The sequence below is a fragment of the Lagenorhynchus albirostris genome, chromosome 3 (assembly GCF_949774975.1).
Source record: "Lagenorhynchus albirostris chromosome 3, mLagAlb1.1, whole genome shotgun sequence".
In the NCBI taxonomy this organism is placed as follows: domain Eukaryota; kingdom Metazoa; phylum Chordata; class Mammalia; order Artiodactyla; family Delphinidae; genus Lagenorhynchus; species Lagenorhynchus albirostris.
The window spans coordinates 78301162-78445340 of NC_083097.1; the positions used below are offsets into that span (position 1 = coordinate 78301162).

At 38.5% G+C, this 144179-nt stretch overlaps 3 protein-coding genes across 11 annotated transcripts; 1 reads left to right on the forward strand and 2 right to left on the reverse strand.

The window, feature by feature from the left end:
- Nucleotides 1–13882: 13882 nt before the first annotated feature.
- Nucleotides 13883–31824, forward strand: LOC132518342 (2'-5'-oligoadenylate synthase 1A-like). Its single transcript, XM_060146325.1, has 6 exons — nt 13883–14068; nt 17083–17243; nt 22176–22240; nt 27603–27792; nt 30958–31167; nt 31668–31824. The coding sequence occupies exons 1-6, from the start codon at nt 13883–13885 to the stop codon at nt 31822–31824; spliced, it is 969 nt and encodes a 322-aa protein (XP_060002308.1).
- Nucleotides 31825–39691: 7867 nt separating this feature from the next.
- Nucleotides 39692–88579, reverse strand: LIX1 (limb and CNS expressed 1). 6 transcript variants are annotated; one of them, XM_060143318.1, is made up of 9 exons: nt 87262–88578; nt 86462–86520; nt 81776–81864; nt 68592–68682; nt 68123–68286; nt 53510–53650; nt 49878–49973; nt 42179–42256; nt 39692–40433 (listed from the first exon to the last, which is right to left on the reverse strand). In XM_060143318.1, coding segments are annotated over exons 4-9 (768 nt in total). In that variant the 5' UTR covers nt 68593–68682; nt 81776–81864; nt 86462–86520; nt 87262–88578; the 3' UTR covers nt 39692–40145. The 6 variants fall into 6 exon arrangements, with proteins under 6 accessions (XP_059999301.1, XP_059999302.1, XP_059999305.1 ...); XM_060143319.1 differs by lacking the exon at nt 81776–81864; XM_060143322.1 differs by lacking the exon at nt 68592–68682.
- Nucleotides 88580–96715: 8136 nt separating this feature from the next.
- RIOK2 (RIO kinase 2) lies at nt 96716–118012 on the reverse strand. Of its 4 annotated transcripts, none has more exons than XR_009539544.1 (11): nt 117846–118012; nt 115072–115210; nt 114208–114324; nt 111547–111722; nt 108837–108925; nt 106418–106609; nt 104803–104895; nt 103441–103646; nt 102361–102457; nt 100045–100107; nt 97920–98040 (listed from the first exon to the last, which is right to left on the reverse strand). XR_009539544.1 is itself a non-coding variant. In XM_060143324.1 (11 exons), exons 1-10 carry the CDS (start codon nt 117909–117911, stop codon nt 100090–100092), a joined length of 1512 nt encoding a protein of 503 aa, XP_059999307.1. In that variant the 5' UTR covers nt 117912–118012; the 3' UTR covers nt 97920–98040; nt 100045–100089. The 4 variants fall into 4 exon arrangements, 3 of the variants coding, with proteins under 3 accessions (XP_059999306.1, XP_059999308.1, XP_059999307.1); XM_060143324.1 differs by having other exon boundaries at nt 103122–103646; XM_060143323.1 differs by lacking the exon at nt 100045–100107 and having other exon boundaries at nt 96716–98040; nt 103122–103646.
- Between the last annotated feature and the right edge of the window lie 26167 nt (nt 118013–144179).

Consider the following 144179-nt stretch of genomic DNA (forward strand, 5'->3'; position numbering starts at 1 on the left):
ATGGATTCAAACTTAAAGTCGCCCAATTTTGGATAATGTATTGCCTAGAAGGCTGCAAGGGGAAATTGAATTAGCATTTCTCATTTTGAAAGGGCTTTATTTCTAGATGGTTGCAGCAGTAAAATCTTTCTAAGGGTCACCAAGAAGCTCAATCCCCAACAGTCAATTCTTAACACTTCAGACAATCAGACATAGGCAAAGAAAGAAAGACAGAAAATCAGAGCCCCGGGCCTTTAACCTGGATATGAATGGAGTGCCTCAGCAGCTGTAAACTTTTATACTGTCTGTCAAAATCCAGCAAGGTGGGCCTCCAACCCACCATCTGGACAGGACTGCCAGACAATTCAGGCGTTTCCAACAAGATGAGCCTACAGAGTATTATGCTTAGTGAAATAAGTCAGAGAAAGACAAATACTCTATGTTATCAGGTGTGTTCAGGTGTGTTTCTTTAACAAGGTTACTCACCCAAAAGACGTCTGCCAAACCCGAAAACCGTTTCTTTGCTGCAAAACAAAACTTAACTCTGAAGGTAGGTGGCACCTCGCTGGGGAAATCAGGGGGACGGTTCAGAACAAAAGGACCAAGTAGCTGCTTGGATGCGTCCCAGAACTCTCAATACCCGCAAGGGGCCAAGAAACCACAGGCGAAATGTCTGTCTGGACTTACCTTCTGACTGGCTCACCAAATTTGTTACTGAACCAGGTTCTACTTTGTTCTATCCAACACACAGCAAGGCAAAACTCTAAGACGCCAAAGTTTGCAGCAAAGGGAGATTTATTCGCAAGGCAGCCGAGTAAGAAAACTGAAGAACAAACCTCAAACTCACCCTCCCTAAAGGCACGAAGCTGGGGTATTTATGGGATAAAGGCAGTCTGAGGCGTGGTCTGAGGCACGGGGGCATGCACAGCGTGTAGAAGGGTGATTGGAAAAAGATGGGGTAACCGTAGTTCTGCGCAGGCGTAATTAGGCTACAGGCCTCTGCACGGTTCAAACGTGGAGGTATTTAACAGGATCTGAGGCTCATCTAAAGGTCACTGAGCACAGATGGTCCTGTTCATTCTTTTTTTTTTTTTTTTTTTTTTGCGGTACGCAGGCCTCTCACTGTTGTGGCCTCTCCCGTTGCGGAGCACAGGCTCCGGACGCGCAGGCTCAGCTGCCATGGCTTACGGGCCTAGCCGCTCCGTGGCTTGTGGGATCTTCTCGGACCGGGGCACAAATCCGTGTCCCCTGCATCGGCAGGCGGACTCTCAACCACTGCGCCACCAGGGAAGCCCGGTCCTGTTCATTCTTAACCAGCTCAGCTCCAACTAGACACGTCTGATTCCAAGTCCCTGGAAAATAACTGGGGCAAACATCTTATTGTTTAGGCTACATGGTGCTCGGAGGACATGCAAGCCTTTTGTAGCGAACCTTGATTACTGAAGGCAGGTGAAATGGATTTGACTGGTTACCCATGGTTTCACTTGGATTAGGCAATGGTTTTTTACCATTTGACACAAGTACAAGCAACATAAGAAAAACGGATAAATTTGAGTTCATCAGAATTAAAAACTTTTTTTCTACCAAGAAATGAAGGGGGGCTTCCCTGGTGGTGCAGTGGTTGAGAATCTGCCTGCTAATGCAGGGGCCACGGGTTCGAGCCCTGGTCCGGGAGGATCCCACATGCCGTGGAGCAACTGGGCCCGTGAGCCACAAGTACTGAGCCTGCACGTCTGGAGCCTGTGCTCCGCAACAAGAGAGGCCATGATAGTGAGAGGCCCGCGCACCACGATGAAGAGTGGCCCCCACTTGCCACAACTAGAGAAAGCCCTCGCACAGAAACGAAGACCCAACACAGCAAAAATAAATAAATTAATAAACTCCTACCCCCAACATCTTCTTTAAAAAAAAAAAAAAGAAATGAAGGGACACACTGCAGAATGGCACAAAAAATTTTCAAGTTATACATCTGATAAGAGTTTGATATCCAGAATATATAAAGAATGCATACAATTCAACAATAAAAAGACAAATAATCCAGTTTAAAAACGAGCAAAGCATCCAAAGAGACATTTTTCCAAAGAAGATATACAAATAGTCAATAAGTACATGAAAAGGTATTCAACATTAGTCATTAGGAAATGCAAATCAAAACTCAATTAGATACCACTTCAGAGTTGTAATTTTAAAAATGGAAAATAATGAGTTAAATAATGAGGATGTGGAGAAATTGGAACCTTCATACATTGGCTGATGGGAATGTAAAATATGAACAGTTTAGCTGTTCCTCAAAGAGTTAAACATAGAGCTATCATAGGACTCAGCAATTTTACCCTCAGCTATCCAAGAATTCAAAACATGTTTATACAAAAACTTGTAGATGAATGCAAGGTCGAGAACAGTGACATCCAAGATCTTAATGGCTAGGAAAAGGAAAATTCAGCAGAGAGTTTAGACGTGTGCTTTGGATGAAGAAAACTTCCAGTGCTGTTTCAAGAGTTCTCCAATGAATCCTGGATATACACACCAGACCAGTGGCTTTCAAATGTTTTTGACTTGTACCCAGAGAAAGACATAGAGTAAATGTAGTAGATACCACCACAGACTATTCTGTAGCAGTTAAAAAGAATGAACCGGAGTATAGATAGTGTCTTTTTAATTTGTTTAATTTTATATAAATTATAAAAAACAAGCACCCAAAGTAAGGTAGATTTTGGAAGAACATACATATAATAAAAAAGATAATACATTAAACACGTTATAATGTTTGCCTATGGAGGAGAAGGAGGGGAATGGAAATGGAGGATGCAGAAAAAAGGAAAATAAAATCTTTCTTTTGTTTTAGAGAAGATATGGAATAAACCAGTTAGTGTAATTGAGATTTTTTTAAATGCATTTTACCTTGCAACCCAGTACATGTATGTATATGTTTAGCTGCAAAAATGTTTTGCAAATCATTATTTACCTTCACTATGTTCAATAATCTCTAGTTTTATTCCATTTGATATTTTAAAGTGCTGGTCACGACCCACTAAATTGCTTTTACATCTTCCTAATGTGACAGGACCTATAGTTGGAGCACTGTACCACTCCTCAGTGAAAAGTGCACGTGCTCAGTAGCAGATCATCCAGCAGCTCTAAATTTGTTTGACAAAGACTCCAAAACCAATTAAGCACCGAAGTTTTTGTAAGGAGTGAAAACAGGTTGCTTTTCTTCCATCTTATACAGATACATTTCGGATTTATTTCTGCTTCTGACTGAAGTTTAGAACTACAATGTGGTGGGTAAAAAATGGTCCCCCAAAGATGTCCATATGTTAATCTCTGGAGGATTTGAATTTGTTACGTTACATGGCAAAGGGGAATTAAGTTTTCAGATAGCATTAAGGTTGTTAATAGCTGACCTTAAAATGGGGAGATTATCCTGGAGTATCTAGTTGAGCCCAATGGAGTCACAAGGGTCCTTAAGTGTGGAGGAGGGAGAGAGAAGAGGAGATCAGAATACTTGGTTGTGAACAGGATCCCACTGGCTTTTGCTGGCTTTGAAGATGGAGGAAGGGGGCCACCAGCCAAGGAATGTGGGTAACCTCTAGAAGCTGGAAAAAGCAGGAAGTGGATCTTAACCAGAGCCTCCAGAAAGGAATGCAGCCTGGCCAACACTTTGATTTTAGCCTGGTGTGACCCATGTCAGACTTCTGACCTATGGAACTATAAGACAGTAATTTTATATGTTTAAGCCATTCAAGTTTGTGGTAATTTGCTACAGTAGCAGATGCAAAATAATCTGTGAGTACACTTAGAAAAAGTTAATCTAACCACTTGCTAAGAACCTGGTAACTACAAATCCCATAATGCTTACCTCTGAGGAAGGAGCTCTAAGCTTCAGACAAGTGAGTACAAATGCAAGTAGAGCTCTTAGCAACAAGGAAGTAAACAGTTTCAGAAGCAGCCAGCTAGAGAGTAGAATCGCCAACATCTTCCAGACTGCGTCCCTTGGTACAAACTTCTGCCTTTTTTTTAAACTACTTTACTTAAAAAAAACAAAAACAGAGAGTTAATTTTAAAGATATGTAGAAATCATCACTCATGATAATTTTCCCAATATGGGAATTCATTGGGTGGTAAAAATTGAAGAAACAATGCCTCTCAGAGAGTCCCTGAGTAAAGATAATACCTAAATCAGCAGTTAACATCTCGTAGGTCACTGATTCATTCGAAACTCTTTTTAGAAAAATGTACATACATACCTACACACCCACAATTTTGCATTTGTTTGTATTGGTTTTACAGCCTCCTTCATGTTTATAAACTCAAGTTACAAGCAGCTGATTTAAGTGGATATTTTCATGATATCATATTTGATTTCAATGAGGAAAAAATTTCTTGGAAAACAAGTGATAGAGCACAAATTAGCACACTAGAAATAACCTTATCTTTATTCTAGTTAACTGTAAGGGACTGGATTTTCTTCAAAGGGCTTATCTTTTTCTTTTTTTTTTCTTTTTTGTCATCAACAGAATCTAAACCCAATATTTCATTGGGAAAGGATGTGGGCTCTTAAATCCTACAACTGTGAGTGCTGCGGGAGTGATTTTGTCAACTGCATGGCTCTGAAGTATCACTTTCAACAGAAGCATCTTGGAAAAGTTCACTGTGAAAAATGTGGCCAAGAAGTCCTGAGGGAGAAGCTCCAAGATCACAATAAGGTACAGCGAGTGAAAGTGGGGGGAAAGCGGGGCACCTCCCACTTTTCCTAAAATACACATGCTTTTTGTTTGTTGGTTTTGATTTTTAATTGTCTTATGGAGATATATTAACAGAACACTAAAAGTTAAAATTCATGGCCATAGGCCACAGGGGGGATGCAGTGGTTAAAGATGTGTGTCTCAGTCTTCTTGGCTCCAAAGGGCCCGTGTTGCTGGGCTGCTGTGAAGGACACTCAGCAGAATTCCCTAGACACAAGCTTTATACCCAGGGCAGCCACTATTGTTGTAATTATTATTCCAAAGTGCTTATGTAAGGATAGAATTCTCACAACCCTAGAATTTTTTACTTTCAATGTGACCTTAGAGGTAGACTAATATACTTCCCTCCTTCCTCCTCCCCCATTTTACAAATGAGGGATCAAAGACTCAGTTAGGTTGAATGATTTGCCCAAGGCCTGCAAAAGTAAATGTCAGAAAAAGAACTGGGATCTTATTCTTCTGATTTTATAAAACAAAACCTAGTGCTTTTTAAAAAATATTTTTTTCAGCACTGTGGTTCTCATGGTTCATTGCTTTATTAATCTACAGCAGTTTTCCATCTGTGTCAGAAAAATCAATGGACTTTGCCATGTTTTGAGAACCATAGAATGAGAATTCTCTGTGCTCATGAATGGGAGCATTTAGTGAGAAGCCAAATGAAAACCAGCAGATCTCTCAAATAGGTCTTATAATTCCTGTGTGAAGTATTTACTTTTTCTCAGTCTATACATGACAGGTCAACCATGGAGACACACAAGCTACACTGGGAAAATCTAGAAGAAAGGAATATAAAGCATATGGCTACAAAACTATCAAAGACATGTAAGATGTGTTCTAGGCACTTTGGAACAGTCCTTAGTCGGGAGAGCCATGAAATACAAGAGCATCACTTCACAGCCAGTAAAAGAGGTAATGGCGACGCCCAGTGCTTTCCCCCTGTGGATGTTCATGCAACATAGAAACCACATTGTGGATTCCCTCCATCAGGGCATTGCAGATTGTTTCCAAGAATAGCAAATAGAGAAGGGAGAGGATGGAACTAGGTTGTGGCTTGACACTACATACTCTTGGGGTGGCAGGGGCGGAGGATGATTCTGCAGAGGCACATTCGAGGAGGAAGCTGGGAAACCGAGGCATTGTGCAAAGAGACAACACAGAAGCACAATTCTAGGGGTTTCCAGTCAGAAATGGGACAGAGTGTCAGGATCCAAGCGGGAGTCAGATTATGGTCTGACCATCAAAAATAACCACAAAACTAAGATATTAAACCTTTTGCTCTCATACTCATGGTTCTGTCCTCTAAACTAACTGGGGGTTGCTGCTCTATGAAAGTCTTTTAATACATTTAAGTTTTTTTCCAGGAAACAATAATTGACTCTGAATACAAAGTAGTCACTGAAAAGTGATCAATTTTTGATGAAATGTCCCTAAAAAGAATGGTAACTATGTTTCAAGCAAAAGAATCAAACTGTCAGAAAAAAAAACACTAACCCTTAATCTGTTGATTTGACATAATTGATGAAATTTAAACAAGGGGCTGTGTATCCCCTGAGTGTTGATATAATATTTCTTGTTACTGTTTAGTAATATGTTCTGATTTATATTATGATTTCTTCTGTGATCCATGACTTATTTGAAGTATGTGTTTTTTTAAATTTCTAAAAGTATGGGATATTTTTAGTTATTTTGTTACTAATTTCTCATTTAATTGCATGTTGGTCAGAGAATGTAATGTGTGATATCAGTTCTCTGACATGTGTCAAGTTTTATCTTGAGCTAAGCATGTATTCAATTTCTGTGAATGTTCCATATGTGCTTGGGAAGGAAGGATCAGCTGAAAGTTCATTCCCAGAAAGAATTAGTGAATTCTTCTTCAAGGCATTTGCCAGAGACCACTCTAAAATTAATTCTCAGTGATAATATGAGTTTGTTATGCAAACCTGAATGAGGGCCACTTTATTACTGCAAATTCTCAGGGGTTTTGTGTGTATGTGTGTGATCCATCCAGTGCAAACATTTTGGAAGTTTCTGGGCTGTTGAAAGGGATCAGGATATACCACCCCAAAATGTACCAATTTGGCATATTGATTATTTTGAGCTGAAGGCAATTTAGAAACAAGAGATGCAAGAAGAGCTCTCTGCTCTCCCCCTTTCTGCCTAAAAGCAGAGCATAAATTCCACCCACCCCCTGTACCAGGATGAGAGCGGCCCTTATCACTGGTGACATAGAGCAAGCACAGGACTGTGTATAGACAAACCTTACTTAAAAACCTTTCACACTCCGTTAGTTCCCCCTATGTGTCTCCTAGTCACTTTCCCACAATTTATTGGCCTAGAAGCCCCAAATTCCCTTTCCTTTGTCTAGTCTCTCCTCCACAATGTATAGTCTTTTGTTACAATGGTATATAAGTACCTGAGTCTGAACCTTTGTAGTTTTCATTTCTTTTTTGTAAAGGACTCTGTGCATGTTTTTAAAAAAAAAATCAATAAAATTTGTATGCCTTTGCTCCTGTTAATCTGTCTATTGTCAGTTTAGTTCACATGCCCCATTCAGAGAACCTAACAGTTCATTATTTTGTTCCTTCCTGTAAAGCATGTGGTTAGTCTTGTCAGCTCTTCTGGTTTAAAACACACACATACACACACACACACAGACACACACACACAAAATACACATGCACACACACCTCTAATGTCCTCATTTTAAAAAATGTACTATCTAGAACATTTGGCATGAGTAGATGGCAGAGTAGAAGGACGTGCTCTCCTTCCCTCTTGCGAGAACACCAGAATCACAACTAGCTGCTGAATAATCATCGACAGGAAGACACTAGAACTCACCAAAAAAGATACCCCACATCCAAAGACAAAGGAGAAGCCACAATGAGATGGTAGGAGGAGCGCAATCACAATAAAATCAAATCCCATAACTGCTGGGTGGGTGACTCACAAACTGGAGAATACTTATACTACAGAAGTCCACCCACTGAAGTGAAGGTTCTGAGAGCCTCACGTCAGGCTTCCCAACCTGGGGGTCTGACAATGGGTGGAGGAATTCCTAGAGAATCAGACTTTGAAGGTTAGTGGGATTTGATTGCAGGACTCTGACAGGACTGGGGGAAACAGAGACTCCACTCTTGGAGGGCACACACAAAGTAGTGTGTGCATTGGGACCCAGGGGAAGGAGCAGTGACCCCAGGGGAGACTGAACCAGACCTACCTGCTACTGTTGGAGGGTCTCCTGCAGAGGTGGGGGGGGTGCTGTGTCTTACCGTGAGGACAAAGACACTGGCAGCAGAAGTTCTGGGAAGTACTCCTTGGCGTGAGCCCTCCCAGAGTCCGCCATTAGCCCCACCAAAGAGCCCAGGGTAGGCTCCAGTGTTGGGTTGCCTCAGGCCAAACAACCAACATGGAGGGAGCCCAGCCCCACCCATCAGCAGTCAAGTGGATTAAGGTTTTACTGAGCTCTGCCCACCAGAGCAACAGCCAGCTCTACCCACCACCAGTCTCTCCCATCAGGAAACTTCCACAAGCCTCTTAGATAGCCTCATCCACCAAAGGGCAGACAGCAGAAGCAAGAAGAACTACAGTCCTGCAGCCTGTGGAACAAAAAACACATTCACAGAAAGATAGACAAGATGAAAATGCAGAGGGCTATGTACCAGTTGAAGGAACAAGATGAAACCCAAGAAAAACGAATAAATGAAGTGGAGATAGGCAACCTTCCAGAAAAAGAATTCAGAATAATGATAGTGAAGATGATCGAGGACCTTGGAAAAAGAATGGAGGCAAAGATCAAGAAGATGCAAGAAATGTTTAACAAAAACCTAGAAGCATTAAAGAACAAACAAACAGCAATGAACAACACAATAACTGAAGTGAAAACTGCACTAGAAGCAATCAGTAGCAGAATAACTGAGGCAGAAGAACAGATAAGTGACCTCGAAGACAGAATGGTGGAATTCACTGCTACAGAACAGAATAAAGAAAAAAGAATGAAAACAGCCTAAGTGACCTCTGGGACAACATTAAACACAATAACATTCACATTATAGTGGTCCCAGAAGGAGAAGAGAGAGAGAAAGGACCCAAGAAAATATTTGAAGAGATTACAGTGGAAAACTTCCCTAACATGGGAAACGAAACAGGCACCCAAGTCCAGGAAGTGCAGAGAGTCCCATACAGGATAAACCCAAGGAGAAACACGCTGAGACACATAATAGTCAAATTGGCAAAAATTAAAGACAAAGAAAAATTATTGAAAGCAGCAAGGGAAAAATGACAAATAACATACAAGGGAACTCCCATAAGGTTAACAGCTGATTTCTCAGCAGAAACTCTACAAGCCAGAAGGGAGTGGCATGATATACTTAAAGTGATGAAAGGGAACAACCAAGATTACTCTATCCTGGAAGAATCCCATTCAGATTCAATGGAGAAGTCAAAAGCTTTACAGAGAAGCAAAAGCTAAGAGAATTCAGCACCACCAAAACATCTCTACAACAAATGCTAAAGGAACTTCTCTAAGTAGGAAACACAAGAGGAGAAAAGGACCTGCAAAAACAAACCCAAAACAATTAAGAAAATGATAGGAGTATACATATTGATAATTACCTTAAACGTGAATGCATTAAATGCTCCAACCAAAAGACACAAGCTTGCTGAATGGATACAAAAACAAGACCCATATATACACTGTCTACAAGAGACCCACTTCAGACCTAGGGACACATACAGACTGAAAGTGAGGGAATGGAAAAAGATATTCCATGCAAATGGAAATCAAAAGAAACCTGGAGTAGCAATACTCATATCAAATAAAATAGACTTTAAAACAAAGAATGTTACAACAGACAAGGAAGGACACTACATAATGATCAAGGGATCAATCCAAGAAGAAGATATAACAATTATAAATATATATGCACTCAACATAGGAGCACCTCAATACATAACGCAACCGCTAACAGCTCTAAAAGAGGAAATTGACAGTAACACAAAAATAGTGGGGGACTTTAACACCTCACTTACACCAATGGACAGATCATCCAAAATGAAAATAAATAAGGAAACAGAAGCTTTAAATGACACAATAGACCAGATAGATTTAATTGATATTTATAGGACATTCCATCCAATAAAAGCAGATTACACTTTCTTGTCAAGTGTGCACGGAACATTCTCCAGGATAGATCACATCTTGGGGCACAAATCAAGCCTCAGTAAATTTAAGAAAATTGAAATCATATCAACCATCTTTTCTGACCACAGCGCTATGAGATTAGGAATGCATAACAGGGAAAAAAAATGTAAAAAACACAAACACATGGAGGCTAAACAATACGTTACTAAATAACCAAGAGATCACTGAAGAAATCAAAGAGGAAATCAAAAAATACCTAGAGACAAATAACAATGAAAACACGATGATCCAACACCTATGGGATGCAGCAAAAGCAGTTCTAAGAGGGAAGTTTATAGCTATACATGCCTACCTCAAGAAACAAGAAACATCTCAAATAAACAATCTAACCATACACCTAATGGAACTAGAGAAAGAAGAACAAAGAAAAACCAAAGTTAGCAGAAGGAAAGAAATCATAAAATCAGAGCAGAAATAAATGAAATAGAAGCAAAGAAAACAATAGCAAAGAACAATAAAACTAAAAGCTGGTTATTTGAGAAGATAAATGAAATTAATAAACCATTAGCCAGACTCATCAAGAGAAAGAGGGAGAGGACTCAAATCAATAAAATTAAAAATGAAGAAGGAGAAGTTACAACAGACACCGCAGAAATACAAAGCATTCTAAGAGACTACTACAAGCAACTCTATGCCAATAAAATGGATAACCTGGAAGAAACGGACAAATTCTTAGAAAGGTATAACCTTCCAAGACTGAACCAGGAAGACATAGAAAATATGAACAGACCAATCACAAGTATTGAAATTGAAACTGTGATTAAAAATCTTCCAACAAACAAAAGTCCAGGACCAGATGGCTTCACAGGTGAATTCTATCAAACATTTAGAGAAGAGCTAACAGCCATCCTTCTCAAACTCTTCCAAAAAATTGCAGAGGAAGGAACACTCCCAAATTCATTCTATGAGGCCACCATCACCCTGATACCAAAACCAGAGAAAGATACTACAAAAAAAGAAAATTACAGACCAATATCACTGATGAATATAAATGCAAAAATCCTCAACAAATTACTAGCAAATAGAATCCAACAACACATTAAAAGGATCATACACCATGATCAAGTGGGATTTAACCCAGGGATGCAAGGATTCTTCAATATATGCAAATCAAGCAATGTGATACACCACATTAACAAATTGAAAAAGAAAAACCATATGATCATCTCAATAGACACAGAAAAAGCTTTTGACAAAATTCAACACCCATTTATGATAAAAACTCTCCAGAAAGTGGTCATAGAGGGAACCTACCTCAACATAATAAAGGCCATATATAACAAATGCACAACAAACCTCATTTTCAATGGTGAAAAACTGAAAGCATTTCCTCCAAGATCAGGAACAAGACAAGGATGTCCACTCTCACCACTATTATTCAACATAGTTTTGGAAGTCCTAGCCATGGCAATCAGAGAAGAAAAAGAAATAAAAGGAATACAAATTGGAAAAGAAGAAGTAAAACTGTCACTGTTTGCAGACGACATGATACTATACATAGAGAATCCCAAAGATGCAACCAGAAAACTGCTAGAGCTAATCAATGAATTTGGTAAAGCTGCAGGATACAAAATTAATGCACAGAAATCTCTTGCGTTCCTATACACTAATGATGAAAAATCTGAAAGAGAAATTAAGGAAACACTCCCATTTACCATTGCAACAAAAAGAATAAAATACCTAGGAATAAACCTACCTAGGGAGACAAAGACCTGTATGCAGAAAACTATAAGACACTCACAAAAGAAATAAAGATGATACCAACAGATGGAGAGATATACCATGTTCTTGGATTGGAAGAATCAATATTGTGAAAATGACTATACTACCCAAAGCAATCTACAGATTCAATGCAATCCCTATCAAAATACCAATGGCATTTTTTACAAAACTAGAACAAAAAATCTTGAAATTTGTATGGCGACACAATAGACCCCAAATAGCCAAAGCAGTCTTGAGGGAAAAAAGCGGAGTTGGAGGAATTAGACTCCCTGACTTCAGACTATACTACAAAGCTACAGTAATGAAGACAATATGGTACTGGCACAAAAACAGAAATATAGATCAATGGAACAAGATAGAAAGCCCAGAGATAAACCCATGCACCTATGGTCAACTAATCTATGACAAAGGAGGCAAGGATATACAATGGAGAAAAGAAAGTCTCTTCAGTAAGTGGTGCTGGGAAAACTGGACAACTACATGTAAAAGAAGGAAATTAGAACACTCCCTAACACCATACACAAAAATAAACTCAAACTGGATTAGAGACCTAAATGTAAGACCCGACACTATAAAACTCTTAGAGGGAAACATAGGAAGAACACTCTTTGACATAAATCACAGCAAGATCTTTTTTGATCCGCCTCCTAGAGTAATGGAAATAACAACAAAAATAAACAAATGGGACCTAATGAAACTTCAAAGCTTTTGCACAGCAAAGGAAACCATAAACTAGATGAAAAGACAACTCTCAGAATTGGCAAAAATATTTGCAAATGAATCAACGGACAAAGGATTAATCTCCAAAATATATAAACAGCTCATGTAGCTCAATATTAAAAAAACAAACAACCCAATCTAAAAATGGGCAGAAGACCTAAATAGACATTTCTCCAAAGAAGACATACAGATGGCCAAGAAGCACATGAAAACCTGCTCAACATCACTAATTATTAGAGAAATGCAAATCAAAACTACAATGAGGTATCATGTCACACCAATTAGAATGGGCATCATCAGAAAATCTACAAACAATAAATGCTGGAGAGCGTGTGGAGGAAAGGGAACCCTCTTGCACTGTTGTTGGGAATGTAAATTGATACAGCCACTATGAAGAACAGTATTGAGGTTCCTTAAAAAACTAAGAATAGAATTACCATATGATCCAGCAATCCCACTACTGGGCAATTACCCAGAGAAAACTATAATTCACAAAGACACAGACACCCCAATATTCATTCAGCACTATTTACAATAGCCAGGTCATGGAAGCAACCTAAATGCCCATCAACAGACAGATGGATAAAGAAGATGTGGTACATATATACAATGGAATATCACTCAGCCATAAAAAGGAATGAAATTGGGTCATTTGTTGAGACGTGGATGGATCTAGAGACTGTCATACAGAGTGAAGTAAGTCAGAAAGAGAAAAACAAATATCGTATATTAACGCATATATATGGAACCTAGAAAATGATACAAATGAACCAGTTTGCAGGGTAGAAATAGAGACACAGATGTAGAGAACAAACGTATGGACACCAAGGGAGGAAAGTGGCAGGGGGGTGGGGGTGGTGGTGTGCTGAATTGGGCGATTGGGATTGACATGTATACACTGATGTGTATAAAATTGATGACTAATAAGAACATGCTGTATAAAAAAATAAATAATATAAAATTTAAAAAAAATGTACTATCTCCTGATTTCTAGTTGTTGGCTCAATTTCTTCTTTTTAAAACACTTTTCAGGTCCAAATGAAACATTCAGCAGGTAGAATATGGCCTATGGGCTGACAGTTTAAGACCTTTTTAGAATAGATGGCTTAACTTGGAGTTCTTTACTCTGGGATCATTTTATTGAAATTTGATAACATGTGTTTCATTTAGAAACTTAAAATGATTTATAAATTGGGGCAAAGACTTTTTTCTGACTTAAGAATGAATATCTCAGTTTATCTCAGAGAAATTCAGCCATTTCTCTGTTGAGACTTAGTGTTAACCTGCCAGCTAAGTCCAGAGGGAGTAAAGTCTGTTGGTTCACCTAATGCTCTACCAGCAGAGAAGGTAGATCTCCCTGTTATCACAAAAGGCAATCCTGATAATTTTTTTTTAAGTCCTGATAATTAACTAGACATAATTTGCATACAAAATTAAATTCTGTGTTAGACACACATACATCCATTTCTGTACAGTGAATATCGAATGTTGATCATTTCTCTATGAAGCCCAAATGTCCACAGGATTTTCACCTCATAATATGTTGGAGTGTAAAGGTTCCCAAGAGCTACAGAGATTTGCAGACAAAAAAATCCGCCCTGCCTCGGGTTCTCAGAGTGCTGCTTGTGTGGCTGAAATCAGCGCCCTGCTCCAGCTGATCCAGGGTTGCTTTCCAGTACCGGCCTCCCGCGTCATCCAGGTAATCTGAGCCCCCAGCCCTCTGGCTGGGCCATGCAGCCCTAAGGAAGCCATTCCTTTCTCTTGGAGGTGATGCACATCAACTGGGCAGGGCCACATGTTCAAAGGCCAGCTTCACCTTCTTTGTGGGGTGATAGGCCTTCTAGGAGCCCTTTGAAATGCCAGGGCAGGCTTCAGGCTAGCTGAGCAGGCACTCAACCATGTGACAGCTGGAACCCATTAAAGTTGGCAGTTTTTGCCCAAGGGGCAAAAGTGCCTTTAGATTGGCAAGGCCAAGGACTTGGCTCACACTTGACCGGTATTTGTAAATGCTTAAGGGAATTTCAGGCAAAGGAGGTGAGCCTATCCCCCAGAGCACTGTTTCATGGCTGGGCAACATGCCTGTGGAAGTAATTAGGTGCCTTGCTGATGGGCTACCTGCCACCTTAAAGACAATTCACTGTGTCTGGGAATAGTTGTCCACAGAGCACAGGGTCATTCTGTGAAAATTTCCTTGAGGGAAAATGGCCTGAACACAAGGAAGTGATCCAAACAACAATGATGGTGTGATTTCTCTTCTATCACTATTATTTATAAGTTAATATCACCACTACATACTATTTAATCAGTGTTTAGAAAACAAAATACAGGACATAGTTCTGAGGGCATTTTTTCTTATAATTTTTCCATTCCTTCTTCTTAAAATGCACACATTATTGTTATAAAAGTATCTGTAAGCCATGTTTATTAAAATAAAAATATTAACTTTTAATGTAGCTTAATAGCAAATATGTTTTACGAGTATGATTAAATTCTAGCTAATGTAGCCATGGAAAAAGCCTGAATATGAAACATATTTTATTCTACAGAAATAAGGCATGAGCACAGAGCTAGAAATTGGGAGCCAGAGTTCTATTCCAGTCCTGCTAGGTGATGGCTGAAAACAAGGGCCAATGATCAATTAAGCTGTGGAATTGCTGTGCCCTATATTCCATTCTTGGAGATTGACTGTACATGTTAGCATATTACAAACTCTCAGGTTCAGGAAGCACTAAAAGCTACATTTCCCACATTCCCTTGCCACTATGACAAAATAGGTTTTGTCAATTAGTTGCACTACCGCAAGACTGAGTCCAGAACTGAGTTAAGCTGGGGGAGAGGCAGTAGGGTACGAGGCACCTATTTTAGCTAGTCCAGATGTAGCAAGTACAGGTTGACTTTGAAGCCGAGAGTTCTGGCGATGACTTCCAGTCCCTGGATTTACAGTAGGGCAGGGGGTCTCTGGGATGCACAATTGCAGAGGCAGCTTCTTCATTCCTAGATGTCAGCTAAGGCAATATGGTCCTGGAGCCAGCAGTTGCCATAACAGCTTTCAGAACAGGCTCCCTGATTGTAGCTGAGTCTACACTTGGCAGTTATTAAAACTCAGCAATGTTGGGCTTCCCTGGTGGCGCAGTGGTTGAGAATCTGCCTGCCGATGCAGGGGACACGGGTTCGAGCCCTGGTCTGGGAAGGTCCCACATGCCACGGAGCAACTAGGCCCGTGAGCCACAACTACTGAGCCTGCGCGTCTGGAGCTTGTGCTCCGCAACAAGAGAGGCCGCGACAGTGAGAGGCCTGCGCACCGCAATGAAGAGTGGCCCCCGCTCGCCGCAACTAGAGAAAGCCCTCGCACAGAAACGAAGACCCAACACAGCCAAAAATAAATAAATTAATTAATTTAAAAAAGAAAAAAAAAACTCAGCAATGTTATTCTGAAAGTCATTCCTGAAAGTTCAGTCTAGAGCCTGTTCTTCTAGCTATTCCAATGATTCCCTAAATTAAATCCCTTTCTGCTTGAAGTAACTGAAATGGTTTTTCTTACCTGAAACTAAACCCTTTTGGTACCCTGTGGCTCACCCTTTTGGAAATGTTGCTCTGAAGTGTAAGGCCATGAGGTAGGAGACATATTCATGTCCTTTCCCCTTGACCTACCTAGCTGTTCTTGTTGGTAGGTGGTATTTGTTCCCTTATTTTCTTTAGTAGTAAATACTTTCCATAATCCATGAACTCTCCCCTCTGGCCAAGCTGCCATGTCTCTGTGAAGAGCTCAGCCTCCTCCCAGGGCAGGCTAGGTCAGTGCCAAGAATAAAAATGGCACATTATTGCTTACTTCAGTGAGCCACACAGTGCCTGACTGAATGGGCTGTTGGAAATCCTTGAGATTAACATTCAACAGATGGCAAAGGGCTCAGAGCTTCGGAATGTTATCTAACTTCATAAGAAATTGTCCTGTCTCATTATGTGTCACAACCTACCTTTGACAGATTGCTTTTACCCTGTGGACATAATGTTTCCCAAATCATAGATAACAGTTTCTTTTACTGTTAAAGAGCCTCCTTTGGGAAATTGCAACAAAAATTTTCCTTCAGTGCTAAAGGCAAAGATATGCTGTTAACTGCTTAAAGTTTTAACTTTTATAAAATTATATTTAGCAAGAGATTTGAAATAAATTCTCATTAATTATAATCACTGAATACTTTCTTAAAATCATTTATAATCTATTTAGAAACATAGCAAATGAACACCCTCCAGAAACACCAGTCACTTAAGGTTCTAACTCACAGGTACAGTTTGTTTCAGGGCACCTCTGCCCCAGGTTGCCCAACCAGGTGTTCACTGAGGGCTGCCATGTGTGTCTTGGTCTGGGTTCTGAGTGTACAGCAGTGAATTTAATTCCTGCCCTTGTGGATTCTTCACAGTCAGTGGCTCTCAAGCAGAAAGTCTGAGAACTTCTAGCTCTAACTTTTCATAACGATTTTCAGGCTTTTTCTGCAAATTATGCTTTCTTTTCCACAACTGAACCTAAATTTTCAGTAGACCATGATAGATTACTTTCTTCCCCTGTCTTTCTTTTTTCTCCGAGGTGAAGGAAGATAAACTAGCACATATTTAAGCTATTCACAAAGTTAATTGACCCTAAAAATGCTACAACTAGAAATCTGCACTTCCCTCAAGGTTGAGGTTTTCCCCACATTGTACCCCTTGTCTTCACAGGGTGGTTCTTATGTAAAGAGGACTGACACCCAAGGATGCTCTGAGATTGACATTGTGTTGCTCAGTGATGTGTTTGCCAGTGTGAACCATTGCAAGAAACAACTGAGAGAAGGGTTGGAGACTCTGAGAGAAAACTTGAAGAGAACTTCACATGGGAACAGGTCTGGGTGAATGTGTTTCTGTGAATTCTTTTATTTCAAAGGTGGAAAAGACTGCTGAAGGAAACTCTTGGCTTGTCACAGAAGACCATTATTGAGTAATAATTACTTGTATTTGCTAACGTTAAATTCGTGGGAGAAAACTTGGAGAGACTGCCCCAGAGGCTTTTTTTTAAAAAGAGACTTCTAGCTAAACTTTCAATGAAATTTCACGAATTTGAGATCCTATGATTTAAGGACTAATTATGTCTTCTCCAATGCACCTTTATTTAATTTCCATCCCTCAGCTGAAATCTGACTGAGGAATGCAAACAGGAAGGGCTGAGAAAGGTGCCTCCAAGAATGAAGAATCTTTGAGATACATTTGTCTGATAAACATTCCCCTCAGCCATGTCTTGGGGTCTTTTGCTGAAGTGGCTTTGCTGACATGACACACAATGTCTCTTTGCCCCCAGTGTTGAACTAGTTAGGTCTTTTTTTTTTTTTTTTTTTTGGTGAGTTCCAAAAAGAAAAGAATAAAAAGCCTTGACATGTTATTATTTATTTTTCTATTCCAATTGTACATCTGCTATTTTTTTTCAGTCTAATGAATTGTGGATGAAGAAAAATGCAAATAACTATGTTGTAAAGGGAATAAAACATTTTTCTTGAGTAAAACAGACCAGACTGTGTGCCACTTCAATTCTAAAATAAGATCAATGTTTTAAAACAATGTCCCAGAACTGTTTATTAATTTAAATAATAGATTCGTTACCAAGCCCTTGCTTCAAATGAGTGTAGAGAGCTAGCCTGAATGTGTCTTTTAATGAAAAACACTACCTTCAGGAATACCAAACACCTACTAAATTGTGGTAGTTAGCAAAGATGTCAGATGAATGGCCTGATGGTAACTATAATGAAGCACATTGGGGTTGGAAAGGCAGAAGGGGAAATGATGGAGTTTCACATACAATTACACGTTGAACAGGGAAAGACCACCTTTAAGAAAAGGAAAAAAAAAAGAAGAAATGGGAGAATGTGTTTTTCATTTTTACCCATTGCTTCTTCCAAGTTTTCCCCATTGAATTTGTAAACTATAGGGTACATTATATCATTGTTATTATTATTTATCAAAACAGGACAGTTAAAGTACTCTCAAGGCACATTAACAATAAGAGTTAGGTATACGCTTTCCCTGGTGACCTTATTTGGAATCAAAATCTTTGTCCTTCATTGTTATGTCCTAATTCTATACTCCCTGCCCACCCAACGTCAAAGACCCTAATAGAAGAGCTCTCCCTAATTCCTTTTCCTCTCTTCTGTATCTCAGGCAGGCACCCTTCTCCTGGACAAAACATGCCTGAGGTTTTATTTTGTTAGATTTTCAGAACAAATTTTGAAGTAGAACCCATGGAAAAGAACAGCTCCAAAAACCTTCATTTCCTTGCTCTAATTGTTCCTCAAAACAAGCAAAATCATTTTCTAAGCTCTGTTCCTTCTATTCTTTCAACTCATTAAAAAATGTCATTGAAAACTCTTTAAAGCTGAAACAAATTCCCAGGTAACCACCATCCTTTCCTTTGCATCTGTTCAATGCCTGTTCTTTTTCTCTTCCTCGCAGTGATTTTTCAAGGAGCAATAATGGTTTTCATTCAGCTCAGAATATATTTTATCCCACATTTTGTTTTGCTGAACAATTCCTTGGCAAAAAAAAAAAGGAACATATTTGTAGGAGAATGAGACTTCAAGGCAGACTGACGGGGAAGGATCGTGAAGTCAGGAAAGGAGGAAGATTGTCCACGGGTGTTTCCTTGTACTGATATCTGCACGCGGCAGTCATTTTTTCTGGCTTTATTCTCTGCTTCTCAGCACAACCAAGACCATACCACGATTCATTTGAGGGGAAAATTGAATTAAAAATGGAAAAGAAGCAGATATGTGAGTCTGACAGTTGATTTTGACTCCCACCCACTGAGAGAGTAAAGAAGTTTATTGTTTCAGTTGATACCTGGTTTTTGGTGATATATTGTTTGTTGCTGTTATTTTTAAAGCTATTCAGTTACTTTATTTTGCAAGATGGGTGTGGGAAATCCTTTCTTGTCCTTTGGAACTAGTCCATGTCTTAACCTACCAGTAACAGCAACTGTTCTATGTCAGTGACTTTCTGAGCCCTGCTTGTGAATGAAACCTCAGGAGACTTGCCCAATAAGCCCAAGGTACTAGAAATCATTTACACACCAGGGGCACTGTGCTCCTCTCTGCACATACCAGTGTGTTTATTATTGAAAACCACATTGGGGAAACATATTCTGAGCTTTTAAGGAGACGGTGCTAAAAATATGTGTCATGCCTATAACAGTTATGTTTGTAATTGGGATTTCTGCCCATTAGCTCTAATTTCTAATTGCTTTGATTTAGAGGTCTTAAAGACAAGAAGCTCTCTTTTTATTATCAGGTCAGATAACTTAAGGCTCTTCTCTGATATATCATCCCTTTAGAACCACATTGTAGGACATGGAGTTGTCCTGACAAGACATGGCCAAGATAAAACATGTCCATGGACTGGGCTGACATGAAATAGGAAGTGGCAAATATATCAGCTGAGGACTCATGACCAAGCACTGCTAGGACCCATGTCCCATTTCCACATACAATAATAGAAAACCTTTTGAGATACTCATTGGACAGTAAGGTTCATGTAAGTTAGCCCAGGATAGTACTGACATTCTCATTAATCTTGACCCATTCTAGAAGTGACCTGAACTCCCCAATTGATTCAATACCTCATTTAAGCCCTCTGGCATCTATAAGAGTAAACTTCAGCCACCTAGGACCATGTCTCCCAAACATACAGTTACCATGTTGAGCATAGCAAGATCTGCCTCCAAATTATGACAGGAGTGTTAGGCTACTGGTTTCTTTAATTCCTTTTCACTCTCCCTGACTGAGAGAGAAGGATATACTCATGACAAAAATAAGGTGAGGGAATTTGATAATGATTTAATGTATTCTTTTTGTGGTACATGAAGCCAATTAGAATTTCACAGTCTCGACATTTTTTAAAAAGTACTGAGGAGTTATAAAATTTCAGAAATCTCTGTTCAATTTAAATGAAAGGACATTATATACACACAAAAAATTTTTTTTTCATTTTGGATGACGCCTATTGGCCTATCTTTCAGGTCACTAATTCTCTCCTGCTATATCTAATTTTTGTTAAGTTTATCTATAAAGCTTTTAAGTTCAATTTTTTTTTTAGTTCTATAATTTCCATTCTTTTCTTAATGTATATAAAATCCAACTCCAGTTTAATTTTTCACCTTTATGTCTACTTTTACTGTCTATTCCTCTGTTCATTGAACATATTAATCAGTTAAAATCCTTATCTACTTATACCAATATTTGTTATCACCTATGGGCTCTGTTTCTACAGTTTGTTTTTTCTCTCAGTTTAAAATCTTATAGCCCTGTCTCTTAGAATTTCTAGTGATTTTAAATTTAATTTCTAGTGATTTAAAGATTAAAACCAGGACACTGTGCATTAAAAGTCTTAGATGCTTCAGCTGATGTTCTCTTTTTCCAGAGAGGTGTACACTTTCCTCACCAAATGGATAGAATAAGAGCTGATCACCCAGGTCACACCCCATATCCGTTAAAAAAAAACATCTGGAGGTGAGAGCAAGGCATCAACACTTTTTAAGGATCCCCAGTTATTCCAGCATGCAGCTAAGGAACCACCGTTACAGCCTAGTAGTTTCACCAAGGACTTGCCTCTAATCCTTGTCTCCTCAGCCCATGAGAGTGAATCCTAATCCATGTTTCCTTAGCCTGGCAAGACTATCTACATCTCCACTCAACTCTCTAAGATATTCTGCTTCATTTCATAACCATACCTGTCTCAAGCATCTTCAAAATTCCGCAAATGTTTGGAGGGAAAAACAGGTCATCTCTTGGGTTCAGTTCTCCACCAGGATTTCAGGATGAAACCCAGGATTTCTTCAGGATTGTGGCCTCCAAGTCTCTGCATTGCTTTAGCCCTATAAGCTTGACAAAGTTCTAGTGGTTTCTTGAACCCCAAAAGCTTCCCTTTTCCCAAAGTCCATATTTTCAGCTTCTTCTGTATTTCCCAAATTGGTATATGTCCCCAGGGAAAATGGCAGCAGAATATTAGTCCATCTCTCCATTATCTGCTACCCCACTCCTCACTAAATCCTGACCTTTCTAGCTTCAGCAACTCTCCAATGCCTCTAAGACACACATACACGTGATTTTTTAAATCCAATTATCTAGTTGTTCTCAGTGAGCATTGGTCAGCTGTTAACTACTTCATTATATCCAGAAATAGAAGTCTCAGTTCTTTTAAAATATTTTACTGTACCATACTCATGATTAACAGTATCTTATGCCCCAATACATAGATAATAATTCGGTTAAAAATTATTAATCATCTACTATGTGTCAGATACTAGGGACAGAACAGTGAACAAAACAAGCACAGTTCCTGACTTTGTGCACCTAGTACCCCTGTGTGAGAGAAATAAAGAAATAATATAATGCCAAGTGGTAATTAAATGTTATGAAGAAACATAAAGCTGGGTAATGGAACAGGGAATAGGGAAGGAGCTCTTGTTTTAAAGGGTGGCCAGGAAAGGCCAAATGGTGCAGCAGAGACCTGAATGAAGCCAGGGTCCAGCCATGTGAATTATCTGAGATAAGTGTAGTCTAGGTATAGGAATAGCAACTGCAAAAATCCGGAGTAGGAAACACCCCTGGCATGTTCAAGAAATAGACAAGAGAGCAGCAGGGCTAGAATAAGGGGAAGGATGGTTGAAAATCATCTCATGTTTTCTTTTTTCTCTTTCTCTTATCGCTCATATGTCATGTTCCTTTTCTAAGGATCCTAATGGGGAAGAGAACACCATTGTCTTTAAGATTCAATTTTTTATGTACTGAAAGTCTTCACAGCCATTCTTTTGAGATCATGGCCTACTATGATGTCCTGGGGCCTACACCCTCCACAGGTAAGATTTACTTGTTTTGTTTCATAAGAAATCTTTAAAATGGCTATTCATTCAATGTGTATTTATAGAGAACTGACCACATCAAGACACAGTCCTGGGCTAGGTATACAGAACCAGGCTGTTGGCAGTGGCACTGAATCACTTACTGGTTTTAGGAGTCACTTTTTTTTTTTTCCTGCAGTGCATTAATACTGTGTATCCTTATGCTACCAGTTTTTTTTTCTTTTTTTTTTTTTTGTTTTTGCGGTACGCGGGCCTCTCACTGTTGTGGCCTCTCCCGTTGCGGAGCACAGGCTCCGGACGCACAGGCTCAGCGGCCATGGCTCACGGGCCCAGCCGCTCCGCGGCATGTGGGATCTTCCCAGACCGGGGCACGAACCCGTGTCCCCTGCATCGGCAGGCGGACTCTCAACCACTGCACCACCAGGGAAGCCCTATGCTACCAGTTTTTAATTTAAGAAGTACAATCAAGTATTAACTGTGTGTTCTGTATAATGGAGTAGAGAAAGAACACAAAAGAAGTATGGGCTTGGCCTGCAAGGAGCTGCCTCTTGTAGCAGGAATTCCAATTTGAGCCTAAATTGAGTTTGCACTGGGATTCAACCACAATCTGGCTAATTCAGGAAGGTAAATGAGTCTCCTATAATGGAAAGGACTGGTTAGGAACAGAACTTTGGTCTAAATTCAACAGATTGTTGAGGGTGTTTAATACGCAGCACCAGTGGACTCATGCCTCTGTCTTTGGGAGAAAGAGTTCAAAAAATTAAGTAAAAACCAGAAGAGCTGTTTCCTGGATGTCTACTAAGGCAGCCAAAGCTCAGGTTGGCACAGTTTTGCAGCCCGAGTGGTAGAAAGCAGCCCCAGAGTTCCTGTGTAAGCAGAGAAGGGGCCCAGAGTGCCTGCGCAGCTAAGAGGACCACCCTCACTCTGAATTGAGAAGATGCAGGAGTGGCCGTCTCTCTTTGATGCTCTGGTACTGGCAAGAGCAGTTGTGCCTTTGGCATGGCATGGCCACCATTGGAGGCATGACTGTTTTTGGCTGGACCATCCATGCTTCTGGTAGACGCAGCCACAGAAGGCATCAAACACAGCACAAAAGATCAGAAAATGTTAATGGCAGATACCGTGTGGTACAGAAAGAAAGAGCCTGCAAGCACATGGGAGGTAGTCCCCGGGGACTGAAGTAGGATAGGGATTTGAGGGAGTTGGAACTCCTAAAAGAAGTGAAAAGTGATAAGGACAGAGTCATAGAATGGCATTGTTATGGTCATTGTGATGTTATTTTTATCCCTAAGATGTTATCTAGGGTAAGATATGAAATAGAGTCTAATCATACTCCTAAAAAGGGGGGTAGAGTATCTCCACTTTAGGCAAAAACATGATGGCTCTGTTATGGATTGAATGTTTGTGTCCCCCCAAAATTCGCATTTTGAAGCCCTACCCCCAAATGTGATGGTATTAGGAGGTGAGGCCTTTGAGAGGCAATTAGGTTTAGATGACATCCTGAGGGTGAGGCCCCCATGATGGGATTAATTCTCTTGTAAGAATAAAAAGAGATACCAGAACTTCCTCTCTCAGCCATGGGAGCATGTAGTGAGAAGGTAGCCATCTGCAAGCCAGGAAGAGGGTTCTCATCAGGAACCAAATTTACCAGCACCTTGATCTTGGACTTCCCAGCCTCCAGAACTGTGAGAAATAAATTATTTCTGTTGTTTAAGCCACCCAGTCTACGGTATTTTGTTTTAGTAGCCCAAGCAGAGGCCCAGATGACTAAGTGATTTATATAGAGGTAAATGTATTCTCCAGAGAACTTGGGGCTTGAGTCTAGGCTTCTGCTTGACTTAAAACATTTGTATATTCTCTGTGTGGCAAAATGGCAGAACTGAAAATGCCATAGCAATTTGTGAGCCAATCCATGACCAGTGACCCTGCTCTGGCTTAGCCGCAGGTATCAAATATTTTCATTGATCTATTCATTTAAATATTCTATTCAACCATCATTTCTGGAATACCTACCATGTACCATTAAATATTTATAGTGAATTAGGTAGGAGCTCAATATTTTTGCTCTTTTGGGGCTCACATTTGGTAGAGGAGAGATTCTTGAGCCAGTGACTTTTTTTTTTTTTTTTTGCGGTACGCGGGCCTCTCACTGTTGTGGCCTTTCCCGTTGCGGAGCACAGGCTCCGGACGCGCAGGCTCAGCGGCCATGGCTTGTGGGCCTAGCCGCTCCGCGGCATGTGGGATCTTCCCAGACCGGGGCACGAACCCGTGTCCCCTGCATTGGCAGGTGGACTCTCAACCACTGTGCCACCAGGGAAGCGCAAGCGAGTGACTCTTAAATATTTCCCTCCTATCTCTGTCTTTGCACAATGTTTCCACTGATAAACTTTTCTTAACCTGTCCCATCCTACACCCTGCCTTGAAAATCTTGCTGAGCCTATGATTTTCTTTTTAATGCTGTGATTTATCAAGCACTTATTATGTGCCATATATAATTCTCATTGCCCTAAAATTAATTGGTAAATGAATCCTAATTGATTTGCACAACAACCCTGAAAGGAAGCTATTTCCCCAGTTTGAATATTTAAAAACTGAGTCTTAGAAAATGTAAGCAACTTGCCCACAGTTATATAGTTAGTAAGTGTAAGAGCTGGGATGCAAATCCAGGTCTGTCTCACTGTGTAGGTCTGTGTAGACTGACATGACATCAAAGTTATATAATGGAGAGAACACACTGGGCTTGAGGCCAACTCCCAGATCTATTTCATATTGTCTATGTGAACTTGTGTAAATCATGTAAAACTCTGAAGCCTCACTTTTTTCATCTATAAAACTGAGATGAGAAAGTTACCTCAAGGATAGTTGCAAGAAGTAAAATATGAGATTTAGTTTGAAACCATGTAGCATGTAATTGTGCTTAGCTCAATGAATATTTATTAAGAGAAAATACTTCCGTCTCCTTAGGTCTCACCACAGGCCCATGAAGCTCTTGTGTTTGTGTAAAATGCTTTCTTTCTCTTGTGTGCGGACTTCAAAAGCACAATTGTTAGCCAACCTTTGGGTTATCGTCTTGAGGATCTGAGGTTATATCAGTAGCTCTTGAGCTAAAGTGTCTCCCAGAGGAGCAGAAGTATATTTTTACTCTGGCTTCTAAGTCCCCTAAGTTCTTGAGCACAGCTGTGTGAAATGAATTTTTAAAAGACTGAAGTTATTATGTAACCCTGCTTCTCTCCACTGATGACGAGGAATGGGTTTGAGAGGAGATGAACAGTTCAGACAAGTCCTAGGATTCCATTTAGGCAACTAAATGTTGCTAATAATTGTCAGAGCAAGACTCAGATAATCACATTAGATCTTCACAGGCATCTTAATGTTATTCCCTGCACATCTTACATATGTGCTAGACAACTAATAGTTTGGCCCTGTGTGCCACAATGCACCCCAGAGCCATGAGGTTTGACAAGGACATGGTTGACAGTATTCCTGCTCTAAATATGATTCTCAGATTAGCAGTATCAACATCACTTAGGAACTTGTTAGAGATACAGAATCTTGGGCTCCACCCCAGACCTACTAAGTCAGAAACTGCATTTCAAAAGATCCCCAGGTGACTCTTGTGCTCATTAAAGTCTGAGAAGTAATTAGCCGCGGATTAGGAAGCATTTGGGCTCAGATCTAACCTGCAACGTAGGACAGTAGGATGGCAAGAGATGGTTTAACTTCCTAGCTGTGTGACTTTGGGCAACCTACTTAATTTCTCTGACTCTATTTCCTCATTTATAAACTGGAGATAATAATAGTTTCCATATCAAGGGTTGTCAAAGAGCAAATGTGTTAATAAATATAAAGCACTTAGCATAATACTTGATTAATAGCAAGGGAGCCAAGTATTCTTGCTTTTACAAATGATGATGGTGATAAAATAAACTCCTCTAAGTCACACAGTTAGAGTAGAAACAGACAATTATAAGCCTAAAAAATAATTTAAGTTAGAAGCCACCAACTTGGGTTCCTGTCAATGAAGAACCTTAAAGAGGAGGAAATGTTGATACAGAGGTGGCTTTGAGTAGATAATCTCTGGGTCAGCCAAGACAGCTTATCAGATAATAGAAATAGGTCATCAAATATCTGACATACCTATTGCATAACAAAATTTAAGTTAAATTATTGTTTCTTCTATCTTTTGTCATTATAAACCTGAATTTTTATTTGTCTGTTTGCTAAGAAACTCAGAGAGACTGTCAATAAAAGACTAGAATATGTTTGTTATAACAGCAGTTATGAGAATATTTGCCATAAACAATTCTATCTGCTCATCTATGTTTATCATAGGAATTTGATTTTACTCTCTAACCTGTTGATAAATCAACCTACTATTATATCTCTGATTTGGCCCTAAATAGCTGGACCAGTATAAAAGGACTGTACAGATACTCTTCAAATTAGGAATCCGGATGAAGGCATAATGTTTTTTTTTTAATGTATTGTACAAGTAAAATAGATACTTGACAACTAACTTTAAAATGTGTATAGTAAAATCTAAATTTGCCATGATTAACAAGTGTGTCATTATTGCATGACCATTTAGTTAGGCAGACGGACAGGTACAGATAGGGGTATACAAAATAGATTCATAATAGAACTTCTAATTGTGTCAAATTGGGAAAATTTAAGTATATTATGATAAAAAGATACTAAACATTTATATATCATACAATTAGAATGAGTACAATCTGAGTTAATGTTGTTTTATGAGATTATAGTATATAATATATATATATGTTTGCTATTTAATCTAGTTTTCCTTCCTCATTAATGTATCGTTGTCATAGCTTGTTTGTTTGCAATTTGACTCAAATACATCTTTTAAAGTCATCTCCATCTTTAAAAGTATAATCAGTTCCTTCAAGTGTCTGGGTAGTAGAATCTCTTCTGCAAAAATATATACAGATAATAACAATTTAGATAATTAAACAGAGGGGATTATATAGGTTATGGTACACAGAGAATAATGATGTTTAGTTTATATGCCAGATGACATTTGCAAATGGTAATGAAATTTGCTTCTGAGAAATAAACTTCCTCTGCTGATAGAAAATCTTTCTATCATCTGATGAGAAAGATTTTCTTGAACCAGAGTTAGCTCAATTTGAGCTACTCTGGCATCATAATGTTGTAGCTTTCTCTTTTAACCACTTGGGTAAACTGGAATAACTCTCCTAAACACAGAAACCGTTTTGTTTTAAATGCTTAAGGTCTAATTAATCAGAGTAACACAGCTCATTTGTACCACGGGAAACCAGGAGAAGAGAGGAGGGAGGAAAGTCTCACAATTGTCTTTGTTCCTTGGTGTTAACAGATTTAAAACTTCACCTTTACCGCAAACTGTACCTCTGTAATGACAGTGACGAGGCCCAGCTGTGTGCCTTGGCCCTCTTACCTTACCAAGTGGATTTTGTCAAGGCATCAGTCGTGAGGGTGAAGGAGCTCAGTCGTTTAATGATACATTGGTTCAAGACATCATTTGCCAACACCACCAAGGAAAATAAGTATGTAACCAGCACATGGGCACGACGTGAGCCTTTCTCTTTTCATGTCCCCTTTCTTTATTCTTTCAGGCTCCACCTCTTTCCTTGGTAGGGAGAGGGAATATATGTAGAGAGGGAAAGAGAGAGAGAGGAAGGGGAGAGGGAGGAAGGAGAGAGAGCGATGTAGAAAATGAGGGCTGTTATAAAATATGGAACACCTGTATTGCATTATTTCAACTATAACATAATGTTTTGGTAGGAACCCAAGAATAGAAACTAAAATATTCAGTGGCATAACCAAATGGGTTGGTGCAAGGAAGTAAGGCAGAGAAAAGGAAAAGGGAGACTACTAGCATGATTTGAATGAGCTGTTCAGTCGTTCAGTGTTCAGGCTTTAAGTATTCTTTCTACTGTAGCCAATTCTAACAGAGCAGAGTTGTCCTCTATAGGAGGGGGAGCCTCAAAAGTTGATATGTGCATGTTTTAGTATCTTTTCTTCACTTTGGTAGCAACAGGCTCTAATGTATAGTAAAGGGATGTGAGGGAGACTCAGATACTGGTTTGAGTATTTTAAGATAAACTTTTGAAAAACAGAGAACTAGAATATATTTGCATGAATTCTCCATTTGGCAGAAATAGCAGAGGCAGGGGGTTTATTATAACATATTTATATATAGCCACTTTCTACATGGAATAAGTCTTCTTCAGCTGTGTATAAAGTTGTTACAAATCTTGATTTGTTCATCTGAATCACACCTTCTGTTTACTCTTTGTATATTTTTGTGTTTAATATTGATGATAACATTTGTCACTTTGTAAAAACATACATTACTCCTATATAGTTACCTCCTATTTCTAAACATCTCTAACCATTCTATATATTTTTTCTCTTTTGGTTGAGTAAAAATTTACTAGTAAAAATAGGAAAACTAGTGAATATAGAAAAAAGAAATAAATCTTCTTGCTTTGAGTAGATCCTTGGTCAGATGACAAGCCTGGTTTTGAAATCATTTTTTTTTTTGGTAGTGGAGAGCATTTATAGATCTGCAAGAAGGAACTTATCTAATAATGTAGCAGAAAAATAATTCTAAGACTTAAAAAGGTGGTATTGTGGGGAAATTGGACCACATATGTTCCAATACAATAGTTGGTTTTCTATTTCAGGAAAGTAATCTTGTAATGTGTATTAAGTATTTATTATGTGTTAAGGATTTTAAAATATTCAAACCATCTGTCAAGTTAACTCCCCTCTAAGTTAAAACAAAACAAAAACAGGTGAAAGTAAGAAGTAAATTATTTCTCATTTGGTTTTAAAAAAAGAGTTGAGGCCATTTATATTAAGAATTTCATTAAAAAAGAGTACTCAAAGATTTTTAAAGAGATGTCAGAAATACTTAGAGGAACTGCCCTTAGAGAAAATAAATCACATAAAAAGAGTAATTTGTATATTCAGAATAGTGCTACTAAAGATAATGAAATTTGGGAATGAAGTAAAATTGTCATGATGAAATACCGTTCAAGACAAGTTTGGGAAACATGGAAATACATAGAAAGATTTACATGAACCAATTTTAAATGACTAAAATATGACACAAAATAATATGAACACATATCAGAGCTATATAAATATATATGTAATCATGCTATAAAAATGTGAAGTTCATTGCTTATTAAGTCTCCCCCCACCCCCAAATTTTCTTTCATAAAATGTGAAGAGCATATCCTGCTTGAGCAGTTTTCAACCATGGCTTACTTTGGGCACTTGGAAGCATCAGATTGTTAATGTAGAGGTGGACTTTAAGTCTTGTGTCTATTGTTGTCAACCGCTGAGGGAAAATCACAGGAACTGAGTTACTGATTAGCTGAAATCTGGTTTGCTGTTCATTACCAGGACAAGAGGTTTCATCTGTTTTTAGTTTTTTCTATTTCCTTTGTTGAGGTAAAAACAAATGATTAATATAATAGTAAGAAAATGCTACTCTGTTTCCCCTAAATTCTATTAGAGGAAATAAATTGCATGATTTTGCAATATATCATCAAAAGAGATGTCTGTGGCTAATGAATGCCAAGGCAGTAAAAATACATATTTGAATATCAACCGCCATGAAATCCCAAAACTGTCATGTTGGGTTTTTTCTCCCAAGTTTGTTTATCAGCTTTAAATTGTTTTCCTGGTATATAAACTGCAGTTTAAGACTTAATGTAAAAAAAAACCAAGTTTCTTTCTTCACCCTAAATCCCCACCTCCCAAAAATATGTTTAGAGCATATTCTCCAAATTTGTTTTTTATGTATGCTTAATTAAAAAAAAATGTATTTGCTGTTTATTGCTTTAAAATTTTTTCAGTTAATCTATATTGTATCTTTATATCTGTACATTGTGATCTACCTTACTTCTTTTAATGACCACATAGTACAGGACAACGCTGTCTAAAAAAATAGAATGTGAGGTTCAAATACGAGCCACATATGCAGGATTATATATTCTAGTAGCCACTTTAAAAAGGTAAAAAGTAATAGGGGAAATTAATTTTAATAATATATTTACCCAATATATCCAAAATGTTATCATTTCAACATGCAGTCAAAAGAAAAATTATTAATGAGATATTTTACTTTATATAACTCTTCAAAATACAGTACATACTCAAGTCAGACTAGCCTCATGTCAAGTGCTCAATAGCCACATGCAGCTAGTGGCTGCCATATTGAATAGCACAGTAAGAGATGTACCATGAAGCTATCTAACTAGTCCCCTATTGATGAACTTCCAATATTTACTATTTCAAACAATAAAATAAAAAATATACTTTTGTATATATCTTTGAGAACTAGTAGATGTTTTTTACAGAATGAATTCATAGAAGTGAAAAATGCTGGGTCAAAAGGATGGAACATCTCAAATTTTAATTGAGTTGACTCCAGAAAGGGCTATTTAGAGTCTCACCAATGGCGTGTGAGTGTCCCTTTCTTCACAGACTTACCAATGTTGGACATTATAATTCCTTTTTTGGCCAGTCTGATTGGTGGAAATATTGTTTTTGTTTGGTAAGTAGTGAGATTGAAAATAGAATTTCTTCTTCTGTAAATTGCCTTTTGAGCTTGGATTTTTCTCATAACTGAATAAACCTGTCTTCACTTTCTGGGTTAATGCAAGTACGTACAACCCTTCATTTTGTGTGTCTAGATTCCGGAGACTTCCCTCCTCTTACACAGTGGAGCTCCTCACCATATACTTCTGGGAACGGGCGGAGAAGCCCCTGTTCTTCAGCCTGGTACAGGGAATGAGGGCAGTCCTCAAACTTCTTGTTCGATATGCAGAAATCGACGTTGTTTGGCACAGACACTATCATCCCAAGTTCCCCATTTTTGTAAAGGTTAACCAGAAGCACACAAGGTAACTATTTATCTTTTCTACACCCTTAAGATATAAGAAGCAGGTTTGCCATCAAGGAAGAAATTCTGGAGCAAAGAGTAGCTTTATCGGGATTCCATGTAAATGAGAAGGCCCTGATTACTACAAAGTCAATTCCCTTCAATTACTTCTCACAGAACTTTAATTCTAAAGTGTGAATTAAGAGTAATTTGAGTAAAATGAATAGAATGTGGATATAGACAACAAATGAGGAGGAAACTGAAGACTGAATCCAGGGAGGACACGCTTCCTCAGGTGAAAAGGGAAAATGAGATCAAGTCAGAGTTGGTGGGGCAGGAACAATTGGCTGTTTTCTAATAGGTGTGGTTAGTCCTCCATGGACTCACTACCACAGTTCCCAGAGAGTCCTTTTCTTAACAGGGTTCCATATTTAACTCAGACCTTCCTCTCTTCTAACTATACAGCAAATTGAAACTGGGTTTAGAAATGGAGAGCATGAGGCTTGTTTTGCTTTGTTTTAGGCCATTTATTTTAGACCCTGTAAATCCTACTGTAAACGTGTGTGACACCTGCAACGCCTGGGATGAAGTTGCCCATGTGGCGAGACTCAGCTTACTGAAGCCTCTTTTCAGGGGAGTGAGAGCTGAGCCCCCCTGGCTTTTCACAAATGACTGGTAAACTGGGCAAGGAGCTACTGTCCTTGCATTTCTATGAAGAAAATAAAAAAGGATGCAAAACATGTTGCCAAGAACACTCTGGATATAGGAAGCTTGTCTTAATTTAATTCACTACTTTAGTGAACCCAATCTTTAACAAACATCACTTAAAAGGATCTGTCTCAGCCTTTAAGAGAATTTGCTTTGGTGGCCTTGTGACCAAAAAACATTTTTTTAAAAATCCAAGTGGCCACAATAAACAAATAAATAAAACAAAATCCCCAGATCCATTGAGAGAAGATTAACTGAAAGGGTAAAATAGCTCCCATTTTTTAGTTCATTAAAGTTTCAGGTTGACTTTTCAACTCTCCCGGCAATCTGGTATTTCCCTGGGTCACCTGCGTTTTCACAATTTCCCTATGAAAACCTGTTTGTATTAAGTACCGCCTATTTACTTCCAGACATCATCTAACAGATTAGTACATGGACATAGGGAAATATCCAGGAGATACACAACGGATTGCCTCAGAATAACTTGTTTCCAAATCATTTTATAGCTTATCTGCATCATAACCCAGGGGTCAGAGTGGAGCCATACTTCAGGTTTGCAAGCTGCTCAGTCATGAGCAGGAACAAACAAACTACCCAGGTCATTGCACTATCCAGTTTTGCCACAATTGTTTTTAATTGTTGGGACCCACTGTTTTCTTTTCTATTAAAAGCAATAGCAGCCACTGGTAATGAAAGCCAGGGCCCACCAGAAATAGAGCAGAGGAAATTTCCTGATTCTCTTGCATAGCAGCAATTCATCAGCACTGAAGGTATATGAAATGTGGCTGCAGAGTAATGCAGTGATTAGGCCTCTCCACACAACGGAACTCTTACATATAAATGAGTGCCGTCCCCTTCAGGGCAGTCCTCAGAGACCCTGTATGCTTATTCCAGCGACGTGATTGGTCTGGAAACACTTTTGGATTTCCCCTCCAGGGGAAAATGTTCTTTTGAACATCCTTAATGGTGACAAAATTTGTCCTTTGAGGGTGAATTTTATTTTTGGAAATGGTACAATGTATTCATAGTGAACATCTGTTGTTTTTGGTCTACCCGGAATCCTTTTCCCCAACTAATGGTTGGAGAGACTGCGTTTCTTCTATTGTTCACTCGGTCTCTGAAGGCTCTTGAGGAGAAATAGTTTCAAAAATGCCTTGGGGTAGGCTGTGACAAAGTGAGAGAGTGGCATGGACATATATACACTACCAAACATAGACTAGATAGCTAGTGGGAAGCAGCCGCATAGCACAGGGAGATCAGCTCGGTGCTTTGTGATCACCTAGAGGGGTGGGATAGGGAGGGTGGGAGGGAGGGAGACGCAAGAGGGAAGAGATACGGGAACATGTGTATATGTATAACTGATTCACTTTGTTATAAAGCAGAAACTAACACACCATTGTAAAGCAATTATACTCCAATAAAGATGTTAAAAAATAAAAAAAAATGAAAAAAAATCTTAAAAAAAAATGCCTTGGGAAATGGCCACATTTTCCCTATATTGGTAACTGAACCCATATTTACCTGAGATGACTACTGCTTCCCTACTAGGTCCAAGTCATTTAGGTGGGATGGCTTCACCAGTAGTTCCAGGGGGCAGACATGTGACTCGGGTGATTGAGTCAACTGTAACACCACTGTGGCACTCGGCTCTGGAATTTGGATTTACACTGCTGGGAAGAGAATTTCTCATTCTGCTACGATGTAAGACTGAAACTGCTGGCCACCATCTTGCTGCTGTGGGGAGAGAGCCTGCTTATAAATGGAGCCAACACAAAAGAAAGGAGATGTGAGAAATGAGCAATGATACACATGGATGTGCACATATGTACACATCTATATAGTGAGAGAGATCAAGGCCTGGTTTGTGCTCCTGGACCCAGATGTACTTGGAGCGAAAAGTGTCCTGGGGCTTGTTTATGTCAATAAACTCCCCTTTTTGAGCCAATAAACTTCCCTTTTGCCTAGTAGGTTTGATTTGAGTTTCTGCCTTACTAATCCTGACTAATTAGTGATTCCTGACTAATCTGCTAGAACAGAGCCAGGTCTGATGAATGAATTAACTCCTCAAGCAAGGAGTAAGGAAGGCACCAAGACACTGATGACAAATTTCTACTCAAGAAACATTCATTGAGTACCTGCTAACTATTAGGCCTAATAGTCAAGATACTGAAATAAACTAGTCAGTTCAGGATGGCAAGGTGCTTTCTGCTGACAAAAGAGACTGACTCTTTTTTCTCTGACAAAGACTCCATTCCCAAGGAGAATTTCGTGACAGAAATGTCTTTGGGAAAGACAGCATTCTTGAGCATTGTCAGAGCATGTTATTAGGTTCCCAAGGTGACTAATTTTTAAAGAAGACAACAATTATTTGAGGTTATGAATTCTATCTTCATAAAAATAGAATTCTATGTCCCTCTGTGTCTATATATCTCCTGTGGAACATGAGAACACAGGAATTTCTATGTAGGGGGAGGAACAACATGATGGTTAGCACATAATACATAAGTTTATTTCAGATTTGGGAAGGACTCCTGACTGGTTTGAGAGCTTACATTGGAGTGGAAGGAGCAGTGAGTGGGGAAAAGTTTAACTCTGTCACCAGTCCTAAGTCTAGTTTTCTTAGCAGCGTTTCTGTTGCTTGAATAGGTTTTTCCTCATGTCAGCTTTCTTGGTCTATTCTTAGTATGAAAAGTCCAGGATAATCTAGAGCAATTTTGCTCTGAAATTAGTAAAGTGAGATTTCTTTGGTTGCAAAGCGTGTGATCCACTCAGGTAAAGAGTAAGTGAATTTACTGAAGGGTGCTTGGGCCAGCAGCTCTCATGGTTTCCTCGTGGACCTCATGCTCTCACCTTTGACTTGTGTTTCTGCCTCTCCTTGCATCTGCTCTCCACACCAACCACCTCTCCTCTTTCTACTGACCAGCTTCCTCTGCTGACTCATCATTCCTACTTCCTCATCACTTCAGCCTGCACAGCGCTCATGAACATGACTCTTCCAACTTCAGCTCCCAACTTGAACTGCCAAATTCCTTCCATGTTTCTTAGTTCACATTCCTGAGGGGGACAGACAGATCAGTCCAGTTTGTAGTTTTGAGCCAGATTACCCAGAATCACTGGCTAGCTATGGGACATCCATGATCAGGATGGGGCAATGCCTGTGGAGCCAAATGAGAACACCAAAGAAGCAGGAAACTTTAGGGGCCAGGATGAGTACGATAATGCAGTCCTGGTTCATGTGCTTGTGTCTTTCCCCACAGGACCTGCAAAGTGGCTTAGTAGCTGCCATTTTTAGGTCATCCAATGTTCCTGTTTCTAGTGATACCAATTCTTAGAAATTTTCAAAGTGTTTATAGGAAAGGCAGGAGAAAAGCACTTCTTCAGTAAGTCAGCAAGTAGAAGAAACCATGATCAGAAGAAGCAACAAGTGATGGCAGGGGGTGGGGTATTATCAAGCTAAATCTTGGGGTGGGGGGCAAAGAGAAAATAAGGGGACTATTTGGAGAACCAGTTTGAGACTAAGGAATATGCCCCCAGGAGGTAGGTCCACAATAATATGCCCTAGACCCACAGCTGCCCCTTATTCTATTCTCCCCCGCCCACAACCTAGAGCATATTAGGTCCCATATAAATCAATATTTAAGGTACCCTATTGTTTATACAAGCTAGTCTAGGAAACTGGCCACCATTTATGACCTTGCTCCTATAGAAGAATGCATCCTCAGGATTGAACAACTAACTGACTTACAAATGGACTTGTGACATGTAATTGCTGCTAAAATTGGGAACTGCCTAAAAATAGATAGCAATTTGGGACTTTCACCTGAAAACCAACAATCACTAGATAATCATCAGCTCGCAGGAAGAAGCTTCTGCTTCTCTTTCCCACAACCTACTTTGCTCCAACGAAGAAAGTGCTACCAGGGTTTAGTCAGGTTTAAAGAAGTGACTTTAACCATGGGCTAATAGAGATTTTCACGGTTTCTAGTAAAGAGATTAAAAGTAATTCCAAATGTTGGAGCCAAAGTGATAAAAAGAGTGGGAGCGCTTTTGGGAGAGAAAAGGCAGCTATATATCTGCCCCTTCTGCTTTTCTCTAGCTTCCAGGAGGGGTAAAGAGGCAACCTTTCCCTCTCCCCTTTATTCCTTTCTGTGCTCTCTCTGCCAAGAGGCTAGTTATATCAGAAGGCCAGGGCTGTGCTGCCTACTAAAGAATGTGCTAGGTAGCTCTAGGCCAAAAGAACTCAAATTTAAGTGTGATCAGAAACACCTGGTGGAGTGGTAAATAATCCAGACTCTCTCCTGGAATTTGGCCAGCAGGTTTGGGTGTGGCCCAGGAACGTGTACTTTTAAAGGATGATTCTGGGGCAGTTAGTTTGTATATCATATTTGTGAAAGCAAGCCTGGACCCTGGAGCAGAATCTGGCTCTCCTGCTAAGGTGTGTGTGTTTGTGCATGCACATGCATGCTTGCTCTGCTTTAGTTCTGGGCTCCAGGAAAGCCTCTTGCTCAAGCAAAAGGTTTTGCTCCTACCTAAATCAGAAGAGCTCAACATTTTGAATTTGGAGCCAATGCCAAGTTAAGTAACAGCTCCCACTAGTTAGGCCATAGACCTCTGAGCCAGAACTTCCTGGGTAGAGCAGTGGTTCTCAACCTTGTTGTACATTCGAACTACCTGGGGAGCCTGGGTCCCACTTCCAGAAAGTCTGATTTCATTGGTCTGGATGCAGTCTGGACAGTTGGGATCTTTTTTTTTTTTTTTGCGGTACGCGGGCCTCTCACTGTTGTGGCCTCTCCCATTGCGGAGCACAGGCTCCGGACGCACAGGCTCAGCAGCCACGGCTCACGGGCGCAGCCGCTCCACGGCATGCGGGATCCTCCTGGACCGGGGCACGAACTCGCGTCCCCTGCATCGGCAGGAGGACCCTCAACCACTGCGCCACCAGGGAAGCCCCAGTTAGGATCTTTTAAAGCTCTTTGGATATTTCTAATGGGCAGCCAAAGAAAACCACTGTAGTAGGGAAAATAATTTTCATTTTCCTGGAACCCTGGCTAAAAACAATCTCAATATTCGCTCTTTAACATGGTGGACACCATAGAAGAAAGATTGATATTTGCATTTCTGCAAGGTAAAAAAAACCAAAACAAAACACCAACAATATATAATAGATAATGTCTTGAATAGTGTTTACCTGTAAACATAGTCAAGGATAACAAAAATATTCTTAGTCTGGCTTCTTTTGTCCTTTGGCAAGAAAGAAAGGCATGGCATGATATAACGGAGAACTCTCTGAAGCATTTCAGAGATAAAGTCAACTACAACAATACTCCTGACTTCAAAAGCTTTCCCTAAAGAAACCGAAAGGTGTTAAACCTTTATGTTTTCTCTTTGTCCTGAGACCTAGCTGACCAGATTCATCGTTGATGTAGGTACAGCATTTCAGGACTATCTATGGCTTGATTCTTTTCATTTTCTAGAAATAGGTGAATGAATTTAACAGCAAACATATCAATGGACTATATCTTTTGAACAAATAGACAGCCAAATTCTGATCATGAGAGGAACAATGACTTTATTAAATCTGTAATATTCTAACATGTTCACACAAATTCAGTGACTAGTTTGCTTCAAGCTGTTTTTTTCATAACAATCTGGTGTATTGGGGTTTTGTGAGAATTAAACTATCTCTTGTCAAAATACAGTGCAATTCTGTATTTCAGGATGATGACATTTATCTTAGAGATAGGTTAATGGGACGATGTCTGAGTTAGTTAGATCCCTGCTGAAAAGCGTAAGAAACTGTAAGTATGTGTTCAAAATTAAGAGTTCTAAACTGGGGGTCCTTGGACAGAGCAATGTATGGATTTTGGGGAGGTCCACATACGCTCTGAAGCAGTTTGTGTAATTTTGTGTGTATATGCTTTGTTTTATTTTCCTAGGAGAAGGCCCATAGCTTCTATCAGATTCTCAAAGGGTTTATAACCACAAAAGGTTAAGACACATAGCTCCATATATTTAAATAGAGAATCCTCCACTCTAGGCCCCTCCAACACAGTGTGCTATTGAGAACAAGACATAGAAATTGAAAAATAATAATAACCTACTTTGCTCTTCAACCCTGCTCTTCTCAGGGCCAGGATTATAGACATTTATGTGATGTACTGACAGCCATTAGGTCTTAGCTGAAACTGATTTGTGATAAATGAGCATCAAAGGGAGCAGCAGTGGCAAGGATTCTGACTTTTGCTTCTTTTGCTGAAACTTGTCTACCATTGCAGGAAGAGTAGGCAGTTTTGACCAGCCAGGAAAACTGATAGTGGCCAAGACAGAACCTCTGCTTTCAGTGTACAGAATGGGTACAGTTTTCTAATTGCAGGGCAGAGAATACATTTAATATTTTCCCAGCTGATTCCTGTTCCTGCATGTAATTAGATGGTGTCAGTTTGAGTTGGTCATTGTTAAAGGCTGCAAATGCAGTACAGATGTACCTACCTTTAATCACACCCAACATGGGAAGTTGTGGCTTTTCTGAAATGATAACGAGTAATGACTTTATGAAAAAATTACTTTAAATAGGAAGTAATTTAATTTTAAAATTTATTCAAATTATAAATATTAATTCTAATTCCTATTCGGAAATTTCTTCTAGGTGACGTTTAGCCTCATTATGGGGAGAAATGTGATTTTTTTGTTAAAACAATATTTTAAATAAAATTTATCTAATATTATATAGCATTACTTTTTCAAGACATTTGAGTAGGGCAGATATATAGCTAAATTTTCCCCTGATGTGAAAAATATGATGTATGAAGTTAATTTTTTATTAACAAGGTTAATTCCAAAATATATGCTCAGTGTATAGTACTCAGTATACAGTTTTATGGGGATTCAAGGAGTGACAATTAGCACTGTAGATATTTAGATATGAAGCTAAACTCACATTTTTGTAAACTTTAATGTAATTATAATGGTTTTAGCTTTCATGAAACTTAACGTACATTTGCCTAAACAAGAAGAAAAAGAAACCTTATTTAAAATTGAGAAAACCGTTTTCTTAAATTTGAGTTATTGGAGTAAATGCAAGATAATCCTTTCCATGTTAAAAATAGGGAAATACTTGTAAGTGTTTAAAATTGACACTGCTGCCATTCTTAAATCTGAGTGACCAGGAACCATCTAAAAATTGGTTTGTATTTGCTTTTGGTTTCTAATCTGTTGATTGATCCGAGCCATTTTGAAAAAGAGATGGCAATGTTTTATCCCTTCTTTAAAGAAAATTCCAGTAATTTAAACTGAAAAATGACACTATGTTTGAGCTACTGGTGGCTTAAGTTCTTGAACAATAACAAAGACAGCTAATAATTCCTTTGCTCTAATGCATGAGAAACAAATCAAATGTGAATATAAGCATTGTTAAATGCTAATGATTTTTCAAAATGTTTTAACCTTTGAAATGACAGTAACTTTCTCCATTATAGATATATGACAGAAGTAGCAGAAATAAAAATGAATCAATTAATCTATTTGCAGATTGAAAATGAATATGACTGATTGCAGGACTCATAAAAATTGGATATTAATTCTTCTTGAGGAATACAAGTGAGGGTACTATCCTGGGTGATATTTATCCCCATATGGAAGAGTGGATTGAAAAAAAAATTTATTACTATGACATTTTAAGCCACATTACATTTATATAGTATTTTCATACTATTACCAGTTCAAAATCTTTGATAGTGGGATGTCCAGATAAAATCCTCACTGAAGTTTTGGATTACACCTAGTAGAGTGTAAGTGATCTTGTAGCTTACAAAGCTTAGGAAGAAACTCTGACCCCTGTATATTTTTTAAAAGAATCCATATTGTTTATTTAATCCCAAGTATTTTTTAATTGCTATCATGCTATTTTCCCCAGTCCTGGCTGGTGTTCTTTTCGGGGATGCTACATTGACCCATTCTTTTAAACAACATATATAATCTAGCAAGGCACATGTCAACAAGGCTTCAGGTTAAAGCCAGGCCTGGAAAATATTTTTCAAGCAATCCTGTCTCCATCCTTTCAGTCTGAGGTGGAACTGTCGAGAGTGTGATGGGAAAATTGTATTGAGTGACATGTTGGGTCCTATAAGGGTCCTCCTACTCTGAGATTCTATGAATGGAATGGGTGGGGAGAATTAGTACAGTCTTCAGGCAGCATCTATAGCTGCTAAAGCCTCTGATGACCTCCGTCTATGAGCTTCCTAATGTTACAGTCCGGCCTCTGCCTGCCTTGGGGGCAGCTGGGACCTGGCCTTGTTAGTGATAGCTGCAAAGGGCCGTGAGGCTCAACTGATCATCACTGGGTGAGGAAGTGTCAGGATCACTGTAGATCTGAGTCAGGGCTAAACTCAGGATTTCTTTCTTTTCTTTGTAAAAACGTAGTTCTTGTCCTGCTTTCCTGGCTTCCTCCAACTCCCTCAGGGCCATTCGTAGTTCTTGGGAGAGAATTCCTGGTGACTCCCGCTCCTTCATGATCCAGTCCAGGGCCATGTGGCTGCGCATCTTTTCATCTAGGGAATACTGGGAATAGTAGGAGATGACTTCCTGGGAGCCAAGAAACAAAGTCCAGAGTGTCAGTAAAGAGCAACAAAGGTACCTGGGCTCATGGCCTTCTGACGCCTCCTTTCCTGTGCCTCCACTACTCCCAACACACCCCCAGGGGTTCTACCAATAACCAAACCTCTCTGATGTTCACAAACTGAAGCCAAATCTCAGGACATACCTCTTAAAGGAAACAGAGGGCTAAGCTGGTACACAAAGTAGGGTCACTCCAGGTTGAATCAAAACACTACCACCAGGAATGACCCAATAATGTTCACAGAACAGAGCTCTGACCTTGCTAGAAAATATGTCTTCCTTTGAAAATGCATTCCTATAACAATTGGTATGAACATTATCTCATTCACTGAACTCTTCTGCTCAGCATTATCTCCTTTGGCAAGATAAAAAGGGAAACAATTATACGGAAGGATTCGGACAGAACTGGGTTTGGTCACACCCCTTGCAGAGAGCAGGGAGCTTTGAATTAGGACAAGACTTAGACACCAGGAGAATCAACTTCCTAACTGCTATGTTGTTAGCATAAGGAAGATGACAGACTGAATGGCTCACAGAGACTATGGGAAGAACTTTAAAAATGTATTATGGAATATAGGTATTATCATCATTGATATCATAATGGTACCTTCATGTACGTTGTCTCTCACTTTCTCCAAATAATTAAAAATTTGTCACTATCTGTCAATTCTCATGTTTAAAATTTGCCAATACATTGTAACATCATGTATAAGTTTGATGGATGCACTTTAAGAAGATCTTGTGGAGTGGATGCATTGTTTACTTTTATTTTCAAGAACATATGGTATTTATTTATGACCTTAACAAATTAAAAACAATCATGGAAAAGTGTTTATAACTAACCCGGCATATTTCAAAGGCTTTTTATTAAATCAAAGGAAAAGAAAAAAACAGCCAAAGCCATTGTCAGCTACTCATTTCTTTTCCATCTTTGACATTTTGAAAGCCAGGCTTTCTAAGCAAAGAACAACTAAAAACTCCTGGGGCTGCAGTGCATGGAAAACTCCTACATCCACCCTCATATTGCTGACTAGTAAAGGCTCTGTTTCTCATACAAATTCCTGTTAGCAAACTCTCAAAACAAACTACCATCTTCGAAGTCTAATGGGGTAAAGGAAGAATAAATCTTGAGGGACAGTAGGTGAGAACCGTTACGTGCATGGGAGAGGGGGTTGTCTTTGCTACCAAAAAAAGGGAGAAGGGTGCTTTTTATAGGTAGCAAAGAAATAGTGAGACCCTGTCTCTGAAAAATAAAGAAGAAACTTCCAAACCAAAAAACGGGAGCGACTGAAATACCAGGTTGTCCACCTTTACAATCATTTCTGTTGTCCCTTAAGGACATTTGGTGGGGATGAGAAAAATCCTCCTGCTACACAACCGACTCTACCTGTTCTCAGTGAGGAGGTTCAGAAGCAGTGCAGACTCACATTTCTTTCTGCCTCGAAGAGTGGGAGAGGGCACACATTCAGCAGGCAGGACAGGTGCATAGAGTAGATTCAGTATTTGACTTAGAAACTAAGTCTGTCTTAATGATCCCTTCATTCTGGCATTCAGTACAGGTATCTAAATCAGGCCTATGCCCAGCCAACATTCTTCTGAGTGTGCATTTTTGGTCAGTCCCTGATGCAACTGGACTGATACACATCCTGGAAGATGACAAGCCATCTGCTCAGTCCATACAATGCAAACCTGTTTTTACTGGAAAATCTCACCTGTCGGGAACACTTTGTTTCACGAAGGGCTTTTAGGCTTCCATTCCAGTGCAATAGTTGGAAAATGGTCATAAGCTCCTATAAAACCCAAATACCTGTCATTAGTCTCAAAGCAGAAATGGGAAGGAAAGTGCCTCAGTGATTGCTGAGCAGGGCATAACTCTGATCCCCAACTATATTTGGGAAATAGAATATACAGTACTGTCAGAACACTTTGAGACTTTTCAAATACCACAGTCCTAGGCTTTCGGAGCATTTTTCCTTCCCTACCTTGCTATTTGGCACAAATTATTAAATAATTGACAAATACCTTTCAACATTAAAAATACATATGCTCTAATAATTATACACCGAAGAAATGATGTAAATATACCAGCACATCTTATAATAATGTACAGGCAAGGCTATTCATTGCATCACTTTTTAAAATTGCCCAAGACTGGGAATATTTTAAATGTTCATTTTTAAAGGAATGGTTAAATAAAATACCATCCTAAAGTGTAGCAGCATACGGCACCCCCAAATATGCCACTTGGGTATATTGATTATTTTGAGCTGTAAATACTTTAAAAACTGCAAAGATGCTTTCTCTGAACTCCCCTTATCTGCCTAAAGATAGATCCTCCAAAAGGAACACAATTGTCATAAATCCCCTCCCCGGGAGTTGCATCAACCAGGGAAGATTGACTCTTATCACAGAAGTAGAAACTAAAGTCCATTCCACACCCAGACAAACTTTGTCACAAAGTATCATAGCTCCCATCTATTCTTCTGAGGGCCCATTCATCTTTCTTAAAGATTATTTAAGGCCTGAGAGGCCTATATCCCCTCTCCCCTTTCCCTATTAAGATGGTATTCAATCCTGAATGCTAAGCCACCCTGTGGAGGTACTCATTTTTCCCTGGGTACCTCTCACATAAACATGAAGTGTACTTCTGTTTTTCTCTTCTTCATCTGTCTTTTATTACAGGGGCCTCAGCTAAGAACTCAGAAGGGCAGAAGGAAAATGATTCTTCCTCCCTACAACACATTCATCCTACCAGATATGCTGCAATCACAAAGCATGAGAAGGCTCTCTAGTTCTAATATAAAGAGTCTCTATGAGGTGTTGTTAAGTTAAAAGCAAAGTGTCCAACATGTACACTGTGTGCTACTATTTGATTAAAAAGAATAGGAGATGCCTATAAATATTTGCTTATAAACGCCTAGAAGAGTTCTGGCAAGATAAAAAAGAATCTGGTAACATGAGTTGCCTCTGGGGAGAAAAAAGGAGGGAGACCTTTCTCTGACATTCTTTGCACCTTTTGAATCATGCGACAATATTACATATTAAGGAAAACAATTTAAATATATTGGACAAACATATAATGGACAAACTACAGAAATTGTAAAAAACCTCTAAGTTTATAAATTCAGTCAAGAAAATGCCTTAAAATATGGACAATAAGGTTGAACTGACATTAAAACTCACCCATAGTTTTCACATTCAATGGCTAGGGCTGAGCACAGCATTAAGCCTTTCTATCAGCATCATCCTTTCCCTGCATGATACCCAGGGCAAGCTAATGTGTATTCAACATACTGAAGATTTTATTTTCCTAATCGTATTAGGATTCGCAGTCTTCCATTGAAGTTACCTGCATTTTTTTTTTCCGTTTTTGACCAGAGAAACAACTACTGTGGATTAGTAGTACAAACCACAACTACATAATTGTTAGAAAATAACAATACAATTAAGGAACTTCCTGGTCATGAAGCTAGTTATGGAAACTTAACATTTAGACAGATGTCTTATGCCCATTCAAAAAAAGGGGACTTCTATTGTCTTTACGTCTGCTTGCTCTGGAAAACGCTTTCACTGAAAATCAGGAGACACAAAGTCACTCTGAGATTCCAGTTATCTTAAAATTATGAGGTAAAATTTAAAGTGATAAGATCATCAGAAAAAATAGCACTATTCTCACGTCTAAAACTGCCATTAGAATGTAATGCTCTTCTTCTTTTCAGTTTGGGATAGAGTTTGGGATTTTGTGTATGTACTACTGCACAGTAAGCACCCCAAGAACCCACAGAGACCTTAGTAAAAGCAAAACCATGTGTTTCCATTAATTAAAATATGACATGGACACCAGCTGAGCTACGCCTCCTGCCCCAAACACTGACCCCACCGTCTGTCCAGGGTCCTAGGTCCAGTGTCTGGGTAACCCACCCCTCTTATGCTAATTTGGAAAAGTGAGAGTGGTTTGTTCCATAACCAAATCTTGCCTAATCTGGATCTAACCACTATGCTTCTTATCAAAGTAACCCCACTGGGGCTTCCCTGGTGGCGCAGTGGTTGAGAGTCCGCCTGCCGATGCAGGGGACACGGGTTTGTGCCCCGGTCCGGGAAGATCCCACATGCTGCGGAGCGGCTGGGCCCGTGAGACATGGCCGCTGAGCCTGCGCGTCCAGAGCCTGTGCTCTGCAACGGGAGAGGCTGCAGCAGTGAGAGGCCCGTGTACCGCAAAAAACAAAAAAAAAAAAGTAACCCCAGTAACTGAGGAAGATAAATTTGTGCTACCCTTCTTACCGTACCCTCAAGCCTACTCAGTGAATGCTTTGCAGCCATAAAAATGAATAGGAATGCGCTTTTGGTTCTGATATGGAATAGTCTCTACCGTGTTACAGGAGGGACAATATTTACAAATAAGACATTTTGTCTTATGTTTTATCTTAAGACTCCACTTAAATTTTGTATTCTATTGTTTGCGCATTTTTTTAAAAGAAGAAAATAAACACGACTCCACTCCTTTCCCCACCCTGCAATCTTCATGTAAAGCTGACAACCCAGAAAGAGATACTGAGTTTATTCTGTGGCTTCCAATAGCCCTCTTGGCATCGTCCTTGCATCCTTGTGGCCCAGTCTGAGAAACAACCTATTGCCAACAGAGCTCTTAATTCCATCCTCTGACGACTGTTGCCTTAGTAATATATTTTTCTCCCAATGTCCTCTCAGCTCTTATTCTTATCTGTGCACTAAGCCCCCCATCCAGATAAATTTCTTTCATGCCACTCAGAAGTTCTCCTAAGACTTCAGAACCCACAATTCTGTGAACAGAACCAGAAATCTTTCCCATGTGCCTTGGCAACCTACATCTCTCAAAAACTTCCCCACAGAGACCTGAACTGTTTCTGCCTGCAAGAAGAGAATCATCCTCCTCCTTATTCCCCAAATTCCTATTCTACCACCAAGCAGTTTTTCCCTCTGCAGTAATACAACTGCCTCTTCTTCATTGTTGTTCTTGTTCCTAAAATCCCCCAGGAAAGATAACCTTCTGTCTGCCTTCTTACCTTATGTCCTGATCTAGTTCTTGCTCTCCTCTCTGGAGATAATGACTCTCACCATCGTCATATAAAGTATATTGAAATATTTCCACATTCTTCCTGTCCCACCTCTTTATTTCCCCTCATATGACCAAGTTCACTATCTTCAGATCTTCCTGAAGCTGTATGAGTCCCGGGCTCAACCCCAGGAAATCCTTGCGTGCCTCACATTGATTCCATTGGAAATCCTTGCATTATGGCAGAGCGGCAAGGAGAGGGTAGCCAGGGACTTCTGTGAGGATTCGTTTCATCGTTTCACCATGACTCTTCACTGTCTGGTCTTCACAGCCTCATTTTCTACCTGTAGAAGCCCTATCACTTTGAAGGAAGTCTGTTTGGTGATCTACCTGTCCTGCTCCTTCCTCACTGAAGTCTGTACTGTGTTTGTTACGAGGGCTGATCTAGAAGCCTGGGTCAACTGGGTGGGCTGACAGGTAAGAAGCTGGCCTAGAGGTAGGGCTGGGACTAGGGTGAGGTGAGTCAAGCAAGATTTAAGGTACATCGTACAACTTCAGGGTCTTTTATTTAAAATTCTGTCTTCATTTAAAATTTGGATGTTTTGTTTGTTATGAAGTTTTGCACATTTATTTTGAGTTTTTAAAATACTGCATTATAATATTAGTTGCCTTGATTACTGAATTTTTTGACACTCCTTTAAATTTTGTACCCGAGTTCAATGCCTAACTCTTCTTACCCTAGTCTGGGCCCTTCTGGGGATTTGTCTCAGGGACAAGGCTGGCTTCACGAGCTTGTGATCTGTGCAGTCACAGAGGCTCTGAGCTTGGTTAATGCGCGCACTCTTGAAATTCTTAGTAATTTTTGAATAAAAGGCCCTGAACTTTCATTCTGCACTGGCCCCATAAATTATGTAGCCAGTCCCCTTCAGCAAAGTAAATTTAAAATCGAATGGTGAATCAAGCCCTGTGTTTTCTTTCTCTCCAAGGAAATTGCAGTTGTAGCTTTCATTCTACAGCTTTTCTGGTTCATTTTGTCATTCATTAAATTTAAACCAACAACAACTGGGCTCTGTCCTCACAGTGCTTCCTAGTGTTGCCTCCTATGAGAAACAATGTTTGGCCTCCCAGCTACTCCCCGGGGAGAAAATGTACACTGCTTCTCTCTGGAACTCTGTCTGGGAGACTGGCTTGGTTCTGTGATTCATCAGAAATAAGAAAAACAAACAGTGTAAATGGAGAACTTGAAAAACAGGTGGGCACAATCTCCCCACCCAAGAGAATAGATTTAAGAGGAAATTTGTTTATGGGATGAGGTTTTAAAAGGCGACCTGGAGAATTTAGCAAAGATGTAAATAAACAACTCCTCTTTGGACTGCATTAGGCTTCAGAATAAATATATTAACCAGCTTCAGTCAAAGTCTGCCTTGAATCTGACCTTGACAAGACCCAGTGGCCATCCCACCCCCCAAACATCAGGCAGTTTTCTCTATGGGGAGGGGCAAGGCTACCTTAAACAGGCATCCCAGCCTCCCTCCCACGAAGTGAAGGTAAGCAGAAGCATATATCATGTTTCCTCTGAGCTCTGCCTCCTTGATGGCCCCCCTGAAAGCCTGCAGGCAGTCAGGAGACACCAGTCTTGTTTTTATACGGTATAGTCATCCATAGCTAGATACAAACACACATCTATTACCCACCAGGGGTACTGAATTGCTGTGTTGACTGCAAACAGCCCAGGTCTGTGGTCAATTCCCATTATGTGCAGAAACAAGCTGATGCATTTAACCCAGGCCACCAAGGAATGTGTAGGAACCCAGCAGGCAACCTGGAGCTGGCAGAAGGAAGAGGGATGTGCTTCATGGCCCTCCTCCTGGGTTGCCAGAATCCCTACTGGGAGGAGGGAGTTTGGATTTTTCCTGCCTTCACATCTTCCGCTTCCTTTGTCCCTCATCCAGCACCCAGCCTCCATTTTGAGAATTTATGAAGCATTTCCACAGTATGATTCAAATTATTATTTCATGTATTTAAATACCTTACTACACAGACCACACAGAAAACATGCAGCCCGTAGCAAGGCAATTAAAGTATTACTAAAAGATGGTTGAGTACAGCCTTTCATAGTACTTGGACAGAATTTTAAGAATTTTTTTAAAAAAAATCTTGCCTTCCCTATATTTGGCAGACTAACCCACTGTGTTAAAAAATCATTCTCGATTTTTCTGAAAATAGCTACTAAATCCTATACAAGCTATTATGTACTGGGCCAGGCAACATTCATTGTATAATAAAAGAAGTACAATATTCTTCTGTCAGGGTTGAGGGGGGAGGAATTAACATAAATGAGATTCTTCCTTGGGGAATCACCATGCTAAATGTTTTATAAATGTCATATTATATACGCCCCACAAAAAGCCTACACAATGGGTATCATGATGCTTATTTTGTAGATGGGAAAACTGAGTCTCAGAACGGTTAAGCTCACAGGTGGCAAGTGGTAGCACAGGCTTTACATGTAGGTCTGTATGGTTTTTTAAAGTTTGTGTCCCTTCTCTTGTGTCATGCTCTTTCCTTTTATTTTTTTTCTCTGTTTGACTTTAGATTGTTATGGAAGATTAAAAAAAAAAAAAAAACCTCGACAGTTCCACTCTTTTATTCTATAGCAAGGGCCCTGAAACATTTAATGCAGGGGAGCTGCCTTGTCCTCATGTAAAGCCTTTAGGTTAAATAAAGTTGTCAAGGGAATCCATCTGGTAGCCGCTGGCATTTCAAATGAAGCAGTCCTTCTTCAGAAATATATATAATAACAGTTCTCAGCTTTCACTGAGCATTAACCATATGCCAGGAACTGTTCTGGACTTTCTATGTGGTCCCATTTAGTCTTCACAATAGCACAGTGAGGTAGTACCACTACTATTATTGCTACTATTATTCTTCCTGATTTACGTACAAACGAGGAAACAGATTTAGAGATGAGCAGCTTAGCCCACTCCCAAGCCTGGGCTCAGAACCACTGAGCTGCTGCATGCCCCTGTCTACACCAGAAGGTGAGCTTCAGGGTCTCTTCCAAACAAAGACAAACAACATCAAAGGTCAGGGAGACCACAACCGCTTAAGGAGAAACCTGGATGACTGAGCTCTTCCTAGGGCAGGGTGAAGAAAGAGTATTTTGTGTCAATCAAATGAGAGAGTGATGAGGAAAATTACTGGTTTTTAAAAATGGGCAGGTGGGACATATCCACCTGAGAAGTGGCTATGCCATTGTAGTCAGGAAAAGAGTTTGAAAGGTACCAAAGATGGTATTTGGAACGTGGTGGCTTCAGGACTCAGCTGTAACACCACTGTAAATTATACCATGATGAACTTTTGTGTCCATAAAACTTTATATTCTGACTGCTTCTTGGAATCTAACCTAAAAAAATAGAAATCTTGGCGGGTAAAGTCTCCTCATTATAACATTGCATATTGATTCCTACTGGCATTGATGTATATGCTTGGTCAACTGTATTCGTGTTTAATTTTTTAGAGAGTGCACTTTTCATTCTCAATAACTTCTGAAGTTTTGTCTGCCCAGCCCAATATAGGATAATAGGAGTGTGAATTCAGAAATCAGACTGCCTGGGTCTGAACCCTGGCTGTGCCATTTGCTAAGCTGTATGACACACTTCCTTCAATGAAGACATGGCGATAAGAAATACTCACGTGTTTATTGTGAGGGTTAAATTATGGTAAGATTTGTTAAATGCTTAGCACAATGCCAAAGCAAGCATCCAATGAGCGTTAGCTATTATTATTCTTATTGCTATTAATATCATTATTTAATTTGCAAATAAGAGGTAATATAGTTCCTCAGCTCTATTATTGCTTGTCAGCAGTGGAATGAAAAGGGTTACAGGTTGCTAAATGTTTTGATTTAGTTAACAATAGGAGATGGCAGTCTTGTTTAACAGAAATACCATAACTGAGGGGAAAATTGTTTAATATACATTGCAGGCACCTTCATCCATGACTTCTGAAAATTAAGAACCAAATGGTCACAACCAACACTTCAAACTGTTTGATTTGGTTTAAGGGGAGCTTTATACTGAAAAGCTGGTAAAATGTTAATAGGGTCATAAGACTGTAATGTTCCCCGCCTGTTTCTTAGCTTAAGTCTTTTACTTTCCTTTAAGAAAGCAAAGATTGTGCCTGTTTGCTTTTTTGTTTTAGCCTCCTGAGGTGCAGCTAAAAGGGAGCACAGTGCTGGATTCTAGCAGGGTTAAATTAAAATGACCAAAACAAAAAAAGAGTAGATTATTGGGACGGGGGCTGTTAGTGATGAGTGGCATTCCCCCAGGCTTCTGGGGGTTGTGTAGCAAAACAAATATGTGGAAGGAAGCAGGTACCTGAAATTCCAGCATGGTTTTCCCCATGTTTGACTCCAGCATGTAGTGGTAGGCTCCAATGCTGGTGCTGGGGTCGTCCGCGTCATCCAAAGTGCCCTTGGGAAGTAAGCAGAAAAGGAAAATATCATGGGTTTTTCCTCCTCTTCTTTGGGTGGTCATGAATTAATTCTGTGGCCTCACAGTGAGCCTTCTATTGTCCTAATCCTTCAGGGGTGCATCCTACAACACTACAACCATCTCCAGTTGATTTGGGATAAAATCCTTACTCTCACCATCACTCATAGTTAAGAGGATTTTGTAATCAACTTGAATCTAGCTTTTGATTAGAATGTTAACTGATTATATACTCAAAAAGAATAATTATCCCAAAGCAGAAATTCCTGTATCTCTCCACAGAGTTTTTGTTTGTGGTGGCATTAATGTTTGAGCAGTTGTTCTCCAAGGCTGCTTTCATCCATTATCAAAATCTTGAAATGCTGACTTGCTCTGTAAGATTCCAGTGGTCGCCAAGCAAATTATGTAACTAACAGGGAAAAAATCTCCAGTTGTATGGACCATTCATATTTTACCACCATGATTCTTTTTTTTTTTTTTTTTTGTGGTACGCGGGCCTCTCACTGCCATGGCCCCTCCCCTTGCGGAGCGCAGGCTCCGGACGCGCAGGCCCAGCGGCCATGGCCCACGGGCCCAGCCGCTCCGCGGCATGCGGGATCCTCCTGGACTGGGGCACAAACCCGTGTCCCCTGCATCAGCAGGCAGACTCCCAACCACTGCGCCACCAGGGAAGCCCACCCCCATGATTCTTAATGGGAGCTTTTCATAATATGCTGGTGTTTGGCCTGGAGACATGGATTTTGGTTTATAGTTTTTCACTTTTGGACCACTTAATCTTTAGGAAACAAGGTGGGTGAGTGATGGGAAGAAATGAAATTCCCCTTCAATTTGATTAGGGGGAGTGGCATTAAAGAAGCTGACATGAACTCAGGAATGGCATTGGGGCCTGCGCTTCAATATCCCATGGCCTTGGATTCCTGGGAAGGTGGGCAACGGCTTTGTGAGACTGAACAAACAACTGCCCACATCAGATAGCAGCAAATTTATAGCTTTTGAATGCAATAACATTAACACACTACTGCTGAAATATTTATGTTGGCTTTTTAAATATCCCAGAGGAAATCCATCCAGAAGCCTGCAAACCATATATATATTCTCCTTCCTTAGAAATTTCCATGAAAAAATGATAAATTACATTTACACTGAGGGCACCTCCCTGCTCCTGCGTACATTCCACACATATAAATCAGGCATCATTTTCCTAACTTCTCTTCCTCAAAGGCACTTGAAATTTACAGGGCAGGAAAATAAAGGCTTCCTTTCATCCTCAGAGAAGATATAGACCAGAGCTCCCTGAGGTCTCTCTGCCAGGACAACCACTCTCAGTCCCCGCCTCTCCCCTTATCTCTCTTCTGCATGATAAGAGCATTTATGAGGGGGAAAAGCAGGAAAAAGGTCACAGCTAGTGTGATAACGTCACCTTCATTATCAGTAGCTTCTCCAGAATGACAGAACCTTTATAGTCAGATTAAGGGAATCAGAGAATGAAAATCTCAGATGGCGTTGATCCATGCTAAAGGCGAAGCTAGGAGGTGGCTAATCCCTTTGGTAATGCCAAGTTTCTGCACTTGAAGGACACACAGGGCGACACCTGCCCCAGTTGAGACCCAAGGTTTCCTCCATGGTTAAAATGGTTTATAATTTGGAGGTACGAGGATCAAAAGCACCAAAAATTCATGGGGCAAATCATCTACTGTACTCCTAGACTGCCGAGAAAATGTCCTATCTAAATTTCTAAGACAGAGTTTTTGGCTCTCAAAGCACTTTGTATTTAATTACATCCATTACAGAGATTTCCAAAGCTCTCTGAAAAAAGTAGTTGATACTAAGCATGATAATTCTAACAGCTAACAAATATTGGGCATATGGCTTTTCCCATATCGAAACAGTCTGTTTCCTTAAAAACATAGATTGAAGGACCTCACACTGGCTGGGAAATTGGCACTTTTAATAAGCACTTCAGATAATTTTTATGATTCGTCAAGTTTGGGAAAAATTGAGCTTCTTTATCTCTAGGTTAAAGCAGTATTCAATGGCATGCATTCTCAGGCCCTACAAGAATCTGTGCTCCTAAAACAGCAAACATTCAAATAAACAAATCAAGGTGGATAATTTGATCCACCTTGATTTAAAGCTTGATTAATTGTGATTAATCCAGGGAGGCTAAGGAATATTACTGAGACATGGAATAGGGAGCCACCTCCAATTTCATGATTTCCAGTCCAAGTGTTCTTTCTGCTGAAAATTAATGATTTAATGGGTTAAAAATAAAACCTGCACAATTCTTTTTTTTTTTTTAATTAATTTATTTTTGGCTGCGTTGGGTCTTCGTTGCTGCACGTGGGCTTTTTCTAGTTGCGGCGAGCGGCGGGCTACTCTTCGTTGCAGTGTGCAGGCTTCTCATTGCGGTGGCTTCTCTTGTTGCAGAGCACGGGCTCTAGGCACGGGGGCTTCAGTAGTTGTGGCACGTGGGCTCAGTAGTTGTGGTGCGCAGGCTCAGTAGTTGTGGCACACAGGCTTAGTTGCTCTGTGGCATGTGGGATCTTCCCAGGCCAGGGATTGAGCCCGTGTCCCCTGCATTGGCAGGTGGATTCTTAACCACTGTGCCACCAGGGAAGCCCAAAACCTGCACAATTCTTTTTTTTTTTTTTACATCTTTATTGGAGTATAATTGCTTTACAGTGGTGTGTTAGTTTCTGCTGTATAACAAAGTGAATCAGCTATACGTATACATATGTTCCCATATCTCTTCCTTCTTGCGTCTCCCTCCCTCCCACCCTCCCTATCCCACCCCTCTAGGTGGTCACAAAGCACCGAGCTGATCTCCCTGTGCTATGCAGCTGCTTCTCACTAGCTATCTATTTTACGTTTGGTAGTGTATATATGTCCATGCCACTCTCTCGCTTTGTCACAGCTTACCCTTCCCCCTCCCCATATCCTCAAGTCCATTCTCTAGTAGGTCTGTGTCTTTATTCCCGTCTTACCCCTAGGTTCTTCATGACCTTTTTTTTTTCTTAAATTCCATATATATGTGTTAGCATACGGTATTTGTCTTTCTCTTTCTGACTTACTTCACTCTGTATGACAGACTCTAGGTCCATCCACCTCATTACAAATAGCTCAATTTAGTTTCTTTTTATGGCTGAGTAATATTCCGTTGTATATATGTGCCACATCTTCTTTATCCATTCATCCGATGATGGACACTTAGGTTGTTTCCATCTCCGGGCTATTGTAAATAGAGCTGCAATGAACATGTTGGTACATGACTCTTTTTGAATTATGGTTTTCTCAGGGTATATGCCCAGTAGTGGGATTGCTGGGTCATATGGTAGTTCTATTTGTAGTTTTTTAAGGAACCTCCATACTGTTCTCCATAGTGGCTGTACCAATTCACATTCCCACCAGCAGTACCTGCACAATTCTTAAAGAACTCATTCACATTAGCATCTCCCAAGATTCAAATGGCTCCGTACTCTCAATATAGCCAGCTTTTCCCTTCCCTGGTGGGTACTCACACTAGTGGAGGCAACTGCTTCCTGCACACTCTCCGTAATGAATTCCTTGGTGATCCTGCGAGAGGGCAGCTCATTGAAGAGGGAGTTGATTAGGGCCACTTTAGCTGCATCGCGTCTGGCCTCAGCTCTACTTAAGCAGCACTTAAGAAGGGAAGGAGAAAAGGAGTCATTAAAGAATTCAGCATCTCACCATTTCGCCCCATCTCAATGGGTCTCTGGACATTTCTATTTATACATTTACTGTCTGCAGCTATTCCTCCATACCCATGGCTAATCCCCTGAAGATCATGCAGATTTTCTTTCAGCCCTAGAGCCCAGGCAAATGTCTTGGTTAGTCTTCAAATGTTTTTGTCTTATTTCACAGTCGTTGAATGTCTACTACGCACCAGATGCTTTCATACTCTGTTAATAAATAATAACAAAAAAAATAATGGCTACTATTCTGTGCTAGGTGATTACATTCATTATCAGGTCCTTCCTCAAATCCTTATTTCACAGAGAAAAAAAGTAAGGAAGGAAGGAAAATGGGAGACACTTTTAACACAATAATTAAAAACACAGGTTCTGGAGTCAGACTCCTTGGGTTCAGATCCCAACTCTGGGACTTACTAGCTGAAAGACTGTGGACAAATTAGTCTTTCTGTGCCTCAATTGCCTCCTCTGTAAATGGGAATAATAGTAGTCCCTGTGTTACAGGGTTGAAGATAGGCTCAATTAGTTAATATAGAGAAAGAAGTGAGAATACCCAGCACACGGCCACACTCTATGAGAACATCTCAGGCTTATACTTTTTAACATTCAGGTTAGGACAAAGGGGCTGCTGTCAAAATCTACTGTTTTTGCTTTTTCAGCATTTATTCCTCACCCTCCTTCTAATAATAGTCCCCTGATTTTCTTGAGGACCACCTTTTCTACCTTGCTCTCAATCCAGTTTGGGTGGGACAGGAAGTTTGGCTTTCCTGAAGTTAGGGGCCATAGGTAGCCTATGATTAGTAACTCACACAAAAAAATTCATTTTTCCCCAATTTAATACTGCTCTCCATCCTCTTAGCCTGGCCTTCCTGTGGCTCACACGGGTCTGCTCAATTTAACCTGATTCTTTCCTGTCCTCTCTGTCTCTTTTCTTACCAACTCCTCTTATTCAAGTTCTGGTTTGGTGTGGACCCTGGGTCCAGATAGAGGGTGAAGCCCTATGAGAACTGCACTGTCCCTGGAGATCACACATGTTGGAGGACCCCAGGGTGTGATGGCTCTCTCCTACAGGCTCCTAGGAACTGTCTAATGTCCTAATGTCTTACTCCAGGACTCCTAGTGGGAAACAAGCCCCAGGAAGAGAAGCCCAGGCCTGGGTCCTGGTCAACAGGATGGCCAGACACCCTTGCCTCTGCCATTCAGTGACTGTGAGACCCGGGCTGCTTGTTCTTTGGAGCTTATTTCCTCACTGGGCAAATGGGAAGGCTAGGCTCTCTGGTCTCCAAGGTGGCCACTGCCTAGAATGCAAGAGTCTCAGAATCAGTAGTGCTTGGTTACTGACATCAAAGAAGAGGGAAAGTACCAAAGACCCCACTTCATTTTGCAGTTTTGTGTCTCAAGGGCTTCATAGCACCACTGGGAAAAAGCCAAACCCTTCCAGTTTGCTTTTAGCACATTCCTGCCTCTACCTCACCTGCCCCATGCTGACCATCCCTGCACTGATCCAAGAACACTCCAAACTCATGTGCTCATGTCCTCCAGAGGCCCCCTCTCTTCTCCATCTCCACAGACCCAGTATGAGTCCCCTGAGGTCAGGCCCTGGCGCCCTCTGATATGCCCCCTGTGACCTCCCTAGAACAGTTGTGACTATTAGTGCAATGATCCTGTATGTGACTATGGATTACCTCTTCTTGCCCTTCCCCCAACCTCCAGGCCTGGCAAGTGCCCCTTATATACTTCTTGAGCATCCTCCAGAGTGCTTACTCCCAGGGTCAGTTCTTGGAATGCTCATGTATGGTTAGTACGTGGGCAAAGTAATGACAAGACTTCTGAAATGGTAGGAACACGACACCAAGGAGAAGGGAAAAAACGTGTCAGGAGCCTAACAGAACAATTAAAGGCAGCTATTTTAACTTAAGCAACACAAAGAGATTTCCAATATTTCCTTTAAATGAAGAATGGAGCTAAATTTCTAAATATGTATGTGAAAGGTGGTTTGGGCTTTTTCTCCTTAGTGTTTAATGACAAGCTAGAAGGCTTTGGGGTAGCTTCAGGCAGCAGCGCCCTTCAAGACCTTTCTCAAGGTTTAGGCCACCTGCATTAAACCAGGGTTGGGGGGATCAGAGGAGTTAGGCAGATAGATTGTCTTTGCATTATGGACTTGGCTGGGAATTTACAGGACATTGAGTTCTGAGTCAGCAGTCTAACTGAAGCTTGGGTGCCACCTCTTCCAGGAAGCCTTCCCTGACCAGTCCCAACTGCAGGCTGGAAGGACCAGCATCCATAAGAGGCACACACCACACTATTGTGTAATTGTCTACTAGTGCTCTGCCCGTTGACCCCAGACTGTGAGCAACTTAAGGGCAGAGTCTGTGACTTAATCATCTCTGCATCTTTGCACCTGCAACATAGTTTGTTGAATGAATAACTGAATGCAGCCTAGGAAATTCAAACACTAATGCGCCTGACAAAATATTCAAGAAATCCTCTTAAAGAAGAGAATTCAAGATATATACTTATTACTTTAAAAAGTCCCATTTCAATATACACTTTATAGTATTCATAACCCAGTAACATAAAAATATACTAATATGTGAATTTCAGAAGGAAAATTGGCCATCAAGTTCAGACACTCTGAGAGTACTATTTTTGCCTGAGTGTAGGATATGTTTATTATTCTTTGGAAAATCAGTTCCCTGTTAAAAAGCAAACAAAGTTTTTGCAAATATTACCTGACATCTGTAAAAGCAGCTCATTTTAACAGGAATTTGCTGTATGTAATCTATAATAATGCCATTGGGGTTTTAGAATTTAGAGAATTAGATTCAGATCTGGGCACTCTTAAGAAACTTTATATAACTTTCTATCTAAATAATAGCAATTTAAACCATCTTTCATAGAGAGAGACCTAGTAAACACTACTTAGATAAAAGAAGCTATCTATTTTAAATAAGACCAGCTAAGTACTAGATCAAAGGCGCCACATACATTTACAACCAAATGGCACTGCTTCTGAGATCAAAGTGCTGCAGGGCTGAGAGAACAGAAAGAGCCTCTACCCAGAAAGCATGGAAGAGGACTATGAGACTTAACCAATTTCGAGATTTTAAAGCAGACACATGTCTTTACTTATTTTATTGTTTCAATGTACAGGATCTTTGGTTAAAATGGGGGAGAAAGTGTACCAATTAATAAGTACATAAAATAAAATAACTTCTGAGCCATCAAAGGCTTTTCTTGCTATTGTTTTTTGCATTTCTGAAAGACAAGTACTTCAAAATGTCTATGTTAACCAGCCGCTTTCTTTTAAATTTTGGAGCTACAAATCCAAGCCAGTAAAGCTGTATATTTTTCTTTAGGGATCTTTTAATGGGAACTCTCGAACCATAAGGACCTGTGCTTGGACAAGAAATTTAGCTAAAAGCAATCTACTTGGCAAATCTAAATCAGAGCGTGGATTCTGCTGTAAGAACAGGCACTGTTAGAGTTACCATCCAACAGTGGGAAATGCTGCAAGAAAATAAAATATGGTAAGTGACAGGACGTTTTATTGATGTGTCCAAACTGGTCGTCAAAGACATCAGTTGGGGAGTGAATGAAGTATGATGTTATTTCAAAGCAACTTCCTGCTGGAATTAGACTTCCCAGGTTGTATGGTTTATTCTTGCTGTTTTTCAGCCAGACCCCAATCATAAATACAGACTTGTAAACCATGCCTTATCCGCTAACCATTCTTACTTGTTAATATAGAGAGACAACTTCTGTCCTTTGCACTTTGTGAAAGTACAGAGCTGGAATATTTAACAGTCAAGATTTTACTAAAGTCAGCTGTGGATTTCTTTGGTATGTGGAGACACATGCTTTTCAAGTGGCTAGCAGACCCCACTCAGACATTTATCTTGAGGCTTGGATGCCTTTCATTTGCTGGTAGATTATAAAACACTATAATCATTTCAAAGCCTCTCAACTCTAAAATTAAAGCCAAAAAAAAAGAGCATCTGTGGCATTGCTTAGGAAAACCATTTAAAGGTGGTGGTATCCAGCCTCTGAGATAACCCCCAGTGATCTCTGCCTCCTGGTATTCACACACTTGTGCAGTCCCCTCCCATACTGTACAGGTTTGGTGTGTGCAACCAATAGAATATGGCAGAAGCTAAGTTATGTCACGTTTTAAATTAGGTTATAAAAGACCTTGTGGCTTCCATCTTGGTCACAGTTGCTTTCTCTCTGGGAAGAGTCAGCTGGCATGTTTTGAGCAGTCCTACTGAAACGCACACGTGGTAAGGAACTAACTAACGCCTTCTGCCAACAGCCTTCTGAGTGTGATTGGAAGCTGATCCTTCAGATCTGATCAAGCCTTCAGATGACTCTAGCGCCAGCTGATGGCTTGACTGAAACCTCTGGGACACCCTGAGCCAGAACTACCCAACTAAGCTGCTTCTAGATTCCTGATCCTCAGAAACTGTGTGAGACAATGATAAATTTTGCAGTAATTTGTTACCCAGACATAGACAGCTAATACAAAGGCTTTGCTCACATCAGGCAATTGGGAACTCCCTCAGCCCACCCTTGAGGGAGAGCTCACTAACAGTAATCCTCATCGCTGACTCTATATGTTGGGTGCTGAGCTAAGCAGCTTATGTCAATTGTCACATTTAGTTATTACCACAATCCTATGAAGTTGGTTTTGTTATCCTTATTCCACCCACAAGAAAAACAGAGGTTACATATCCTAAGGTCATACAACTTAAAAAGTTACCAAAACAAGATTAAACCCCATGTCTGTCTGACTTGAAATCCCAGATTTTTAACCACGATACTAATCTGCTTGTCACAGAAATGGTCACCCACCTTGGGATAGAGAAGATATATAATTGGGCTGAAGTCTCCCAGCATCCCCCAGATCAGTACAGATAGTACTTTAGCCCAAGCTCCAATTTTGATATTCCATGGGTCATTTTGACATAAGACACCAAGGGTATCTCCTCCCATTCCCACATGATGAACTCAACTTCTTTTAGAAGAAAAGGCCAAGGAAGAAGCAGTGTACTGTCATAAGAAACTGTCATAAGAAACTGTCATAAGAAACCAGGCCCCATCTCTAGGAGCTTCCCCAAAAGTCACCTCATTAACATAAACTCAGGTGTGGTATAGCCCTTTATTTGTTATAAATAACAAAAGATACCTTTATCACTCCTATCACTTAGGAAGTCCCAGGGGTTTCAGGGGCTGTTGGCAGGGAATCAGACCGCATATATGTTATTATAAATCACAATATCACAACGGTATATCTACCTCTGCTAACATCAAACATGCTAATTTCTCACTAGAGAAATTACTTCTACACAAAAGTCAAGGACAGCAGCATTCAGGTTGAAAAAAAAAAATCCTTTACAACTGTTCTTCTAAAAGTAGGCCCTTAGGAAGTATGTAAGTACTTCTAACTTAACTGAGGTCTCAATTTGCCTTTTTGCTCAGCAGTTTTTATTTCTTCCATGATAATTTTCTATGTGTCACACTATGCAACAGAAAGATTAAACCAAGAATGATTTGTGGGTCAGTAGGCTGTCCTGAAATAAAATAGTGGCTAATCCATTTTTTAGGATGTACGGAAATTCTTAAATTAATTGAAATAAAATTTTGGTAGCCACGTACATGTTGTAAACATAGAAATGCCTAGTAAGATACTAGTTTTATTGTTAATTATTGATCACAATAAAAATTGAAATTATAAGTGTGTTACTGTTCACAGAAACATTTTCTAGCCAGGATGACACAATTTATACTCTGAACAGTAACTGTCCTGGTAGTCCTCATTTTATTGATAGTTTTTCCCTTGCTTTGTATTAGAACATGTGTTGAGTGACTGTTTCTGGACCCTAAGATTTTTCTGTCCATACATCCCAACTACAGTGTTTTCTTTACGAAAGCATGTGGAAAGAAATCAATATAAGTGACGTTTCTCCATCTTAAACAAACAACAGACTTCTTAGAATTTTTTATACTTGCATATTAAAGACATCAAGAAAAATAAAGGTCTGCAGATCTTAAATGTATAAAACTGAGTTAGGTACACTTTATTCTGTGTCTACCAATGGTAGCCGAGGAGTTGAAAAGTGCTCTGTAAGGAGCAAGGTTTTTGGAATAAGACCTGTCATGTATTATACATTTGACAGATTTTATCCACATGCAAACTCAAAGCTGAAGATGCCATCCTCCCTGGGGCCAAGGGCAGGTCAGTGTTATTTAGGTGGCATTTGATCAATCGCCCATGGGACCCAAGGGGCTCTCCCAAGCTGGGACTTCGCAGGTGGCAAAACCAAATAAACTGACTCTGTGCGAGGTCGAGAATTCTTGCCCAGATCCTTTAGGCTGTCAAGTCTGTCATTCAGGTGGTTGGGAGTGTTTTGCTTTTGTGACTCAGAGTGCAAGTCTCAGCAATTGACTTGCAGAGTTTGTGTGTAAGACCTGCCAGCTCTGGTCAGTGTCACCAACACCTCAGTTTCATCCTGACAGCAAGCCATCAGCACAAAGAATGCCACAAACCAGGCCCTGATACTAATTGTCCCCTTTTCAATTCTTTAAGACCTTGACTGCCCTGGTCTAAGCATGAACATTTGCATGTGTTTCAATTTATCTATTTGTAGATATATTAGCATTTTTTTCCCTTCCAGAGGGTGATGTGAAAAAGGGCAACCGTTGAGACTCAGTCACCCAAGTTAATATCATGTCTCTTTCTCTGTAGGTCAGGCTGGCTGCAAATACATTGGGAACAATTTGGAGCTCTGTGTGTGCTGGGAATGGGGGTCTTTGCTAGGTATGGGGGAGGGGACTGGTCTGGGAGTCCAATTTTCAGAGAAAACTCACCAGTTCCTGTCAACTGAAAGAAACGTTTCATGCACATGGTGGGTCAGAATGTTATTTTTTTTTTATATTTTTTTATATTTTTAGAATGTTAGTTTTATAATACAAACCACCTGGCCTCCTCCTCGTTTACCTCTGCCACAAATGCTATTCTACACACATACCTAGACCAAGGTCCCTGGTAACTATTACAAAACCATGTTGTTTTGCTCCTTGAGGTTTTTTTCTTTTCCCTTTTTTCTTTTCTTCTTATTCTTTTTTCAACTTAAGGTGAAGACAAGATGAATTGATCAGGGCTCAAAGTTTTGGTTTATTTTTATAGTTGCTTTGATGTAAAAGGACTTGGCTCTGCACGGAGAGGGATGGGGGGGTAGGGTGGGGAAACTTTCTTCCTCATTCAGCAGCTTGTGAGACAGTGAGCATCTTCCTAAAGTTTATCAGCTGAGGCTGGGGGACTCCCCTGGAGATTGTCCCAAGTCTATTTACCAGGGAGACTTTTCCTAAGCATTCCTTTCACTATATGCTGCTGTTCTATTTGAAACAACAATATGTGAATATCTCTATTCACTTTGCTTGATTAAAAAAAAGTAAAGTTAGCAAAGTGTTCTGGAGAATAACTAGGTCTCATTAAAACAATATGCACTTCCAGTTTCACGGGCAAGCCATGAAAGCCTGATCATTAGCTGACATATGACTTTCAAATGGGAAGGGGTTATAACTAACCTTCCTATCTTTGAGTCTCATTAGTTGCAAAACAGGATGCTTTCCTGTGGAGATTTCTACCAGGAAATACCTCCTTTAGAAGTTAAGTTACATTGCATAGCATGTTGTGCATCTGCATCAAGGTATACAACTCTAGAGACAGAGAAGAGGTCATGGTTGATTTCAAACAGTAATAGTTGGCATTAAAACAGCATTAGTGCAAGGCAGTAGTCTCAATTTTACGGCAGGAACTAAATCTCTCTTTGGAGCATGGAATGTTAAGGCTAGACCTTATTTAATAATCGGTAAAAAAGAGAGCATTACAATTCCATTTAGCCAAGTCTACGAATTAATCAAATTTTCTCTTAGTCCTTCTCTCTCGGGAAAAACTTAATTTTATAAACTTACTCTATTGTGATTTAAATATACTTTTAATTCCCTGGACTTTGAGAAGAAGAATCATGCAATGCATGAAAGTATAAAACATGTGTTTTATATCTGATAATAAAGGTGAAGTGTGCTTACTGCCTTAAAAGTGACTAAAACAAAACCCCTATCCTTTTAGGTAGTATGTACCTTGGAAGAGTAGTTTTTCCAGGTGTCTTCACAGGCAAAGGCTTTGGTTTGAAAACCAAGTGGCATAAAAATGGAAGGCCTTTCAGAGACAGAGCTTTGGAAGAAACTCATCTGCTCTGAGTGTTCCCTCTCATACCTCCCAACTGTGTGACCCTGTTACACAATGCCAAATACTGGTTGGAAATGAAAAAAAAAAAATCAATCAACAGCTTGCCTCTGGAAATATTAAACATCTCAATTTCACACAGCACCTGGCATGATACAAACAGCCTAAGTACCTGACCCCAGTGTTTACCACCTGTTCTTCTGTAAAGCAATTTTAACAATAACAAAATACGTGAAAAAAAGTATGACATCTCATTGAATGAGTGTTCTGCACTTCAAATAAATCGAGCTATCACATCAATGTTTTAGCCAGGTGATACATTTTTTATTCAGTCATAACTTTTGCACATAATCACATGATGTAGTACTACACTCAAAGAAGTTTTACTTTTTATTCCAAATAAGAGTAAAATACATTAATCCAAATCATTCTAGCAGACTATATGGAAGACAACATCACTGGCTTGAAAACAAAACTTGAATCACAGATCTTTTAATCAAAATATAAAATAAGAGAAAATACTCAATTAAGTTCCCCCTTTTGGATTTGGAAACAAAAACAGCTGCTGAAACAATGAGTGGCTTTCCTTCTGAGTTCATCAAGAGGGGAGCCAAACGTTGATCTGATGGCCCTTGTGTTGCCCTTATTGTAAAAAATGGAAATTACTGCAAGTTTTCATGGTCATGATATGGGGCTAGGGAAGGATTAACTGCCTAGACAAAGATGGCATAGAGAAAATACACCCAAGATGCATGAATTTCTACTTAATGCCTTAGAAGATAGTTTCTTTTATAAAAGACACAATAAGCACTAATGTGTTTCAGTATAACTTTCTAAAAGACAAATAATTTTATAACAGTAGATCATTTTATTTATCGTTTAGAAATTCAAAAGTGAATCATATTTTCACTTCTCTTTTTCTATACTGAAGTAGTTTGTGAAGGCACAGTTAAAAGGCAGGGTTATGGCTGCTTTCTTTCCCTCTGGCTCTCTGTTTTTTTTGGGTTGTGGCGTCAAAACTAACTGAAAATTCTTTAATTAGTCTTCTTGGACACAAGCCTCCCATTTACTTCAGTGGGAGGTTTCTTTGCATAAAACCAGTGGTTTGTGTCCACCAGAGCCTTTTGACTGCTTTCCTTTGATTAATCAGAAAACTAAAGCTCAGTCTGAGTACCACTTTTCTAAAGAATGAATGAGCATAATCTCTTACAGCTTTCATGAACCAGAAGGATTAATCTGGCAGTCCAGTCCCATACTCCACTTCAAGTATTTTCAATTACTTGGCACCGTTGGAGGTGACGTCCACAGCTCAGTAAGAAGGCTACTGCTGGCATAATGGTTTCTCCATGTCCCAGCACATGGTCTTGGCATTAATAATCCATCATGAAATGATTTGCAATGCACAAGGGTGACATTTGATTACGTGAAAGGCATTGCAGGAATGAGCATGTAGGTTCTTAAGGCCAACTGCTGGCAAAAATATGATAAAATGTTATATGGTAAAAATAACATTTAGACGGTTTAGTTGAAACCACTGAAGACAGTTTCTGAACTGACCATGAAAAGTGTAAGGACATTGCTTTAGGAGAAATATTCTTTCTTTTTTTTTTCCTTCCTTTCTCAAATCACATTTTGGGGAGCCAAATAGGTTAAGATTTGGCAGCCAATCACCCAAAGACATTTTCAAAACATATTTGATTCAGGAAATTCTGGATCTTTTAAAGCAAGGATGTTAACAATCCTCCTGAGAACCTTAAAATATGATGATTTAAACATAAGGAAAAGGAAACCCTGAAATGATCAGAGAAATCACCAAGAGGCTTACCTGCTGAAGAGTTCAGCTTTTTAAATTTTGTTTTCTATTTTTTAGAGACTATAAGGAGGATGGTAAATTTACTACATACGGGATGTCTTATCATTTGGAGTAGAAATTTATGAGACAATAGGGAAATTCATAATTCTCAAGGAAGCAAAAACAAAAACAAGAACATTAGAATTTCTTAGACTCATATCCTCTAGATCTATTTACTGATCTGTCAAAAGCATTATATTCTAAGTACATTATAATGAATGTAGTTATTACATATGAACAAACATAATGCATGGGTGTGTATGGCCAAATGTTGGTTATTCGAGATCATGGGTATAGGGTGGAGGAAAAGTTATTTTGCATAAACGAAATTCAGAGAGAATTAGAAGGTTTTTTTAAATCAATAGTTTCAAATTAATCCACTTTCAAAACTTTAATCACAGATATGAACATAATAATATCAGCTGATTTTAATGTTACTGATTTTTCCTTCCTAGCCCACCATCTTGCAGAGTGAGGTGAAATACCTTAGTTGATATATTATGTTGTATGTAATAGTATATATTGTTTTGTATATCTGTCAATAGTGATTATATTTTTTTTAAAAAGGACATATATAAACTTCATTGATTCTTCGGATTTGTTATTCATCATTTAGCTATTCATTCAACAACATTTATTAGGCACTTACTATATGCAAAGCCCAGTACTTGGCATCTTAGGGATATAAGGATACAGACTCTGTCCCTGAGGCCCTTACATTTTATTACAGGGACAGAACATGCACATAAGTAGCTGTAGCATAAGGTAAAAAACATGAAATACTAGAAGAGAAGCAGAGATAACTAACTGCACTGGAAAATCAGAAGAGGTAAAGATTTTTAGTGGGGAGCTTCAGGGAAAATTCATGGAAAATGTGATATCTAAGTGAAGTCCTGGAAGATAGTCAGGGTTTAGACATGAAGAGAAGGTGGCAACAGCACTTCATGAGTCAGTCATAGTATGAGTGTGGAGTGGCTGGAAGAGGTCAAGGCCTGGATGAGGGACAGTCAGGCTGAAGCACTGAGTGTCAGAAAAGAATTCAGGAGATAAAGCTGGGAAAGTTGGGGCTAGTTGTAAAGTCTTTATTGCCAGAATAAGGAATTCAAACTTTAATAAGAAGGTAAAATAGTAGGGAGCCATTGGAGCCATTTTTTTTTCTTTTTTACTTTTTATTTTGAAATAACTTTAGACTTATAGAAGAATTGCAAAGATAACAGAGTTCCCAGAAAAAAGTCAATATTATGTAAGTTTTTATGCTTTTTTAATAGTTCATGTAGTATTTTTATATCACACTCCTATGATTACATCCCCTTTCTCATGCTGAGAGTAGTGTATGTTTTTTATTCTTTTTTCTTACTCACAAATGTCTTTCTTGTTTATCTTTTCAAATATATAGTTTTTCATTTTTTTGACCAGGTTTGCCAGTTTTTGCCCAATTTCATATCAGCTCCCCCATAGCTATCCTACATATAAATCAAATCTACCTTAAAACAAAACAAAGCAAAACCCAAAAAAACAGTGAGATCAATGCACAGAAGTCCCTTGATCCATCTTTTAAACAGAATGCTGTCCCTTAGTCTCATACAGCCACAGAGCTGTGTGACTTTTTGTCATGATCCTGCTTGGAATACGGTGGGCCATTTCAATATGAAAATTTGTGCTTTCCTTTAACTCAAAGAAAATTGCTTCTGTTACTTATTTCTTCCCCTTATTTCCTTTGTCTCTTTCTAGAACTCTTATTAGATTAATGTTTACCTCCAGGATTTATCCCCATGTCTCCTGTCCTCTTTTTCCATCTCTTTGTCTTTTTGCTCTAAGTTCTAGAAAATTTACTATTCATGTTTTACTTTGTTATCCTTTACTAATTTGGCTGTGATCTATGTCTATTCATCTGTTTACTCATTTTTTATTTGTTCTAATTATTGTTCTAATTTGGCAATCACACTTTAAATTTCCTGTTCCCTGCTTGCTTCTTTTTTCTTAGCTGTTTTAGGGATACTTATCTTTCCACAATTTTCTGAAGATAATTATTGTAATACTCTTTTACATACTCTGCTGCTTAAATTATTTCTGTTCTTTTGTTTGCTTGCCTTGGCCTTTTTAAAATTTTTTTCTTTTGGATTTCTTCACATGTTTGGTGATCTTTAGTCCATTGACATTCATGGACAAAAAAAAAAACCAGATTCATTTAGGTGGCTGGCAAAACCTTGCTCTGTGGCTGAGCAGCTCTGTTTTCCTAGGAGGCCTCCCCTGAATGGGAAGTCTGATGGGAGCTCTCTATGAGTAGGCAGACTTCACCTTGAATGCTCGATGATGGACCTGCAGACTCATGAGGATTAGGGAATCCTTTCCTCATTTGCTGCCTTTCCTCCCCCTCCCTTGCTCCCCATCCATGTCTAAGTGTCTAGGGTTCCATCAAGTTCTGTTCTAAGGCTTCTAGAGCCATTTTCAAATCATCCTCATCAGGCAGTTCACTTTCATTAGTCAGAGGTAAAAATCCACTGTTGACCACTGCTCAGGGTAGAAGGCAAGACCTCACTGGCTGGCGGTGTCAGAAGTTTTGAAAGCAGTTCTTTAAAATTACCCCAGGCTACTGTCAGAGTAAGCTTTCTGAAACACATTTGAATATATCATGCTCCTGCTCAGAATCTTTCAGGGATTTTGATTTTATATAGAATAAAACCTGTTCTTCTTTGCAAAGAACACCCCTTATAGTTTGATATGAGTGCCTACCATCATCGCCTACTGTTTCCCTGTCACAGACACACTTAGGATCCCCAAATTCTGAAAGTTCTTGTGGTTTTCTCTTGTTCCATGCCTCTGTATACACTGTTCCCTATGCTGAGAATGTTATCTCTTCTTTACTGATTGGCAAAGACACCCTCAATTGTACATCTCAGTGTGTGATTGCTTCCCATGAATTCTTTTCTGACTTCCCTAGGCAGACATAGGTTTGTGGGTCTATTTATTAAACTATATCTTCCCCTTACTCCACAAAGGATTTGAAATAATATAAAACAGATACATGGTAACAGGACGAAATAAATGAGTGAGGCACACAAAGGATTTGAAATAATATAAAACAGATACATGGTAACAGGACGAAATAAATGAGTGAGGCACACTAAGTTCAAAGGGAGAGTAAAGTTAGAAATATAAATAATATCAAGTATGAGGTTAGTCCTAAAAATTACACGACAGTAAGTTTTATAGACATACTACAAAGAGATACACTGAAATTTTGCCTCTGGGCTTCCTAGTTGTCCAAGCTAAGAGGGAAAGTTGAGCGCTTCTGAGTTTCACATTGTCCATAAACTATAAATGAAGGATTTTTGCCAGTTATTGAAAATTAAGAGAGAGTTTACTGCACTAAAGGGGTACTTATAAAGGTGACTGGTAAATTGAGAAGCTCCAACTTTTGTGCTTTCATTGACCCTCTAATATTACTATGTAATTACTATAATTTTGTACATTTCTTTCCTTAAGGTATGGACCATATCCTCATTACTTGATCCAGTGCTTGATATTTCCTAGTCACTCAATAAGTATTTGTTACGCACACAATCAGATACTGATTGTTAATGCAGACAAATGTTTTTGTGTGAACAGGTGTACAACTAGAAATGTATCATCTTTTACACCCATCATAAACATAACAAAGAATTAACCAACTGGAAGAGTCTTTATACTAATTATCAAAATAATACTTGGAATAACTGCTATATATCAGATAAACACATTGCATGTATATTTCATATGATTCTCAACCTACCCTGTGGGTATTATTCCCCATCTCAAAATCAGGGAAATCAGTAAGTTAAATAAATTTCCCAAGGGTCTACAATTATTCAGAGGCAGAACTTGGGATTGGCATAGGTGCCTGAACCCAGCCCTGTGACCCTCAACCTTTGCTATAGGTTCATGCTTTCGTGTGTAGTAGATTGATTAGTATTTGATTACAAATTTCATAAACGTGAAGACTTTCTACTGATGGAAGGGCCCTGATGGAAGGACTTTGCCCAAGTTCCTTTGTTCTTTAAGATTTATTCTAAAATATTTGAGGGAAAAGGCAGCAGCAGTTAGGCAAATAAAATACTATAAAATTCATTTTCCAAGAAATATCAGGGGACAACACCCTAATAAAAAATACTTCCCATTAAAAAAAATGGGAACATCTGACCAATTTTTCTGTTACATAATGGAATGTGGCACAACTTTTTTCATTAGACCCAAGAAAACTTACAATGTACCATTTTATCAAAGGGCTTACTCTGTTTTAACTCAATCAGCTTTCACTGATCAATTTATGGTTGCTTCTTACCTGAAAGTTGCCAAAACAGCTTCCCCCTGGGAGGGTCACATAACTCACAAAGGGTGGTCCAGGAGACGGCAGCGACTCGTAGACCACCACACCTTCACTTGGGAACGCAGCCCTCTGTTGCTGCTTGCTTTCCCAAAATTCCTGTAACATTGACACAACATTCACTGAAAAAGACAAGAAATATAATCAGTTATTAAGGATGGACATACCCTAGCAAAAACAACATTTTATTTGCGGGTTGGATTGTGTAACAAGGCACTTCCAGTTTAAGCAGAAGGGAGTATGTGTATGTTTGGGTGGGGTGGGGGTGTGGGGTGCTTTCAGTTGTGAAAGAAACAAATACTATTTAACACAAATGTGTTTATTTTTTCATGAGTATGGCTCAAGTGGTTTGGCACCCTAATTCTAACAGCATTGCAGTATATTAAATTTACAAATTAGTTTTTGATAACAAATTTAAAAATCTCACTCTTCCTTCTTTGAAAATTTTCCTTAATAAACTTTGTCCAGATCTATGGTTATCCATGACTCCCACTCCTGTTTCTCATAGATTCTTGGACCTGCAAAGTGAAAGCTAAATTCAAAGGTAAAAATATGAGCAGTGTAATTTTTTTTTAATTTATTTATTTGTTTTATTTTTGGCTGCATTGGGTCTTCGTTGCCGCGCGTGGGCTTTCTCTAGTTGCAGCGAGCAGGGGCTACTCTTTGTTGCAGTGCAGGGGCTTCTCATTGCGGTGACTACTCTTGTTGCAGAGCGCAGGCTCTACGTGTGCAGGCTTCAGTAGTTGTGGCACGTGGGCTCAGTAGTTGTGGCTCATGGGCTCTAGAGTGCAGGCTCAGCAGTTGTGGCGCACGGGCTTAGTTGCTCCGCGGCATGTGGGATCTTCCCGCACCAGGGCTGGAACCCGTGTCTCCTGCATGCAGACGGATTCTTAACTACTACGCCACCAGGGAAGCCCCAAGCAATGTAATTTTAATTGGAACTCACCTATTATAAGATTTAAGAGGAGAAAGGCAGAAAGAAGAAAATTCTTTCATGCTCCTTTCCACCCTAATCCAAAGGAGAATGAAAGCAATTGTGTAATAAGCAGGAGGCTGGGGAAAAAAAACCATAAGTGAAACTAATAACATGGAAACCTTGTTAAGGACCACATCTGTTAGATGACTTCAGAAAACGTAGTAATGGCTACAGCCATGTGTTTTAGATTAAATGACCTATGATAGCCTGTAGAAGTTCCAGATCAAATTAGGTTGGTTTGTTTATCCTGTACTGCAAAGTGAATTGTGGAAATTAACAAGGATAATAGAATTGTAGAGGCAAAAGAGACCTTTCAGGTCATGCAGGCAAAGCTCTGCTTGATGCAGGAATTCCTTGCACAATACCACTGACAGCTGCCCATTTGGCCTGATTCTGGACACACGGAAGGACCGGGTAATTGGCACATCTTGATGTAGCCCATTTCAAATGCTAATGGTTTTAACTATAAGAAGGTCATTTTGGGGAGTGTGTGGAAATCTGCTTTCCTATAAGGTTCATGCAAATGGGCTATTTCTCATTTCTGGGACTTCATAGAGGTTAATCCCCGTATTCATAAGAGAACCCATGACATAATTGAAGGTGGTATAGGACATCTGTTGTTTTTGCCTCCCTGGCATTTGTTGTCCCTCTTTGCAGGAATAGCACGAAAGTTTTCCTTAAAGAACCACCTTTCCTTTAACCAAGTCTTCTCCAGGGTTGAGGATTGGGGATTAGACCAAAGTCAAGTCATTTAGAGTCAATGAGTCCAGGACTTTTGTTGGAAATGTCAAAAGACTGGATTCTCCTTTTTCACTAGAGTTGCTGGGGTTATAGGAGAGAAGTATGGTGCTGCCCAGGCAAGGGAGACTCATGGCTGAAAAGAAAGCCAACATAGAGAAGGGTAGAACCAAGAGACAGAGAAAGAAAGACTAAGTTCTGATGTCATAGCTTAAGCTCCTGAACCAACACATCTGCTTTTACCTTAAACCGTTTTGAATTGGCATCTCACACTTGCGTATAAAAGTGTACTACAATAGACAACTCTCAGGTTTCCTCAGGTTCTAGATTGAATAGCTTTTCTTCTTTCAAACTTTCTTTTTGTAATATGGTGTCTATGCCCTTTGACATTCTCCTGATATATTTCTGAATACATGTGCTTCAAAATGCTGGGTTTTGTTATTTTGCAGGAAATCAGGAGAGTCACAGAGTTTGACCTGGAGGCAAAAACATTGCACAACCACTTTCTAAGCTGTTGACCAGAGCACCTGGCTCTTTCACTTCATTCCTAGGTCACCCATCAGCTTCCAGCTTTACAAGGTGTAGTTCAGGAAAATTTGCAGACACCCAGGGAATTGGATGCCTGTGTATATTTAAGAGCTGTAGTTTTTAGTATTTAAGAAGGACCGGGTAATTTGTGTTTTGGGAAAGAAACTGGGAAATATAAGACTATCAGAGGGGATAATTGAATTAACCAATAAAATACATGCTAAGTGGTCAAGGTGAGCTTGGTAATTACAGACATTTTTCATTCATTCAAAAATATTTGAAGTAATATTTTCCACCAGTTGATGTAACCCAAAATAGAATTAGAACTTTTATTTCCTAAACTGTATTTCTGCTCCCCAACTTCCTCTCTCTCCCATGTCCAGGAAAATAAGTATTTTGTGAGCGGGCTGATTTGTGTTTCAATTTGCCTGTGACCTACAGAATTCAGCAGAGATGTCTTGAAGATTGAAGCCTAAAACCGAAGTCAGTGGTCTGTTGCCCTGATAGTCAACAAGGGCCATTAACCGGCTATTTTAAGTTGGTTCATTGTTGAATGATGTTCAGCTGAAAAGTGGAGTAAGGAGCTGAAGACTCATGCTCTTCTAGGTAAAATGAACACAAGAATTTTGGCACGTAAAACTGTGTGGATTAAAGAGTTCAAAGGTGGGTACTAAGTAAAATTTCTGCATGAATAAATGTAGCGGTTTTCAAATTTTTTATTCTGCAACCTTGGAAGATTTCTTTGATGGTCTTACGTATGTCATCACCTCTAAAGAGTGCAACATATGTACATGTACACACACAATCCATCTTTCTATCTCTATCTCCTCGTGTCGACTGGAAAACCAGATGAATGGAGTGCAGAGGGAAGAAGGCCAGCATGCTGTTTGGAATTTCAAAGATCAGTATATCTGAAGATGCTCTATTTATGAAACACATGCTCCTTTATTTTTTTGAAGTAGCAACAACAAGGTTCATGGACAATGTCAAAGAAAAGGCAAGCAAAGGGTCAAGTACTGCTGAAGAAAACCACCCAAATTTGAAGAAAGACCTCACAACACAGTTTAGTCGCCAGCTGCAGTTGCACCTTCAGTGCCCAGCCAATGATCCTCCCTTTCACGTTACAAACTTAAGCCACCAAGCGTGTGATATCCCTCCCTACATCTAGTGACCCATCTGCACAAGTGCCCAGCTCTACCTTATTTCCTTCAGTCTCAAATGTAGTTGTGTTGCTTCTTCTGGGCATTGTTCTATTAGTAATTCTCTTGGCTTCCTATTTTTAAATGTTTTCTCTTTACTCACTCCTCAGTGGCCATAAGTATGCTCAAGATAACAAATGAATGAATAAATGAATGAATGAATGAATTAATCAATTAAAAGAAACACTTAACCTAGGGAATATTCTTTTTTCTTTTTTGGCCATGCCATGTGGCATGCAGGATCTTAGTTCCCTGACCAGGGATGGAACCCATGCCCCCTGAGTTGGAAGCGCAGAGTCTTAACCACGGGACACCCAGGGAAGTCCCCCTGCCATTCATTTTTAACCCACCAACAATCTGGCTTTCCTCTACATTATGCTACTGAAACTACTTGGCAAATATCACTAATTCTAACTTTCAGTCCTTATTTACTTGACCTCTAACTGCATTTGACACAGCTGATCAATTTCTTCTAAAAACTCTCATCTCCCTAAGCTTTTCTGACAGTATTCTCCCTGATTCTTCTTCTGTATTTCTATCATTTCTTCTGTCTATTTTATGGGTTTCTCTTCCTCTGCTCACCCCTCATGTTGATTTGCACAAGAGCCTTATCCTTGTCTTTTCTTGCTTCTCTCTCTACTGTTCTTGAATGACAGAACCTATTTCCATGAATCCATCTACCATAATATATGCCAATAGTTCCCAAAACATTCTCTTGTAACTCCAACTTTGTTAACAGATACTTCCATTTGGATGTCACAGAAATTCAACATATTCCTAGACTCAACCCATTTTCTTTTCCATAAACTCTTTTCCCAAATTATTTAGAAAGTGATATAATCATATACCCAGTCACGTAAATCAGAAACCTGACAGGAACTTTAAACTTAATTTCCTCTCTCCAGATCTAATAAATGCCCAGATTTTGTCAGTTCCATATCCTGATGTCTCTGATAGTCATCACTTCTTCTCAGTTAATATTGCCACTGCTGCATTGGTTCATATCTAACCAGATATACCACAGTACCCACTTGACTCCAATCACCCTCCCATCCAACCCATCCTCAACTGTTTCCAGGTAATCTTTCTGAATCTTATGGTTAATTAAATCACTCACATCTTAAAATCTTTCTGTGGGTCCTTCATTACCTACAGAACAAATAACTTCTTGGCAAGTCATAGAAGACCCTATGTCTTGATACTCTTTCTCATTCTAAACTTCCTCAAGTCACCTTCCAGGCCCCTCAGGCTCTCATGCTCCCAGGCCTACTGAACCAGAATCTACATTTTAAACAAGATTCTCAGGCAATCTGATGCACACTAAAGCTTGAGAAGTCCTGAGTAGGATAGGACGAAGTTGCTATTCTCATCTCTCTTATCATGTGCCTATTATATGCCAGGCACTAGGCATTTTCTCATTTAATTCTTACAACAGGTATTATCCACAACATAGAGATAAGAAATAAAAGATGCTCAGGATACAATCACACAGCTACTAAGTCTTAGCCTTGGGATTTTTAACCTAGTTTGGTCTGGGTGTATAGTCTAGCTCTTTGCTCATCCTGAGCCACTCCTAATTATAATGGAATGTAAGTTGTTTTCATGCATGTCTACATCTATTAGAAGCATTTTAGAAGAAGAATAAAGGTTAATTGAATATTTGAATGTCATCAAAGGTATGGAAGATGTGTTGCCTTTGTGAGGCTGTTGGTAGGAAAGGTGTAGGAGGCTCTGCACAAGAATTACTTCACCTACCATTTTCTATGGGCCATTTTTCTGATACTTGTTCTTGGCAGTCAAACAAAGCAAAGGGTTAATATCTGTATTTTTTTCATACAAGTGATATGACACTTTCTAGCTTGGAACTGTCACAGTGAATGAGCAGTCTGTGTCATGTGAACAGGTATCCTGATTCATCTTCAGCTAACACTTTGCTCTGGTTTAAAACAATGTTGTAAATACCCACCAGCTGTGGGCTTCAGAGGGGGGTTGTGATTAGGCCTCCCATTCCAGTCCCTTCTTTCAAGGAATAATGGCTAAAGGAGAGACCACAAGAGGAACAAGAGGAAATGACAAAAGACCAAGGAGGGCTTTGGAACAGGCTTCCTTTGAAGAGGGGCATGAACAAAAAAGTCAAGGTCAAGTTTCTCTGTCTGATTGTGCCTTCCACCTCAGGATCAGGAAGCTATCATCTGGAATACATTGTTTGTATTATTTCTATGCATTATTTCTCCCAAAGTTTAGTGAAATTCTTTCTAAAGAGTTTCTACTTTGTCTGAATGGACACTAAAGGAAAAGGGCTTTATCCACAGCCATGACAAGATAAATTGGTCATCCATAGTGAATCTGGACACCAGACAGGAGAGAGGTAGTGAATCCTCAGCTGGAGACCCAGAGAATGCAGATGAATAACAACTTGGCTGATGCTGGAGCCAAGCTGAGCAACTCTCCGACTTCAGGGTTTAATACTACAGGTCATCTATTGGTCTTGCCTTTGTCAAGGTAACTGATGTTTAACCGGTAAAATTACTATAAAGAAATAGAATGTCCAACAAACACATGAAAGAATGCTCAACATCACTAATCATTAGAGAAATGCAACTCAAAACTACAATGAGGTATCACCTCACACCAGTCAGAATGGCCATCATCAAAAAATCTACAAACAATAAATGCTGGAGAGGGTGTGGAGAAAAGGGAACCCTCTTGCACTGTTGGTGGGAATGTAAATTGGTACAGCCACTATGGAGAACAGTATGGAGGTTCCTTAATAAACTAAAAATAGAACTACCATACTACCCAGCAATTCCACTATTGGGCATATACCCTGAGAAAACCATAATTCAAAAAGACACATGGACCCCAATGTTCATTGCAGCTCTATTTACAATCGCCAGGACATGGAAGCAACCTAAGTGTCCATCGACAGATGAATGGATAAAGAAGATGTGGTACATATATACAATGGAATATTACTCGGCCATAAAAAGAAACGAAATTGAGTTATTTGTAGTGAGGTGGATGACTTAGAGTCTGTCATACAGAGTGAAGTAAGTCAGAAAGAGAAAAACAAATACCGTATGCTAACACATATATATGGAATCTAAAAAAAAAAAAATGGTTCTGAAGAACCTAGGGGCTGGACAGGAATAAAGATGCAGACGTAGAGAATGGACTTGAGGACATGGGTGGGGGAAGGGTAGGCTGGGACGAAGTGAGAGAGTGGCATGGACTTATATATACTACCAAATGTAAAATAATTAGCTAGTGGGAAGCAGCTGTATAGCACAGGGAGATCAGCTCAGTGCTTTGTGACCACCTAGAGGGGTGGGATAGGGAGGGTGGGAGGGAGACACAAGAGGGAGGAGATATGGGGGTATATGTATAGCTGATTCACTTTGCTATAAAGCAGAAATTAACACACCACTGTAAAGCAGTTACACTCCAATAAAGATGTTTTAAAAAAAAAAAGAAAGAAATAGAATGTCAAATGGCTGAGGCTGGGGGTATGGGAGGAAGTGGAAGGAGAGAGAATTGTTGGGGAGATCCTAGGAACAACAGCATGAAATCCAGTTCCTTTTTGTGATTTCTATCACTTCATAACATCTGAGAGTAAAGAAAGCAATTTAACCTCTGAATTGACTTTGCACATCAAACTTCTTAATGAATTCCATTGCTCCAAATTGTTTTCTCAGACACATGTAATAGACCCTGTTATGGACTCAACATCTGTGTCTCCCACAAATTCATATTTTGAAGCCCTAACCCCTAATATGATGGTATTAGAAAGTGGGGACTTAGGGAGATAGTCAGGTTTAGATGAGATTATGAGGTAGAGCCCCATGATGGGATTGGTGTCCTTATAAGAACAGAGATACCACAGCTTCCTCTCTCTCCCTTGTGAGGACGCAGCAAGAAGGCAGCCATTTGCAAACCAGGAAGAGGGCTCTCTCCAAAGTACTGAGTGTGCCAGCAATTTGATCTTGGAGTTTCCAGCCACCAGACATGTGAGAAATAAATTTCTGTTGTTTGGGCTACCCAGTCTATGGTATTTTGTTACAGCAGCCCAAGCTGACTAAGACAAACCTCTTCAGCAATTTTGAAAATTTTCACATCAACAAGACGACAATTTGCTATGCAGTTTATAGACATTAGTGTGGATACTTTTTTCTTCACTGTGTTTTAAAATCTGAATAGGACAGTTTTCAGAGTGGTAACTAGATCCCCAAGCAAGTTTTTCATAAATGAGGTTTACATTTTCTCCTTCCTCAAGCTTTCTCTCTGATTATAAAGTTCAGCATCAAATTTCACAGAAGGCAGTTGACCAATGAAGACATCCGACAATGTGGAACACTTCGACCATCCAACCTTTGACCCTTTCTAGCAGAAATCCTCAATCAGCTTCAGCAAATGCAGTGTCTTTACTTGTCCTTGAACATATACTGCATATTTTTCCCCTGTGTTTTGGTTCAAGTTCTCCTTCCTATCCTGAGTATTGTTTCTGCCCCTCCCTTCTATCCATCCAATTTCTTCTCATAGTTCAGAGGAAATGCCACGTCCTCCATCACGCCTTGCCCACTGGTTCTAGCCCATATGAATGTACTTTTCTGTGCTCTTATTCCATTAGCGGCCCTATGTCTTAGCACTTAATCTCCTATAAGCCATGTAATAAAATAGATGTAGTGCTCCAGGCTAAATTTATCAAGTCAGACTTGGCTGGACTTACTTCTGGCCAGAGGAATGAAATGCCTTGTGATAACAATTCATCCTATAGAGTACAGTATTATGTTATTTGCCTCACAGCTGACTGATTCTAGAGGGCAGGGACTCTAGTTCATTCTCCTCTGTAGCCTCCTTGGTATCTAGCACAGGGCTATTCATCTAGAAGCAGTTGTTGAATTCATTTGAAATCTAAGAAAACTACATATCTGTACTGTGCAACTGAATGAACATACAGAAGATAGGTGAAGGTACTACGATTCATGGAGAGATCAAGACTTCCTTCTAGATAGGAGGTTTCTTATATGAACCACCATGGTACCCACACAGCATGGATGTGGTGGTGGCAGCCATGGCTCAGATGGAGATGGCTGAGGAGGTACAGAAAGATGAAGCCTGGTCAGAGTAAACATGTGATTGCTAGCTGCTTGCCAGCTGGGGCTTTACCTTCATGATAACTAGGACTTAGGGAAATCCTGAACAGGAATGGTAAGTACTTTTGTCTCAGAGTGTCAATTCTAATCCGTTTATGTTGACTGCCTGGAGCACTGTGTTGAAAAGGATTTGAAAGTAGTCTCTGAGATCAGGAATTGTGTAACAGAACACCACAATTAACCAGCAATGGGGCACTGGTGTATCTGGTAACCCTGTCTTTGATGGTATAGAGTAAAAAAAAAAAAACAACAAAGCAGTCAAAATAGGCCTCTGTTCATAAAGGCTTACAATATGATTGCAGAAATAGTGAATTCATAATATAATTTGTTAACAAAATACTAGACTGCTACATTGTAGAACAGAAATGATTTTAAGGTAATATTTAAAACTTTAAAATTTATGGCACAATAATTAAACAGATTCAAGGGGAAAAGTAGATAAATGTGAACTGAAAAGGTCAGAAAAAAAACAAGCATAGGGGGACTTCCCTGGTGGTGCAGTGGTTAATAATCCGTCTGCCAATGCAGGTGACATGGGTTTGATCCCTGGTCCAAGAAGATCTCACATGCCGCAGAGGAACTAAGCCCGTGCGCCACAACTACTGAGCCTGCACTCCAGAGCCTGCAAGCCACAACTACTGAACCTGTGCCACAACTACTGAAGCCTGTGCACCCTAGAGCCGGCACACTGCAACTACTGAGCTCACGAGCCACAACTACTGAAGCTCGCGTGCCTAGAATCCGTGCTCTGCAACAAGAGAAGCCACCGCAATGAGGGGAGCTCATGCACCACAAGGAAGAGTAGCCCCCACTCACCGCAACTAGAGAAAGCCCGCGCGCAGCAACGAAGACCCAACGCAGCCAAAAACACATAAATAAATTAATTAAAGAATAAAAATATGCATAGGAGGAGGGCCTAATCTGAGCCACCTCAGAAAAATGAGATTTACACCGGGATGGGGTAAGGGATAGGAACTGTGCTCTCAAAGGAGTGAGAGTGGCATTTGACAAAAAGAGTAAGAAAAACAGTAATGCCTCAGCTGTGGAATTATGTGTGGGAGCAATAGGGAAGGATGCCATTAGGAAGGGGGTACAATTTGATAAGAGACAGGGTAAGGGGAGTTTGTTTCTTTTAATAATTGGAAATTGATCCTATTGTTCTGGTGCCTCAGCTTTACCCAAGTGGGAGAGAAAGGCAGGAACACAGAGTTCCTTGTCCTTTGTCTTTGCCTGAGGTGATGTGCTGCCTGTAGTGGCTCCATTCATGAAGAACAAGGGCACAAATACTTGGAGAGAATGTGCAGTTGCTCTTATGCATCTGGGTGAGCCCAGAAAGAATGTCTCTCTGGGAGGAGCTTGGGCAGAAAATCTCTATGAGGAGTGAGTAGGAGATGCAGCAAGCAAGAGAATGCTCCTTTTGTAGTCTGGAAGGAGCATGAAGCCACTCAGAGGGCCTTTATCCTAAAAACTCAGAGCTTGTCATTTTCATAGATTGGACACGATGAAGATGCTAATAGGGACACATGATATATGTTTTCATATGGGAACTCTGAGATGGAGAGGATGTAAATGCCCCATGGATTATAGGGGCTTTGGTTTGAACACAATAAAACGTGTACTGCATCTTCTATCTCCACATTTTATCAACAGGCAGGCAGTTTCCTTACGTAGTTAAAAGCATGGACTCTGAAGCCAGAATGCCTGGGTTTGAATCCTGTCTTTACCGCTGTAAGAAACCTACCTAGTGCTCCTGTTCTATCTGTAAAATATAGTACTTACATTACAGGGTTGCTGTAAAGCTTAAAATGGAAAATGCTCAGAATAGAGCTTCACACATAGTAAGCACTAGAGTGTTAGCTATTATTTGTGGTTAGAGAAGGTGAAGGAAGAAAGGAAAAGGCATGATTATATGCTTGCATGTTGCATCTTTGAGACTGACTGTTCTTGTATTGGAAACCATGTCATTAAACATTCTAAAAATATTCTCAAATCTGAAAATTCCTAATTGGACACATTGTGCTTTTTAATTTATTTCCAAAATATGTGAAGAGTTCAGAGATGGAAAAAAGAAAGGTCTTTTAATGTCATTCACTCTTAAAGTCAAAGCTTCATAATGGACAGAAAATAAATAGATGAAATGCTACATGTCTCAAAATCTGGAGACATGGATGTCTGTCCCAATTTTTCACTTTCTAATAAATGCTAATGGCAATAGAACTGCTCTTAGCAAAAACTACAGAGAGGGGCTAACTCTTATTTGAAATCAATGTTAATGACTGATTGTGCTTCAGGAAAGTAGAAACATTATAGTTCATTGCCCAGTTCAATTACCTAATACCAGGTAAGTCCTGCCGGGAAGACAGTCATTTGTCAGTAATAAGGGGTCTTAAAAGTATGTTATGAATGTTATGTTATGAATCTATCAGAAAAAAAGAAGCAATTTCTTTATGCCTTACATGAGAAAAAAATTCTAGCTGGGCAAAATTTCCCTTGCCAAAAACAATTAAAGACAAATTGGAAAGGCTACCATTTAAGGATAAACCATTAAGAGGCTTTCAAGATGCTAAACATATTTTCAAATCGATTCTCTGCCTCCAAACAGATGGATTTTTTTGTTATGCAATATTTTAATATAATCTTTTAATTACCCTTAGCAGGTGATACTTTTAAAATAAAGTTAATTAGTATTTTCTATTCTAGCAATTCAATCATGTACAACTTGTTTTTGTCAATGTGATTCCCTAGATTTGTTGAGGAGAAATAGGAAAAGGACCCCCAGATAATTTAAGGAGCCAGCTCAAGGCATGATGCCAATTTGCCATTCAAGCAAAATGGGGTACCTGTGGGTCTTGTGCTTGGCTTGGCTAACTCCAGGACACTGACCAACAGAGCCAGCTGTCTAAACATTTATAACCATCCTCAGGCTTTGACAAGTTTTGACCAGGCTAATGGAATCTTGCTGACACAGCTTGTGTGTCATGTACAATATGTAGGAATCTTGGGCCCCTTCTTCTTTTCTGTAGATACTCTTTCAAAGGTAGCCACAGCCACACAACAGAGCTGAGACAGCTAAGAGTCTTGCTTTGTTCCCAGCATTATTTTCTTTTAGTAACGCTCCAGAGTCAGTGCCTAGCTCCTTCAGCAGCTGGGAAGCTGGTTGTGTTTCTTTTGTTTGCTTTTTCTTTTCTTCTGGTCTGGTCCCCATTCTCTACCCTGAACACTTTCTCTGAGGGAATTAAGATTCTTTGGGTTGTTTTTTTTTTTTTTTTTTTTTTTTTACAAAATTAACCTCTTGGGAGATTCTCTATAATATGCAAAAAAGTACATCGTTCGTTTTGGTTTAATTTTCACCTTTAGAATTTTAAATTGCTGAACTATAAGTCATTTGGGGATAAATTTAAATAACACTTTTAAAAAAATATCTTTGGATGTACAAGGTAATTTTTTAAGAAGGCAGAGGGGAGAGAATATCAAGGAACAAGAGGGAATCACAAAGACATTAAAATAAAAGGTCATTAAATATACCACAATTGAACGGCAGCAGCAATAGCAGGCCTGAGCTCCCAAATGTGCTTTATCTGTGCACCATGGTTCAAATGATGTCATCCAATCACAAAAGCTACATAGACTAAAAACCTCATGTAATCCACTTAACCAATTAGGAAGTATATATTGATATCTTTCCCATGTGCCATTGGGCACTGACACTGCACTATATTTCAGAGACTTTGTAGGACTGTTGACTTTAGATAACCAAGGATCCAAGATAACAAAAAACAAACAAAAAAATCAAACACTGTTACTTTGCTGACCAGTTCTGTTTAGTTAGAATGGTCAAATCTGTGCAAATGTGGCTTTAGGCATGTAACATACCTTCCCCAGGTAGAGTCATTATAAGAAAGCTCTCCATGACCCTGCCACAGCTATCCAACTAGGGTTTATGTACAAGGCACGGACAGAGTTTGGCCCTAAAGAGCTTGGTGCACACAGAGTTGTGTGACCCAGAGCTGAGGGTAGACCCTGAGGATGAATATAAGGACTGGCAATCTGAGTCACTGCCAGTGTGGTATATGGGATAATTTGGGCTGCTCTACCAAGGCCAACCTGAGGCAGTGTTCTGGGGAAGTTGCCTGAGGTGGCTGTGTTTATTTTCACAGCCCATCCTTCTTCCATGCTGCCTCCTGTTTCATGGGGCTGTCAGCTTAACCCTGCATGCAATTAGGCTGTGATTAAGGTGTCAATGGATGATGGTTTAGAAAGTCCCAGTACCATTTACTTCATCATATTTCACTTGACAATGGGAAAAATCTTCCCCCTTTTTGTGAGGGAGAAAATAAACAAATCAGCCACCAGAAAAGTCTGTTGTGCACCTGCTAGGTGCCTGGCCTTGTGGGAGACACCTTGGGGGTTACATAGAAGTGCAAGGTATGGCTTTGCCCTCCTGGGACTTCCAACTTAGGTGTGGACAAAAACATGCCAGCAAAACTATAACTCATAGTACAGAGGCACATGAGAAAAATGTAAACTACACTATACAGCCCCTAAGTGTGAAAGGGGTGGTGACTAGATGATGGGTTCCCACAGCTGCATTAATGGGATGAGATCAGAATAGGGATCAACTGATTATCATCCCAGTAGGAAAAAAAAAAAAGCAACACCATAATTCAAACAGTATTCTAAGGACAGCAGAGAGAGAATGTAGAAAACTACAGGGAGTGTAATAATTGCCTATTTTGTCATTATTAAACTTTCAGTAGGATTCTTTTTTCTTTCCTTTTTCTTTTAAAATAGGATTTTTAAAACTGCCTTGACAGACTAAACTTATATGAGCATTTGAACATGGAAGAAAAGAAATAAGAGCCTTTGGGGTTAAAACACCAATATGAAATGTATTAAATAAAGAAGATTCTTTTATGAAAGGCTTCTAAAGTTGTCTTACATTTCTTAAATCAATCTGTAGCACATAATCAGTAAAACCGTATCATTTAAACAGAAAAATCATAACTTAGAAACTCACCCTTGTGCAGCTGTATCCTATTATGGGCTGTAACTTAACACATGAGTTTCAGAAGTTGTTAAAGTTGAGTTCAGGCTAACAAATCTTAACTGTTAAAAAAAAAAGCCTATGGTGAGATGAGACAGCAGACCATGAAGAGGCACCAGATTTGATCACAGGATGGGTGTCACTCATATTTTATTTTGATTTGTTAAATCTTATTTATATATTAAGAAATAAATGTATTAAGACAGATATGGCCATTAAGTGATCAAGAAGCCACTTCTTTTTTTCCATTTTGAAAAATTTTCCTCTGGCACTAAGACTTTCAGTATTTAAACTCTGCCAAATGTATCTTTACTGAAAAAAGGAGAACAGTGCTTATGCCACAGATAGCTGAAATGAAATCTGCATTTTTCTTTTAGTATAAATTCAATAAAAATAGTTGTGTCCTGTAATAGATAAAGTAAAACTAGCTTTTGAGTAGGCTTTTTCAGTAGAATGGACATCCACAGTTTAGATGCTAAAATTATCAGAGTTCAAATTATTGTAATTAAGATGCCATCATTAATCCAAAATGAGCTAGCAAGCAGTGGAGTTTTTTGTTTTTTGGGTTTTTTTATAACAATACTTCACTTTAAAAAATAAATTTATTTATTTATTTTTGGCTGCGATGGGTCTTTCATTGCTGCACACGGGCTTTCTCTAGTTGCGGAGAGCGGGGGCTACTCTTCCTTGTGGTGTGTGGGCTTCATCATTGCTGTGGCTTCTCTTGTTGTGGAGCACGGACTCTAGGTGCGCGGGCTTCAGTAGTTGTGGCACATGGGCTTAGTTGCTCCGTGGCATGTGGGATCTTCCCGGACCAGAGATCGAATCCATGTCCCCACCATTGGCAGGTGGATTCTTAATCACTGCGCTATCAGGGAAGTCCCTGTTTTTTGTTTTTTAACCATGCTCTTTCCAGCACACTTTCTGTGGTGGAATGCAATGCAATACGTGTAGGAATTTTATTGCACAAGTGCCTTCATCCCTCACATCCTACTCCATTCCTTTATGTGAAATGCAAAAACCATAAACGTATCATCAAATTTATAGATTTTAGATAACTACTCTAAAAAGCATGGGATGGGGAAAATACTTGACTCCTGAGAATTTTTCCTCTCTTGCATTCCATACAGCCAGATTCATGATTACTGAGATGTTTTTAATAGCTCTATAGTATGGTCCAATTTTTCCAAAGGGTAAAAATGTACTTTTTGAAGTATTCACCTAACTGGTATAAATACAACCTTTCATGCAGAAAATGTCTCCTCAAATGGGAGAGTTAATGCACTTCAAATATGTGAGAAATTTTTTTTCTAATTGTGCAATGTTTAGTTAAATGTTCCACCATATTTTTTCATTATAAAATTTTGGGGAACAGTGAAATCTAACACTTCACTTTATAAATCAGTGCTAGAAACCAACATGTTCTCATGGCTTTAATGACAGCTAAGATAGTTTTTAACTATCTGAAAAGTTTGCCTTGATTTTGGCCTTTATTTAGTGAAAGTGGTTTCTCCCTATAGGCATGTATTGCATCTTACCTGCATGGGCAAAAGGATTCTTGCTGTGAAAAATCTGCAATTCTCTCCAGCTTAGTATCAGGAAGTATACTTGTAGCAGATGTCAATATAATCTTTTCCCCAATACAACATGAGGCCATACACTTCCAGAACTAATCTACGATCACTGCTAACTCTAATGGACCCCTGTTGCTTACACTTGAGCGTGACTCCACCTGCCTTCTCAGCCTTGTCTCCACCTCCCCTGATGCATTGTTCCTGTATTGCCTGATCTGCCTTTGGACAAACTGTTCTCTCTCCTCAAAAATGCCCTTCCCTTATTACTCTCCTGTTACACTCCTGTTCAGATATGCCTATTTAATGAGCTCTCTCCATACACCCAGAAGAGTCCATTTCAGTTCCACCTCTGTTTTCCTAACAGATACTGCCATGACAGCACAAATGACATGGTAATGTAACACCTCTGAGAGGCAATGTCTTGCAGTGGCTAAAGGTGAGAGGTTGGAAGATAGAATTTGAATCCTGGCTCTGTCATTTTATTAGGTGTGGCCTTGGGCAAGTCACCTTAACCTCCACAAGCCTCAGTTCTCTCACCTATAAATCAATAGTACCTATGTTATTGGCTTGCTGTGAAGAGTAAACCTTCTTAGCATAGTGCCTTAATCACATGATGAGGACTGACATCTTAGCATTACTATTAATGCATGAAGAAGGATCCGAAGATGGCAGATAAGCATATTATGCTCTTGTAATTTGAAGGGTTAACGCTCAGAGTAGGATCTGAAAGTGCAGACATCTTGAAATCATGGGGCGGTGATTTCCTTTGGGAAAGCATGTGAGAAATTGTTAAACAGGGGCAAACAGATAGTAAGCTCACACACAAACTCTCAAAAGAGCTGACAAGGGCTGCTTTCAGGATAGCTCATCTTTGATTGTGACACATGACACATGAAAAGAAACTGGATGTTGCACAAAGCCAAGAATGAAGGGCAACATGGATATATGCCTTAATTTCTCTACAAAGAGATTCTGTCTGGTGGTAGAGACTCCCAGAGATACCTGTTACAAAATGGAGACATTTAGGTAGTGAAGAACAGTCCAGTGTCAGCTTAGATGAGCAAATTACAAACTGAGAGCCCACCTCATTTAAAATTTCTTTCCGTTATTTTTCATTTGAAACGCAAAATAGAGAAAAAGGGAAAAAATGTCATGAAATTTATTTCCTTTCAGGAAAGAAAATAAAAAACAAATTACAACTTTTGCCAGATGAACACCTGTCTAAAACAAATGAGAGGTTTAATACATTACAAAATGCCACTTGGAGGGCCTCCTTGGCTGAGAAAAACATTCATATTTTATTTCCTTAAATGAATGTAACTATCCCCATGTGCATCGGTCTCAGACCAGAAAACTCTCTGGGTACTTTTCCTGACCAACTTGAAGAGAAAATTCAATTTACTATTGCTTGTTTTTAAACAAATCAAAAGCCAAGGGAGGGCAACAAATTAATCAAATGATCGTTTACATTCCTTGTATTATATGTTTCTGAAGAATAAAGAGAAAAAAACTGCCTTTGCATCATTAAAGAGAAATTTAGAAAAACACTTTTAGAATATTATTATTATTTTTTTTATGCTCCTTTGTTCAACTGTGCACGGTTTTAAGCGTTGTTGAATTGGCTTTTCATCTTGTAGGAAAGCAAGGTAGCAATTTTTCTTAAGGAATTGACAGTGATGTGTTCAAGTGCTTAGCTCTTTCCTTCTGGCAAAAAGAGACGGGCCTGGGGTGGGGGAAAAGGAGCCAAGAGTGACTAGGAGGAAGGGAGGCTGCTTAGAACCTGCTATTCAAGGTTGATAGCAGCTTTTTACAGGCTGTGTAAAGCAGGATTGTGGTGGCAGCAACTTATGGGTGTGCCAAAGAAAATGAGTCCATGTGCTAAACCCTGGCACATGCATGGTAGGTTGCTGAGGCAGGGCATAGGCCCTAGCAGACTTGTGATGTCTGCCCCAGAAAGTAAGTGAAACTGTTCCCATTTATTCCATGAGGATGGTGAGTGGTTGGATGTTTGGATATCATAAAAACCCCTGGCACAGAAATCTGCCATTTTGGCTTACTTTCATTTAGTCATTTTTCAGATTAGAAACACCTGAAGGGAGAGGCTCAGAAGTTAAAATTCACACCTATTAAGCCATGCAAGCAGTTGCAGAGTGGCAGCCCATTCTAGGGTAAGCAGGCAATGCTATCTGATGAAATTTAAGTTCTATATTAAGGAATGAAGTATATAAAACAGGACACTTTTTTGCTTTTCCATATAAAAGAGTTCCCACAAAGGCCTGGATGATGGAACCTAACGTATGTTTTATTTTAATCCTTTTCTGTTTTATTCTCTCTGGTAAACTAAACAATTGCTGGGATTTATTTCAGCTCAAAAAGTGGGCCATATAATTTCAGATTAAATTTCTTAAATTCACAATGAACTCAGTGAAAAATTTCACCTCTATTTCCTTTTACTGTTTCTACTATCCAAACCCTTACCACATGATCCCTGGTCCTCTACAGTTCATCCAAAGTCTTAGGCAGGTCAAGATCCTTTTTACCCTTCACTAGTGAATGCAGTGCTATTGTAGGAGAGAGGCATTCTTTCCTCCTCTTTTCACTTAAAAAAACATGCCAAACCTGAATAGACTCCAGGCTAGTCTGGGGGAGGGAGTGATTTTTATTAGTTCTAACATAGCTATTGACACATGCTTGAAGACAATATTTAAAAGAAAGCAAGAAACTAAGAAAGCAAGAGAAAGAGTAAAAGGAGTAAGAAAGCAAAATAAAGAAAGGAAGAGAAAAAAGGAAGAAAGAAAAAAGAAAGAAAGAGCAGGCTTTCACTTTATGCCTTAGTGGGCAAATGGGTTACAATTTAATTTCTAAGAAGAACATTTTATAGAATAAAATTGCCTAACATTTCTTTCTCTTCATCACACATATGAGAAATATAAAATAAAAGGACATCTGGAAACGAACATTATTCAGCAATCAGAAAGCAAAAATACAAACCATTGATGTTTTGATGGAGACAGACATACGAGATTCACAAAGAAGAAAGCTGTAACTTATTGAAGTAAAAAAAAAAAATCCATATGCATTTTACCTTTTGGGCAGTTCCATAGCAAAGTTCTGTTTCAGAAGCCCTTTGTAATATGAAACCCACTGTAGATAAGATACAAGGTGAAGATAGTCTGTTTTGCAGCAGCAGGAAATCAAATTGGTTCCAGAAACAAAGTTACATGATAAATGGTCTAATAGTATTGCTAGAATTGGAAATCTTGATTGAATTATTTTTCATAACCATTAAAAAAAGATTTTGAAATAACTTTGCCATAGCTGTTTAGATTTTTTGGGGGGGGGAGGGCGTTGTTGCAGAAGTGGGAAGACATCTCATTTTACTGGCCTTTTAAACTAAAGTGTTATAATTTGTTATCAAAATTTAAGAGCTCAGTGATGATTTATTAATTTGTTTGCAACAAAAAATTTCAAACACAATACTTTTTAAACATAACTCATATATGGTATGGAGGATTAAACAGGTTAAAAAAGAGATATAATTTATTATCATTTTCAAGTTATTTTTAGTTTTAATTCTAGTACCAATCAGTCTTATTTATTTAAAAATCATCTGGAAAAGTTCATTAAGTCTTAGGCGAATCTTAGATTTTAAGACAGACTTCTAAACGGTTAACAAGATGTATCACTGACAAAATATCCCAGCGACTGATACCCGTAGGTGAAATGAAATTATTCTGTCTGAAGTCAGGAACAAGTTAAATACCACTTAGACCACAGCACACGACTACAGAGATTTAGGAGAAAACATACTTAAATAGGATGTGACTAGACATTTAGGACTATTTTCTAAAAAAGTCAAAAAACGTTTTTCCCTTCAGTACTTACAGTCTTTGAAGACTAGAGCCGGGTCTCTGTGAGGCAAGACTTGGGCAATGATGTGTCTCAAGGATTCCAAGGTTCTGTCCATCTTGGGTCTGCCTGTGCGAGCCTGCTGCACAGTGTCCTCATGCCTGAATTCTTGCAGTCCTGGTCTGAATTTGTGCAGCTCATTGATGCACAGGATTACCAAAGAATCTCTTTTAACATCTGCCAATCAGACATTTCCCAGAATCTAAAGACCCCTCAGGGGGCCCTCCTCCCAGGCTCACTTATCTTTGTTGTATGCTGAGCTAATTAGCTCAAAAGGCTGGCTGACAGGCGGGTTCCCATTGCTTCCTTCTGTTAAACACACCCACCTACAGGCTAGCTGGGGAAGCTCACTAACCATGGGAACAGCTCTCCTCTCCAACCAGATTTTGCCTGAATGGTGTGCAGCTTTCTGACTTACATATTTCTTTTGGTCACTCATCTTCTAATGTGCTGACTTCAGGTATATAGAAGCAAGAAGGTTATTTCTCAAGAAAGTTTCCTTAGTAGCAAAGGAGTTTCCAGCTCAGGACTTCCAGCTCAGAATCAGTATAATCTAAATTCTTCTCGGTAAAGAAGTGCTGTAAAGATTGTGGATGTAGCCAGGCACCAGATCATGTATTGTATCTGAATCCAGGAACATCTCTTTGGGAGCCAAGTGTTTAATTTTTTCACCCACCCAAATTATAGTCACTTTTGATGGGCAGTGGCAAATAAAATCTCATAGTCTGTGTTTTGACTTGCTTGGGAACATTTGTTTCCTTCTTTATCCTTCGAGGCAAATCGTTCCCAAGATTGACTTTAATGAATTCTGATATCATTCACTTCCTTTCATTTCCTTTCAGGATAACTTTTTATATTAAAAATTTCAGGAGAAGTAAAAATATATTTTTCAAAGAATATAGGTGGTTATGAAAATATCTGAAGAAAACAAAGCTGCTTTTTCTACCGATGTCCTACACTACTCACAACAATGTTAAATAGTCCTTCCACAGGAGACATGTCATAGAATTCTACTGCAGTAATAAGGATTTAAACCAGATATAAAAGAACTGATTTTAGTGGCTGTAACCTATGTTAGTTGTTGATGGCTTGTTGAGGACTTCCTCACTTTTATTTAAAATATTTTTCCAGGGTAGGCACAGGAGATCGCTTTCCAATATTCTTTCTAATACTCAGATTCCATAATTATGTTGTACTATATGATTAACTGAAACCGGTTCTTTAAAGACTATATAAAATGTTTTCCATGTGATCAGCTTCTTCGGCTAGTTGGTAGAAGCGGTGGGCTTAATTAATAAAAGGAAACAGAAGGAATGAGGCTGTAATAGTAATTCCTATTATAATGACCATCACCTAGTAAAAATGCCCACAGAGAGTATGCATATGCCACACACAACAGACATATAGGGTTGCCCCAGAATGCAAAGATATTATAAAAAAAGAAATTGAAAGAAGTCACACTTCTTTCATAGGGTCCCGAAGTGTACTTTACATGGGCTGTAACAAATAGGAAATCATCAATGTCCTTGCCATCCAGTTCATAATTTAAAGGAGAAAATAGATGGTTTGTAGACACAAAATTATTATATATTGATTGGATATGAAGCATAAATGAATGCAAATATTTTCAGTGTGATACTGAGATAGAAACCAAGATATTTTAGGTTCCCATTAGAGGAACAAAAAAAATAATATGGACTTCTCAGGGGAGTGAGACTAATAATATAAAAGTAGAAAAATTAGAAATAATTCTGGGATTTCAATCAATAATGGACTTTTTATGGGCTTAAATTTAATTCCAGTAGTACATAAAGTATTTTGGTTGTGTAGTGTGGTGGAAGGAACACTGAATTTGGGATTAGTAAAATCTAGGACTTGATTTTAGTTATCTGCATAACTTTGAAGAAGTCACTTATCTTCTCTGGACTCAGAGTCCTCATCTAGAAAATTAGGGGTTTGAGCCAGATGCTCTCTTTCAGATCAAACATCTATGATACTATGGGTATATTACAAATGAACACAGTATTATCATACATTTTCTAGCCTTCTGGAAAGTCATATATTTATTTCCTAAAAGCTAGACTATCTTCAAACAAATCACTGCTATTCTCATAGTCAACTTCATACCCATTCATCAATAGTAAGGGACACATATTCATAGAGTGAATTAAAAGGTACTCACCACTAAAGCTAACTAAAACAAAGGGTAAACATTTATTAATAAAACTTATCTTCAACCTCTGTAAGATTTTTTTTAAAGGCAAACTGTGAACATCTGCTTAGAGAACCCCAAAACAGTTTTGCAAAGATAATTTCATAAATATAACATGATCTTTACTGGGTTATATTTTAAGAAATAATAATAAAAAAAGAATTCTAGAAAGGTGGATATACAACATTCCAATTGGATAGTATATTTTCTTCTTTCTCATTAGGCCCAGCTCTTCAGCAGATGTTTTCCGAAGCCTTTGCATATTCATTTCTTCCTTGTCTGCCCTTAAAGACTTCTTACCTTAAAGTGCTATTGTGAGACTATCTAGAAAAACAACTCAGTGGTTTCTCACCATTCTCTCTGATATAGAAAACACCTGATGAAGATGGAAGAGCCTGAGAAACCCCTGTGCAGTGTGCCTGTTTTAGTACATATTCTACAGTTCACACATTAGATTTCACTGTCAACTGCAACCATCTCTAGTCATATGGCAAAAGCAAAATCAAAGTATTGAAACAGGGTAGATGACTACAGTGAAAACCAAAACGATATTTTTAGAAATCCTGTTAAGGGTACCACTCAGAATATGAGAAATGGAATCGAACTGACATATTCAGTGTTCAAAATTGATCACCCAATGGTAAAAGTGGAAGGCTGAGTGCAACAGCACACACAAAGCTTCCAGAGAGTACTGATAATAATACAGATGAGTAATATTCTTGTTGTTAATTAGTTCATTACAGGTAAAAACTGATAAGGAGGCAGGGGCCACCAACTGAAATAACATCCAGAATGTTAGAAAACATAATGCAGCGATGAATTAGTACCTCCACTATCCTCCTTGCTGTGTCACTTCATACAATGCTTGGCCCTGGAGGAGGAATCTGGGGTAGGTGAAATAGGAGAGTTGGCCTGTTGATAAGGCTACAGTGACCTTGAGAGTACAGGTCCTGAAAGATTTTAGCACAAGGTATGCAAACTCCAAAGAGTAGGCGTTAAGTAACTGAGTCTGAGCTTATTTAGAACTATTCAAAACAGAAACAATGGGGAGCAATTGACAGCAGCTCCTTCCAAATTCCAGTGGAGATGGGTGGGGGAACTGGTAGGTCCTAAATACCAGATTGGCCGGAAGAGGGTCAGAGCCCTGTGCAATGTTGCTGGGGGCTTGGGGGAGGGGGAAGAAGGGCAAAGCTAGGAAGAAACTGACTTTGCAGGGGTAATGACTAATGACTGTTCAGTGTCAGCTTTGTTTAGCCTCAACTAGGAAGAGGCCAGTAGGAGGAATGAAAGGCTGGTTAGCATCAACTTTGTTTACTCTCAACTGGGAAGGAACAAGTAAAAGGAATGAAATGGCTTCTCAGCGTTAATTTGTTTACTCTCAACTGGGAAGAGACCAATGAAATGTTTGAATCAAGGAAGGTATTAATGAGAGGGTCAGTTGGAAAGGCAACTTCAAATTATCAGACAAAAGTTTAAAAACACAGGCAACGTAAAAGAACTTTATCTCAGATATTTGTTCATTGATATTTTGCTAAATTCAGGAAATCATTATTAAGTACTAATCTGCTGAACTACATGAATAATTAGAAAATTGATAAATCTCCCATCTACAGATTAAAGGAATGTACATTCTCTCATTTTTATAGAAAATTACGAAAAACGCTTTCCTGAAATAATTTCCCTCCCCACCAGATAAAAACACTAGTGAACTGCCCTTTGTCTTTGCCAGGGCAGTCAGAGAACCAAAAAGCACAATGAAAGTAAACCCTTCATTTATCTGCACCTTCTGTTTCATATAATTTGGGGATCCTGAATGAGCCCACGTCATCTTGATTGTTTTGTGTAACCAATTACCCAGTCCAATCTTGGTATTTTGTCTCCAAAGAGAAGTAAAATTGATTCTTCAAGAAATACTTTAGAGGCCAAAGATATCATTGGAGGAGGCTTTGCTAGTTCACGGGTTAACACTTCCAAGATAAACAGAGGTATTTAAAGGTGCAGGAATTTGGATGTTCAAATTTACGAGATTGGAGATAATGATGCCAAGCCCTTGGGTCATGAGATATGTGTTCTATGAAAACTGAATTGATTACTTAACTGTGGCTGGCTGACTTCCAGCATAATAATGTATTTTGAAAAGAAGAGTTAAAAAATTTTTTAGCTTGCTTTTAGTGGACTATGCCAGTGGCCTTTACAACAATGTTTTATCTTTAATTAATGTTTATCTGATTATTGGTTCCTCTCCCTCTCCTTGCATTTTCTCACAGGACCACCACCCCTACTCCCCCTGCTTCCCGCTTTCCAGGATAGGAATTTACTGGTTGTTGGGGAAAAAACATATAAGCTGTGGCTATAAAATGATCAGATTCATCTTAAAAGAGTTATCTGAACTCCAGTTAAACAAAGGTCAAAACCACCCAAGTACACTGGTTTTCCTATCATTCGCCTTGCCTTGCCGGTAGCATGAATTCCATCTTTTCTCTCACTCCCAACCTTATTCAGTCTATGTGACTTTGGAAAAGTAATTTTACGTCTAAAGATGTTTTCCCATCCCTAAAATAAGAACTCCAGTTTTATGTTTTTATCTAAAAATAAAAATAAAGATGTGGTCTTCTATAAGGGGCATGCTGGGGGGGTGAGACACACACCCAGTTTACATGGACTAACTAGAGCTACCCTCTTCCTTCTTTAGATGAAGTCATGTTTCTGGGGTATGAGTTGTATGAAATGTTTAAATCTTTGCAACAGTGAGCAAGTTAAAATGAAAATCTAGACTATGAAAAAAATTATATTTGATTAAAACAAACCTAGGGAAAACGTTTTTGGCTATAAACAAATGACAAAACTGAGATTAGTTGATGGCAATGTTAGGTTCAAGCAAGCCAGTAACTTCACTGCTCTATATATTTTAGATGAAGCTTCCTGTAAAGACTGCATCATTAGTATACTCTTAATTCAATTCAGGCCACACTTATGGATATGCTTACATTAAGATAAAAGCCTTGTGCCCATCCATTTCACACTATAAACTATAATTTCCATTTCACTTCCTATGCAGTCACCACCAGAGCAATGCACTTAGCATGCATCCTGCTGACACAGAAGAAACATTATTTCTTTTCAAATTTGTTTAAAGAAGGAGGGATAGGAAACTGTATAGAAAGGGGGCTTATTTTTCCACAAATTGAAAACTGGAGAAAGACCAAGTGAGACAAAAATATATTCTTATGATTCTCTCAAGGTACCTCATTAGCCTTGAGCTCAAGGAAAAAGAACCACTCCCCCAGCACCACCCTGCTTCCTAGGGAAAACGTTTTTGGCTATAAACGTTTTTCCACCTCCTCTAAACCAGAAATATTCCACTCAGGGCTTCAATCTACTGAGATGGGTTTCTTGGGCCCGTGAGAAGATGAAAAGGCCTGTTATGGAAAAACAAGTGAAAAAACCCACCCACTTTCTAAAAATGGAGGAACTTTGTGAAAGATAGTACTCAAAGCCTGGACCTGGTTGTGAGGACTTTTTCTCGTATCTCCACGGCACCAGGAAGACAAGTCAGTCTGTGGATCTTAGTGACTTGTAGAATTTAGACCCCAGAGCTGGAAACAAAGGTCTAAACCACTCGATTACAGTGGTTTTCCTACCATTCACCTTGCCGGTAGCATGAATTCCATCTTTTCTCTCACTCCCAACCTTATTCTGTCGATGTGACTTTGGAAAAGTAATTTTACATCTAAAGACGTTTTCCCATCTCTAAAATAAGAACAAGGCAATAAAGACTGTAACTCTAGTATGATAGAATAGGATTCTATTCCAGGTTGTCTTAATTGGAATACTTAGGCTGACAAGACAACATGATAACACTTTAGATTCTAGTTTTCCTCCAATTCATTGTCTAACATTGACAAAGTTCCCTTAGTTCTACTCCCTCCTCCCTTTAAAGTCAAATAATTGCGCTGCTTAAAATCTACGATCACTCTTTTTCCTAATACATCAAGTTAAACTTAAAATTTTTCATATATAGGATGGATAAACAATGGTCCTACTGTATAGCACTGGGTACTATATTCAATATCCTGTGATAAATAAGAATGGAAAAGAATATGAAAAAAATATATAACTGAGTCACTTTGTTGTACAGCAGAAATTAACACAACACTGTAAATCAACTATACTTCAATATTTTTTCAAAGTCATCTTTAATTTGGACCTTTGCCACACAACACTTTCCCCCATGTACAGTATAATAAGCATATTACATTGATTTCTGACTTGTCAATTTTCTGCATGATTTCCTCTTAGCAAGCTCTTTCAGGCTACCTGTTCAACCAAATCCCTCCCCCTTGCCCAAAACAACTCACCAAAGCACTCTGGCCTTTCACTTATCTACTATCCTTGGAATTTCCTCAGCACTACATCAGTGGTATCAGGCTCTTTAGTATAGTCTTTGTATTGTCATGTAAGTGTTGTGTGTTTGTTCCTGTCTCTCCAAAAGACCTTCAGTCAACAAAAATTTAAAAATCTGTGTACTCCTTCCCCAGATACCACTTTACACAACACCGAACCACTTGGAAAACTGATGTGGACATGTTTCTTGGTTCCTAATGCAGGCCAAACCTCTTCTACCAACAGCAGAGTTATAGTAAGCAGGGTTTTCTTTTGATTCATTTATTTCAAGTGGTTATTTTTTTCTAAACGGAAGCACATAATACTGTGACAAATGTCCTAAATAACACATCTATGAGCATGCTCCTATTTATGGGATTAAACCTACAATAATTTGATTCTAAATGTTACATAAAGTTAATTTTAATGTCATCATTATTTATAATACTAAGGTAAACCTAAGACCTTTAAAATATATCAATATTAGTCCTTTTGAGTGTTGTGGGCTTTGGAGTTATTCCCACACTCCCAGTTATTATGCAACTGTGCAGCTCATGATTATTCTGAACTTTACCTCATCCCCAGCCATTACAGTTGCAGAGTACTTCATAAAGCACATCAAGGGCAAACTAAGATATGGCCTGATGCTCTCTAGGAAGTTGTTCTGAGGAAGGATGAAGAACAATGAAGATGGTGAGCCTTGGCTTACCCAGAGCACTGAATGTGACACGAAACAAACCTACACCTCAGGGAAGTGCTCTGAACTCAACCCCCTATCCTGTGGAAATGGCTGATAAAACTATGAGGCAGCAGGTTTACCTAAGTTTTTTAATTAGGCAACTATGTGTTTTGTCAGAAAATTTACAGTGCACTTAACTAAAAGAAGGATTATCTTGAACTGCACTAACCTTCCAGTTAGTACCCTTTAAAGATCTTTATGATTCTGGAGAAAGCTCAGAAGCCATCTGTACACCAAAGAACAGACTGATGGTTACCAACACTGCAAACCTGGCACTAATACAAACTGCATACCTTGCAGGAAAAGCTTATTTCAAGGGAACACCAAGTAGACAATGGAAAGCTGCAAGCAAAGTATCTGTACGTCTTGATAAAATCATAGTTGAAATACCTTGAAAAATGGAAAGATTCCTCTGGAATCTCCCTTTTGGTAACCTTAAGTCATTTGAACCATACACTAAACATACAGTCAGCCCTCTGTATCCTTAGATTCAGAACCCGCTGAGATGGAGGACCCACCGTCTGCGCTTTTATTTAAGGGACTTGAGCATGAGACGATTTTGATACCCACAGGTGGTCCTGGAACCAATCCCCAGGGGATACTGAGGGACCAGCATCAAGCACTGTGCTAAGCTCCTGTAAGGTGTTATTTCATTTACTCTTCAGAACAACCTCGAGACAGGGACCATTAAATGTCTTCATTTACAAATCAAAAAAGCGAGGTTACAGAGGCTACAGAAGGTACCTGGGAAGTGGTAAAACCAGGATTTAAATTTGAAACTCCCAGATTCAACAAGTGTTTTGCGTCATAATACAGTTTTACTATATTAGTAGTAGACTTAAAAATTTTTCTTATTGTTCACTATGGATGTTTTAAAATGAGGGTTAAATCTTGTCTGATTAAGGCAAAGTCTCTAATTTCTACATGATGGCTACTCAAAAACATCTTTTAAAAATCATTGTGATTGGACCCAGAATAATTTGTTTAGGTTTGTACATTTGACTAATTTGTTCTGTAACTCACAGGAAATCTTAGGCTATTAAGGGTAAGCACTGTTTATTTGCCTTCTAAGTTCCTCAAATAGTAGTTAAGCTTTTTATGTAATAGGTACCCAAAAGGGAGACTGAGTCAACTGAATAAAGCTGAGTAGGGTGAAGTCATATAGTTTCCCAAATTGGTTTTGAAACTTTTAATATAAGAAAATGTATTCCAAAATAAATATTCTGTGGTTCTATTATGCTGTCTTCAACATTATGTTATCAAAATGCTTTAAAGTAGATAGATTATAAAAAATGAATAGGGCTTCCCTGGTGGCACAGTGGTTGAGAGTCCACCTGCCGATGCAGGGGACACAGGTTCATGTCCTGGTCCAGGAGGATCCCACATGCCGCGGAGCGGCTGGGCCCGTGAGCCATGGCCGCTGGCTGAGCCTGTGCTCCGCAACAGGAGAGGCCACAACAGTGAGAGGCCCACGTACAGCAGAAAAAAAAAAAAAAAAAAAAAAGAATACCTGAATTTAAAGATATACCTAAAATTCAAAGCTATGTAAATACTTTCAAAATTAGTATAATTTTCAAGGGAATTAGATGTGATATTTTCTTGCATCTGTATTATTACAGTGATTTTATTAGATAGGTCTTGTGAAGGAACAGTAGAATTAATTTTGCAAAGGTTAAAGGGAATCTGCTGTCTTTGTCAATCTTGGAAAAGAATCTGCTGTTGTATCTCCTGGCCAATGCTAACTACAGATTCAAGTAATTCAAAGACATCCTGGCTGGTGACTGTGGGGTGACACTGCCATCTAGTGGCCATTTTCCACTGCAAGGGACATCCCTCTTACAGGCCATGCTGTTGCTGAAGAGACTGGATTATCATCAGGTACATGTACCTAAGAACCCACTTTCACATCTCACTGGATTATAAAGTCTTTGAGGGAGAAACCATGCCTTATGTATTTTCTTTTTTCCTGCACCCAGTGAAGGGAGTATAGCTGAATGTGGGGCCTAATTAGGGACGATGACCCCCAATCCAGTTGAAAATCCACCTATAACTTTACAATCAGCCCTCGCACATCCACAGATTCCGCCAACCTCAGATCATGCAGTACTGTAGTATGTATTTATTGAAAAAAAATCTGTGTATAGTGGACCCTCGCAGTTCAAACCCACGTTGTTCAAGGGTCAACTATATTTGTTATCTTTGACATGAAATATGTTCTTGACCCACCCAGTTAAGAATATCAGAAAGAACTGTTCACTTCTCATCCCTTCTACTTCCCCACACCCTTAAGTCTTCTACTTCTGTTCAGGCTGCATAAAAACTGGAAACTGTAAAAATCATGGTGTGACTATCTCAAATTTCTGTTCCCATGACCACATTACCAATTTAAGTAGCAGAAAATAAAAGGAGACATAGCTGGTTTACCCTTAATACAAGAGACTAAAAAAATATATGGCAGTGAATTCTTCCTGTGGCTAAATAAAATGCAACCAAGTTGTTAGCAGATTTTCTGAAAGATAAACATCATTGTAATTACCATTCCAATAGCTACACTTTAAAGTGCTAGACATTGTTCTAAGTGCTTTCTGTGCACTGTCTCATATAATCCTCACAACAAGGCTACAAAGTAGTTATAAATCCAATTTTAACACTAAGAAAACTGAGGCAGAGAAGGAGAAAGAGGGAGAGAGAAATAACACTTGCCTAAGGTTGTTTCCACTAGTAAGTGGAAAAGCTGGAATATGAAACCAAGCAATCTACCTGTTTGTGGTAGAGAACAAAACCAGGCAAAAACAGTGATATTTCGATTTTAAAAAATACTCAAGGGCTTCCCTGGTGGCGCAGTGGTTGAGTCCGCCTGCCGATGCAGGGAACACAGGTTCGTTCCCCGGTCCGGGAAGATCCCACATGCCGCGGAGCGGCTGGGCTGGTGAGCCATGGCCGCTGGGCCTGCGCATCCAGAGCCTGTGCTCCACAACGGGAGAGGCCACAACAGTGAGAGGCCCGCGTACTGAAAACAAAAAACAAAAAACTCAAATATTCCTAACAAAAAATTACTTGGAAAACTGGGTTGCTTTAGCAGAATTACTATAGTTATTCTTTAGAAGACATGTACCGAATGAGTCAAATTTATTGATGAAAGAGGGTTTACTTATCTATTTATATATATATATCTGCCTTGGTCCAAAAAATACTAAAGGTGGCTTAAAAAGGGATCATAGTAACTTTTTGAAAAATATTCAACTTCTTAAATATATTACTCTCCCCAAAAGCTAGCTGCTTCCAAACTTGATTTAATATTTTGCATGTTTTCTCTCCGTTGCTTTGTAAATATATTTGCTTCTCCTTTCTGTAATCGTCGTCTCACAGCTGATTTTTGCTGTTTTGTCAACTGACGCTTCACCTTCTGTTTCACCAATTCCTGGAAAGATTTCATGAATTAGTATCACTGATAATGGAACATTTTTTTTTCTTTTTTTTTTAATGGAACATTTTGATAAGGAGTAAACATTCAATAAAACAAAGATTTACACTGCTAATATTTTTCAAATTTCTGTTAAAAGCATGAGTTTTAAAAAATTCCGAACACTGACAGTACTATATTAAACAGCAATAAGAGAAAACACCAAACTGTTATAAAATAGGAGGAATTAAATTCCTAACAGAAACACAGATTACAGCAAAAAGTAGCACATAGTAGTGAATAGTCACATTTCTTTAAATAACAAATCATCATAGTGCCACCTAGTATCTATCAGGAAAACTGGGAAAAACCAACCAACCATAACCCCCAAACCCAAACCCAACAAGATGGAAAGAAAACAAAAACAAACAAACAAAACCAAAACAACCTGCTTATTCCTTTGCTTTCTAGGTAAAAGGAGGCATGGTTTTGTAGTGGAAAATTATGTTTGAAAGCATTTACTACTGGTCAAATATACACAAGAGTGCCTTCATAACTTCAGGTGTAGAGATGACCTGATGGCAGCAGTTACTCATGGAAAAGTCCTCATACAGTTTCTGGGAGAAACAGTATGTTTTCACACGGTGAATGATCATAAATTCAAATTATTTCTTATCACTTAAGACATAGGCTGCCAATGTCAAATGACTTACAAGATGAAGAATAAAATCTGAATATTCTGTTCACATAATTTTTTTTTCCTCTGAAGCAGCCTGTTTAATTGTGTATAATCTTGCATCATCCAACCTCTCCTAAAAAAAGAGTGAACGCTGAAAGGGTTGAAGCAAGGGTCTCTTCTTAATATGCTCCACCCCATGCTAGGTACAAAGAAGCATTTATTAAAAATCTGTCAAGTTAAAAAATTAAAGATTAATGGATTTGAGAGGTAAAAAGGAGCTAGAAAAACCAGTCTGCCTAACGCACTGTTTCTTGGACTGTATATGTGAAATATAAAACTCTGGATCAGATAAGTTAAATGCAGACTTCAGATATTTTACATAGTTAGGCAGACAGGCTTTAACAAGTTATCCCTCTTTATTTTAGTCTAATGATTCTCAGTGGGAGGAAAAGTAAAAGAAGATAAAGCGAAACAGAAGAATAAAAATGCAAGTTCCTGCAGAGGCTGATATCCTAGGAGATGCAGTTCCAGGAAGGCCAGAGTCTTAGAAGCACCTGGTTGCTATCCCAGAAATTTCATTACTGAAAGCATTAAGATTGGCTGAAAGTTTAACACATGAGTGACTGGCCTCTAGGACTTTTCACTACCCTAGGAAGCCAGGCAACTATCACAGCCTCCTCACCCCAGCAGGAGACCAGAAACCTGAATCAGATCAGCATCGTCTTAACTATCACCAAGAGAACAAAGCAATACCTTCAGAATTCTGAAGGTCAATTATTTCCAAACCACAACTCTAATACTTAAATTCTCAATCAGGTGTGAGGACACGATAAAAAGACATTTTTAGTAATAAAAAGTCCTCTCCCCAACCCAAACTCACTCAAAAAACTACTAAAATCCGTTCTGCCACATAAAGAAGTAAACTCAGTAAGGAAAAGAGATAAAACTAGGAAAGAAGGTACCCAACAGGAGACTGAGACAACAGTAGAACATGCACCACATTTAAACTAGAGGAGTTCAGACAGAGGCCTCTGGGATAGTTCCAAGAAAAAAAAAATCAATTTATTTTCTAAATATTCTGCTTGAACTTCCCCTTCGTTCTTTACTTCAATGAGACCATAAGATAATCATATCAAGCAGCTAAAGAAAATAAGGAGGTAATGAATCACTATGCATATACCTCCTAATTCAGAACAATTTACAAATCCTACAAGGTTAATAATTTTCATGTTAAAAAGTGGGAGAAAAATCCACACTAGTATATTTTTTTAAAAAAATGATGAAATGCGAAATAAAATACAGTTGATCCTTGAACAATGAGGGTGTTAGGGGCATTGACCCACCATGCAGTCAAAAATCTGAGTATAACTTAGAGTCAGCCATCTGTATCAGAGGTTCCTCTGCACCTGCGGATTCAACCAACCACAGATCATATAGTACTGTAGCATTTACTATTAAAAAACCCCACATATGCAAACCAGTGTTGTTCAAGGGTCAACTGTACTTCTGTATTATTTCAAGGAGTACATGAGAAAAATGAATGAAAATCATGTACTTTGTTATTGTTTTGTTGTTTGTTGCTATTGATGGTGGCCATGTATGTATTTTTTTAAAATCAATATACCTTAATGTTTAGCTGGAATTTAATTCTGTTACATATGAGAAAGAACAGCATTCATAAATGGCAACTTTCCCAATAAATAGGGAACTATAAAAGTATTTTAAAGAGGAAAACAGATTTTACAATTTCAAAGAACACAGAGCAAATCTTTTAGTTTTGCAGACACGAAAACAACAATCATCAAATTAACGAAGGTAATAAAAGTTTGTTTTCTCCTGACCCTTTAAAAAAAATGGAATACGACCTCAAGGAAAATAGTATGACCAAATTCCCAAAAGAATTAGAAGTTAACACGGTCAATTTGTTTCCAATGATTAGACGGAAACCTTTTTGATTAAGCTGGCTAGAGAGATCTTTTCCCCCCTTAGACTAAAGGCAAATCTGTATTTTATAATCCAGTTTATTATAGGCTTGACCCCATTTGAAATATAAGTTCCTTCTGTTAGCTGTAAGTTAAATGGCATAAAGACAAGACCTAAAGACAATGTTAGTGTCATCATCTTTATATACAGAAAAGAGCATAACTTAGAATTTAAGAAAGTAGCAGGAGTAATCTAACTTTTCTTTATATGCAATTGCCAATTTTACAACACTGTATTGGGTTGGCCAAAAAGTTCATTCGGGTTCTTCTGTAACATCTTACAGGAAAACCCTAATGAACTTTTTGGCCAATCCAACAATTAGATATAAATGCACTTATGTTTTGAATCTGATAAAATCAAAGAAAGGAGGGTGAATATATCTCAATAAGTACAGAAAAATATCAAAGCCAAGAATGGACAGGCAATCATAAAGTGAGAGAAATTCTTAACCAAGACAGGTGATAATACTTAAAGGGAGATATTATCTTCCATCATAATTAAAAGATGTTTCAAAGATTTCACAGACTTAAATTTTATGTTCAGAAAATCAGGTAAATTATGAGGCCATCAGAAGAGTATATAAAATCAGTGCATTTACAGAATTTTATTCTTTTATTTTTGTCTCACAAGTTCCAAATGTTTCTATTATTGAGTAAAGATACCAGTACTACTAAAAGTGCACTATATTAATAAAACAGAGTACTGTTATTTTTAGCTTATTTTTTGATAACTGATTTAATTTTGTAAATGTCCCATATTACCCTCCACAGGGTGTACATTTTAACTTGTTAACAATATATCTGAACTTAAAAAATGAGAAGTTCAGGAAAAAACAAAGTTCTTTCCCTGTGAATTCACTTTCTAAATAATAATTTGATTTCCTCCTTTCTACCTTCTAAACTGACTTTCTTCTTTTGCTCATTTTAAGTAAAGTTATCACTAAAAACTAGTTTCAATGGTATTCAACTTAGTACCTTCAACCAGAAGGAAAAAAACCTACCACACCAATTATGTAATTTTATCTCTGCTTAAAATCTACAAAGGAAACAAACTGATTCTTCCTTCCGGGTAGCCAGGAGAAATGGCCGGCAGGCATATCGGTAGGAGCTGGACTATACGTTCATTATCCTGTCCAGAAAATGTCCTTTATGAAATTCTTTTGGACATTTGTTGCTAAATGTCCAACAAAAGCTTGAGACACTGAAAGTTTTACAATTACCTATTTTCCTCTTTCAAAATTTAAGAACAAGCTAGCTAGCGAAGCTCGTGCATTTTCACATTTGAGGTGCAGTGCTGTCACTAGCTGAGTAATCTTGAGCAAAGTCATGTAACTTGTCTGGGCCTCAATTTCCTAATTGTTAAAATGCAGGGACAAGATCACATGAGAATCTACAAAGTCCCCCTTGGATTTAAATTTCTATGATTTTCATCTTTCAAATTCAAGCCAACTTACATGCTGTGTTTTCCCTGAAAGCTCTGATCGTTCCAGCTAAAAGTGAAGTGAACCCTTTCTATTTACTAAATTTGCACTTGTTATCAATTTTATACTATCAACATGTGAAGTCCAAATGGCCAAGGTGGTCCTGTACATCATCTAATCCTCAGAGCGCCTAAGCTTAATAATCTGTCCACAGTAGTGCTAATAGACACCTGGGAAATGCTGAATGAATAGTTACCGGAGGAATTGTTGAACAGCTTAACACACTGCCCACAGAAGTAACACTCAGAGTTCTTGTTCTATGTTGATTAGTATCTTCCATATTTTCTTCATCTCTAAAATTAAAATCAAAATTTAGTTAATTTTCAATAGTTAATTATGCTTAATTTATATCATATTACTACTTTGAAATACATAAAGCCATATTTCATCAAACTACCCTAAATCTAAAAGTTAAATTTTAGATCTTTTGCTAATCTAAGCTGAGGCTGATTCACTAATATTTGTCCAAAAAAAAAAAATCTTAAAAGAAAAATAACATAACAGTAATTTTAATTGTACATTAACAAATAAGTACAGAAGGTTCAAAGCATGAGGGAAAATTCACTGTAAGTAGATATTTTAAGAGAGCATACTTACTACATGTTTATTGGACTATACATTAACCAAACATACATTAGATGAATAATTATTAAAAAATACAAATAATTCACCCATCTAAAACCTCATCAACTTATCAAGATATCTTATTAACTATTTGAAAGTAATCAGTTTGAATTTGAAAGCAGAACTGCTTAAAACTGAATAAATAGGCTGTCTAGCATAAGTCAATTGTAGAGGGTTATTTGAATTTTAACTATAAAAGAGTTATTTGCTTTCATTTTGCACATGATGATGCAGAATATAGCTGTCATGTCATTTGAAAAAAACATTCATTTACCAGAATCAAAGTCTAGGTCTCCAGATTAAAGTAAAAAACCAACCAACAGAAGTCTATACCTGAAAGGCCTTAATTCTTTGTTTACTGATGACAAGGCAATCATATGAGGGTACTCATCTTCATACTCCTCAGAGCCCATGAGGATTCCACCTTGACCTGTCTTATCATCTTTCCTGGTGTCATGTTCAGTTCTGCTATTCTCCTCAGAAAACTCAGTTACAGAACTGTTTGTAACAACCTGCCCTTTTATTTCTTCTAAAGGCTGATTGAATTCAGTCATTTCAAAACTATGTGCCTCAGCACTGTCCTCTGACAAACTGTCTTCCTTTATTTGTTCAAGGTCTCCAGATGATCTGTAACAGCAGTCAACTGATTCACCTGTAGAGTTCTGTCCACTTTCAATACCTGATCTACAGTCCTTTGCTTTTTCTGATATCTCTTCATCAGAAAATGAGAATTCAGATCCCTCCTCTGTTTCAATACTTTTATCATCTGGACCTACTGGATGAAGTAGTTCATCATCTGCCTGCATTTCCTTTGTGTAGCCGCTGGCAGAAACCTCTACATCAAGAGAGTCCTCCCTCCTAGGAAAAGAAAAGAATGTTATGCATTTAGAGAGCGAGAAAAAAAATCCACCTGACATGAGTTAAGTATTTAGTGTTCTGATAAATTACGACTCTCAAATGAGTTTAACAGTTTATATATTTTAAAGGTTTTTCTCTGCCTAAAAGGTAATACTTAAATCACTTAACTACACAAATGTAAAGGACATAGCTGGTTGTCATCTAAGAATAAAATGACTGTGAGGGACTTCCCTGGTGGTCCAGTGGTAAAGAATCTGCCTTACAATGCAGGGGATGTGGGTTCAGTCCCTGGTCAGGGAAGTAAGATCCCACATGCCGCAGGGCAACTAAGCCCGCACGCCACAACTACTGAGCTCTCATGCCTCAACCAGAGAGCCTGTGTGTGGCAAACTATAGAGCCCACATGCTCTGGAACCCGTGCGCCTCAACTACAGAGCCCACATGTCCTGCAGACTGAGCACCACAACTAGAGAAGAGAAAACCCGCACGGCACAACTAGAGAGAAGCCTGCACGCCACAAGGAAAGATCCCTTATGCCTCAGCAAAGATCCTGTGTGCTGCAACTAAGAGCCGATGCAGCCAAAAATAAATTAAATAATGAATCTTAAAAAAAAAAGGAATAAAATGACTGTGAAGAGCAACAGATATTAGTAGAAAAGTTACAGAAACTTCAGTTGATACTGACTTAATAAATTAACTTTCAGAGGAGGCTAAAGATTTTAAGTTATGTCAATCATCCCAAATCAGAAAACAATATCTTAACTACGTATACAAAATGAGAACATTTGGCTGTGAGAATTTACATATAATTATGTGCCATGAATCAATTAAATATAGCTCCTATAGTGAATAAAGGAAAAACACAATTTCTGATAAACACTTGGCTTGATTCCTTAAAAATGGGTTATTCACATAGCATCCTATATTGAATAAGCGTTCTTGAATTTATAAGAAACTAAGTAGGTTCCTTCTCCAAATTCAGTAAGGTTAATGGACCACAGGTAGGCATAGTTTCTAAGTTTCATTTGTATATTATATAGCAATGATACTGAACAACAATAATAATGAAAATTTTTTAGATGAAAGTGTTAACTTTTAGAACTAAATAAATCTGGTATTCAGAATTCTATCATTTTATGCAACATAGTATACAAACCTGATATCACTAAAGGCTGGGAAAAGCTCACTTTCATAGCTGAAACGTTTCATGAAGAAATCTCTGATGCATTTAACATCTCTGTCAAAATACCTGCAAAAGCAAGAATCATTTTTTATATAGCCTTTGTTGTTCATCTTTTTCCTTATTAGCCAAAGACAACATCCTTGTTATGACATTCTTGTTGTTACATGAAAGAGAAAAGGATGTTACTCAAAAGAAAAAAGAAACAAATCAGCTGCTGGTGTTTGAAAAACTAAAAGCCCAGGAACAAGGACTATAAGCTGTCAATGGCATACAGTTCTTATGGTTAGAAAACTCAAGGTTTTCCCATACTGTGAGACATATATATGAATCCCAGAAAAAAAGATAAGGGCCTGCAGTTTGGGGGCAGATTTCTACTTTCCCTCTCTAGTTTCCAGTCTGTCTGATTATAGTTCCCATCAGCTTCAGCTATGTTCACTAGAACCTCTAGTCAACTGGGAAAGGTGAAGACAAAAATAAACTAGTGACTCATAAGAAAAAGTTTGGGGACTAATGTTATGTTTATATTATCTTTATTACCCATTAGCTAATATGCAGTAAACATCTATAGGATATAACTAATGCTGTGGCTTATAAATAATTATCTGGAGACATGTTAATCTGGACTGAGAGTAGAAGGACCTCTGAATATCAGGTTGCTTTTTAGGCTACCATAAAGCAGCCAGAACAGATTGAATTCTCTAGAAGGTTTCCAGAAAGGGAGAATTAAGAGACAGGATGACATGGAATTGAGAGAACAGGAGAAAAAAAATACTCAAATCTTAATTTGATTACACTCAATTGCATCATAGAATACAAACACATAAAGGAAAATATCCTGTCATATTTCACAATTTGGCTGTTTAAATGGTCAAGTAATATGAGAAATAAGATTATCACAGTATATGAAGTGATTCTGCCCTGTGTCAGGGATGAGGTTTTACGTGAATTCCTTTCTCTTATCAAAATAAAAGCTAAAAACAACATGAGAGATATTACCAGTCTGGTAACTGAGTTCAGTACAAAACCGTAACTTTCATCAAGGCCATAAAAAATTATTAAATTATGCCTGGTGAAGCCCTCTTGGAGGCAACCATGAAGCAGAGAGAAAAGGGGAAAGGCAGAGAGGATGTGGTTCTAGGGTTCCTCCTTCCATGTCCCTACTTCTTCTGAGCAGGTTTTTGTTTTAAAAATTGGGCTTCCACCTAAACGTTTGTTTGAATAAAGAGTTCCATGGCTGAGAAAGTTTGACTTTTGCAAGTCTGTCAGGTTACAAGAGTAATTCAAATTCTTTTGATGATTTATAAAAGTAGGCAGTTTCTTCAGATTTCTAATATACAGCGTTATTTTAATGAATAGGTTTTAAAAACTGTATCAAAGTGCATTTTTTTTTCAGTTTTAAAATACCGAGGAGTAAGAAAAATTCTTAGGGGGAAAATCAGAGCATTTTGACATCCCAATTTTTAGACTCTTAACATCAGCCACTTCAAACCAGTTATTAACCCCAATGACAGTATGACAAAGCTTAAAAATTATTAATAAATAAAAGATGACTGCATCACACATAAACACAGTTACATCCAGAATATACCATTCAGCATTGGTATGAGAAGTTGAAACCATCTGTGGAAAATCGATCATGGTGATGTGGTCATCTTTATCCAAAATGAGATTGAATTCATTGAAATCTCCATGAATCAGCCCATGATTTGCAAGTTTAACAATTAGTTCCATAGCTTCATCATATACTGATGCAGGATCTTCAACATGGTGTATCTGACATCTGAAAGTGTTAAGTGTGAAAATGGTTATTTGTCCTCATTTATGATTTTAATGAAAGCAAGCATGTGTGTATTTACATTTAAATATTATTTCCATTTCATCATGCCTCCCTAGCAGTTTTCTCTTCAATCCTATCAGCATACAGATATAACAGCTTTAAAAAAAAAAAAAAAAAAGACACAACCCATTCAATTCTGTATCTTCTTCCCAGTACACCACATTCTTTCTTTCATATTAACAGCCAAACTCCTCTACTTGTGCTTTCTCCAATTCAATGAGCACTCTAATGAGCCCATTTCAAGCAAGCTTTCATTCAACCTTGTTCCAATGAAATAGCTCTCGTCAAAACTACCAATGACTTACGTGTTGCTATATCCAATGGTCAATTCTCCACCTCCATCATTATCTGGTCTGTCAGTTAACCTCTTCCCCCTCCTTGAAGCAGCTCCTTTCACTTGACCCTTGGTACACTAACTCTTCAGGCTGTCCTCTTTCTGCACTGATCATTCCTTCTAAGTTTTTTTAGCTAGTTCTTCAGTTTTTCCCTGACGTATAAATTTTGGAGCTCCTCAAAGGTTAATCTTAAGACCTATTATCTTAACCATTCTTGGTGATCTCATACAGGCTCATACACAGACTTCAATCTAGACTTCTCTGAGCTTCTGGGCATCTCTAACTTACCATGTCCCAAACTGAACCTCTGATTCTGCCCTACCCTCTAACTCTAAACTGTCTTTCTGCAGTCTTTCCCATTTCTGTAAATGGCAACTTTATCCCTCCAATTATTCAGGCCCCAGATCTTGGTGTTATCCTTACCTGCCCCTTCCTTTATATCAATACAATCCCAAACAAATCATGTAGGCCCTGACTGTAAAACATATCCAAAATCTGACCACTTTTCATCACCTTCACATCTACCACTCTGATCTAAACTACTATCATCTCTTGCTTGCATTATTATAATTTCCTAACTTTTCTTCCTAATCCTGTCCTAGTCTCCTTTCGGTCTATTTTCAATACAGCAGTCAGAGTGATACCATTAAAACATTAGTCAGATCATGTCTCTTCTTAATTCAAAATCCTCCAATGGCAGGGAGTTCCTTGGCAGTCCAGTGGTTAGGACCTGGAGTTTTCACTGCCACCAAAAAAAAAAAAAAAAAAAAAAATCCTCCAGTGGCTTCCTGTCTCAATCAAAATAGTCCTTATACTATTGCTACAATGGCAATCACATTAGGAAATATAAATGTATCAAATCAACCTTAAAGTTACTGAATGTTATATGTCAAATATATCCTCCCCACCAAAATAAATAAATAGAACATCCTTGCAATGGCTTACAAATCGTCTGCTGCCTCTGTGATCTCATCATTTACAATTTCTCCCCTTACTCACTCAGCTCCAGCCACAGTGGCCTTCTGTTTCCTTAACATGCAGGCATACTCCCATTCCAGGATTTACGCATTTGCTCTTGCCTCTGCCTGAAATGTTCCTAGATATCTGCATGATTTCCTCTCTCCTTTCAGGATTCTGCTCAAAAATCCCCTTATCAAGGAGACTTTTCCTGGTCACTCCATGTAAAATAGCAGCCTCCTACACCCACCCACCTCAACACTTCCTGTCCCCCTTACCCCACTTTATTTTTATGCATGGCATTTACTACCATCTGATGTATCAAATATTTCCTTGTTTAGCTATTTCCTGCAAGTTTCCTTAAATCAGAAAGTAAGCTCTATGAGGGCAGGGACTTTGTTTTGTTTACTGGGGAGCCTAGAACAGCGCTTGGCACATACGAGACTGTTTATTTACTGACTGAGTCAGAGAGTATAAAATCCATATTGTCGGGCTTCCCTGGTGGCGCAGTGGTTGAGAGTCCACCTGCCAATGCAGGGGATACCGGTTCGTGCCCCGGTCCGGGAGGATCCCGCATGCCGCGGAGCGGCTGGGCCCGTGAGCCATGGCCGCTGGACCTGCGCGTCCGGAGCCTGTGCTCCACAATGGGAGAGGCCACAACAATGAGAGGCCCGCAAAAAAAAAAAAAAAAAAAAAAAATTGTGGTAAAATCCATATTGTCAGAATGAAACTGAATTTTCAATTTGCCTTTAAGTCTACTACTTTATGTTAATTTCTAACCTCCCAGAAGCAATATTCCATTTACAAAAAAAAATATTTTTAAAAATTGAACCTTATAATTATTTATTAGGACTGAAGGTTCCAAGAATTATACTTACAGAGGATAGCCTTTTATGAGTTCCATGACCACTGCATGGCGATTATAATCAACTGGCTTTGGAACTGGAAATTTCCTTTCATACAATGCCTAAAATATAGCAAAACAGGTAAAAAGTAATGAAAAGGTCATTAATTTTTAGGGAACAATAAAATTAAGTGTACCTGTCCACAACCAGAAAAAAAACATGTAAGCCTTTACAAAATTACAGTTAACACATGATTATTTATGCATGGTTTATTCACTGCACAGAATGAGTTGTACATAAAAACAACATTGTAAAAAAAAAAAAAACAAACAACATTGTAAACCAGTTTTTGTAATTCACTTTTTTTTTTTGCGGTACGCGGGCCTCTCATGGTTGTGGCCTCTCCCGTTGCGGAGCACAGGCTCCGGACGCGCAGGCTCAGCGGCCATGGCTCACGGGTCCAGCCGCTCCGCGGCATGTGGGATCTTCCCGGACCGGGGCACGAACCCGTGTCCCCTGCATCGGCAGGCGGACTCTCAACCACTGCGCCACCAGGGAAGCCCCTGTAATTCACTTTTTTACCAAACATTCATTTACTGAACATTTACTAAATATTATACACTGTGCTAGGGTTACAAAAATGAGTGTGAAAATGTCTCTGCCTTCAAGAAGTTCCGTCTCTTACAATATGTATATCTTCTATTTTGTAAGTTTCTGTCATTTCCTGGGAGTGTGCTTAAAAAATTCAAATGGAAATAAATTGTGATTTAGGAAATACTCTGTCTTCTGGCATATCAGGAAATGAAATATTCCAATATATTAGGCATTTCAGTTTATACAGCACTGACCTTTTTCTTCAGACCACAATATACAATATAAATCTATTATGTGACAGGGCCTGTCATTGATACCTGAATCACGCGAACAGTGGTTCTAGTTCTTGCTACCACACCAAACCTTTCTTCAGTGTACCAATACCAACTAAGATGCTTGCGTCAATACTCCATTTTAAAAAAACTACAATGGCTGTAAATATTGACTTCAGTCTGAATAACTTTTCCTAGTTTTCAAAACTCTTTAATCCACTTATCCAGTCCTAGTTCTCTCAATACTCTGTCCAATAAACACTCTGGAGTGTGATCAAGACAGTCACCTTAGTGACTGTCCCCATACACACAGGGCTCACACGAATATTCATGTCTTTGCCATTCTGGTTCCTTTGCAAAGTACAGTCTTATTGTCTTTTCCTTACAGACAAATCATATGCAACTCCATTACTCTACTCAACTCCCACTCACTTATGAAACCTCCTTCATCGATCATTCTACTCTACAGAAGATTCTCTAAACTCAACATATAATTTGACATTTAAACTGTTGTTTTAGGCGTGTTCACGTTATCTTTCCAACTTTAAGACACACACTGCACTCGTTATTTCTTTGGTATCCGCTGTTCACCTCCCCCAACAAAATACTTAATATAGAGGTAGGCACACAGCTGACACTCAATATATGCTTATTAACAGGGTTAATTTTAAGAGCTGTCTACTCTACTTCCTACCTTCTTTGGACAGGAACTGAACTATTTCCCTCTCCCCAAAGATTGTCTGCTTGGCCATATATTTGTTATTTTTAAATCCAAATGGTTTTGAACATGCTTTGGCAGCTCAACAGTATGTGACAACTCTAACTATTGTCATAGTGGTCTAGCCCTTGTACCATAGCTTAACCCTTAAGTTATAGCTCAATCTTATCTTATTTTTGCTTAGGAAAAGAGAGAATAAATTTAAGAAGCATATTTATCCACAACCAGGCTCTATTCCTGTGCCTTCATATAAAAACTCCAAGAAGACACTTAATATAGTTTGGGGGAAATGTGTAACAATTCCTACTAAACTGCCTACTTACTATCACAGGATACAAACCATTGATATAACACAAAAAACACATGTATGGTATTGATATCACTTACTTATACTGACTAGAGGATTCTTCCCTCAGGATTACTAAAAATTTAAGCACATGAATTAAAATAACCTACTCAAAGAACATCAAACTGAAATTCCCAAGAAACAACAGGTCATACACTGGAGTGACTTTTAATAATTCAAAATTTTAAAAAGATAAGTTATAACAAATAAATCCTACTGGAGAGAATAATAAGAATGCAGTTATTTTCTAATTTAAATTATTAGTGAAGACAATTAACTTGGTTATTATTAAAGATATTTAGTAAATCTATGTTGAACTTAATTTGGAAGGTAAAAGGTTGAAAACTAAAGATTTTTACTATTTCTAATATACATATAAATTCATAAATTGACATTTCTTCCATTGAGGGAAAAAAAAATACCAGTCAACTTACCTGAGAGACTAAGGTTTCTACAGAAGGTAATTATCTGGTGTTTTCAATTAGAGACAGACATATGCATAGACAAGTATAGATTTACATTCACACATACACATTTGTGAGGCAATTACATCACTATTTATTTCAGGCTACTCTATCTTGTTAATATTGTAGAATACAAGTTACCTTTATGCATTTATAACAGCTAAAAATACCTTTGCGTAGAAGGAAACCACGAGAAAAACAAATACCAGAAATAGTCTAAAGAGTTAAAAAGTGACTGTTAAGGATTGGGACTGGGAGTAGGGAGATGCGGACGCAACAGACTGATGCATGTCACTACAACCTTTTAACTACACATATTGTTTGGTTAAAAATATAAAATTAAAAATACCTTCATATAAGCAAATTCTTTCATGGCAGAGAGACGAGATAAATAAAGCCAAGACATGTTATGCCTGTGTTTATGATAATCACGCTTGTTTTTCAGATTTCGAAAGGAGGTTCTTCCCAGTCTGTGAAGCTTTAATGCAAATTGCTGCCCTTCTTCATTTGCAACAATGTAAATATCTAGAGTCAAAATTTTAAAAGGATCATTATTATATTTTTATTCCAGTAAATTTAAACAATTCCAATTTTCTAACTTTGGTTTTATTTGTTCCAAATTTTATCTTTCCTAATAACTAGAAATAGTTACCATTCAGCAAAATTCTTTTTATTGTAATTTTAATTACAATACAAAATGATGACATGTATTAATATCTACTACAAAAGAAAACAGGGATGCAAAGGTGTCAAAGGTTACTGCTTCCAAAGATGCTCAATGCTCAATTCCATTTAGTGGGAATACATCTAATTGTTGCTTAGTGTCCTACATGTACGAGCAGTGATTAATAATATCTTCCTTTTCCACATAGGACTTGTCTGGTGGTCCAGTGGTTAAGACTCTGCGCTTCCACTGCAGGGGACATGGGTTAGATCCCTGGTCGGGATCTAATCCTGCATTGGGATCTAATCCTGCATTGCCACGCAGCAGGGCCAAACAGAAAAAAAATTCTTTCTTTTCAACAATGTGAAGTTCAATTCTTAAATTGCTTCAATGAATAAATACTGAGTATCCAAATATAATCCTATAATAATCAGAATGGAGATCTTCCCATAAATATTCTAACTATCAAACAAGTTGCTATTTTAATACTAACATTTAGAACATGTCCTAATTACTCATGAGGGAAACAGCCTCTCATGTTCATGAGATTATAAATTGACACAATTTGGAAGGAAATTTGGTAATATCAAAATTTTGAATGTGCATAACTTTAGCTCTAATAATTTAATTTCTAAGACTGTAATACTTGGCAACTACAAGAAAGACACCTCTGCTAATATGAAATGATGTCAGGGATGCACCAAGTGGAAAAAAATCAAGGTGTAGAATTGTAAGTACTGTTTGCTTTCACCTATGATTAAAAAGATATGTGAATGTATATACATACATCCTCAGTACATTATATACTTGTATTTACATAGAATATTTCTAGGATACGTACAATATTAATAAATAGTGATAGCTTTGGGAAGTAGTAACAGGAGATGGAGACCTGGGTTAGGAGTTAAGATTCACTTTTTACCGTACTTGTACTCTGTTTTGCAAGTAATGAAGTTCTTAAAAATTAAAAGAAAGCCATTTTTTTAATTGAAAAAAATTGGACATAAAAAAATTAAGAGGAAAAAGAGGTGTTTCATTACATCATTTTATACATTTTTACACACACACACTCTCGTATTTAGTAACTCTAATATTACTTATTAAATATATACCATACTCTGGATATTAATATAGTAGACATACAAACCATATGAAGTACCAAAACAACCTCCTTTGGAATAGGTTTCCTAATAGTTCTTTTACTTCTAATTTTAATTTTTTTTTTTTTGCGGTACTCGGGCCTCTTACTGTCGTGGCCTCTCCCGTTGCGGAGCACAGGCTCCGGACACGCAGACTCAGCGGCCATGGCTCACAGGCCTAGACGCTCCGTGGCATGTGGGATCCTCCCAGACCAGAGCACGAACCCGTGTCCCCTGCACCGGCAGGCGGACTCTCAACCACTGCGCCACCAGGGAAGCCCTAATTTTAATTTTTTTGCTCTCTCAGTTTAAAGTATGTAACTATACAGCATAAACTTTGTAGGACAAAAAGCAGTGTATAAGAGAGCATGGCATAAAGAAAATCTTTCTCTATTCTTTATTTTTACCACACATAAAAAACCACTACATAGGTATTTGTTTAATGCTATTTTAGAATTTTTTTCTGTGGTTCTACACATATCTAACTTTGCCCTGTTGATCATACTGCTGTGATGGAAAGTGTGGTTTTTATAACTTCCTTGTGATACTTTTTTAAAAAAATATTTATTTATTATTTTTGGCTGCATTGGGTCTTCGTTGCTGCGCGCGGGCTTTCTCTAGTTGCGGTGAGCGGGGACTACTCTTCGTTACAGTGCATGTGCTTCTCACTTGGGTGGCTTCTCTTGTGGAGCACAGCCTCTAGGTGCTCAGGCTTCAGTAGTTGTGCATGCGGGCTCAGTAGCTGTGGCTTGTGGTCTCTAGAGCACACGCTCAGTAGTTGTGGCGCACGGGCTTAGATGCTCTGCAGCATGTGGGAACTTCCTGGACCAGGGCTCGAACCCATGTCCCCTGCATTTGCAGGCAGATTCCCAACCACTGCACCACCAGGGAAGCCCCCCTGTGATACTTTTAAAAATTATTACAAATGTTCAATTTATCAGATATTAAAATAAGAACAAATGAAGTATTTGCCAAAGATTTCAGTTATTAGAGGAAAACCGATTCTTGGTATAACTGAACTTTCAGTGATAGACTTATGAAAAAACAGTAGTTTACTAAACTAAGAGTAATTTCAAAATCTGTATTGCTTTCAACCAACTTTTCAATTTACTGTTTAGTTAGAAAAATAGAAAAGATGAATCCTTTCTCAAGGGGAAACATAAACTAAAGCAAATAAAATGCACTCAATAGTACTATCAGCACTTACCAGATTCTTTGCCAACACCCATCTGGTTTCCAACAGACTCAACCACCTGTCTAGAAGAAAGCGTTTTCAAAGCTAGGTAATCATAGCCTGCATTTGTCAACCGATAGCCCTGGACGGCTAGAAAAAAATCAAATGAGAAAGACCATATTTTAGTTACACTGTACCATCAAGTCACATCAGGTCAAGAGAAAAATTTAAAGAAGGGAAGTCTTAGCTGGAAAAACACTAGCTACCCAGGCTTATGAGTTTTAGCATTTCTTGCTGTAATTTTTATTTCTTCTCTAGAGCAGTGTTACTCAAAGTGTAACCTACAGACAGATACCAGTCTATAAATGTTTGTTACTAGTCTGTGACAAGTTATAGAAACTAAGTGGTTCAAAAATTTTTGTATCAATTTGACTAAGTTATTTTATGTCTTCAATCTAATAAGAAGGAATTTGTGCCTGTATTTTGTCAGTTTTTTATTTTTCTAGTAATTATTTTTATTATTTTATAAAGGTACGGATCCATAATAGGTAGAAAAAGAGAAACTCATCCCTCACCACTATGGTTTGAGAGGTAATGCTCTAGAGTCCTTTGGCAGACTGTACTTGCCAAAGACAGCAACAATATCTTAATCCCACTTGTTCTTCTGCAATTGGAACTTGCTAATCCCCTGTGAGGAAATGAAGGCGATTTCTCTAGCCTCCTGGATCTGGGTGGGCCCTGTGATTGCTCTGACCAATAGAACATGGTAGAAGTGTACTGTGTCAGTTCTATGTCTAGTGCTTTCCTAGTCTGGCAGCTTCCACCTGCTTTTTGGAATACCTGCTCTGGCGGAAGCCAGTTATAGGGAAAATCACAAACGGTGCCTCAAATACTTACTTTTGGTTCGCTCCCAAGCTATAAGTTTATGTTTTACTAGTTCTCTTAAAACTTTATTACAACCACCATGTTTAAGGCTGGCTATAGAAGCAACCAAACTGCAGGGAACAATTTCATGGTTCTTCATGCCCATTTCAACCTGCAATTGAAGAAATCAAAATGCAATCATAATCAACATAGAGCTGTTGTCTACCAAAACCTTGTGAAAAACTTAACTTCTCCGTCAAACTTTCCTGACCATGCAGTTTCCCAACCAATTGTGAGACATAATTATTACCTTCTCTAGACATATTTTAAATCACAATTTGGTATTTAATCATTGATATTGATATTCTCTCTCTCTCTACTATACTATATGCACTTCAAGAGTATGAATTGTGAGTGCTTAACATAGTTACTAACATATGGTATGTACCAAAATACGTATTGACATCCAAATATTTGTGTGTAATAACTACAGATATTCCAGGTATTTATTAAGAAGGTATTTAATGAGAAGATATGAAAGGACCTGAAATGTAGACCAAAAGTTTTAGATTTTATACTAAGGAAAGTAGGAAACTCATGAAGATGCTTAGGCAAGGGAGATTTAAGGGTTGTTTTAAGGATGTTAATCTAGCAGGAATATGCAAAGTGGTTTAGAGAAGGCAAAAACTGGAGGTGCTGTATTGGAGAACTAAGACAACAGTCTGGGCCAGAGAAAACAGAAGCCAGGACAGGGAAGAGGTGGTGGTAATGGAGGGAAAGAATTAAAGAAATTAGTATGGGAGGGATTGGCACTGGATGTGGGAGGATAAAGTGAATGAAGAGTCAAAGGTGAAGTGAAAACAAAGAAGAGGCTTTAAGATAGTAATAATTATTATTATTTTAATGGAGTTTGGGAAAGGAGTGAAGGGGTAGACAAAGTTGATTAATTCGATATGAGCACACTGAGTCTGAGGTGTTGGAAGGTCCTTCATGGAAGGTACTTCAGATGAAGATGTTTAAGGAAAATTGGAAAGGCTGATCTGCACTTGGGAATGAAGTCATAACTACAGGGAAAAAATCATCAATTACTTGATGGAGGTAAGAGATAAAGTCATACATAAAGTGGATGTGATCATTAAGCGAGAGATAATGGAAAAAAAAGGAGGGATAAGGGACAGAACTTGGGGGGGGAATTCACACTGAAAGGTAAGGGCAGCCAGTCAAAGTATGATTATTGATGTAGGAGGTGCCAGAGAAGTAAAGGGAAGATGGTCAAGGAAAGGTGGCCACTGATACCAAGACTAGTAACACTCAACTGAGACTGAAATATTTAATGAATTAGGCCATTCCTTGGTGAGCTTCAAAAAGAACTTAAGAATTGCAAAAATAAAGTTTTGGAAGATAAATCTGGCATCGTTTTGATGTCCCAACCAAAACCTCACACTTTAAACTTAACTAATCTTCCATGCTTTGTTCTGTTTCTCCCAGCCTCTAACATTCTCGACTCCCCTATTTCTGTCAGAGGCATTAAGGAGTGAGTTAATGTGCTGAGGAAGTAGAGAAGGAAGGTATCTTTTGACAGTAGGTATTTAGAGAAAGTGTGGCTGAATTTCAGAATCTATGGGAGGAGAAAGAAGTGTCTTCCAAATTTTACACTGAATTTGCATTTGATAGTTTATTCCTTAAGAAATGCCTATTTAAGCAAAAAATAATAGCTCCTAAATAAATGTGTTTTATTCTGCAAATGCCTAATCTATGTGTTGATCTTTGTGCTATAAGACTAAGACCATAAAATCCGTTTTTGTCACTTCCTTGCTTAACAACATTCAGTGGCTCCCCTATACTTAGAATATATTCAAAATTCTTTACCAAGCCTGCATGACTATCTGTAGCACATGATCTGGCTCTCACCTTTCCCAGTTACATCTCCAACTCTTCAGTCTCTTGCTCACTATGCTCCAGCCACACTGGCCTTTCTAGTCCTCAGAAATTGTTCCTGCATTGGGGCCTTTGCACTCACCACTGTAGCTTCCTCTCCCTTCAATTCTTTCCCAGGACTTCACTGGACCGGCTCCTTCTCATTCAGCTGTTATGCCCGCCCCGCATTCTTTGTTTTACTTAGCAAATATTTATTCAGTACCTACCAAATACCAGGAACTTTATAAAAACAGACAAGATTCTTGCACTCGGGCAGTCTTCTCTGACTAAAGAATTTAAAAACACTATTCAGGCTCCCTGCCTCCACCATGAGGGGTCTCTATTCCGTTATTCGCTTTATCATCTTCATAGAACTTATTATCTTCACATTATCCCTTATTTATTCGTTTACTTGATGATTTGCCTCCTTCGTCTTGTCTGTCCTGTAACCCGTGGAATTCTCTAAAACGGTTACTACATATCCGATAAGTATGTGTGGATTGAATGAAACTGAAGGAACGCTATGTGACTCAATCTGTGAGTAGGGAACTCAGTGCTATCAATTACTCTTCAGGATTCTTAAACCCTTCTCAGCTGGTCAGAAGCCCAGGATCAGAGAAGCTTCCCAGGCTACAGAGATTCGATGTGGCTCTGGAGAAGGGGAGCAAAATAGGAAGGAAAAGAGGGGTCTTTGCTTTACGTGGGGGAAGATAAAAAGCTTCTGAACAAAGGCTTTTGAAAAATCCGACTGTCCGGTCTTTTCCCCATTCCCAACCTCGGCCGCGTACCAGGGCCTAAAGCGCGCTCAGCTCCCAGCAAACTTGGAGGAAGAGGAAGAGCACGCGCGGTAGAAAAGGTCAGGGGAGAGGGAAAAATGGCGAACTTCTTACCGCGGTCAGGACCCTGAAGTCATCCCGGCTCATGTAACGCAACTTGGCCACATTCACCTTCCCCATGGCGGCCCCGGACCCAGGCCAGAATCCTGTTTCAACAACCAGACAGCGATAGGAAAGCTGACATTCCGGCTTCTCCCGCGCCTCACAGCGGCCGGGCGGCTCGCGCCTGCGCAGCTTATACTACAGGTCCTTGTTACTAAAAAGAGGTACCGTTCTGACTTGGGGGCAATAAAACGTCTTCTGAGTCTTATGAAGCATATAGTACGGAACAAAGCAGAGTATTTTTTTGTAAAGTGATTTTGTTATGTGGCTTAGTCGGCGGACTCTAAGTGCTCTCTATCATACGCCATTTATTTTTCATATCTGTCAGGACCGGCTGCCTAAAGGATGCGACCCGCCTCTAAGAGCAGAGTGGTAGTTTATTGGGAGGAGCACGTTTAACAGCAACTCCTACTTTAGGCGAAGTGACTTCCACTAAGAGATAGAGAAAATGAACCTGAGCCGGACGCCGGACAATCCAGGAAGTTAGAAATAGAGTAACCACACTAGCAGGCCCCTGTCTAACTGCGCATGCTCAGGACAGGGGCGGACGTGGTTAAAGAGAACTCTGGCATCTGCTCACTACTTGATTTAAGTTGGTCCCCGAGACTCCGGAGTGCGCCTGCGCCTGCTGGGGGGGGTGGAGCCTGAAGTGACGTGTGGGGGCGGGGCTGTAGCCGGCGTCTCTCCCGCGCTTTTACAGAAAAAGTGCGCATTTTGACGTTTCCGAGCTTACCTACGTGGGTTGTCAGTTGAGGACCCGATTTAAGGGCTTTAGGAGAACTGCCGACACCCGCCCTGGGACTCCAACCTACGGCAACAAAAATGTAGCCGGAGCGGGACCGTAAACAGCTTGCACCCCGACAGAGAGGGTGCGTACTCTACTATACTTTCTTACAAGTATAACAAAACTTGTATGATAATGTTTGCATTTATATCTCGTTTCATGAGCTATATTTTAAACCTTTAAAAGGCATGGGCTTACCTGGTGTTGCAGTGGTTGGGAGTCCGCCTGCCGACGTAGGGGACATGGGTTTGTGCCCCGGTCCGGGAGGATCCCACACGCCGCCGAGTGGCTAGGCCCGTAAGCCATGGCCGCTGAGCCTGCGCGTCCAGAGCCTGTGCTCCGCAACGGGAGAGGCCGCAACAGTGAGAGGCCCGCGTACCGCAAAAAAAAAAAAAAAAAAAAAAAGGCAGTTATTTTGGTTCGCTACTCACGTGAGGTGAGGGTGCTGCATTTGCTCGCGGAGGTTTGTGGGCCACTGCTGTTCAGCCTCTCCCTGGGTCTAGCCTTAAAACCTTTAGTATAAACTTTGGAAATCAGTCTTTACAAAGAGTTCCTATCCTTCCCCTGCCTCCGGTTTTTCACTGACGCGTGTGCTGATTTTCCTCTTCTCAAAGGCCCCACTGGGTATGTTGCTCTGTCCAGACACAGAACTAGTCCTTCAATAAAACAGAATCTGCCCTATCTTTTCAGCCAGGATAGTTAATATAATGAAATAGAGAATAAAGAAAGCAGAGCAACCCTCTATTCCCTCAACACAACCTTTGCCTTCTTTTTTTACTTGAATTCAGTAAATTTTTGATTAACCAATCTCAACTAATGGAAATCTTCATTGAAATGGAATTTTTCTTTCTGTAATTCACATAAGACATAAAAATGAAAAGTTTTGGGATTTCCCTGGTGGTGCAGTGGTTAAGAATCAGCCTGCCAATGCAGGGGACACGGGTTCAACCCCTGGTCTGGGAAGATCCCGCATGCTGTGGAGCAACTAAGCCCGTGTGCCACAACTACTGAGCCTGCGTTCTAGAGCCTGCGTGCCATAACTACTGAGCCCGTGAGCCACAACTACTGAGCCCGTGTGTCACAACTACTGAAGCCTGCGTGCCTAGAGCCCATACTCTGCAACAAGAGAAGCCACTGCAATGAGAAGACTGTGCACCACACCGAAGAGTAGCCCCTACTCACTGCAAGTAGAGAAAGCCTGTGTGCAGCAACAAGGATCCATTGCAGCCCAAAATAAATGAATAAAATAAATAAATTTATTTAAAAAAATAAAAAGTTTTTAAGGAAACCAAATGACTAACTTATGGAGCAAGAATGGGATGAGAAACACGAGTCATTTGGGGTCTATTTTTAATCTAACACTTTAGCAGACATTATTAATCTATTGTGACACAAACCTTAGCTTACTTCTTAACTCTGCTCCAGGCAACCACCACTAATTGATTGGATTTGGCTAGAATTGCTGTCATGGTTCTGGCGTATTCCCTGGGGATAATCACACTGAGCCCAAATATTTTATACTTTCAATATTAATATATATTTTTAAAACATCTTAATCAAACCTTTGAAGAGTAAAAGTGATTCAAGTACTGTTCAGTATTCTGCTGTACTCTACCATACCATGCTTAGTAATGACAAACAAAAAATGCACAATATTCTTCATTCACTCATTTACTGTTTCTCTGTATGTCAGAATTTTTTCTCGATCTTGGGGAAACTCAATCCCAACCCTTAAGCCTTGTGGTGGAAGAATATGAGTAAAAAGTTAGAGAATAGTATAAGAGGTATGCAAAGGATTTATCACATCATTATTTCTTCCTTCCATACTCTCCTACCCCTCTCCCCTCCACATATGGGGCTTGTCCTCACAAGCTGCAGAGATCTTGACTGTCCAGAAATTAAAGTTCAAACTTCTTAAAGTTCAGACTTCTTAGGCTGGCATTTAAAATCTTCAGTAATGTATCATTACTTCTAAGTGGCATATACACTTGCCTAATTGAACTACTTTGTTTTTACCTTGTACAACTCCCTTGATTTTCTGTCTTACTGCATTTTCTCTTCATCTCTAATGCTCACTTTCCCTTCCCCTTTTCTTTTTATTCTTTACAGTCACTGTATATGTAAATCCTACCTGCCATTCTTAAAATACCATGCATTCCATAAAGCTTTTGTGTAATATCCTTATATTAGTTTCCTAGGGCTGCTTAACAAATTACTGCAAACTTGGTTGCTTAAAACAATCAAAATTCATTCTTTTACAAAAGGTTCTGGACCATGCTGCAACCAGAGTGTCTGAGGGAGAATCTGTTTCTTGCCACTTCCGGTTTCTGCCAGCATTTGGTGACTGCTGGTGTTTCTTACCTTGTGGTTGCATCACTCCAGTCTCTGCCACTGTAGTCACGTAGACTTCTCCAGTTCTGTGTGTGTCTCCCTCTGTCTGTGTCTTATAAAAATACATGTGATTACATTTAGGGCCCACCCAGATTCTTAACCATATCTGCAATTTTTTTTTTCCATAGAGGGTAAATTCATAGGTTCCTTTATATTATGAAAGGGTTGGACTTGACTTGGTGTTTCTAAACTTTTGGTTAATGTAAGTCCCCATCTCAGCCCCATAATCTCCATTCTGCTCTGGTTGAGAATCACTCTCTTCTGTGTATGCCTAGGAACCAAGAATATTTGGTTAACATTTGTTTTATGAAAATATTTTTTTCATATTGATGACTTTGATAGCACCATTTCCCTTTGGAACTACTGGACAGGTGATCAGTCAGACCAGGTTTAGTCAGAGCACAGAACCTGTATTAGTTATTTAAAAAGAGAATTTAATATTAGGAATTATGAATTTGGCATAAAGCTAAATAGAAAACGGGAAAGGAGAATAGTAAGACACCACAACTACCAGGAGGACAAGATAAGGATTGGTTTGGCAGGTGTTGCACACACTGCAAACTACATTCACATGTTATTATGGAAGGGTTTTGCTGCTGGGCTGAAGAAGTGTTGGGACAATGCTAACAAGAATGGCTTACTGAAGAAGCCTGGAGGAAGCAAATGAGATGCGGACTGAAGGAACAAGTTGATTCTTTCTCCTTCTAGGATTCCTTTACAGCAGAATCCAACATGGAGGCAGCTGGCAAAACAGAAATGTGGTTTACAAGGTCCCAGCCCTGGCGTCAGAAAGTATAACGTAGAAGTCTGGGTTTGGACTTCTAAAAGACAGTAGCTTAATAACTGACACAATCTCTGAGATGTTTTTGAGATTTAAGATTCTGTTTGCCTCTTAGACTTCCATAGGTTAATACTCAATTAAGAATCTTTATGGTTTGCTTTTTTTTTTAATGTACTTTGATACAGAGAGTAAATGTTTCAGATTTTTGATCTTCTATTTCATTGCCTTACTTGAATTAATGAATGTCCTTGCTTTAGTCCTGTTCTTGTGTTGTTGTTGTTGTTTTGTTTACAAGAGTTAAAAATAATCCCATTATCCTAATAGAGATTTTTATTAAATAAGGGCTTTTGGTTTACCTAAAATAGTGTAATTGTCTTGGTTCCAAATTAGAACACTTGGTATATTATTCCAGGTTACTCTTTCAAATGATGGAATTTTAAATGTTTCCACACGTTAAATTTTACATAGTTTTATTACTTTTTCTTTGAATAATGAATCTGAGCTTTAAAAGTATTCTTCAGACTATGGGGTATTTAACTGGCCCTCCGTTAGAACAGCTTTTTTAAGTCTAAGCTACTGCCGAACTTCCAAACTTGGTTAAACATTCTTACCATTCCTCTTTTAACGTGGCTTAATATGCTAGTCTTTAACATGAAAACATTATTTGCTCACAAGGAGTTCTCATGAAAGCAGACTTTATATAAATTGTGATACTCAATTTTCAGTAGGAAATGGTCAAATAAATATAGAAGATTAAAAATGAGGTGTTCAAAAGTGGAATGGTTGTTTAATTAGCTGAAGAGTACCTAAAAATGTTGACGTAAACTGACATACATGAAAATGTATTTAGTCATTTGTATTTATCAGTTGAAACTTTATTATAAATAATAATCTATGAAAAAACTTTAAAAAATATTTTGTCTTTAAGCTATTATATATCTAAAACTTTTATTTTCTATTTAAAAGTTGATTGTCCCAAAATACACATTCTGTAAGATCCCAGTTGTGAAAATGAGTTCTAGTTAAGCTAATGAAAAGCAGTAACTGTGCCAGACCCCCAAATACTGCAAATTCTCTCCCATAGGTAAATTTATAAACACCTCAACATGCTTTCTCAAAGTTCAGCCTGAACAGGGCAGTTCATATACTGGGTTCTTTCATCATAGTTTTGGGAAGACCACGGGTCTTGAGACATGTTCAAATGGTTCTACTTTTATTACTGCAGGTGTCCCTTTTCAAACACGTCTCCCAAGTATAAGATTGTTTAGTTATCTTGGAATTTGTAACTTTGTTAAACTGCCATCTATAGTCAGAGGACATCTGGAAACTTTGGAATTAGCTTTTTAAAAAGTGACTATGAAAAAAAAATTGACTGTGGTAATCCTAGTCACAAATTCTCTGATACTCCAAACGCATTTATTAATCTACTAGGGATTTCTCGCCAAAGAAGTCAGAAGTTGGCTGTAACTGATCTGTGGTTGCCGCCTGAATATTAGTTCATGTTGAATTGATTTGTTTTTCTGAACACATCTTAACATATGTTAAGCCTATATGGAATAAAGCTCACACAGTGTAGTTTAGCCAAAAATAACCTGTTGGCTGGTAATTTTTAGAACTTTCACTATGTCTAAAAATATTAGAGGTGATGTCTTCTAATACTTAATACATGGCCTCTTTATAGTCACTGAATGAATTGATTATTTAGTTTGTGAATGAACAGAACGCTTCTCTTGAGTTTTTCCTCATAGCTCCTGCTCTAGGCATTTTCCTACCTGTTTAAGTCAGGGTAGGTAGATAAAAAAATGAGGTGAAATGAAAACTATGCTATTTTTATTGTTTTAATTTTATTGGCTCTGATGAAATATTTCAGAATTTGAAGGAATTGAACTGAGGGTCCTAGCTCATGTAAGGATCTTTTCTGTTGTTGTTTTCGCTATTTCTCTACATCACTGAAAGTAGATCTCAATGATCTCAACATTAGTTTCTTAAATGTCAAGATAGATTATAATTTATGCAGGTTTAAGATTTTTTTTTTTTGCAGTACGCGGGCCTCTCACTGTTGCGGCCTCTCCCATTGCGGAGCACAGGCTCCGGACGCGCAGGCCCAGCGGCCATGGCTCACGGGCCCAGCCGCCCCGCGGCACGCGGGATCCTCCCGGACCGGGGCACGAACCCTCGTCCCCTGCATTGGCAGGTGGACTCTCAACCTTCGCCACCAGGGAAGCCCTAAGATATTTTAAGACTAAAGTTTTAAAGAAAACTTTTTATTTTTTAAAATATTCTGAATGTAGCATTTCATGTTAAAATTTTCAGTAATTTCCTTTTCAATATTAATTTTTAATTTTGAAATTATTTAGAAGTGATTATTAGCAGAATCTGCTAATTATCGCCAGTGTCTTTTCCTTTTAGCAGTAGAAGCTGCTGACTTCCAGCTGGGTACATGGCCCCTGAGCTAGAGATTATATTTCTGAGCCTAGTTAGAGTTAGGTGTGATTACATGTGTAATTTTTTTCCTATGGCATGTGAGTAGAAATTATAAACGTAATTTCTGAGTCTTGCCTTTAAAATATTGGGTATGTAGATCCATCTATTGCATTCAATTCTCCTGAAGGCTGTACTTCGACCATCACAGTAGTGAGCCAGCTTCAACTATGTAGGTGAGGGCAATACTCTTAAGGGGATGTCCGAAAAACAAAATGGAAGGGCCCTGGTCCTAGGTGACCCCATGGAGCAAGCTGTCTTCTCATGAGGTAAAAGTTTATTCTTCCATAAGGTAGAAGTTTATTGCTCTCTTAACATGAGAGAGCAATAAACCTTGACCTTATTTGAGCTGCTGTATTTTGGGGTCTTTTGTTATAGAAGATTAATCTATACTGTAACTAATACAGATAGGATTTTATGTGAAAAATTTTCTGATGACTTGGAGTTTCAAAGGAGGCTCTAGGGGCCGAGGCTCTGGGGGCCAAGGCTCATAAATGCTAAGTATCTACATTCTAAATTTAAGCACTAGTCCATCTATGCATAGTTGGAAAAGGGGGTTTTCAAAACTCATTTCTGCTGTCATTAACATATCACCTTCCTAGATATAAAAAGGCTGAAAGATGGAGGCCTGTACTGAGTATTTCTTGTGACAGAGATGTCAGTGTTTAATGATGTTTCCTCTCCCACATTTCCCAGAGAGAGGAGAGTGGTGCTGGCCTCTACCTCAAGTAAGGTGATGGGGCCTTGAAGAGACCCATTTAGAGAACTTCACATTTGGCACTGAAACTTTAGAAGATATAGGGCCTGGCAACTGTCTCACTCCTAAGGGTCTTAAGTCAAAAGGTTGGCTGGAGAGGTCTTCGTAAAAACAAAAGGAGAGGGTTATACTGAGGTCATCCTGTGCTTCCAGAGTTTGGTTGGGTGGCACTCAAAGGGGTTAAAGAATGTTGCCCATTTACAGCAAGTGACTGAGTGTAAAGCTTTTATGGACACCTGTATCATGCCAGGTGGGTCTCTTTGTCGTCACCACTTGCTGAACATGAGCTTCAGGATAACGTCATATTCTATAATGTCATATTCATGGGCTTTGCATTAGGTTTTATTGAAGGCAGTGAAACTTATGAATCAGTCAGAGTTTAGTCAGGAAACAGGAACCATATCAATTATTTTAAAGGAAAATTTTTTTAAATTAATTATTTATTCGTTTTTGGCTGTGCTGGGTCTTTGTTTCTGTGTGAGGGCTTTCTCTAGTTGCGGCAAGCAGGGACCACTCTTCATCGCGGTGCGTGGGCCTCTCACTGTCGCGGCCTCTCTTGTTGTGGAGCACAAACTCCAGACGCGCAGGCTCAGTAGTTGTGGCTCACGGGCCTAGTTGCTCCGCGGTATGTGGGATCTTCCCAGACCAGGGCTCGAGCCCGTGTCCCCTGCATTGGCAGGCAGACTCTCAACCACTGCGCCATCAGGGAAGCCCTAAAGGACAATTTTATGTAAAGAATCATTAACCAAGTATTAGAGAACAGATAACTCCTTTAAGTCGGGGGGTACAAAAGGGAAGAGGTTGGTATTTTAAAGTCTTAGAGGTTTAGAGGAGGGGTCTTGAGCTGGGACTCAGACCTCTGAGGTGGGGTCATTGCTGGTACTTTAGGAATATGGATGCTGGACTGAGAACTCTGGTGAGGGCCACTGGCCATCTGGTACTGGCATATCTGAGGGACACAATGAAGGTGGTTTTGGGAAAGAAGCTGCAACCCACTGCTGCTTTAGGATCAACTGTTTCTGCTGAGGGTAAAGTATCATTGCTGGGAGAAGCTGACAGAAATAGGAAGCATACAGGGAGAGGCCAGTTCTTTTCTCCTCTTCCTTTCCTCTAGCTTTCTTCAAATGACCCTATAGACAGAACGCAATAGGGAGCCAGGTGTTCCTTTTGGATAGGATCTTGGTTTGAATGATTCCAGACCAACATACCTACCATGAATTCCATATTTTTTTTTATTTTTATTTTTTGTGGTACACGGGCCTCTCACTGTTGTGGCCTCTCCTATTGCAGAGCACAGGCTCCGGACGTGCAGGCTCAGCAGCCATGGCTCATGGGCCTAGCCGCTCCGCGGCATGTGGGATCTTCCCAGACTGGGGCACGAATCCGTGTCCCCTGCATTGGCAGGCGGACTCTCAACCACTGCGCCACCAGGGAAGCCCCATATTTTGTTTAGGATTCACACATTTTGGTCAGCCATTGGAGGGGTGTGCAGTTACTTCCCAGATGCGGCCCTGTCTGTTCTGCTGTCATAATCTACTTTAGTTTTCTCAGGAACAAGTCATTCAATAGATGACTTTGTCCCCCAGCTGCAGGGAATACATGAGAAGTTTTCCAGGTTTTTTTGGTCAAGTCCCTCTCTTTAGGCTTGGGGTAAAGTGAGGATATCACCCACACCCTCTCTGGAGTGGGTCAGAATTACAGCTTTCTTAATGGAAATCCTCTTTGCAAATATTTTCATAATCCTTATCAACAAAATTCTTTATAGCCTTGATAAAGGTGACTTGTCTATCCATTTCTCAGCTACCTATTTTGAAATATTGTGGTATGAATGGCCCTGGTAATAGTGAAGAAGCAGATGTTGAAGATGCATGTGAAGAGTTTGAATAAGATTGTTTCATCAAACTCTAAGTGGAACAAAGCAATATTTCTAGATTACTATGTAATCTTATGTAATTTAAGTATATATCTAAATTAACTAATTTAATATTATTAATAGGTATATGGGGATTCCATTTACATAAAAGTTTATATAATCATTTTGGAAAAAAAACCTTTTTAATTGGCCTTGCCCTTGAAAAAATAGGAAATCACTTTATATTAAGGGTAGCCTTATATCTAGACATATACAATGGCACATAAATGTGTCATAAACCACAATTTAATTAGGCAAGGAGCCATAAATCAATATTTTCCTATCCTCTTGATATTTAACTATACCAAGTAATACAACAGTGGGGTCTGTACCACCATTTTTCATACCTCTGATGAAGAACATGTAACACAAATATATGGTTAACATTTCAACAGTTCTTGCCCGTTGAATTGCTTTCTAATGGTGGATTATGTATTTCTAGCGTTTATATAGCTGGCATGTATTTTAATTTTGATGAGGTATTTTTTTATTTTTGGATATTGTATTGCTGATGGTAGTTTATTAGCCTTTAAAATGTCCTTTACATAGCGACATTTCTAATTTACCTTGTACTTGAGACAATAGCTTACTCATCTGAATCTTTCATCATTTTTGACTTTGATTTAATCTTTAAGAATTTTAACATTAATAATAATTTAGATATGCTAAAGTGTTTATTATTACAGTTATCTTACTGACTTAAATACTATAAATATGTGTGTGTATCTATATTTCTGGAACTTTCAGTTGAGTACTTTCTTTTTTTTTAAATTTAATTTTATTTATTTTTTTATACAGCAGGTTCTTACTAGTCATCAGTTTTATACACATCAGTGTATACATGTCAATCCCAATCGCCCAATTCATCACACACCCCCCATCCCCCAGCGGCTTTCCCCCCTTGGTGTCCATACGTTTGTTCTCTACATCTGTGTCTCACTTTCTGCCCTGCAAACCAGTTCATCTGTACCATTTTTCTAGGTTCCACATTTATGCGTTAATATACGATATTTGTTTTTCTCTTTCTGCCTTACTTCACTCTGTATGACAGTCTCTAGATCCATCCATGTCTCAACAAATTACCCGATTGTGTTCCTTTTTATGGCTGACTAATATTCCATGGTATATATGTACCACATCTTCTTAATCCATTCGTCTGTTGATGGGCATTTAGGTTGCTTCCATGACCTGACTATTGTAAATAGTGCTGCAGTGAACATTGGGGTACATGTGTCTTTTTGAAGTATGTTTTTCTCTGGGTATATGCCCAGTAGTGGGATATCTGGGTCATATGGTAGTTCTATTTTTAGTTTTTTCAGGAATCTCCATACTGTTCTCCATAGTGGCTGTGTCAATTTACATTGCCACCAACAGTGCAAGAGGGTTCCCTTTTCTCCACACCATCTCCAACATTTGTTGTTTGTAGATTTTCTGATGATGCCCATTCTAACTGGTATGAAGTGATACCTCATTGTAGTTTTGATTTGCATTTCTCTAATAATTAGTGATGTTGAGCAGCTTTTCATGAGCTTCTTGGCCATCTGTATGTCTTCTTTGGAGAAATGTCTATTTAGGTCTTCTGCCCATTTTTAGATTGGGTTGTTTGTTTTTTTAATATTGAGCTACATGAGCTGTTTATATATTTTGGAGATTAATCCTTTGTCCATTGATTCGTCTTACCCTACTCCTGGGTACATATCCAGAGAAAACCATAATTTGAAAAGATACATGTACCCCAATGTTCATTGCAGCACTATTTACAATAGCAAAGGCATGGAAGCAACCTAAATGTCTATCGACAGATGAATGAATAAAGAAGATGTGGTACATATATACAATGGAATATTACTCAGCCATAAAAAAGAACTAAATAATGCCATTTGTAGCAACATGGATGGACCTAAGTCCATACTGAGTAAGTAAGTCAGACAGAGAAAGACAGATATCATATGATATTACTTATAAGTGGAATCAAAAACAGGCTACAAATGAACTTACCTACAAAATAGAAATAGAGTTACAGATGTAGAATAAACTTATGATTACCAGGGTGTTGGGGGGGGAGGGATAAATTGGAAGATTGGGATTGACATATACACTGTGTATAAAATAGATAACTAGTAAGGACCTACTGTATAGGACAGGGAACTCTACTCAATACTCTTTAATGGCCTGTATGGGAAAAGAATCTAAAAAAGAGTGGATATATGTATATGTATAACAGATTCACTTTGCTGTACACCTGAAACTAACGTAACATTGTAAATCAAGTATACTTCAATTTAAAAAAAAAGGAAAAGAATGTTTTTCCCATTAAAAAAAATTGTTGGAAGATCCTTTTGATTTGTCAGAATTAGAGTAATGATTTGTTAATGTAGGTCTATTTTAGATTTGTCCTTAGTCCTAGGGTTTGTCTCTTCTTTTAGATTTTGGTTCTTACTGTTAAGGAAGACCCTTTTGGGAGTTGCAACTAGAGTACCTGAGAAGTTCTACAAGATCCTTCCATTCCCTTTGCCCTGAACTTTTTCTAGCTTTGTGCAGCTTCTCTTTTTTTCCACTCAGCTCTTGGCAGCTACCGTCTGCTAATTCTCATGGAGTCTTATCTTGAAATGCATGGTTCTGGCTGTGGCCAAAGTCCTGAAGGAAACTACTATGCATAATTCTATGTTACCTCCTCACCACAACTCCCTCCTCTGTGAATCCTGCCCCATAAATTCCAGTTGCTGCAATACTCCAATCTCCAGTCTTTGCCTTGTCAGCTCCGTGAGAATGACAGTTTTTACTTGAGCTCCTCCTCACTGCACCAGGTGCAGAAAGAGCCCCAGAGGCTCACCTGATTTGTTCCCTTTTGTACTACAGGCTGTCCAGTTTATAAAAGCAGTAAGTCATATATTTTGCCCAGTTTTATAATTGATAAGTCCAATACTAGTTACCATACAGTGGCCCAAAGCAGAAGTCTATGCTCCTGCAAATCTTTTATATAATTATCTTTTTATCTTTTTTTCACTCAAAATCTGAATGTTAAATGAGTACATAAAGTCTTATAAATTTTTTTTTAATTACTCTGCTTTTACAAAAGCTAGAAGAGAAGGGAAAACGCTTCAAATCATTCTGTGAAATCAGTATTACTCTGTTACCAAAACCAGATGAAGACATTACAAGAAAAGAAAACTACAGATAAGCATCTCTGTGAATGTAGAGCCCAAAATTTCTCAACAAAATATTAACAAACAGAATCAAGCAAACTTAGGAAAAGGATTATACACTATGATCAAGTGGGGTTTATCCTAGGAATGCAAAGTTGATTCAATATGCAAAACCCAATCAATAAAATGGACCATAACAATAGACTAAAAACCCATGATCATCTCAAAACACAGAAGAAGCACTTGAAAAAAATCCACATCTTTTCATGATAAAAACGCTTAACGTATTTGGAATACGGGGAACTCCTTCAAACTGATAAAGGGCATCTATGAAAAATTCAAGGTTAACGTCTCACTTAATGGTGAAAAACTGATAGCCTTACCCCTAAGATTAGGAACAACTGAAAGATGTGCACTCTAATCACTTCTATTCAACATTGTACTGAAGGATCAAGCTAGGGCAATTAGACAAGCAAAAGAAATATAAGGCATCCAGATTAGAAAGAAAGAAGTAAAAGTATCTGTATTCACAGATGACATGAGCTTGTGTATAGAATATCTTAAGGAATACACACACACAAAAATGATCAGAACTAATAAATGAGTCCAACAAGATTGCAGTATACATGATCAGTATGCAAAGCTTGATTCTGTATCTATTCACTAGGAATAAATAATCCAAAAATGAAGTTAAGACAATTCTGTTTATAGTAGAAACATCAAAAATGAAAAAAATATTTAGGAATAAATTTAACAAAAGTGTAAGACTTGTACACTGAAAACTACAAAACATCATTGAAGAAATGGAAAAAAGACCTAAATAAATGGAAATATTGGATTGGAAGACTTAACATTGTTAAGACGGAAATCCTTTCCAAATTGATTTATAGATTCAATACAATCCCTTTCAAAATCCCAAATGCATTTTTTTTTTTTTGCTGGAATTGACAAGGTGATTTTAAAAATTCATGTGGAAAGGCAAACGACACAGAATAGCCAGAAAACCTTGAAAAAGAAAAAAGTTGGAAAAATATATTGGGCTTCCCTGGTGGTGCAGTGGTTGAGAGTCCGCCTGCCGATGCAGGGGACGCGGGTTCGTGCCCCGGTCCGGGAAGATCCTGCATGCCGCAGAGCGGCTGGGCCCGTGAGCCGTGAGCCGTGGCCGCTGAGCCTGCGCGTCTGGAGCCTGTGCTCCGCAACGGGAGAGGCCACAACAGTGAGGGGCCTACATACCGCAAAAAAAAAAAAAAAAAATGTGATTGGCCCTGAATTTTGTGGGCTATTTATTATTCTTATTTAAAAGAAAGTCTTTACAATCCTCATCAATCTAATTATTATATTTTAAAACCTATAACAATATACTTTTGTTTCTCTGATTCCAGAATATTATATTGTTTTGTTGAAAAATCTGAATGTTATAGAGTACTTGATCCATCGAATAATTTTAACATATGTTTAAATTCAAGTGTCATATTTCAATTTATTTTAATTTACAATTCGATGTAGATTATTTTGCCTTTCAATAATGACAAAAATCAGATTAAACTAATATTATGCTATGAGGGTTAATATTTATTTATATTTTATATTTTACCAATTTCCAAAACGTTTTTGAGTTAGATTACAGTAAAAACATACACAGAGTTATTTAAAAGTCATGTTTTGGAAAAATATTTAAGCACCTGGAAAGGTAATTGTTATATTAAAAAAGTTACACAGAGTTTTCACAATATTTTCATAGCTTTGTAAAAGAGAATACATATCTAATCTAGAAGAACATATACTAAAATTTTAAGAGGAATGATTATCTTTGAATTGTAGTATTTAAAAATTTTCTTTTCCCTTTTCTGCATTTCAGAAGTACAATGTATATCATTATTTTTGTAATCAGAAAAACATAATGTTATAAATGTACATGCACACATACAATAGGATAGAGGTAGGAAATAGCACAGAGAAAAGAAAGTCAATGTATTTTGTTCTCCTGAATAAATTAATCTAAAATTTACAAGATTTGTTCATTTCCTGAGGCTTATAAAACAGCTACAAATTGTTCATGCTTAGTGCTTTAATTAATACATACACATTTGAACACAGATGAAAACCTTGTATATGTCTCCATTCACACAATAGACTCACACCCTGTTTTTGGTGCAGTGAATCCTCAATTCTTAAAAAAAAATACTGAAAAATTTTTAAAAATTTATTTATTAGTTTGTTTTTGTTTATTTATTTTTGGCTGCATTGGGTCTTCGTTGCTGCACATGGACTTTCTCTAGTTGCAGTGAGTGAGGGCTAGTCTTTGTTGTGGTGCGCAGGCTTCTTACTGCAATGGCTTCTCTTGTTGCAGAGCACGGGCTCTAGGCACATGGGCTTCAGTAGCTGTGGCACGCGGGATAAGTAGTTGTGGCGCACGGCTTTAGTTGCTCCACAGCGTGTGGGATCTTCCCGGACCAGGGCTCCAACCCGTGTCCCGTTCATTGGCAGGTGGATTCTTAACCACTATGCCACCAGGGAAGTCCCAATATACTTTAAGTTTTTAATGGCTGGCTGGCCATTATATTGTACAATGACACTCCACTTAGCCTGTATCATAAGGATAATTTAGAGTTTTTTAAATAACTGAAGCTTAAATTTCAGAGCTTTTGCTTTACTCATTTAGAAAGAAAATATTTGTACAATGCTTGACTTCCATGACTTAAATCCTATTTGAATCTCAAATATTAAACTAAACTGTGATGCATTGACACATTGTTGAATATGTTGTTTTATTATTCATTAAAATCGAATGCCTTTAGGACTTCTCTGGTGGCTTAGTGGTTAGGATGCCGGGCTCTTTCACTGTGGTGGCCAGGGTTCACTCCCTGGTCGGGGAAGATCCCACAGGCTGCGGGGTGCAGCCAAAAAAAAAGAATAAAAAACAATTGAATGCCTTTAGATTGTATAGAAGAACCAAAAAGAAGACAAGATCTGGTCTACTCTTTCTAAATTGTCTACTAGCTTTTACTTCTCGCTGGCTATTGTATCCACATATAATTTATTATGATCTGGTTTACTTAATTGTTGGTGTCTACACATAACTCTGCTTGTCCTGTCATAAAAAAGTTCATGGATTTTACAACAGGCCTTTCAGCTTTTTTTTTTTTTTTAATTCCAACTTCTAGAGAACACTAGAGATTGTCAGAGGTCTGACCTGAGTTAAGTGGGGGCATTATTGTATTTTTATATTTAACTTAATTAAAAAAATATGACCAAACACTTTGAGACTAGTGCTTGCTTATGATCTAAAAACAAATTTCTTACATTTTTGGCAAGTCTTTATTGCAGAAGGCTTTAGTTGAGGTATAGTACCTTTAATTAAGCACTCACTGTACTTGGCTCTTCCGTGGCAAGGCACTTAACTTCTCTTGTGGAGATGATAACGCATCTAAGGTTTTGAGAGGATTAAATGAAATGTGTATGCAAAGTGCTTAATACAGTGCCTGGAGCATAACAAGTGCAAATGTTTTTTATCCAAGAAAGGAAGAGAAACTGAAAGAAGGTCAGTATGGATGGAGAAAGGCAGAATGCTGTGCCACTGGAGGAGGAAAAGTAGGCAAGGGTGAGGTCAGGCTGTGTTACGATTTGGGACTTTATTCTAGGGCAAGGTGGGAATCACTGAAGGATTTTAAGTAAGGTGTGACATAATCAGACTTGAATTTTGAAAAGAACATACACGACACTGTTTGAGGCTGGAAACTAGAGGAGCCGGGTACATATTCTTTCTTTTGGACTATATGTTAATGAGTTGAGTGTCTCTGGTTTCAACCTGTGGTTTTAAATCCTTCCCATGAATTTACAGCAGGCTTCTTGGCTTCTTTTCTTTTGATGTAGTCATAGTACACTCGCATGTCGTGCAGCTCCTGTGTTGTTGGTATTTTATGAACAAGTTTGTCTGTGTGGGGCCACCCACATTTGGTAGAGAATAGGCAGAATGCCAAGGAGCAGGCCAGCCTTTTATGTGACTCTGCAGTATGATGCATGGTACTTTTGACTTTCTTCTGGCTTCCTGGATTCGCAGGTAATGCCTGTGTTTTACATGGAAGGTAAGTTTCCTTTCCAGGGTTTATTACTTTAACTCCCAGACAAGAAATGGCAACTCTGGGGCATAGGTGCTACCATTTCCCTATTCCTCACTGATCTTGGATTTTTTTCCCTCCTTGGAGTGCCGGAATCTTTATAAGAGCACTCCATGTAGCTATCATATTGTTAGAGTTAGCAAGAGTGTTAGGACTTACAAACATTCCTGATACAGACACTTGGTTTATCATTGGCAACTATGTGATATCATCTCACTGCTGCCTTACTCTACATACACGTCCTAACTGTTGAATCTATGTCTGAATGCATCTACCATAAATGCCTTTGTTTTTACTATCTTTTGGTATGCAGCCCTTGGCTTACTTCTTATAGCCATGGAAGGCTTGCCCTATCACATCTGGGATGTCTGTTGTGGTCCCTCCCATTAACTCCTTACTTTATTCAACTAGTTTCATTCTATTGCCCATTTTCCAGGTTGATCATATCCAGTTGATCCTGAGTATCTTTCTTCAGGGGTAAATTACATAGGAAGAAACTGAAGTATTAACTGGTGAAATAATATGTTGACAGAGATTTGCTTTTAAATGCCCCAGCAAAACCACTAAACAAGAGGGGTAGAACCAAAAATGAAAATGACAAGATCAAAAATGAAAGAATGTTGATACTTGCTAAAGCTGGGTGATGGCTACATTATACTATTCTATTTTGTGTATATGTGGATTTTCCATAATAAAAAGTGAAAAAGAAAGACACATGGAGGATTCGAACATATTAACTTTCAGCCAAATAGAGGTCCTGGACAGATGGGACAGAGGTGTGAAGAGCAATTTGGTGATGGCCACAAAGAAGGTACTGTGTGTTTTCTTGACAAATTGGACAGGCCAATCATGTTGTCTTCTAAAACATGGCCCTTTTCTGAGGGATTCTTTATGGAGATGACTATTCATTGTTCCATTTGACTCTGCTATTCTGGTCGTAGCTGACTGACCCAGAGACGGGGTCTTAAACAAAGGCATGTATCTGTATAGCAGAGTGTCTCAGTCTGCTCACTATTGATATTTTGGACTGGATAATTTTTCTGTGGGGTGCTGTCTGTACATTGAAGATGTTTAGCAGCATTCCTGACTACCCACTAGATACCAGTAGTGCCACTTCCCCTACTTCACAGTTGTGATAATCAGAAAATGTCTCCAGACATTGCCAGATGCCCCTGGGGGGCAGAATTGACCCTAGTTGTGACCCACTGAAATATGTGAATAATGTGAATTTTTAGTTAGGCTCTGACCTTGTGGGTGCTGGCTGACTTGATTTGAGTATTTAAATGCCGTAATTTTTCCATGCTATATTAAAAGGCTGATTGTAAGTATTATAAACAAATAATAATTTAAAAATAGAAAATTTCAGGTCTCCTACATGTATGTCTCCCTGTAATAACATAACATCGTTTATGTTATGAGTCCTCCTGGTTTTTCATCTTAATCATATGCAGTCTTGATTTTTTTGCATAAAATATTCTTAGGATCATTATTTCCACAATCTCTGCATAAGATTCTTTATTTTACAAAACCTTTTGTACATTACTTTTTTCATCATTTACAGAATACTCTTTATTTTTTTCTGATTTTTAGATATAATTATGTAATGCTAGTTTTTACTTTAAAATTAGTTTGAATTTTACAGTGTCTTTGGAAATGTAGCCTTTGCTTGGATGGGAGAGTCTGATAAATTTTGTGGTTCTGGGCACCGTGTAAATGAAACATTTTCAGGTGCTGTAGTATATAAATAAATGAATGTTTTTCCTGGCTCAGTTTTGTACTGTAACTAGCCAACAGCTCTTGTATTAACTTCTTCAACTGAGTGGAAGCATACTAGTACATACTTCTGATTTAATAAAATCCTCAAAATAGGTTTTTGTGCTAATATATTTATAACATTCAGGTGTTTGACACAGGAACATAAATTACATGTACATAAAATTGGTTCAGGGAAACACTGAAATGTGCTAGGGAGGATATTAAAATATATATTTGAACACTTATTTTATAATTCAGCTTGAATATTTTTCAGAACTTAGAGTTCATAGCTCTATTATATGGTTCATTTTTCTCTGTTAAACATTTATAATCTTTTATAGTTTTTATCATTTCTCTATTTTTCTTGAAGTGATGTTATTTAGTTAGTCTGGTTGTGTAATTTCTTCTGTTTTGGAGCACACACAGAGATCTGATTACTAAAAAATCTGGGTAATTATTCCCAAGAATCTTATTTATCAGCTCTTTTTATTATGCTTTCCTATAGAAAATTGTATAGTTTATGGGTATCTTGCTTCTCAAGAAACAAATCTGCTGGTCTACTTAGAATGGCAGTATATTTGCATGTTGTGCTCAAAAATATTGGTCACCTATTTGAGATTTTATAGAGACAGTGCTATTAAATGCATTATTTTAAAGATATTTAAATTAGCTGAAGGATCATCTCTGAAATTTAAACATGCTAATCTAATTTGCCTCTTAAAACATTAAAAATATGTTCATTGAGTGCTCACTAAATGACAGTGTTCTTTTTTTAAATTATAGTATTTTATTTATTTTTATTATTTTTAAATTAATTTATTTTATTCATTTTATTTTTGGCTGCATTGGGTTCTCATTGCTGCACCTGCGCTTTCTCTGGTTGCGGCGAGTGGGGGTTTCTCTTGTTGCAGAGCACGGGCTCTAGGCATGCATGCTTCAGTAGTAGCGGCATGGAGGCTCAGTAGTTGTGGCTCATGGGCTCTAGAGTGCAGGCTCAGTAGTTGTGGCAGACAGGTTTAGTCGCTCTGTGGCATGTGGGATCTTCCCGGACTAGGGGGTCGAACCCGTGTCCCCTGAATTGGCAGGCAGATTCTTAACCACTGCGCCACCAGGGAACCCCAACAGTGTTCTTTTTGATCTTTCTTTTTGATCATTGTTTCTAACAAATTACCTGAAATATTTTTTGAGTAAGAAAGAGTAAGAAAAAATTGATATGACTAAAAAGAGGATTAATAGAGAATTAATTGGAATAGAGAATCAGTAATATACAAATTAAGAAAATTGTTGATTATGCATCTATTTTTGGAATGATATTCACATAACCAAGTCTTTCCCCTCCTTCAAATCTTCCCCTAAATATTCTCTTCCCAATGGGACCTGCTCTGACCAACCAATTTGAAATTATATTTCATCTCCACCAACCCTGTAGTCCCAATCTTCCCATAGTCTGTGCTCTCTCTCCTTTAATAGCACTTATCACTTGCTGATATATAATACATATTTATAATGTTTATTATTAATCATCTGTCTCCTCGCCTCCTTTCCCCAGCCCCCACCGAACATCAACTCTTTAAGGAATTTTTCTCTGTTTAATATGCTTGTCATGCAGGTGCCTGGTGCACAGTGCTTCAGTGCATTAGAAGAATCTTTAATTGTCTAGAATCATATCACGCAGGTCTCTGCTAACTGCCATTTCTGCTTGTTTTGTTGTTATCATCACTTCAAACTAAGAACTCTGAAAGAGATTGAATTATGACCTGAATGAACAAAAACACTTAAACTCAGTTTGGTATGGATTTTATGGTTTAGTTCTGTTTTTAATTATTGTTTCTTCAAAATGCTAATAACTACCACCGTTTTTTTTTTTTTTTTTTTTTTTTTTTGTGGTACACGGGCCTCTCACTGTTGTGGCCTCTCCCGTTGCGGAGCACAGGCTCCAGACGCGCAGGCTCAGCGGCCATGGCTCACGGGCCCAGCCACTCCGCGGCATGTGGGATCTTCCTGGACCGGGGCACGAACCCGTGTCCCCTGCATTGGCAGGCTGACTCTCAACCACTGCGCCACCAGGGAAGCCCTAACTACCACTTTTGACCAAATGCTATGCCACATATTTCACATGTGCTTTCTGCTAGTCCTCTTGCCCTCTTTAGTGAGGTCGGTAGAGAGTGTTACTCCCATTTTATCGGTGAGGAAACTGAAACTCAGAGAGGTTAAGTAATTTTAAATGTCAAGTTTCTAACCTCTGGAAAAATGGAATATCTGACCATGGTGAACCTGTTCCCCACATAGCAACCATTAGCTGAGTTGCATGCACCTTTTGGACCATGCTCCAGTTTGCCATAGTTCCCATCACTCCCTCTTCTCCCTGCACACTGACATGTAATCACTGTGCATGCACTGTCACTTTTTCTTATATTCGGTCTGTAGTCATGAATTTGCATCCCCTACCACAGAAGGACTGTTCATCCTGCAGAGCCTTTCCCTGGAACCCTTTTCCAATCTTTAGTGTTAGGCTTTCTCTTCCCAGTGCCTGAGAAGCTCCTAGTCCATACCTCCTTTTAATACTTACCATTTTTCATGGTAAGTGTTCAATTGTTAACTTTCCTTGCTAGACTTTTTGTTTTTTAACATCTTTATTGGAGTATAATTTCTTTACAATGTTGTGTTAGTTGCTGCTGTATAACGAAGTGAATCAGCTATATGTATACATATATCCCCATATCCCCTCCCTCTTGCGTCTCCCTCCCACCCTCCCTATCCCTCCCCTCTAGGTGGTCACAAAGCACCGAGCTGATCTCCCTGTGCTATGCAGCTGCTTCCCACTAGCTATCTATTTTACATTTGGCAGTTAGACATGAACTTCTTAAAGTAAGGATCTTGTGTTGTATCCTCAGAAGATTCAGATACTTAAATAGTGCTGAATTTTTGCTTGTTTGTTGACAAATGAGATGAATTTTAAATGTTTCCTGGAAAATATAAACTCTAGGATACAAGTGAATCTTTAGGAATCTTAAGTTCCTAATGAGGCTCTAATGTTTGTCAGTAAAACTCATTGAGAGGTTCTTTGATGATTGTTGCAGAATAAGGCTGGGCCTAGGGAGAGGCAAGAAGGACTCCTAGGCTGAAAATTTAAGGAGGCAGTCCCTCTCACGGTCAGGTAAGTACATCCTTAAAATTTTATGCTGAAGGAACTTCTCTTCTTTTGCTTCACCATACTCCCAGCATTGCTTCTGAATTTTATATTTAATTTATATTAAGTATATAATTTATAATTATATATTATATATGTTTGTATGTATATATAAATTTCTAGCTTAAAAATAAAATATTGGTCCTAATTGGAAAAGCTACAGAAAGAGGAGTGTAGATTGGTTTTAAAGGAAACATGACTACAAGAAAAGATATTCTATTATTATTTTTAAAAATTTATACTTCTGGCTGCTTTAAAGATGTTCTCTTTGTTATCAGTTTTAAGTAACTTGATTATGATGTGCTTGTGTGTAATTTCTTCATGTTTCTTCTGCTCAGGGTTTATTGAGTGTCTTAGATCTATGATTTTATAGTTTTCATCAAATTTGGAAACATTTCAGGCTTTATTTCTTCAAATATTTTTCTGTCTTCTTCTTTTTTTCTTTTTCGGTACGCGGGCCTCTCACCACTGTGGCCTCTCCTGTTGCGGAGCACAGGCTCCGGACGCGCAGGCTCGGCGGCCATGGCTCACGGGCCCAGCCGCTCTGTGGCATGTGGGATCCTCCTGGACTGGGGCACGAACCTGTGTCCCCTGCACCAGCAGGCTGACTCTCAACCACTGCGCCACCAGGGAAGCCCCTGTCTTCTTTTTGGTGACTCTAATTACACACATATTGGGTTATCTGAAGTTGCCTCACAACTTACTGATACCCTGTTCATTTTTTTTTCAGTCTTTTTTTCTCTTTATGTTTCATTTTGGATAGTTTCTATTGCCATGTCTTCAAGTTTTTACTTTGCTGTTTTCTTCTGCAGTTTCCAATCTGCTGTTAGTTATATTCAGTGAATTTTTCATTGGAGACATTTGTAGTTTTCACATCTAGAAGTTTGATTTGGGTTTGGTGTGTCTTTTACATTTAAACATAACATGCTCAAGTTTCCTCTAGTTTCTTTATGGATGGAATATAGTGATGGTAACTGTTGTAATGTCCTTGTCTCTTAAATGTACCATCCGTGTCATTTTTGAGTTGGTTTTTAGTGATTAATTTCTCTGCTTTATGGCTTGTACTTTTCTGCTTCTTTGCCTGCCTGGTAATTTTTCATTAACTGCCAGACGTTGTGATTTTAGTTTATTGGGTGCTGTATATTTCTGTACCTAAAATAGTCTTGAGCTTTATTCTGGCACTCAGTTAAGTTTATTATAAATACCTTCATCTTTTCTGGGTGACATGAACATTTAAGGTGGTAAATGGAAATAAAAGACACATCAGGGAATAAATCTGTGAGAAGAGAATTGTCTTAAAAACCAAGAGGATAGTTTTAACAAATAGAGAAATTAAACATGTCACATGCTGCTGATAGTTCAAATGGGATAAGGGCAGAAAACATGCTACTGAGTAAGGTTGTTTATTTGATGTAGAGAATATTCTGTAGTCTCGTGAGCAAAAATCAGATTATAAAGAGTTGAGAAGTAAGTGAGGGAATGGAGAGGGGCAGCAAGTTCTTGCTGCTGCTGCTGCTTCTTTTTCTTCTCCTCTTCCTCCTCCTCCTCCTGCTTTTACTACTTCTGCTTCTGCTTCTTTCTCAGATTCTCTTTCTCCTTATATTTTTCTCCATTCTTTTAAAAAATAGACTAACAACATTATGATGGAATATATTCTGTTTAAAAAACATATACTTTTTAAAGTTCAGATATTATCCAGAGGATAAAATACCTTTACTTCAGGAGGTTGGTTGGTAACTACCAACCTTTATTTAATTGGGTATATTTTTAGGGGACAGAAGAATGGATATTCTTTAGGTTTCAAACTATAGAGGAAAGTCCTAAATAAATTTCTCATTGTTACTGATTTGGGGTTACTGTGTGCACAGTTTCCTAGTTCTGGTCCAAAATACTAGCCTCAGTTCCTTTCGTTATAACACACTGTTATAACTTTATATTAGCATTAGCCTTCACTGTTAGCAGTAAAATAGAGCTTGACGACAGCCAGAGAAGACCAAAGCATTCCATTATAGCTTTCCTCAATACAAAATAAAACAAAATTTAAAAAATAGATATGATAGAAGTAATACAAATGGAATTTCAAAAATTTTAGGGGAATTCATCAGATGTTGCTTTCTCTTAAGAAAATAGTAAAGAAGATTTGATCATGGTCTTCAGTATGGTGTAACCACATAACCACATTAAATCTAAAGATATAGATTCACTGGTGGTAGAAATAGTCCTGAAAGCATCATTAACAAGTTTGGCTTCTACCTCTTTTCTGTTACTTCCTAGCTGTGTGACCTTAAGCAAGTTGCTTAAATTCTCTGATCTTCACTTTCCTTACTTGTAAACTATGGTAAACGTTGATCTCCCAGCCTCATAGACTGTTCATTATAAACAGATGAGAGCAAATGATAAACAAAAGTATGACATCGTAAAGTATTAGATGTGTTATTCATGGTATTTCAAGCATTAAATATCACCAGTCATCACTGGAAGTCAATGGGTTCTAATTATTTTATTAATTTATTTTATCTTAATAGCATTCAGTTATAGATTTTCTCCCCTAAAAGTATAGGACAGGGTTATTTTAAGATAACATTTCTACTTGAAGGAACTATGGGCACTGCAGGGCTGTTCTGGCATGTGATATTATTGAGGAAATTATGGGGACAAATTTGAGGCTTTGGCCACTTTCTTGAGATCCTTGTGATCAGCCACTTACAAAATAGAATGATAGTCCCTATACTGTATACACTGTTGAGAGAGAGTAAGGTTAATGTTAGTGGAAAAGAAATATTGGTTGTCATTGCTTTGTTGCCTGTGTACATTTGGTGAAGAAAGGAAAAGTAAGGAGGAAGGGAGGGGTGATATTAGTTAGAGTGCTTTCCTGGCAAATGCTTTGTTCTTGTGCTGCATTTTGTAACAGAGGGTATTTACTTTGCTAATTTTCTGTTTTATGATTTGTGCTTTATAAAGCCCATTCATTTCTAGTGCTTTGCAAAGTTGCAAAGAGTATTTACTCTACTAAAAATATAAATAATAAATTCATGTATTATAAGAAATTGAGAATTTAATGTTACAGAAAAACTGCAGGGTCACAGAATGTTATGAGGATATGTTTAGACTAGAAAATAACATTGGGATCACACTTATAGAGTAGACCTTATGTGTACTGATGTATTGTAAATTTAAAAAAGGTAGATGCTGTTACGGATAATATGAATGGTCTATTTTTTATTTAGAATTTTTCTGGGAAAAATATCCATGATCTTTACCAAGAAACCTGTTATTCTGTTGATCTGGCAGCAAAGTGTGACTCATTTGATTTTTTACATGATAAGGGCAAAAGTGTCTGGAAAGCTTTAAGTCTATATCATGGTACCTTGGGAGTCAGGAATAACAGAATTTCACAAGTCAAATGAGATAGGCACCATAATGTCAATATTTGTGTACTGATAAATGTGAGTTGTGAAACTTGACTCCAGTTACAAGATGCTTTAGGGCTTTGCACTTTAAAATTACATTAGTAATGAAAACTAATGAATACAAAATTTCAATTTTTTAAAAAAAAGTCCTACTCAACTTGTACATTTTTTGAGAAAACTAACTTTAGATAGTTTTGGCAACTGCTGATTAAATATTTGAATCTGGTTTTGTGCACACAGAGCACATTTTATTCATTACATTAACCACACAGTAAATAAATGAATACCACAGTCATTTACTTTGCTTAGTGTAACTAAAAAGTTAAGTATTAAGTGTGCAATAAATATGTAGAAATGGAAAAGTAATGAGGAATACTATGTACAAAAACACAACATTTTTGTATCTGACCGTTACATTTTTCTTGAAATTAAAACTGAATAATCCTAATTTTATTTCTTGTATAATTAGATAAAACCTTTTGGTTTCAAATATAATTTTCATCATTCCTTAATTTTCTTGAACTATTTGTTTATTATTCCTTTTATTTGTAAGTCAAAACTTGTGCTTAGTTGTCCTTGTTGATAAGAAAATTTTTAAATATTGAGAGAAACTTTAATTGGCTGTCAGTGACTTCAGATCTTTTTCCTTTTGATATAAAACTATTCTAGGTATTATTACAAATGTGAAGGTAAACAGCTAAATCACAATTTTAACTTTTACATAGAAATAATGTATTACCTGAGCTTTAATCAAGTGGCACTTATCTCAGAGTTGTTTTCCCTTTTTTTGAATGTTTTTTACATATATTTGGTGGGTACGTATTAAAAGGAATGAGAAATATGCCTTTGGTAGACACCAGGGCATACATAGATTATTTTAGTCTTCCATTAAAACTGAAAAAATTAGAATTTCAGATGATATTTTCAATGATAATTAAATTTCATATTTTTTGCCTTAAATAAATTTGTTATTTTTCACATAAAAATGGGAAAGTGAGTTATTTGGAGGGAAGGTTGGTAGCTATAGTTACTAAGTACAAATAAAATGATGCAAAATTAAGTAATATAAACATAACATAAATCTAAAATTATATTGATGATAACAACATATTCAAGACCTCAGAACAAATTTGCATGTAATATTTTATTCTGTGTAGGAACCACAGTTGATGAACTTTCCTTTAGGCTCATTATGTAACTAAAAGACATGTCAGGAAGTTGATGCTTACAGAAAAGTTACAGTTAGACACATTTCCTTATTTATTTTCATTGGTAACCATTATTGGAATATAACACATACATGGTATGTAACTTTTCTGCAGTAATTATGAAGAGCTGTGGTTCAGAAGGCCTTTTTGTTTCAAACATTTATAATACTTTTAAGAAAATGTGAAGTAAAAAGCTCCATGTTTGCTTTTCCTTTCAGGTTGAGAATTGGAAAATTTAGCCTGGTATGAGGTCAACGATCAGAATATATTATGTTTTAAAAATTTCCCATGGAATAGAAATGGAAATGATTTAGTATGAAAAATATATTTCAAAACCATTTGACAGCGTATGT

Coding starts and splice junctions, on each gene's coding strand:
- LIX1 (XM_060143316.1), bottom strand. CDS start 87,343: ATGGACAGAACCTTGGAATCCTTGAGACACATCATTGCCCAAGTCTTG. Junction 68,287..87,261: donor GGCTCTAGTCTTCAAAGACT/GTAAGTACTGAA, acceptor TGTCTTTTTCAG/TGAATGTTGTGTCAATGTTA. Junction 49,974..53,509: donor AAGCAGTTGCCTCCACTAGT/GTGAGTACCCAC, acceptor TTACTTCCCAAG/GGCACTTTGGATGACGCGGA.
- RIOK2 (XM_060143323.1), bottom strand. CDS start 117,911: ATGGGGAAGGTGAATGTGGCCAAGTTGCGTTACATGAGCCGGGATGAC. Junction 115,211..117,845: donor ACTTCAGGGTCCTGACCGCG/GTAAGAAGTTCG, acceptor CTTCAATTGCAG/GTTGAAATGGGCATGAAGAA. Junction 114,325..115,071: donor AGCTTGGGAGCGAACCAAAA/GTAAGTATTTGA, acceptor ATTTTTTTCTAG/CCGTCCAGGGCTATCGGTTG.
- LOC132518342 (XM_060146325.1), top strand. CDS start 13,883: ATGTCCACAGGATTTTCACCTCATAATATGTTGGAGTGTAAAGGTTCC. Junction 22,241..27,602: donor GGGGCCTACACCCTCCACAG/GTAAGATTTACT, acceptor TGGTGTTAACAG/ATTTAAAACTTCACCTTTAC. Junction 27,793..30,957: donor AACACCACCAAGGAAAATAA/GTATGTAACCAG, acceptor TTGTGTGTCTAG/ATTCCGGAGACTTCCCTCCT.